Below are 144179 nucleotides of genomic sequence, written 5' to 3'. Positions count from 1 at the left end.
GCCATCCCCAGTGTAGGTGGGCATCACCCAATCTGTTGAAGGCCCAAACGCCCACAGTCCCCACTCCTGCTATACTGCCTTCCCTTCCCTCTCCCAGCCTGCACTTATGGCCCCATGGGGAGTTCTCTATGATTTTAGTTGACAGAGGAGGAGAAAACTCAGGCCTGGTTTACAGTTCTGTGCATGATATGCAAGTACCACCCTAAAGTGAATGGCCACAGCACTCCAGCCCTTTCTGGGGCATCCCTGAGGGACAATGGTGAAGGCAAGTCCTCCCAATGTGCAGAACTTGAGACAGGGCACTTGGTTGTTCACTATGCTTGGAAGGAAAAAATGGCCAGACATGTGATTAGATATCAATTCATGGGCTGTGGCCAATAGTTTGGAGGAATGGTCAGGGAGCAGTGAACTTGAAGATACATCAACAGAAATTATCTAAAGAGTAGAGAAAAAACAAAGACTGAAAAAAAAAAACAACCAACCCAAACAGAGACAGGAACCTGTGAGGCACTACTGAAAGGTTGGAAATACGTGTCATTGGAATCCCAAAAGAAGAGGTGGAAAACTTGGCACAGAAAAAAATTTTGAAAAAGAAATGGCTGAAAACTTCTTGGATTTGGTGAAAGACATAAATTTTGAGATTCAATAAGCTTAGCCAACCCAAAACAAAATAAATTTTTAAAAAATGCCTAAGCAATTCATAATCAAATTGCCAAAAAGAGGAAGGAGAAAGAGAGGGAGAGGGAGAGGGAGAGGGAGGGGGTGGGGGATGGGGAGAGGGAGAAGGAAAAGAAGAAGAAGGAGGAGGAGAAAGGGAGAAAATAAAACTTAAAAGCAGCTAGAGAAAAATATAGGGAATCATCATGGAATTCTCGTTAGAAACCACAAAGATTTTCTCATCAGAAAACATAGACAATTGGATCAGAACCAAGATGGCGGAGTTGAAGGACGTGCTCTCACTCCCTCTTGAGAGAACACCAGAATCACAGCTAGCTGCTGGACAATCATCGACAGGAAGACACTGGAACTCACCAAAAAAGATACCCGACATCCAAAGACAAAGGAGAAGCCACAGTGAGACAGTAGGAGGGGCGCAATCACAGTAAAATCAAATCCCATAACAGCTGGGTGGGTGACTCACAGACTGGAGAACACTTATACCACAGAAGTACACCCACTGGAGTGAAGGTTCTGAGCCCCACGTCAGGCTTCCCAACCTGGGGGTCTGGCAATGGGAGGAGGAATTCCTAGAGAATCAGACTTTGAAGCCTAGTGGGATTTGACTGCAGGACTTTGACAGAACTTGGGGAAACAGAGACTCCACTCTTGGAGGGCAGACACAAAGTAGTGTGCGCATCGGGACCCAGGTGAAGGAGCAGTGAACCCCACTGGAGACTGAACCAGACCTACCTGCTAGTGTTGCAGGGTCTCCTGGAGAGGTGGGGGTGGCTATGGCTCATCATGGGGACAAGGACGCTGGCAGCAGAAGTTCTGGGAAGTACTCCTTGGTGTGAGCCCTCCCAGAGTCCGCCATTAGCCCCACCAAAGAGCCCAGGTAGGCTCCAGTGTTGGGTTGCCTCAGGGCAAACAACCAACAGGGAGGGTACCCAGCCCCACCCATCAGCAGTCAAATGGATTAAAGTTTTACTGAGCTCTGCCCACCAGAGCAACAGTCACCTCTACCCACCACCAGCCCCTCCTATCAGAAAACTTGCACAAGCCTCTTAGATAGCCTCATCCACCAGAGGGCAGACAGCAGAAGCAAGAAGAACTACAATCCTGCAGGCTGTGGAGCAAAAACCACATTCACAGAAAGAAAGACAAGATGAAAAGGCAGAGGGCTATGTACCAGATGAAGGAACAAGAAAAAACCCGAGAAAAACAACTAAAAGAAGTGGACATAGGCAACATTCCAGGAAAAGAATTCAGAATAATGATAGTGAAGATGATCCAGGACCTCGGAAAAAGAATGGAGGCAAAGATCGAGAAGATGCAAGAAATGTTTAACAAAGACTTAGAAGAATTAAAGAACAAACAAACAGAGATGAACAATACAATAACTGAAATGAAAACTACACTAGAAGGAATCAATAGCAGAATAACTGAGGCAGAAGAACGGATAAGTGACCTGGAAGACAGAATGGTGGAATTCACTGCTGCAGAACAGAATAAAGAAAAAAGAATGAAAAGAAATGAAGACAGCCTAAGAGACCTCTGGGACAACATTAAACGCAACAACATTCGCATTATAGGGGTCCCAGAAGGAGAAGAGAGAGAGAAACGACCAGAGAAAATATTTGAAGAGATTATAGTCGAAAACTTCCCTAACATGGGAAAGGAAACAGCCACCCAAATCCAGGAAGTGCAGAGAGTCCCATACAGGATAAACCCAAGGAGAAACACGCTGAGACACATAGTAATCAAATTGGCAAAAATTAAAGACAAAGAAAAATTATTGAAAGCAGCAAGGGAAAAACGACAAATAACATACAAGGGAACTCCCATAAGGTTAACAGCTGATTTCTCAGCAGAAACTCTGCAAGCCAGAAGGGAGTGGCATGATATACCTAAAGGGATGAAAGGGAAGAATCTACAACCAAGATTACTCTACCCAGCAAGGATCTCATTCAGATTCAATGGAGAAATCAAAAGCTTTACAGACAAGCAAAAGCTAAGAGAATTCAGCACCAAAAAACCAGCTCTACAACAAATGCTAAGGAACTTCTCTAAGTTCAAAACACAAGAGAAGAAAAGGACCTACAAAAACAAGCCCAAAACAATTAAGAAAATGGTCATAGGAACAAACATATTGATAATTACCTTAAACGTGAACGGATTAAATGCTCCAACCAAAAGACACAGGCTTGCTGAATGCATACAAAAACAAGACCCATATATATGCTGTCTACAAGAGACCCACTTCAGACCTAGGGACACATACAGACTGAAAGTGAGGGGATGGAAAAAGATATTCCATGTAAATGGAAAGCAAAAGAAAGCTGGAGTAGCAATACCCATATCAGATAAAATAGACTTTAAAATAAAGAATGTTACAAGAGACAAGGAAGGACACTACATAATGATCAAGGGATCAATCCAAGAAGAAGATATAACAATTATAAATATATATGCACCCAACATAGGAGCACCTCAATACATAAGGCAATTGCTAACAGCTCTAAAAGAGGAAATTGACAGTAACACAATAATAGTGGGGGACTTTAACACCTCACTTACACGACTGGACAGATTATCCAAAATGAAAATAAATACGGAAATAGAAGCTTTAAATGACAAAATACACAAGATAGATTTAATTGATATTTATAGGACATTCCATCCAAAAACAGCAGATTACACTTTCTTCTCAAGTGTGCACGGAACATTCTCCAGGATAGATCACATCTTGGGTCACACATCAAGCCTCAGTAAATTTAAGCAAATTGAAATCATATCAAGCATCTTTTCTGACCACAATGCTATGAGATTAGAAATGAATTACAGGGAAAAAAACGTAAAAAACACAAACACATGGAGGCTCAACAATACGTTACTAAATAACCAAGAGATCACTGAAGAAATCAAAGAGGAAATCAAAAAAATACCTAGAGACAAATGACAATGAAAACACGATGATCCAACACCTATGGGATGCAGCAAAAGCAGTTCTAAGAGGGAAGTTTATAGCTATACAAGCCTAAATGAAGAAACAAGAAAAATCTCAAATAAACAACCTAACCTTACACTTAAAGGAACTAGAGAAAGAAGAACAAACAAAACTCAAAGTTAGCAGAAGGAAAGAAATCATAAATATCAGAGCAGCAATAAATGAAATAGAAACAAAGAAAACAATAGCAAAAATCAATAAAACTAAAAGCTGGTTCTTTGAGAAGATAAACAAAATTTATAAACCATTAGCCAGACTCATCAAGAAAAAGAGGGAGAGGACTCAAATCAATAAAATTAGAAATGAAAAAGGAGAAGTTACAACAGACACCGCAGAAATACAAAGCATCCCAAGAGACTACTACAAGCAACTGTATGCCAATAAAATGGACAACCTGGAAGAAATGGACAAATTCTTAGACAGGTATAACCTTCCAAGACTGAACAAGGAAGAAATAGAAAATAGGAACAGACCAATCACAAGCACTGAAATTGAAACTGTGATTAAAAATCTTCCAACAAACAAAAGTCCAGGACCAGATGGCTTCACAGGTGAATTCTATCAAACATTTAGAGAAGAGCTAACACCCATCCTTCTCAAACTCTTCCAAAAAATTGCACAGGAAGGAACCCTCCCAAACTCATTCTATGAGGCCACCATCACCCTGATACCAAAACCAGACAAAGATACTACAAAAAAAGAAAATTACAGACCAATATCACTGAAGAATATAGATGCAAAAATCCTCAACAAAATACTAGCAAACAGAATCCAACAACACATTAAAAGGATCATACACCATGATCAAGTGGGATTTATCCCAGTGATGCAAGGATTCTTCAATATACACAAATCAATCAATGTGATACACCATATTAACAAATTGAAGAAGAAAAACCATATGATTATCTCAATAGATGCAGAAAAAGCTTTTGACAAAATTCAACACCCGTTTATGATAAAAACTCTCCAGAAAGTGGGCATAGAGGGAACCTACCTCAACATAAAAAAGGCCATATACGACAAACCCACAGCAAACGTCATTCTCAATGGTGAAAAACTGAAAGCATTTCCTCTAAGATCAGGAACAAGACAAGGATGTTCACTCTCACCACTATTATTCAACACAGTTTTGGAAGTCCTAGCCATGTCAATCAGAGAAGAAAAAGAAATAAAAGGAATACATATTGTGAAAGAAGAAGTAAAAGTGTCACTGTTTGCAGATGACTTGATACTATACATAGAGAATCCTGAAGATGTCACCAGAAAACTACTAGAGCTAATCAATGAATTTGGTAAAGTTGCAGGATACAAAATTAATGCACAGAAATCTCTTGCATTCCTATACACTAATGATGAAAAATCTGAAAGAGAAATTAAGGAAACACTCCCATTTACCATTGCAAGAAAAAGAATAAAATACCTAGGAATAAACCTACCTAGGGAGACAAAAGACCTGTGTGCAGAAAACTATAAAATACTGATGAAAGAAATAAAAGATGATACCAACAGATGGAGAGATATAGCATGTCTTGGATTGAGGGAATCAATATTGTGAAAATGACTATACTACCCAAAGCAATCTACAGATTCAATGCAATCCCTATCAAATTACCAATGTCATTTTTTATGGAACTAGAACAAATTATGTCAAAATATGTATGGAGAAACAAAAGACCCCGAATAGCCAAAGCAGTCTTGAGGGAAGAAAATGGAGCTGGAGGAATCAGACTCCTTGACTTCAGACTATACTACAAAGCTACAGTAATCAAGACAATATGGTACTGGCACAAAAACAGAAACATAGATCAATGGAACAGGATAGAAAGCCCAGAGAGAAACCCACGCACCTATGGTCAACTAATCTATGACAAAGGAGGCAAGGATATACAATGGAGAAAAGACAGTCTCTTCAATAAGTGGTGCTGGGAAAACTGGACAGCTACATATAAAAGAATGAAATTAGAACACTCCCTAACACCATACACAAAAATAAACTCAAAATGGATTAGAGATCTAAATGTCAGACCAGACACTATCAAACTCTTAGAGGAAAACATAAGAAGAACACTGTTTCACATAAATCACAGCAAGATCTTTTTTTATCCATCTCCTAGAGTAATGGAAATAAAAACAAAAATAAACAAATGGGACCTAATGAAGCTTCAAAGCTTTTGCACAGCAAAGGAAACCATAAACAAGACGAAAAGACAACCCTCAGAATGGGAGAAAATATTTGCCAATGAATCAACAGACAAAGGATTAATCTCCAAAATATATAAACAGCTCATGCAGCTCAATATTAAAGAAACAAACAACCCAATCCAAAAATGGGCAGAAGACCTAAATAGACATTTCTCCAAAGAAGACATACAGATGGCCAAGAAGCACATGAAAAGATGCTCAACATCACTAATTGTTAGAGAAATGCAAATCAAAACTACAATGAGGTATCACCTCACACCAGTTAGAATGGCCATCATCAGAAAATCTACGAACAACAAATGCTGGAGAGGGTGTGGAGAAAAGGGAACCCTCTTGCACTGTTGGTGGGAATGTAATTTGATACAGCCACTATGGAGAACAGTATGGAGGGTCCTTAAAAAACTAAAAATAGAATTACCATATGATCCAGCAATCCCACTACTGGGCATATACCCAGAGAAAACCGTAATTCAGAAAGACACATGCACCCCAATATTCATTGCAGCACTATTTATAATAGCCAGGTCATGGAAGCAACCTAAATGCCCATCGACAGACGAATGGATAAAGAAGATGTGGTACATATATACAATGGAATATTATTCAGCCATAAAAAGGAATGAAATTGGGTCATTTGTTGAGACATGGATGGATCTAGAGACTGTCATACAGAGTGAAGTAAGTCAGAAAGAGAAAAACAAATATCGTATATTAACGCATATATGTGGAACCTATAAAAATGGTACAGATGAACCAGTTTGCAGGGCAGAAAATGAGACACAGATGTAGAGGACAAACGTATGGACACCAATGGGGGAAGCGCTGGGGGGGTTGGGGTGGGGTGTGATGAATTGGGCGATTGGAATTGATATGTATACACTGATGTGTATTAAATTGATGACTAATAAGAATCTGCTCTATAAAAAAATAAATAAAATAAAATTTAAAAATTAAAAGAAGGAAAAGAAAACATAGACAATGGAACAATACATTTAAAGTGATGAAAGAAAAGAATTGTTAACCTAGAATTTTATATCTTGAAGAAAAAAGAAAAACAACCTTCCAGAATGAAGGTGAAATAAAAGACATTCTCAGAGGAAAAAAACTAGTGGAATTTGTCTCCTGCAGACCTATTCTAAAAGAAATATCAAAGGAAGTCCTTCATGCTGAAGGGAAAGAATACCAGAAAGAAATCTGTATCTTTAGAGTGAAGAAAAAGCCACAAAGATGGTAACTATCTGTTAATATAAATATAAAATATATATAAATATGAATTTTTTTTCTCTTGACTTCTTTAAAACACTAAATAAATCGAAAGTTTAGAAATGTGAATGTAATCCTAGAGTAATCACTAAAGGGAAAAAAACTACAAAGAGATATAGTCAAAAAGCCAATAGATAAATGAAAATGTAATACAAAAAATTTTTCTAATAATCCAAAAGAAGGCAGAAAAGGGGAATAGAGAAACAAAAAACAGAGGGAAGAAACAGATAACAAAATAATAAAGTGGCAGACAAATCCAACCATACCAATAACTACATTAAATAGAAATGGTCTGAACATAACAATTAAAAGATACATATTGTCAACTTGAATAAAAACAAGACCCAACTATGTACTATTTATGAGAAACCCATTTTAAATATGAATACATACACAGGTTAAAAGTAAAGGATGGATGAAGATATACCATGAAAAGCACTAATCAAAAGAAAGCTTGGGTACTAATATTTATATCAAACAAAGTAGATTTCAGAACGAGGGATACTACCACGGATAGGAGTGATATTACATAATGATGAAAGGTTAATTGACTAAGACAACAGAGTCATAATTGTGTAGGTACCTAATAACAGAACTTCAAACTGTGTGAAGCAAAAATTGATGGAATTGCAAATTCCACAGAGACACATCCACAATTATAATCGACTTCAACACTCCTCTCAGTAATTGTTAGAATAAGTAGACAGAAACTGATAAAAAAATAGAAGACCTGAAGGACTCTTGTCAACCAGCTGGATCTAATTGTCATTTATAGAACTTTCCCACAACCCTATCAGAACACATACTCTTTCCAAGTACACATGAAACATTCAGCAAGGCAGAACATTTTCTGGGCCCTCAAACAAACCTTAACACATTTAAAAGAATTGGAGTATGCTCTCTGACCACAATGGAACTAAGCTAGAAACCAATAACAGAAAGCTAGCTTGAAATCCGAATATTTGTAACTCCAAATTTAATAAATATTGCCTGAGTGTTTCCTCAAAGGTTTTAGCAAAGCAAATTCCCATGTATAACAGTGTTTGCTTCCTCCCAAGTATGTCACCTGCAGCCTAGCTGTATCTAACCCTGTGTTTAAGGACCCTCCCACCCATCAACTACCAGGCTTCAACCGATTTGATTTCACCCATCACTGTTTCCAACATTTATAAGCACAGCAGCGCTTTATTTTCTGTTAAGAGACTCCAAACATTTTCAATGGTTAATGCATGTGGGTCTAATTCAGGCTTTGCCAACCAAAACCAGACTATAATGATGAGCTTTACATGCCATAATATATGCACACTGATGCACTTAGCAATGCTTCTTGCCTCACCCTCAACCTCTTGGAATGTGCAAAATGTGCCTATTAAAGATCATAATCCTTTTTACTCTGAGTGCCTTTTTCCCTGGAGCCTTGCAAGTGCTCTCCACTAATGGCCTATTTTTAAGGTTCTTCTTGAGACCGGAGATGACACTTGGGCTTTACATCTAATGGCATCAGATTTAAATATTTTTGTCCCTGTTTTAAACATTCCTAATATGTTCAGAAAGAGGCCCTGAAAAATGTGAAAGCAGCTCTTTGCAGGAAACCACCCTTAGCAGGAAGCCCCTTTTCTTGCCACTTTAGCAAAACTATATTGTAACTAACTTTTAACCAGGTGCCCCCATGCTCTACTCATCTCCAGCCCAAGCACACCTTTCAAATCTTTTAATCACACAATACCCTTGCCTAACTTGTCGGTTCTTTCCATAGACCGAAGAAGTAGAAATGAAGAATAAGTAATTAACGGATGACCAGATCTCTTCCCTAGCTTCCCTTTCAGTAATCTCGTGAACAAACTGTGTGACCAAACTGTGTGACTAAGATAGCATCTAGAGCAAGATCACAAGAAGTCAACGAATGAGCCTGCACACAGTGGAGGATGGCAACGACTCTGACCCCCCATCTCGGTGATTAACTGAGATTACTTCCCTTCTTCCCTTTAAAACTTTCATGCCCGAGCAGAATCTTGGGAGGTGGTTTCTGGGGAACGTTGAGTCCACCATCTCCCTAGATTGCTGGCATTCTGATTAAAGGCACCTTTCCTTTCTGTCAACATCTGTGAGTACTGATTTTTTTTTTTTTTTTTTAATGTGTGTGGGGAGAGCTTGATGTGGATGTGTATGTGTGTTTGGTGTTTTTTTTTAGTTTTATTTATTTATTTATTTATGGCTGTGTTGGGTCCTCATTTCTGTGCGAGGGCTTTCTCTAGTTGTGGCAAGTGGGGGCCACTCTTCATCGCTGTGCGCAGGCCTTTCACTATCGCGGCCTCTCTTGTTGCGGAGCACAGGCTCCAGTAGCGCAGGCTCAGTAATTGTGGCTCACGGGCCCAGTTGCTCCGCGGCATGTGGGATCTTCCCAGGCCAGGGCTCGAACCCGTGTCCCCTGCATTGGCAGGCGGATTCTCAACCACTGAGCCACCAGGGAAGCCCCAGTACTGATTTTGTGAGCGGTGAGCAGCAGGACCTGATTCATTCGATAATAAATGGACCACCTTTACCCTTTCTTATGTGCCCCAGGGAAGTCCTGATTTAGAAGATGCCCCTCTAACTCCAGCTTAAGCTGCAACTGCTGATGACATATCTGACTTTGGGCTGATGTTCAATATCCCTGAAGCAGGCCACAAGACTTTGACCCATCTCTCAGTCTTCTCTGGATGAATGTGTTTTTTCACAGATCCAAAAGGAGAAGAATAAAGAGAGTAGACTGAAAATCTCAGAATTATAAAGGGAGGAAGAATCATAGATGTTTTTCCTCTCTAAATATTAATCATTTTATACACTCAATTTTAAGGTTGCATTGATCTTGCTTGACAGTCCTAGCAAAACTTCCTTTCCTTTCTTAATTCGGTTCCTGGACTTCCTTCCAGCTATTAGCTGAAGCCAGAGCTGAAGTCCCATTGAGAATTTTGTGTACTGCTAGAAATCCTATGATTCACTCAGTGGGCAGTTCTGAATTGTTTTTTTGTTTTTTGTTTTAATATATTTATTGGAGTATAATTGCTTTACAATGTTGTGTTAGTTTCTGCTGCATAACAAAGTGAATCAGCTATATGTATACATACATCCCCATATCCCCTCCCTCTTGAGCCTCCCTCCCACCCTCCCTATCCCACCCCTCTAAGTCATCACAAAGCATCGAGCTGATAATACCGTATGCTAATGCACATATATGGAATCTGAATTAATTGTTAATCTGCTGGTGGGTGCTACTTTTTCTATGGATTGTGACTTTCTAACTCTTGAGAGGCCAGGCAAAAACACCTGTGAGAGAAGGAAAAGGATAAATGAACAAAAAATCTGAGAAAATGTGCTTTTTCCCTGGAAGTCCTTTCTGTCTTCATGCCACAGGGAATAGTCGAACTATCAAAAATCCACTTATAATTAGTGTTAGTGAAACCAGGAGCTTTGGGGAATATCCTGAACAAAGGCAAGAGTGGCAAATCTTGATACATTTTGCAAAAGGGAAGACACGGGATTTTTAAAAGTTGAAATACAGCATGTCATTTATTAGTTAATAAACTCATATGGTTCTTTTTAAAAATAATTTATTTATTTATTTATTTAATTTTTGGCTGCAATGGGTCTTCATTGCTGCCTGTGGGCTTTCTCTAGTTGTGGCGAGCAGGGGCCACTCTTTGTTGTGGTGCGCAGGCTTCTCACTGTGGTGGCTTCTCTTGTTGTGGAGCACAGGCTCTAGGTGCACAGGCTTCAGTAGTTGTGGTGCGTGGGCTCAGTAGTTGTGGCTCACAGGCTCTAGGGCACAGGCTCAGTAGTTGTGGCACACGGGCTCAGTTGCTCCGTGGCATGTGGGATCTTCCTGGACCAGGGATCTAACCCGTGTCCCCTGCATTGGCAGGTGGATTCTTAACCACTGCGCCACCAGGGAAGTCCCCATATGGTTCTATTTAAGGTAATTTTAAAAACAAATATTATAAGGGTAAAGTCCTTTAAAAAAGAAAACAGAAATATTTTTTGTAGGAATGCCCTTTTTCTCTGGAAATTGTCAGAGCCACACATGTCACTGGTGTTTAGCATGCTGATTAATCAGTGGGAGAAATTCAAGGGTGAGATATTCAATGTTGGCAGTCAACTGGCCACATTAGTCTCGAGCATTTCCCTCAGGGGATTCAGTTCTTACTGTCACCTGATGTAGTTGCCAAGGAGAAACTTCTACTGTCTCTGTGCTTTGCCAGGGGCAGAGAGGGCCCAATAAGAGTACTGGCAGAGCGGAGGCTGGAGCTGTGCATGGAAGGGGTTTGCTGGAGTGGAGCCAGCTCGTGACCTCACAGAAACCTCCTCTGACTAGACTTGTTTTCCTCCTCTAGCTCCAGCACGTCCAGTGATGCAATTTGGTTTTCCCTTTTTCAGTGAGACCCACCCAACTGGCCACAAGGTACTCATTCTGCATTTACTGGTCAAATGCAGGAAAATCAGCTCTAAAAATACTGTCATCTAAGGTTGTATTAATAGAACATGTAAGAAAGCAAGACACATAGGACACTTGGAAGCTTCTAGGGCTTCTTGGCATTAGGAGCAGAGGAATAAGTCAGGTCATACTTAATAATCAGGTTTTCATTGTGTCATCCTACTATTTACAACATTATTTTTTTGTGCTTGCTGCAGCAGTACGTATATGAAATTATTGGGCTGGCCAAAAAGTTCGTTCGGGTTTTTCTGCACAATCTTATGGAGAAACCCGAACTTTTTGGCCAACCCAATACTTTTCCCAACATATTAATTGGGAGGCAGGCTTGTTTGGTGGGAAACACATAGCTTTGGAGTAAAGCAGAGCTGTATTTTAACTCTGGTGCTTCTATTCAGCAACTCTGGGACCTCAGGAGCTGAGTACTTTACTCCCCTAACCTCCATTCCTCATTGGTAACTATGGGTGATGTTAACCAGCTACGAACAGTGAAAAAGACACCATAGGGACTTCCCTGGCGGTGCAGTGGTTAAGACTCTGTGCTTCCACTGCAGGGGCTGCGGGTTCGTTCCCTGGTCAGGGAAGATCCCACATGCCGCAGGGTGCAGCCAAAAAAAAAAAAAGAGTGACACCATATTCAAGCTCCTAATAAAATAGATGGTCTGAGGAACACACTTTGAGAACCAGAGACCTATAGACTATTACCATCTTTCTGTATTTAGTCTTCTTAAACATGATACAAACTTTCCATGCATACTGATGTGGCTTGCTCTTATTTTTTTTATCTGCACCAGGATTTTAAAATTACTTCCTTGACAAAATCTCCTGTCTTCAGTTATTAATGCTTTTTTTTTCTGTTATGAGTGGAATTTTTAGTCATTATAAAGTTTAACTTGGTACACCAATGCAATTGATTTGTGTGGATTTCTCTTATATTCTGCAACTCTAGCTTTTTCACTTCCTTCATTTAGTTGTTTTATTTGTTGACTTCCCTGGGTATATGAATAATAGTGTAACAGGTATATCAGCCCAAAGCAAGTACAATCAGAAAATAACTTTATTCTTTCTCCCCACTACTTGTTAAACTGCGCTCCTTCCTTCCCTGCCTCTGGACAAAATCTCATGGCAGGTCTCATGATTTCTCTGGTCAGTCTTAGATGGGTGTGTTATTAAAAATCCTTAACAACTGTTCTGGCTGGGCCCAAACCTATCAGACCTTACTCTGGCCCAAGTGCTGGAGCAGGCTCCTGGAGGCCTCCTGCTGGGCTACACGTTACCTCTTTAATTTCTGTTTCTTGGAGCCTATTGAGCCCAGGAGGAGGGTCATGGCAGGGAGGGGTGTGTGTGTGTGTGTGTGTGTGTGTGTGTGTGTGTGTGTGTGTCAGAGGGCTCAGGCTGGGGCATTTACCACCTGGTACAGAAGTAGTGCTTATGTATTATATTTTGATGATTGCACCAGCCCTACTGGCTTGGCTTGGGATCAGCCTTATTCTTAGGTAATAAAAAAAAATTCCTCTGGTGATGTCTAGTGCCAAGTCACTGATTAAAGTTTTATGTTGTATGTTATTAAAAATGTTAAACTTTATTTCATGTTAAAGCCTCTCCTCTACCCCAAACTAAGGAAAGAAAAGAAGATCAGCTTCTCTTTCCTTGCCTGTACCTTCTGCTCCTCCTTCCCAGACACCAGGATGGCTCTGGAAACTCCATGATTCACAGGGTTGAGGACTGGGGATGCAACTGATTAGAACCAGGACAAGTGGAACTTCACAGATGTAATCAGGAACTGGTGTCTTTGATGGTGGCGGTATATAATACTGTCTGTAAAAAGTAGACAGCTACTGCCTACACTTTCAAGACTATATTAAATTGGAGTGTATGTTAACTAGGGCTCTGGTTGTGAGGATTTCTGTGGTAGGCTGGATCAAATGTTGATAGTGCCACCAACTGGACACAGAATGTAATGCAGCTCTTTACTTAGAACAAACTGGGCAATAGTCTATAATTTTTAAAAAGGCCATTAAGAAAAGGTAGTTGAGAATTGGAACCAAGATGGCAGAGTAGAAGGACGTGCTCTCACTACCTCTTGCAAGAACACCAGAATCAAAACTAGCTGCTGGACAATTATTGACAGGAAGACAGTGGAACTCACCAAAAAAGATACCCCACATTCAAAGACAAAGGAGAAGCCACAGTGAGACGGTAGGAGGGGCGCAATCACAGTAAAATCAAATCCCATAACGGCTGGGTGGGTGACTCACAGACTGGAGAACACTTATACCACAGAAGTACACCCACTGGAGTGAAGGTTCTGAGCCCCATGTCAGGCTTCCCAACCTGGGGGTCTGGCAATGGGAGGAGGAATTCCTAGAGAATCAGACTTTGAAGCCTAGTGGGATTTGATTGCAGGACTTCGACAGAACTGGGGGAAAAAGAGACTCCACTCTTGGAGGGCACACACAAAGTAGTGTGTGCATCGGGACCCAGGGGAAGGAGCCGTGAACCCCACAGGAGACTGAACCAGCCTACCTGCTAGTGTTGGAGGGTCTCCTGCAGAGGCAGGGGGTGGCTGTGGCTCACCGTGAGAACAAGGACACTTGCAGCAGTAGTTCTGGGAAGTACTCCTTGGCGTGAGCCCTCCCAGAGTCCGCCATTAGCCCCACCAAAGAGCCCAGGTAGGCTCCAGTGTTGGGTTGCCTCAGGGCAAACAACCAACAGGGAGGGAACCCAGCCTCACCCATCAGCAGTCAAATGGATTAAAGTTTTACTGAGCTCTGCTCACCAGAGCAACAGTCACCTCTACCCACCACCAGTCCCTCCCATCAGGAAACTTATACAAGCCTCTTAGATAGCCTCATCCACCAGAGGGCAGACAGCAGAAGCAAGAAGAACTACAATCCTGCAGGCTGTGGAGCAAAAACCACATTCACAGAAAGACAGACAAGATGAAAAGGCAGAGGGCTATGTACCAGATGAAGGAACAACATAAAACCCCAGAAAAACAGCTAAATGAAGCAGACATAGGCAACCTTCCAGAAAGAATTCAGAATAATGATAGTGAAGATATTCCAGGACCTCGGAAAAAGAATGGACGCCAAGATCGAGAAGATGCAAGAAATGTTTAACAAAGACCTAGAAGAATTAAAGAACAAACAAACAGAGATGAACAATACAATAACTGAAATGAAAACTACACTAGAAGGAATCAATAGCAGAATAACTGAGGCAGAAGAACGGATAAGTGACCTGGAAGACAGAATGGTGGAATTCACTGCTGCAGAACAGAATAAAGAAAAAAGAATGAAAAGAAATGAAGACAGCCTAAGAGACCTCTGGGACAACATTAAACGCAACAACATTTGCATTATAGGGGTCCCAGAAGGAGAAGAGAGAGAGAAACGACCAGAGAAAATATTTGAAGAGATTATAGTCGAAAACTTCCCTAACATGGGAAAGGAAATTGCTACCCAAGTCCAGGAAGCGCAGAGTCCCATACAGGATAAACCCAAGGAGAAACACGCCGAGACACATAGTAATCAAATTGGCAAAAATTAAAGACAAAGAAAATTTATTGAAAGCAGCAAGGGAAAAACGACAAATAACATACACGGGAACTCCCATAAGGTTAACAGCTGATTTCTCATCAGAAACTCTACAAGCCAGAAGGGAGTGGCATGATATACTTAAAGTGATGAAAGGGAAGACCCTACAACCAAGATTACTCTACCCAGCAAGGATCTCATTCAGATTTGATGGAGAAATCAAAAGCTTTACAGACAAGCAAAAGCTAAGAGAATTCAGCACCACCAATCCAGCTCTAAAACAAATGCTAAAGGAAGTTCTCTAAGTGTGAAACACAAGAGAAGAAAAGGACCTACAAAAACAAACCCAAAATAATTAAGAAAATTGTCATAGGAACATACATATTGATAATTACCTTAAAAGTGAATGGATTAAGTGCTCCAACCAAAAGTCACAGGCTTGCTGAATGCATACAAAAACAAGACCCATATATATGCTGTCTACAAGAGACCCACTTCAGACCTAGGGACACATTCAGACTGAAAGTGAGGGGATGGAAAAAGATATTCCATGCAAATGGAAATCAAAAGAAAGCTGGAGTAGCAATACTTATATCAGATAAAATAGACTTTAAAATAATGTTACAAGAGACAAGGAAGGACACTACATAATGATCAAGAGATCGATCCAAGAAGAAGATATAACAATTATAAATATATATGCACCCAACATAGGAGCACCTCAATACATATGGCAATTGCTAACAGCTCTAAAAGAGGAAATTGACAGTAACACAATAATAGTGGGGGACTTTAACACCTCACTTACACCAATGGACAGATCATCCAAAATGAAAATAAATAAGGAAACAGAAGCTTTAAATGACACAATAGACAAGATAGATTTAATTGATATTTATAGGACATTCCATCCAAAAACAGCAGATTACACTTTCTTCTCAAGTGCACATGGAACATTCTCCAGGATAGATCACATCTTGGGTCACACATCAAGCCTCAGTAAATTTAAGCAAATTGAAATCATATCAAGCATCTTTTCTGACCACAATGCTATGAGATTAGAAATGAATTACAGGGAAAAAAACGTAAAAAACACAAACACATGGAGGCTCAACAATACGTTACTAAATAACCAAGAGATCACTGAGGAAATCAAAGAGGAAATCAAAAAATACCTAGAGACAAATGACAATGAAAACACGATGATCCAAAACCTATGGGATGCAGCAAAAGCAGTTCTAAGAGGGAAGTTTATAGCTATACAAGCCTACCTCAGGAAACAAGAAAAATCTCAAACAAACAATCTAACCTTAGACCTAAAGGAAATAGAGAAAGAAGAACAAACAAAACCCACAGTTAGGAGAAGGAAAGAAATCATAAAGATCAGAGCAGAAATAAATGAAATAGAAACAATGAAAACAATAGCAAAGATCAATAAAACTAAAAGCTGGCTCCTTGAGAAGACAAACAAAATTGATAAACCATTAGCTAGACCCATCAAGAAAAAGAGAGAGAGGACTCAAATCAATAAAATTAGAAATGAAAAAGGAGAAGTAGGCTTCTCTGGTGGTGCAGTGGTTGAGAGTCTGCCTGCCAATGCAGGGGACACGGGTTCGAGCCCTGGTCTGGGAAGATCCCACATGCCGCGGAGCAACTAAGCCCATGAGCCACAACTGCTGAGCCTGCGCATCTGGAGCTTGTGCTCTGCAACAAGAGAGGCCGCGACAGTGAGAGGTCTGCGCACCGTGATGAAGAGTGGCCCCCGCTCGCCACAAATAGAGAAAGCCCTCGCACAGAAACGAAGACCCAACACAGCCAAAAATTAATTAATTAATTAATTAATTAATTAAAAAAAAAAAGAAGTTACAACAGACACCGCAGGAATACAAAGCATTCTAAGAGACTACTACAAGCAACTCTATGCCAATAAAATGGACAACCTGGAAGAAATGGACAAATTCTTAGAAAGGTATAACCTTCCAAGACTGAACAAGGAAGAAATAGAAAATATGAACAGACCAATCACAAGTAATGAAATTGAAACTGTGATTAAAAATCTTCCAACAAACAAAATTCCAGGACTGATGGCTTCACAGGTGAATTTTATCAAACATTCAGAGAAGAGCTAACACCTATCCTTCTCAAACTCTTCCAAAAAATTATGGAGGAAAGAACACTCCCAAACTCATTGTATGAGGCCACCATCACCCTGATACCAAAACCAGACAAAGATACTACAAAAAAAGAAAATTACAGACCAATATCACTGAAGAATATAGATGCAAAAATCCTCAACAAAATACTAGCAAACAGAATCCAACAACACATTAAAAGGATCATACGCCGCGATCAAGTGGGATTTATCCCAGGGACGCAAGGATTCTTCAATATACGCAAATCAATCAATGTGATACACCATATTAACAAATTGAAGAATAAAAACCATATGATTATCTCAATAGATGCAGAAAAAGCTTTTGACAAAATTCAACAGCCATTTATGATAAAAACTCTCCAGAAAATGTGCATAGAGGGAAACTACCTCAACATAATAAAGGCCATATATGACAAACCCACAGCAAACATCATTCTCAATGGTGAAAAACTGAAAGCATTTCCTCTAAGATCAGGAACAAGACAAGGATGTCCATTCTCACCACTATTATTCAACATAGTTTTGGAAGTCCTAGCCATGGCAATCAGAGAAGAAAAAGAAATAAAAGGAATACAAAGTGGAAAAGAAGAAGTAAAACTGTCACTGTTTGCAGATGACATACTATACATAGAGGATCCTAAAGATGCCACCAGAAAACTACTAGAGCTAATCAATGAATTTGGTAAAGTTGCAGGATACAAAATTAATGCACAGAAATCTCTTGCATTCCTATACACTAATGATGAAAAATCTGAAAGAGAAATTATGGAAACACTCCCATTTACCATTGCAACAAAAAGAATAAAATACCTAGGAATAAACCTACCTAGGGAGACAAAAGACCTGTATGCAGAAAACTATAAGACACTGATGAAAGAAATTAAAGATGATACCAACAGATGGAGAGATATACCATGTTCTTGGATTGGGAGAATCAATATTGTGAAAATGACTATACTACCCAAAGCAATCTACAGATTCAATGCAATCCCTATCAAATTACCAATGTCATTTTTTATGGAACTAGAACAAATCATGTCAAAATATGTATGGAGAAACAAAAGACCCCAAATAGCCAAAGCAGTCTTGAGGGAAGAAAACGGAGCTGGAGGAATCAGACGCCCTGACTTCAGACTATACTACAAAGCTACAGTAATCAAGACAATATGGTACCGGCACAAAAACAGAAACATAGATCAATGGAACAGGATAGAAAGCCCAGAGAGAAACCCACGCACCTATGGTCAACTAATCTATGACAAAGGAGGCAAGGATATACAATGGAGAAAAGACAGTCTCTTCAATAAGTGGTGCTGGGAAAACTGGACAGCTACATGTAAAAGAATGAAATTAGAACACTCCCTAACACCATACACAAAAATAAACTCAAAATGGATTAGAGACCTAAATGTAAGACCGGACACTATAAAACTCTTAGAGGAAAACATAGGAAGAACACTCTTTGACATAAATGACAGCAAGATCTTTTTTGATCCACCTCCTAGAGTCATGGAAATAAAAACAAAAATAAACAAATGGGACCTAATGAAGCTTCAAAGCTTTTGCACAGCAAAGGAAACCATAAACAAGACGAAAAGACAACCCTCAGAATGGGAGAAAATATTTGCCAACGAACCAACGGACTAAGGATTAATCTCCAAAATATATAAACAGCTCATGCAGCTCAATATTAAAGAAACAAACAACCCAATCCAAAAATGGGCAGAAGACCTAAATAGACATTTCTCCAAAGAAGACATACAGATGGCCAAGAAGCACATGAAAAGTTGCTCAACATCACTAATTATTAGAGAAATGCAAATCAAAACTACAATGAGGTATCACCTCACACCAGTTAGAATGGGCATCATCAGAAAATCTACAAACAACAAATGCTGGAGAGGGTGTGGAGAGAAGGGAACCCTCTTGCACTGTTGGTGGGAATGTAAATTGATACAGCCACTATGGAGAACAGTATGGAGGTTCCTTAAAAAACTAAAAATAGAATTACCATATGATCCAGCAATCCCACTACTGGGCATATACCCAGAGAAAACCATAATTCAGAAAGACATATGCACCCCAATGTTCATTGCAGCACTAGTTACAATAGCCAGGTCATGGAAGCAACCTAAATGCCCATCGACAGACGAATGGATAAAGAAGATGTGGTACATATATACAATGGAATATTATTCAGCCATAAAAAGGAATGAAATTGAGTCATTTGTTGAGACGTCGATGGATCTAGAGGGTCATACAGAGTGAAGTAAGTCAGAAAGAGAAAAATAAATATCGTATATTAACGCATTTATGTGGAACTTAGAAAAATGGTACAGATGAACTGGTTTGCAGGGCAGAAATAGAGACACAGATGTAGAGAACAAACATAGGGACACCAAGGGGGGAAAGCGGCGGGGGGGTGGTGGCGGTGTGATGAATTGGGAGATTGGGATTGACATGTATACACTGATGTGTATAAAATGGATGACTAATAAGAACCTGCTGTATAAAAAAATAAATAAAATAAAATTCAAAAACTCAAAAAAAGAAAAGTTGAGATAGCATGTATACATCTTTTTAAAATAGTTTGGTAAAAATATAAAGAGAGAAAGGAGTAGCCTAAAACGTGTGTATGTGTATTTAAAATGATTTTTCAATTATCAAACCACATCACCAAGAAATGCAAAGCATATAGTAAAAAAAGAAAACAGAATCCCTCTACTCAAAATATTGCTACTTAAAAATTGATTAAATTTTTCTTCTAACATTTCTCCTATAACAACAATAATAATTACTAGGTGCCATTTAGCAAGCTCATATGCTAAACTCTTTTCTAAATTCTTTAAAAATGTTCTTTCAATGGATGAATGGATAACTAAAATGTGGTATATACTAATACAGTGGAATATTATTCAGCCTCAATAAGGAAAGAAATTCTGACATATGCTACAACTAGATGAACCCTGAAAACATTATGCTAAGTGAAACAAACTAGACACAATAATACAAATATTGAATGATTCCTCTTACATGAGGTACCTAGAATAGACAAATTCATAGAGACAGAAAGTAGAATAGCGAGGTGGCTGGGGCCAGGAGAAGGGGAGAATGGGGAGTTATTGTTTAATGAGGAGAGTTTCTGTTTGGAGTGATTTAAAAATTTTGGAAATGGATGGTAGTGATGACTGCACAATATTGTGAATGTACTTAAAGCCACTAAGTTGTACATTTAAAAATGGCTAAAGTATCAATAGTAAATTTTATATTATGTATATTTTACCACAAAAACCTATTCTCATTCAAATCTTCAATTCTATAAGATGTGTTATACAACTAATAGATGGATTTGAACCCAGGCAATCTGACTACAGAACCTAGGTTCTTTGCCCATATTTTTAAAAAGAAAGAGAGAACAGTATAAAGAACCTCCACACCGATCACCCTGTTTCAACAATTATCTGCTTCTGGCCAACCTTGTTTCATCTGTTCCCCTACCTATCCCCTGCCCTGCCTCTAGGATATTTTGGTGTAAATTTCAGACATCACGTCATTTAACCTGTAAATATTTCAATATATAGCTCTAAAAGAATAATTTTTTTTAAATTGTAACACTTTAAAAAATCTAACGATATCTTAATATCATCAAGTATTCTGTTACTGTTCACCTTTCCCCAATTGCCTTACAAATTTTTAAGTTTGTTTGAATTAGGACCCAAATAAAACTTACACACTGCAATTGATGTTTCTAAGCCTTCCAACAAGAAGTTCCCCCTCCATCTTTTGTTGTTCTTGTTCTTAGAGGTTGTTTTGTTGTTGTTTTGTATTTTTTAAATGATGTGTGTCATTCGTTCTGTGGAGTTCTGCACAGTTCAGATTTTGCCCACTGCCTCCTTCAGAATGTTCCTTTGTTCCCTGTATTTCCTGTAAAGCGGTTGGATCTGGAGTCTTCGCCAGTTTCAGGATCTGCTATTTGGGCAAGAAGAAGTCACAGGTGGTGCTCTGTACTCCCGTTAGGAAGCACAGAATACCAAGTGTCTGTTGCATTTTTTGTGATGCTAACCATCATTGACAATTATCACCCAGGTCCATTAATTCACTGTGGATTGGGAAATGATGACATTCCCTCTTCATGTATTAGCTGGACTGTTTTAACAAAGAAAAATTTTCCTTCATCAGTTTTTTGGTTATCAAGGTACAGTGTATACAGGAAGGGCAGGATGAATACAGGATGAATAAGGTAATTTCCCTTTATGTACCACTTTTCAAAATGCTGTGTCAGTTTCTTAGCAGTGAATATTGTTTGTTGTCTTAATATCATTTTGATTGTCTTAATATCATCTTGAACTCATGATTTAAACATATTTGATGTTTCAATCTGTTCTAGTTACTGTGGTAGGCAGAATAATGCTCCCCAAATATGCTCATGTCCTAATGCCAGGAATCTGTGAATATGTTACATTACATGGCAAAGAGGAATTAAGGTAGCAAATGGAATCAAGTTTGCTAACCAGTTGACTTTAAAATAGGGAGATATCCTGGATTACCTGGGTGGGTCCAAGTACTCACCAGGGGCCTTACAAGTGGAAGAGGGAGGCAAAAAGAGGAGGTGATGGGATGTGAGGACTACCACTGCTGGCTCTGAGACAGAGGAAGGGGGTCGTGAGCCAAGGAAGGCAGGCAGTCTCCAGAAGCTGGGAAGGCAAGGAAACTGATTTTTCCCTAAAGCTTCCAGAAAGGAATGCAGTCCTGCTGATGCCTTGGTTTTAGGTCAGTGAGACCTGTGTGGGCTTTTAACCTACAGAACTGCAACTCTGTTGTTTTTAAGCTGATAAACTGTGGTAATTTGTTACAGCAACATCAGAGGGTTAACACAGAGGGTTGCTATCCTTATTGATGCCCATATTGATCCATCCTTGGCCAGTGTTATCCTTTGCAAATTGGCTTCCAACTCCTTGAATTTTCTTGCTTTCTAGTATGACAAGATGCCACAGGCCCACCTACTGGTAAACTCATAGAATTTGGCTTCTATCTCAACTTCTCTTGTTCGCTTTACTGTAACCAATGATTTTAAACAGGAAAATCCAGTACTCATCATTTTTGTCTTCTCTGCACGCTTTACTCCTTTCTTTTCCAAAAGGCTTCCATCCTTCCCTATGATATCACCAAAGAATCCTGTTCCATTGCCCTCTTTGTCTTCCTTCCTAACGCCCTAAGCCTGTCCTCGGGCCTCATTTCTTCTTTCTCCACACACTCTTCCTCAGTATCCCATCCATGCAATAATCCCCCGTTCCAAGGGCTCCTAAAGATTTATTTCTCTCCCTTATCTCTCCTGGTACCAATACAGGACATCATTTCCAACTGCTCGTTGAGAGCTGCCACCTGTACAAACAACCTACACCTCAAATTCATGGCAAAATTTTTATTCCCATTGTCCCCCAATGCTTTCGTTACTGGCTTTTTTTCTGTGAATAGTCCACTCAGATTCAAACTCTGGCGGCTATTTTAAACTCTTCCTTGTCCTCTGACCCTCCTAAAATAAGAAATATAGCTGCCACCAAATAATTATAATATTTTTACTTTTGTTTTGCTATAATAAATGAGATTTTTTAAAGTTTGTTTTGCCCTCGATTGTCCATCCACGGACACAGACCCCCGTGAGAAGCCAAATAATCATCAGAGGTTGCTTGTGAGCACAGAACTAGAGCACGGGGGTGACATGGTTTGAAGAGTTAATGTCTCCAGCTAAGATGGTGTGGTGTGTGGGCCTTCTCATGGGATTACAACACCTGAAGTCTTCGCTAAGGCTCCCTCTCCCCTGAGAAAGCTTAGGTGGTCCCTACCAACCTTTCTTTCTATGCCTCTCTGCCTGGCAACATTCTTTTGATTTCCCTAGAAATATTAATATCTTCAAACTGGTGGCAGACTATCTTACAGGCACATAAAGTCACAAAATTAAATGAGATGGGTATCTCTATCTATCTAGAGTTAGATCTACCTAGGAGAGTAGCTATGTCTCTGCTTAACACTTGGTATGACCTTTAAGAAATATTACTTGAAAACAACTATTTGCGTATATGCTGTGATGCTAGATGTGGGCCTGAGTGGCCTGTGCATCACTATGGAGCTTAGCGCCCTCTTGTGTTCACTACGAAGTCAAGCACAGAGGGCTCTCCATGATTTACCAAAAGTATTTTTAACTGCATCTTTATGGGAAGTGTCTGAATTTGGCTTCCAGTTTTTAAAAGGATTTGGCACCCTGAGAATCATATGTACACAGAGCCAACTTTAGGAAAAACCGAGAATGTAAAATTCTTTAGATACCTTATTCTCTTTCTTATTTTCTCTTTCTTTTCATCCCTTTTATTTTTCTTTCATTAGATCCTTATTCACTCCAACACTTTCCTTTCCCCCATTTTATTCCCTCCAGAGCTCCTAGATCATATTTGATCCTGTAACTTACTATTAAATAATCTAAATTTAAATTTGTGTAATTTTTATGCTTCCAAGAAATATTTTGATACATTAGTCATCAAAATATGTTGTTTAGATGGAAAGACGAAACTAAAGAGAGCTCAATTGCATCAGAGAAATGCAAATCAAAACCACAATGAGGTATCATCTCACACAGGTCAGAACGGCTATCAACAAAAAGTCTACAAAAAATAAATGCTGGAGAGGGTGTGGAGAAAAGGGAACCGTCTTGCACTGTTGGTGGGAATGTAAATTGGTGCAGTCAATATGGAAAACAGTATGGAGGTTCCTCAAAAAACTAAAAATAGAGTTGCCATATGATCTAGCAATCCCACTCCTGGGCATATATTCAGACAAAACTATAATTTGAAAGATTGCAGCACTATTTACAATAGCCAAGACATGGAAACAACCTAAATGTCCATCGACAGGTGAATGAATAAAGAAGACGTGGTATACACATATACAATGGAATATTACTCAGTCATAAGAAAACAATGAAATAATGCTATTTGCAGCAACGTGGATGGATCTAGAGATTATCATACTAACTGAAGTAAGATAGACAGAGAATGACAAATATTATATGATATCACTTATTTGTGGAATCTTAAAAAGGATACAGATGAACTTATGTACAAAACAGAAACAGACTCGGGGACTTCCCTGGTGGCGCAGTGGTTAAGAATACTCCTGCCAAGGCAGGTGACTCGGGTTTGATCCCTGGTCCGGGAAGATCCCACATGCTGCGGAGCAACTAAGCCCATGTGCCACAACTACTGATCCTGCACTCTAGAGCCCATAAGCCACAACTACTGAAGCCCGTGTGCCTAGAGCCCGTGCTCCGCAACAAGAGAAGCCACCGCAATGAGAAGCCCACGCACCACAATGAAGAGTAGTCCCTGCTCACTGCAACTAGAGAAAGCCCGCGCACAGCAAAAAAGACCCAACACAGCCAAAAAAAATCCACCAAAAACAGACTTACAGACATAGAAAACAATCTTACGGTTACCAAGGGGAAAGGGGAGGAGGATAAATTAGGAGTTTGGGATTAAAAGATACACACTACTAAATATAAAATAAATTCTACTGTATAGCACAGGGAACTATATTCAACATCTTGTGATAACCTCTAATGGAAAATAATCTGAAAAAGAATATGTATCTATATATAATCATTTTGCTGTACATCTGAAACACAACATTGTAAATAAACTATACTTCAATTAAAAAAAAAATTTTTTTAAGGTGTCACAGCTCTAGACTCCATTGGGAAAAACGTTTACCCTCAGAAATGAGTTGGGTTTTTAGTAAAAGACATGAAACTGATTGTGAAGAGAGAGGCAGATTCAAACTCTTCCAGAATCTCAAAATGGCAATGACCCCTACAAATCAAAGAATAGGGCATTTATACCCTAGCTCAATGTTAAGACCCAAACAATTATCCAGGATACACCAAACAGGATTAAATACACATAATCATGAAATTCTTCTGAGTCTCCCTTCAGATAACATAAATAAACATTTATTTTGAACCCTGTGTAAGGCACTTTACAGACATGCCAATCACAGGGCTGTCAGGCCCATCAACTACTTCCGAGGCAAAGTACCTTCCTGACAGCCCCGAGCTAACTGAAGTGGGCCATCCCTATGTTGTTTTTGTAGTAAGAGAAGCCCTCTGATTAGGACAGAAGTGGGCACCTGGAAACCTCTGAAGTGGCTTGGTTTAAAAAGCTCTATCTATCAGGGATAATAGAGCCAATTGGATTTTCTCCCTCAGGTAGTTGAATGGGGAAGAGTCAGCTAGTTGATAACAGGTGGTAGATAAGACATAAAAGAGAAGCAAAGTCCAAAAGAGGAGTCATATGAATAGCAGCATATTAATTAAAGAGCCATCAACTCCTGCTGAAAGGGCAAATGTTAATCTGGTCCCTAAAGCTGGTTTAGATTGCGAATGGAGCTACTCTTGGAAGGGAAAGTGATACCAGCTTCCCTCTTTGCAATGAAGTTTATTCCAATAAACCCCCATTATCTGAGATGGTGTGAGATCTCTCGTTCATACAAAGAAAATTAACAGCAGTGTGGGGAATAAAAGTTAAAGGAGATAGTCTCTGCTATCATAGAATTTGAATTGTAGCTGGGAAGATCATGCATATTAATGCATGGAATATTTATTAGTTTCCTACTGCTGAGTAGTATATTAAGTACTAGAGATACAAAGATAAGTAGAACATAGACCCTGTCCTCCAGGGGCTCAGAGACTCCAGTGGGAAGTGGATGGTGTGAAAGTGATGTCCAGAATGCAGAGGGAATAGGGGAGGAACTGAAGATGCTTCTAAAGTCCACTTACTGCTTCCTACCATTAGAAAAGAACATTGCTCAATGTTTCTGTCCATGTGGAGGAAGCTCAGTTAAGATAAATCATGGCCTCTTCCATTCCCCTACTCCTTCCTCTGGGGACGTTTAATCTTAGGAAGAATTAAAATTGGCAGGTGTGGACCAAATCTTCTCTTCTTCCTTTTGGGATCTAGGATATTCTAACTCTGGTCCAACATTGCCTACAAGTGGTACTTAGGTCTGCCTAACTTTGGGGTTCAGTAAGTAGGCCTACTTGGCTCTTCGTCTAAGCTTCCCAACTTCATTTTCTCAGCAAATACAGTGGTATTTAATTTCCCATCTGCCTTGTTCTTGTATTTTTCCTTTTGTTCAGTTCCTGTGTGGGGAAGAGAAATTATTATGTGAACCCCCTGGAGGCAACAACCCACATGGAGGTCATGTGGGTTGTTGCCTCCCCAAGACCCCAATATGCACTCCTCCAACCACTGTTGTCTAGACCATTGGTGGAACTAGACCAAAGCCAAAACTGGTCAGGAATACGTGACTGAAAGTCTGAAATGAAAAAAATGAGCTTGGGCCAATTGTATTTTGTACTGAAAGCTAAAAAAAAAAAAGAAAAAAGAAAAAGAATTTTCCAGTTGGCAGCAGGACAGAAGGACATGTGGAATATGGCTGAATCCCAATAATGGTAGTGCTTTAGCATTAAGAACCCCAAACTCCTGCCATCTTTTAGCTCTAGTCTCAGTGAATCCCAGCCTCATTCTTGGATTTTCATGAAATTCTATGAGTATGTTTGGAGGCAATTCTCCATGGGTCTCTCATGTTTCTACTTACTTTGTGAACAGAGGCACTGTTTTAAAGGACAGACCCTTTGCCTGTGCTTTTCAAGGATATTTGTATAATGAACAGCCTTGGAAGATAGAGATAGTGTGCCCTTCTGAAGCAAAGGGCAGGTTTGTTTACTGACTGGTAAAATAAAGACATTATCTCCCAAAGGTGCAAAGGTTAGGCAGTCTTTGGCCCATAATAAAAGATTTGGGTTCCCTATGTCCTGGGTCCTGCATGTAATGTAAACCACTACATGTGCAGGTTTTATCTGAGCCTCTTGGTGATGCCCTGTGGGAACTGGGGTTTGGGCAACTGACACAACAATGCTGATACTCCAGCTTCTGCTACTGCAGCAATTAATAAACTATCCTCTGCCTCTAATCTGGAAGTCTAATGTCTTTTTCCAGCATCCATGAAATGGCAGCAGGCTGACTTGTTAGCTTGCAAGTAGGGGAAAATCTCTGACTGTTCACTAGTGATAATATACCTTATAAAAACAAAACGAGCCTTCAAAACTTCCCTTTATCTGAGATATCTTGATAAAGTCTCTTTTCCTTGCTAGGAGCCCTGACTAGAACATGTTTAAAACAAATCATTCTGGCAAACTGAATGGGAGAAAGTATTTGCAAATTATATATCTGATAAGGGGTTAATATCCAAAATATATAAAGAAGTCATACAACTCAATAGCTAAAAAACAAACAATCCAGTTAAAAATTGGGCAGAGGATCTGAAAAGATATTTTTCCAAAGAAGACATACAAAACAGGTGCATGAAAAGATGCTCAAAGTCACTAATCATTTGGGAAATGCAAATCAAAACCAGAATGAAATATTACCTCACACCTGTTAGAATGGCTATTATTAAAAAGATAAGAAATAAGTGTTGGTGAGGATGTGGAGAAAGGAGAACTCTTGTGTACTGTTGATGGGATTGTAAATGGGTGCAGCTACCATGGAAAACAGTATGAAAGTCCCTCAAAAAATTAAAAATAGAACTACTGTATGATCCAGCAATTCCACTTCTGAGTATATATATATATATCCAAAGGAAATGAAATCACTATCTTCAAGAGATAAATGTACCTCATGTTCATTACAGCATTATTTATAATAGCCAAGCTATGGAAACAACCTAAATGTCCACTGATAGATGAATGGATAACGAAAATGTGGTATATTTATCTAACGGAATATTATTCAGCCATAAAAAAGAATGAAATCTTGCCATTTGCAACAACATGGATGGATCTTGAGGGTATTATGCCAAGTGAAATATGCCAGACAGAAGTAGACAAATACCATATGATCTCACTTACATGTGGAATCTAACACCCCCTACACACACACAAAACAAAAAACCACTGCCAAACTCATAGATACTAAGAACTGATTGGTGGTTGCCAGAGTGGGGTATGGGGAGGTGTGGGGGGCGGGCAAAAGGGTGAAGGGAGTCAAAAGGTACAAACTTCCAATTATAAAATAAGTCAGTGGGGACTTCCCTGGTGGTGCAGTGGTTAAGAATCTGCCTGCCAATGCAGGGGACGTAGGTTCGAGTCCTGGTCCGGGAAGATCCCACATGCCGCGGAGCAACTAAGCCCGTGCACCACACTACAGAGCCTGCGCTCTAGAGCCCGCGAGCCACAACTACTGAGCCCGCACACCACAACTACTGAAGCCCACGTGCCTGAAGCCCATGGTCCGAAATAAGAGAAGCCACCGCAATGAGAAGTCTGCGCACCTCAACAAAGAGTAGCTCCGCTCTCTGCAAAAAGAAAAAGAAAAAAAGAAAGCCCGTGTGCAGCAACGAAGACCCAGCGCAGCCCAAAAAAATAAATAAAAATTAAAAAAAGAAAAATAAGTCAGGGGGATGTAATGTATAACATAGTAACTATAATTAATAATACTGTGTTGCATATTTGAAAGTTGCTAAGATAGTAGGTCTTAAAAGTTCTCAGCACAAAAAAAATTTTTTTGTAACTATCTATGATGATGAATATTAAGTAGATATTGCAGTGATCATTTTACAATATACACAAGTATTGAATCATTATGTTATACACCTGAAATTAATATCATGTTTTGTATTGATTGTACTATACCTCCATAAAGAAAAATCATTCTGGGAAAAAAGGCAATTGTAACTACAGGAATGACATAAAAGTTAATTAGGGTTAAGAACTAAGAGCACAAGCAGACATACCCAGAACTGAGCCCAGGGTCTTCCTAATAGTATTTGCGTGAGCCACAATTTCACTTCCTCACCCACACCTTTTGCTCCTCAGATTTGCATAATCCAGGTAAGGCCAATAGTTCCCTTAGACCCCAACAGCAAGTCACTAATGTTTGTACCAAGAACCTGTATACAGTTGACCCTTGAACATTATGGGTTTGAACTATGTGGGTCCGCTTATATGTGGATTTTTTTCAGTAGTCAATACTACGGTACTCCTCGATCCATGGTAGGTTGAATTCAGGATTGCAAAACTGCAGTTATGGAGGAACCGTGGCCAAGAGAGCCAACTGTAGGTTATATGCAGATTTTCAACTGCTTGGAGGGTCAGCACCCCTAACCTCTACTTTGTTCAAGGGTTTCCTGTATTTTTCTTTTTAGAGACCACAAGGTACATAAGAGCCTCCAATCTTCTTCGTGTATTCTCAGTCACTAACTAGTTCTTAGGCATTATATTCTTAAATTTTATTATTGGCCTCTAAAAATGTTCTGTGCGTCATTGCATTTTAACTGTTCAGTCAAGGTGATGGGCTATTCACAACCATCCACAATCTAATCAGGGGCCCACAGGTGCTTACAATGACTAGGTGGGGTTGAGGTTAGAAATTGTTTGTGGCATCAGACACTGAGAATTACAGGTCAGGAGGTAGAACTGTATTAGAAAGATTAAGGGCTTTGGAGTCAGAGAGACCTGTCTGAATCTTAGCTCTACCACTCACTGATGAGGAATTTAACGTCTCTCAGCTTCTTTCCTAATAAGCAAAGTGCAGTCAATAATTACCACTCTACCCTCCAGCCCTCCAACCCCTGCGCTCTCTTGCACAGGATTGTTGTGTTAATTAAATGAGACCAGGCATAGAAAACACATGATACTCATGCCAGTGAAGCACAAAGTTTCAGAGCTATAAAAAGCTACCATTATTGTTTTTTTAATTAATTAATTTGTTTTTATTTTTGGCTGTGTTGGGTCATCACTGCTGTGAGTGGGCTTTCTCTAGCTGTGGTGAGCGGGGGTTACTCTTCGTTGTGGTGTGCAGGCTTCTCATTGTTGTAGCTTCTCTTGTTGCAGAGCACGGGCTCTAGGTGTGTGGGCTTCAGTAGTTGTGGCACGTGGGCTCAGTAGTTGTGGCTTGCGGGCTCTAGAGCACAGGCCCAGTAGTTGTGGCACACGGGCTTAGTTGCTCCGTGGCATGTGGGATCTTCCTGGACCAGGGCTCGAACCCGTGTCCCTTGCATTGGCAGGCAGATTCTTAACCACTGCACCACCAGGGAAGCCCCCATTGTTGTTTTTTAGTAAGGATCTTTGACCCTGCTTACCAAAATTGTCACAAATCACTCATTTACAATTCAGAGGAAAGAGAGCAACCTACAAGAGTGCTTGCTATCAAGGCTTATATTTGCAGAATAAATTGAAAAACAGAATGCAATATATCTGGGAATGTCAAAATGAGCCTTCTTTAACGACCAATTTGGAGCTGGCACAGCACTTAGTCCAGAATTATCAACAAAGAGAAAGGAGTTAGAGAGCCACAAAATAAAATCACAGGATTTAGAAAGCAGGCAATCCTGATTTTCAGGAAAACTAAGAAAGCCCAAGTATTATACACTCTGGCCTGGGATGCAGAATGAGGCTAGTTTGGGGGTTGGGACGTAAACAGTACCGAGATGCTGTTAGATTGTGGGGAAAGAGAGAATGTCATCCCTGTTATAAAAGCAGAGCTCAGATACCAGGCAAGTTCTTTACCTGAAGGTCCAGGGTAGAGAGGGCGAGGGGAGCAGTTGAGGAGGCCTGGTATCCACCTCTCTCTCGTGTGTGGAGCTAAAATGAAGTCGCTTGCAGCTGCTGTTTGAAGATAATGTGGAAGCAACCAAGACTTCATAACGTAAAATCTTGGAGAAGAGAGAACTGCAGGGAAAGGTAAGGTAACAGCCTGCAGCTGCATTTTCCCTCAGAGCAATTAACCATTCTGGGTGTGGGGCAAAAATCTAAGAAGCCAAGAGAAGGGCTTGGGCAGAGGGCCTCTACTAAAAGGCAGAGAAACTTCTCAGGGAGGAAGAAATGAAAAACAGAGGCTTGAAAGGTGAAGGTCTCAGTAAGAAGGAAGGGGTAAAGTATGTGCCCAACACCCAGCCCTTAAGACATTTGCCAAATTTTCAAATTGAACAAGGCAGGAAGCTAGGAAGCCAAGCAGAAGGGCTCTGAAGAACAGAATCAAGTTTGTGTCAGTCTTGTACTACTGAGGAGACAAGGGTAGAAATCAAGACTCACCTTGGGATGAGCCCAGTCAACTCCCCAGATTCTGCTGCAGCCCTGGAAGGCTATACTTTTGGATATGTTAGGTTTGAGGTGCCTATGTTAGTTTCCCAATGCTGTTGCGAATTACCACAAACTTTATTATCTTGCAGGTCTGGGGGTCAGAAGTCTGAAATGGGTCTCAGTGGGCTAAAATCAAGGTGCTGGAAGGGATAGTTCCTTCTGAGATTCAAAAGGGGAATCTATTCCTTGTCTCTTCTAGCTTCTAGAGGCTGCCAGCATTCTTGGTTGTGCCCACATCACTCCAGTCTCTGCTTCCATTGCTACATTGCCTTCTTCTCTGACTCATCAAGCCCACCTGAATAATCCAGGATAAACTCTCCATATCAGCATCCGTAACTTCATCACAGTTGTAAAGTCACTTTTATGATAGGTTCCAGGGATTAAGGCATGGACCTATCTGGAGGAGGCCCTTATTCAGCCAACCACAATGTCTGGGTCGGGTGTTGGGGGGACCCAAATAAAGATGTCTAAAAGGCAGTTGAGTATAAGGCTTTTGAGCTCAAGGGTATTTGGACTACAGATATAGCTATGAAGTCACTGGCATGTGTGTGCTAAAGTTATGGGTGTGGATATTGCCAAGGGGACAAAATGTAAAGAAAGGCATAACTTTGGGGAACACTAATATAAGTGAAACTGAGGGAGGTCATCAGATCCCTTAAATCATAACTTGCTTTATAAATAATATCTTGTAACCTGTCTTCAATCAAGCTTGCCTCAATTGTTCTTGCAGATTGCATACCCTTCAAGCTTCATGTAGCTTAGACAATATATCACAAGACTCCTTAGATCACCTCCTACAGATAACACCTCTGATATATGAGTCACTATAGTAACAGTTGCTCAAATTGTTTTTCAGGAACACGGAGCTTGTCTTGCCCAGATCAAACCAGTCGAGACCATGGACTGGGTGACTGTCCAGTGGATAACCTTTTGACATCAGAAGGCCAAAAACTTCACCCTCAGATCATGTAAATGCCACCATTTTCTGAACATGCATCCCATGAAGAAGCACGTAACTCAGATATGCCTGTACAGAATCCCAATTACTGTACATTTTTCTTACCTTTAATCATCTTTCCCCACACCTCAGACCACCCTGCTTCCTTATCCTGTAAGTAGCCTGTGCCCCTCACCTTCATGAAAGTGGATTTAAGACTTGTTCTCCCGTCTCCTCGCTTGGCTGCCTTGTGTATAAATCGTTTCTCTGCTGCAAACCTTGGCGTCTCAGCATTTGGCTTGCTGCGAGTCGGGCAAATGAACCTGGTTTGATAACATAAGGAGTGGGTGTATCAGCTAGGATTAGAATCAGCTGCATGAAACAGAAACAAACAACAATGGCTTAAATAAGAAAGACGTTTATTAAATTGTTAAAGAAGTCTGGACTAGGATGGCAGCTTCACCAGATCACCTATACACCAGTTCCACCTATCTTTCTGCTCTGCCATTCTCAGGTGCATAGCTCCATCCTCAATGGTGCAAGCCAAGATGACTGCCAGAGGAGTTCTGCAATCCCATCCAGGTTCTAGGCCGGAAGAAAAGGGACAAAAGGGCAGTTCTCCTAGCTGAGTCAGCTCTTCCCAGAAGTCCCACATGACTCACTTTCATTTGACTCACTGACCACACCTAGGGAGGCTGGACAGTGTAGTCTTTTATAGGTCCATTACCACCCTAAAAAAAAAAAAATAAATAACCAAGGTTCTGTTACTAGAAGTGAAGAGGAAAGTGGATATCAAGGAGGCAAAAAACAGTCTCTTCCAGAGTGGACAAAAAGAAACCTACAAATGAAGTTAAGAAGGAATGTTCAGTGAAATACGAGAGGAACCAAAAGTAGGAAGCTTGTGGCTGTGTCCTGAAAGGCAGTTCCCCATCTTCCAGTGAATTAAAAAAGAAGGTGGATTTAGATATGGCACCTGCTGTGAAGAATGCCAAAGAAAAGCATTACCTCTCCACTTTCAAGGTATTCTGCTGGAGAACAGGCTTGGGTAGAGGGGGCAACTGCTCCCCCTGAGAGGATCCATTAGAAAATCACATACTGGGCTTCCCTGGTGGCGCAGTGGTTGATAATCTGCCTGTCAATGCAGAAGGCGTGGGTTCGAGCCCTGGTCTGGGAAGAGCCCACATGCCGCGGGGCAACTAAGCCCGTGCACCACAACTACTGAGCCTGTGCTCTAGAGCCCCGTGAGCCACAACTACTGAAGCCCGCGTGCCACAACTACTGAAGCCCGCGTGCCACAACTACTGAGCCCGCGTGCCTAGAGCCCGTGCTCCGAAACAAGAGGAGCCACTGCAGTGAGAAGCCCGTGCACCGCAACAAAGAGCAGCCCCCCACTCGCCACAACTAGAGAAAGCCCGCGTGCGGCAACAAAGACTCAACACAGCCAAAAATAAAATAAATAATTTTAAAAAAATCACATACCTTTCCTGAATTTTTTGTATTTACTAATATAGGGCTTGGTTGTGACCTGCCTGATTAACTTTAGTGTGGAAAATAGAAGAAAGCTATCAAAATCTTCAGGCATGATAGCTACAAAAAGAATCTGGCATATATTACAGCCTACATTTTGTTTTATTATGCTAAAAAAAGAGTACTCAAGACCTTGATTTATGATACAAAAGGCCCTTCTTCATTACCTATCTTGAGAGATAGTAGGTTGAGAAGGGGTGAAAACGGCAGGCCCTTCCTGTCTTTTCCCACTAAGCATTGATTCTTCTTTTTTTTTGAAAGCAAAATATTTTTATTCCATATTCTGGAGTTAAAAAACAGCTTTTGGTGTTGTTTTTCTCTAACATTCCACTACTTATCCTTAATAGAGTCTCCGTAGTCCCACTCCCATTGAAAAACCAGTTAGCTCATCATCTCTCTGTGGTGATAAGGAAAAGAGGAGTATGGACAGCAAAATCTATTAGTAATTCTTAAATCTTATTTTATGCAGATTTTTTTCTTTTTTTGAAGTATAATTGACCTACAACACTGTGTTAGTTCCAGGTGCACAACATAGTGATTTGATTATTTCTATACATTACTAAATGATCACCATGATAAGTCTAGTTACCATCTGCCACCATACAAAGATATTACATTATACTGACTATATCCCCATGCCGTTCATTTCATCCCTGTGGCTCATTTATTTTGTAACTGGAAGTCTGTACCTCTTAATCTTCCTCACTTATTTCACTCATCCCCCACCACACTTCTGACAACCACCTGTTTGTTCTCTGTATTTATGATCTGTTTCTGTTTTACTATGTTTGTCCATGTGTTTTCTTTCTTAGATTTCACATATAAGTCAAATCATATGGTATGCGTCTTTCTCTGACATTTCACCTAGCATAATACCCTCTAGACCTATTCATATTGTCACAAATAGCAAGATTTCACTCTTTTTTTATGGCTGAGTAATATTCCATTGTGTAGCTATAGCACATCTTCTCTATCCATTCATCTATTTATGGACACTTAGGTTGCTTCCATATGTTGGCTATTGTAAATAATGCTTCAGTGAATATAGGGGGGCATATATTTTTTCAAATTAGCGTTTCTGTTGTCTTCAGAAAAATACCCAGAAGTGTGGAATTGTTGGGTCATATGGTAGTTCCATTTTATAATTTTCTGAGGAAACTCCATACTGTTTTCCATAGTGGCTGCACCAACTTACACTCCCACTAACAACACACACGTTGCCTTTTCTCCACATCCTTCCCCAACACTTGCTATTTCTTGTCTTTTTGATAATATCCATTCTGACAGGTGTGAGGTGTTAGCTCATTGTGGTTTTGATTTGCATTTACATGATGATTAGTGATGTTGAGCATCTTTTTATGCACCTGTTGGCCATCTGTAAGTCTTCTTTGGAAACATGCCTATTCAAGTCCTTTGCCCATTTTTCAATCAAGTTGGGTTTTTGTTTTTGTTTTTATGTTGAGTTGTATAAGTTATTTGTATATTTTTGATATTAACATCTTATCAGATATATCCTTTGCAAATACCTTCTCCCATTCAGTAGGTAACCTTTTCGTTAACAGTCTCCTTTGCTGTGCAAAAGCTTTTTAGTTTGATGTTGTCCCACTTGCTTACTTTTGTTTTTGTTGCCTTTGCCTTAGGAGACATTTCCAAAAGAATATTGTTAAGACTGATGTCAAAGAGCATATTGCTTACATTTTCTTCTAGGAGTTTTATGGTTTCAGGTCTTACATTTAAGTCTTTAATCCATTTTGTGTTTATTTTTGTGTATAGTATGAGAAAGTAATCCAATTTGGTTCTTTTACATGTAGTTGTCCAGTTTTCCCAATGCCACTTATTGAAGAGGCTGTCTTTTCCCCATTGCATATTCTTGCCTCCTTTGTTATAGATTAATTGCCCATGTAAGTGTGGGTTCATTTCTGGACTCTCTATTCTGTTCCATTGATCAATGGGTCTGTTTTGTGCCAGTACCATACTGTTTCAATGACTGTAGCTTTGTAATATTGAAATCAAGGAGTGTGATACCTCCAGCTTTGTTCTTTCTCAAGGTTGTTTTGAGAAAGACAAAACAAGTTGGGGTCTTTTAGGTTTTCATACAAATTTTAGAATTTGGTCTAGTTCTGTGAAAAATGCCACTGGTATTTTGATAGGGATTGTATTGACTCTCTAGATTGCCTTGGGTAGTATGGTCATGTTAACAGTATTAATTCTTCCAATCCATGAGCACAGTATATATTTGTGTTGCCTTCAGTTTCTTTCATCAATGTCTTACAGTTTTCCAAGTACAGGTCTTTTACCTCCTTGGTCAGATTTATTCCTAGGTATTTTATTCTTTTTGATGCAATTGTAAGTAGGACTGTTTTCTTATTCTTTCCTTCTACCAGTTCATTGTTAGTGTATAGCAATGCAACAGATTTCTGTATATTAATTTTGTATCCTGCAACTTAATTCATTTATTAGTTCTAACAGTTTTTTGGTGACATCCTTAGGATTTTCTAGATATAGTATCATCATCTGCAAATAGTGAGTTTTACTTCTTTCCTTACAATTTGGATGCCTTATATTTCTTTTACTTATCTGATTGCTGTGGCTGGGACTTCCAATACTGTTAAATAGAAATGGTGAAAGCGGGCATCCTTGTCTTGTTCCTGAATTTAGAGGAAAGGCTTTTAGCTTTTCACTATTGAGTGTGATGTTAGGTGTGGGTTTGTCATAAATGGCCTTTATTTTGTTGAGATATGTTCCCTCTATACCCACTTAGATGAGTTTTTATCATGAATGGATGTTTAATTTTGACATCTATTGAGAGGATCATGTGATTTTTATTCTCCATTTTGTTAATGTGGTATATCCCATTGATTTATTTGCATATATTGAACGAACCTTGCATCCCTGTAATAAATCCCACTTGATCATCATATATGATCCTTTTAGTGTATTGTTGAATTCAGTTTGCTAATATTTTGCTGAGGAGTTTTGCATCTATGTTCATCCGTGATATTGACCTGTAATTTTTTTTTTTTTTTTTTACAGCTTTGTCTGGTTTTGGTATCAGGGTGATGCTGGTCTCATTGAATGAGTTTGGAAGCATTTCTTCCTCTTCAATTTTCCAGAATAGTTTGAGAAGGATGAATTAACTCTTCTTTAAGTGTTTGGTAGAAGTCACCTGTAAAGCCATCTTGTCCTGGACTTCCGCTCATTAGGAGTTTTTTTGTTTGTTTTTCTTTTTTTAATTACTGATTCAATTTCATTACTGGTAATTGGTCTGTTCATATTTTCTACTTCCTCCTGACTTGGTCTTGGGAGTTTGTATGTTTCTAGGAATTTATCCATTTCTTCTCAGTTGTCCATTTTATTGGTGTATAGTTGTTCATAGTAATCTCTTATGATCCTTTATATTTCTGTGGTGTCAGTTGAAAGAGGCTTCTCGTTCATTCTTGATTTTACTTGGGCCCTCTCTCTTTTTTATTGAATGAGTCTGGCTAAAGGTTTATCAATTTTGTTTATCTTTTCAAAGAACCAACTCTTAGTTTCTTTCTTTCTTCCTCTCTTTCTGTCTGTCTCTATTTCATTATATCTGCTCTGATCTTTATTCCTTCCTTCTACTAACTTTGGGTTTTGTTTGTTCTCCTTTTTCTGGTTCCTTTAGGTGTAAATTTAGGTTATTTATTTGTAAGCATTGGTTCTTTAAATATCTTTTTTCCCCTTAATATTATTACGTGCATACCAAAAAATTAAGTCTCCTAAGCTAGTCTGATTCAGGAGGCTCGTAAGTTAAAAATCTTTCCCATAGATCTCTTCCCAGTCTCTAACCTGTGTACACAGCATACAGTGTTTGTTTGGTTAGCATAGTGATATTTTCTTATATCACACATGCCCCATCCAAGAATTATATGAGGTGCTGGTTTCCAGAACCAACATTCTTTAGCCCTATAACTACTGAATATTGCTCAAGTTAGCAACCATTGTGAGGTAAGAAGCTTACAGGTGGACCCTGCTATCACCTGGATTAAGCCTACAGATAAATCTTTCTGGGACAGGGAATAGTGGTGGGCTGGAGCCAGCCTCCTAAACATTTCCTAGTCTAAACTGCCTCTAATGCATGTACTTCCATATTCATTTGTCTCCTTTCTTGAGATTACCCTCAAAGGTTCAGGACAAGTTGGCTAGGGCTGGCATAATCCTAGTAAATACAATATTAAAAACTATGTCTTTGTTAGGTTACTGGAAAAGTTAGACATATTTAGACGATGAGTCTATGGAAATTAGGTGCCCATTTAACCTTTTGACCAAATGTCTCAGACCCCCTCAAAAAAGCTCTCAAAGTAAATGGCATTGGTGAAGGTTGTACTTCATTGATTCTTGGTCCTGGTCACTAATAGAGAATGAGACATCACATAATGAGTGAGTTATTAGAATTATGGACCTGAGCCATGGAAATAAATCTCTAATTCCAGACACTTCTCTCCCACTAAATCACTTCAGTTAAAAAAGTCATCCCAGTAAGTGTCCTCTCCCTTCCACGCAATCTGCCCAACTGCTAATTTGACAAATTGCCCTGTCCAACCAGTTCAAAATTAGCTAACATTTAAGGATTTACTGAGTGCAAGGCAACACGCCAAGCACATTCACTTGTGTATGCCTCACAGTAATCCTAAGGACTAATATAATTAAGGTCAGTTTGCAGACGAGGAAACTTAAGGCACAGAAGAGCTAATGTGTCTAAGATCCTGTTAAGCAGCATCAGCAGAGAAATCAGACCCTTAGGCTGTCTTCTTCCAACACTAACCAGTAAAAAGAACAAGAAATTCTTGTCTTACAGACAATAACGTATGCCCCAACTCATGCCATAGGCAGGTGACTCAGAAATCTATAGATTTCCCCTATCATCCCAAACTGGAAAGATTTGTCATGTCTTGGTCCAGACGTATTACCCCTGCCTGATTCAGGTAGGTGTCCTGAATTTCATTAACTTATAAACTGAATAAGAAAAGCCATAATTTCCAGAACTTAGGCAGTGAATTTGTTCTGTTGGAGTGTAGCTCTCAATGCAAAGTTCCTGCACTGAAATGAAAGCAAGCATTTATCTCTTTCATTTTCTATGGGAGAGGGAGGCAGAGGACAAGGGGGTTGGGAATGGGTGTTAGATTGACCGTGCTGGGGCGTCCGTAACATATGGAGCTACGTTTTGATGTAATTGAACATTCTGAATCATATCTGAATTAAGAACAACATTGTTGAAGGTAGGGACAAAGGTTTTATGATGTCAAAGGTTTTGACAAAATCCTTCCTTGTATTCAGGAAGTAGAGAATTCCTATCTGAAATGGGAGGCAAGGCCATCTGCTGTGAGAGCAGGGGAGACCAGTGAGATAAGCTTGAGGAGCATGATGACCTTCTAAATTAACCACGAGGAAAACAGGGAGAGAAAGAATATATAAAAGGACAATTGCACAGGGTTTCTGCCGATTCAGTTGAATCAAAGATAAGTTTACAGGGGTGCAATCAATAGAAGTGTGTGATTTTCTCAAACGGTACCCAGATCAGGTGTGGAAATGGAGAATGCAGATCTGGAAGATACCAAGACCACAAAGCCTCTGCTGTGGACAGTGTGAAGAACATGCAGACTCCACTTGTGAGGGCTGCATTACTGCAGAGGCCTGGAGAAAGCCCTGTCTCTAGCAACAAAAGGAGGTGTGGGAGTTCCATAAAGAGGTTAATGGGGACTTCCCTGGTGGCGCAGTGGCTAAGAATCTGCCTGCCAATGCAGGGGACACAGGTTCGAGCCCTGGTCTGGGAAGATCCCACATGCCACGGAGCAACTAGGCCCGTGAGCCACAACTACTGAGCCTACGCTCTAGAGCCCGCGAGCCACAACTACTGAGCCCGTGTGCCACAACTACTGAAGCCTGTGTGCCTAGAGCCCGTGCTCTACAACAAGAGAAGCCACCGCAATGAAAAGCCCGCCTGCCGCAATGAAGAGTAGCCACCGTGAGCCACAACTAGAGAAAGCCTGCAAGCAGCAAATGAAGACCCAACACAGCCAAAAATAAATAATTAAAAAAAAAAAAAGACTGATAGAGATGACTCACTTAACATGAAGTTTCATAACCATGAAAAGGCAGTATCAGTACGTGTGATACTACCAAGGTAATGTACCTGTGTCTGTGTGACCTCTGGCAGTAACAACCTGAGCCTATTTACTTAGCTATAAAATAGGGACAATTCTTGTTCCATATACCTTATGAGTTAGTGAGGATGAAATGAAATGTGAATATACTTTATAACTATAAAGCAATTTAGTGATGGGACTAGAATTTGGGTAAAATGTCATGCTGATTTGCATTACTAACAGACAGTTACAGCTATATGTGTATAAAGGTTTTATGATGCCTATGTATTTTATTCCATGAGTATGTGAAATTAATTTAAATGAGGGAGGTAAAAAAAATAAGAGCAGTCTAGGGTGTCAAATGTCCTAGAGTCATCAGAGCCATTTGAGAACAGAAAAGAAAGCCAGACACTACAATTAGGTAACTGCTAACCTAATTTTCCACTATGTGACTTTCAAGGAATTTGATGAGGATATAAAATAAACAAATTATTCCAGTGCTTACCAGTTAAGAGCTTTCAGAGGCCACTCAGTGAACAATCAACAGCAATCTTATGAGGTATAGGTTATTCCTATTCTCCAGATGGCAGAAAAAAAAGTAACTGCAAAGCTCTAAACCAGGGGCCGAGAACTTCTTTCTGTGAGCGCCAGTCACGATTTTAGGCTTTGTGGGCCATACAGTCTCTGTTGCAACTACTCAATTCTGATGTTGTAGCACAAAAGCAGCCCTAGTTAAGACATAAATGAATAAATGTGGCCATGTTCCAATAAAGTTTTATTTACGAAAACTTTGGGACAATGGGCTGCTTACTAACCCCTACTCTAAACACATATTTTCCAATCCCAAACCCAGCATTCTTTGTTACACCACAAATAAAATTAACTAGTCCAATGGTCGTTTTTCAAAGGACACTGTTCCAGCTATAGACACATATTTAATGGCACCAATGTGAACACAGGCACATTTCTAATGAATAAAGAAAGAGCAAAAACGAAGCAGCCCATTAAAATGTCTGGTAAAACTGGGTTAGACTAAGACCAAACTGTGGTCAAAGTATCTTGGTGGTGGTTTCAGCTATGTCACTCACCTAGTTTTTTCCAGTGTGGACAATGGTTTTTTTTTCCTTCTTTAATCTTTCTTAGTATACATTTTAACATCTTTATTGGAGTATAATTGCTTTACATTGTTGTATTAGTTTCTGCTGTATAACAAAGTGAATCAGCTATACGTATACATATATCCCCATATCCCCTCCCTCTTGCGTCTCCCTCCCACCCTCCCTATCCCACCCCTCTAGGTGGTCACAAAGCACCGAGCTGGTCTCCCTGTGCTATGCGGCTGCTTCCCATTAGCTATCTATTTTACAGTGTAGACAATCTTTATTGGCAGGTGTTGAGTGCAAGAAAAATGGTAACAAATCCAGAGGGATGGAAAAGGAGGCAGTGCATGCTCCCCTCCCCTGAGGACTTTATAACCAGGTCACTGGAGCAAGAGCACCTGACTATGGCCACTTTGGGTCCAGAACCCCTCAAGTGAGCTCCCAGGCAGGAGGGCTCCTCACATGTGGGAAGGGAGCAACACTCTGGAAAAGGGTATGGGCTATGTCCCACCCCAGGCTACTTGCCTCCTGCCCACAGCATACCTCAGCCCCTCAAGAGGAAGGCGTCACAGCTCACTGTAGGGGTGTTTCAGGACTGAGTTACTAATAGGTGTTACTAACCCTTTCCCTCTCCAAACCCAGGTATCTGCCATATGCCTCAGTTCCCCTGCTCTGTGATTTGCTAGGTTGGACTACCAGGTCCTGTTAGTGGTCCAGCTCAACTGAGTAGTTCCCATAGTTCCCTGAGCCTAAATAAGGTTAATTTCACCTCTCATCTGTATAATAGTGCAGTTGGATTCTAAGAGTCTCTAAGATCTCTTCCAGTTCCAATACTGAGACCTCTAATGTGACTAAAATAGCCAACTTTAGTTCATATAGGCATCAGCCTTGCCTGTATGAACTGTACCTTAATAGCCACTCTTATTCTGTGCTCAGCAATCTTACTTGGTATCTCAAGGTACTCTAATATGAAGAGCCAAAAGACCTCATCACTAGAAATGAAGCTAAGCTGTAGCTAACTTGGTTTTGGTTTACTCTTGTGTGACCTTGACTGATATGAAACAGCTTTAGCCTAGTCAACTGGGGAGGGCGAGCCACTGGTAAGGTCTCTTCATAGACAGCATGTGAATTTCATCACACCCTTTTCAATTTACAACAATCTTTAGGGGTTAAAGCGAAAACGTACAATATAATGTCTATAAAGAAACTGAAGAGGACTTCCCTGGTGGCGCAGTGGTTGGGAGTCCGCCTGCCAATGCAGGGGACACGGGTTCGGGCCCTGGTCAGGGAGGATCCCACATGCCGCGGAGCAGCTGGGCCCGTGCGCCACAACTACTGAGCTTGTGCTCTAGAGCCTGCGAGTCACAGCTACTGAGCCCGTGTGCCACAACTACTGAGGCCCGCGCGCCTGGAGCCCATGCTCCGCAACAAGAGAGGCCGCCGCAGTGAGAGGCCCGCGCACCGCAACGAGGAGTGGCCCCCGCTCGCCGCAGCCAGAGAGAGCCCGTGCGCAGCAGCGAAGACCCAACGCAGCCAAAAATAAATAAATTAATTAAAAAATTTAAAAAAAGAAACTGAAGAAAAGTTTGAGGAAAAGGATGACAAAAAGGTGTATCACTGGGCTTCCCTGGTGGTGCAGTGGTTGAGAATCTGCCTGCCAATGCAGGGGACACGGGTTCGAGTCCTGGTCTGAGAAGATCCCACATGCCGCGGAGCAACTAGGCCCGTGAGCCACAACTACTGAGCCTGCGCGTCTGGAGCCTGTGCCCTGCAACAAGGGAGGCCGCGATAGTGAGAGGCCCGTGCACCGCGATGAAGAGTGGCCCCGCTTGCTGCAACTAGAGAAAGCCCTCGCACAGAAACGAAGACCCAACACAGCCAAAAATAAATAAATTAATTAATTAAAATATATATATATATATATATATATATAAAAGGTGTATATATTAAAAAAAAGGTGTATCGCTACATACCATGAGAATAACACCTAACTAAAATAAATTGCCAACTTATGAATGGCATATGTAGAATGTATGGTAAAATTATAAAGGTGAGCATATCAGATTTAGAGACAGGAATTGGAATCAGTGTTCAAGGACACTTAGTGTACTTGTAAGAATCCTAGATTAGGAAAACAAAGAGTTCAGAGGAAGCACTTTTTTTATAGACCACGCATGGTTCTAGTTCTAGACCTGTGCTGTTAACACTCTCGTCATCTGTGGCTATGCAAACCTAAACTGATTAAAGTTGAATAAAATTAAAAATTCAGTTCTGTAGCCACACTACCCAAATTCCGTAACTACACCTGGTTGGTGGCTAACTGGACAGCACATATTCAGTCTGTCACCACAGAAAGCTGTATTGGATAGTGCTATTCTAGACAAAATCCAGAATATAGGGGGCACCTGGAAGAAACACTTCTTAAATACACCTGGCTCTCACTTTTGATACTACTCACCAAGCCACCTATGAAGAGACACTAGGAATGAAGACATGTGGGTTATACGGTGCTAGCTTTTTGGGTTTCTTTATTTCTCAGAGAGCACACACCCCTTACAGCTAGGAATGTCCCTTCTTTTGAATTAACTATAGGAACTTATAAATCACTAGAGGCACTTATTGAGTACAACTGGCCTAGAAAGCAGCAGGGACTCAGCAATCCTCTGTCAGCATAGGCCTTAGTTGACTTGGGAAACACAGAAATAAATCAGTTCCCTGGTCTCCATGTCTTCCCATATTGGTCCAGAACTCTCTCAGAAGCTAATTGCTACACCGTCTCTGGATATCACCTGAATTACAGTAGGCTTTCTTTTGCTTCCCCAAACTGTTTCTGCACATGTTTCCAGACTGACTGCTTTCTCACATTTCTCCAATGACTGAAAATAAGAGTCACAAGTTACAAAGTGCTTTGTCAGGCCTTACAGGCCTACGTACTCATCCCCATCACCTTTGATAAGGCTTCTTCCTGGTTTCCTCACTGTCACACAAAGAGATGGCTCTCACCACCGGCACAGACTTACTTCCCCCACCGAGAATTTCTCTCAGCATTCTTCATGGCTTAGTTCAAGCTCACCATTCCATAAAATTTCTAGGGACTGCTCTAAACATGTACAGCACAAACTGTGTATGAAATAATTTTGTACATATACTACAACCATGTACTGTACATACCACAAAACTATGGCCAGAAACACATTCTTCTTTCTACATTTGGCATAAATGCTGCAGTGCTCATTCTGGCCAAAGAAACTGGGTGGATTACTGAAGTGTTCTAGTGCAGGCTCTCCTAGAAGACCAAGTAAACACAATCTAGTACTATGACTAGTAACAATGCTGCGTATTTTGAGGTATTATATTTTTCAACCATTTTGGTATGTCAGTAAATCAAGCACATTAGAAAAATCATGATCTGTGACTTTGTTTTTAATTCTCAAGCCTTATGATCAGATAATTTACAAATCTGTGCTAATGATATAGCTCCTCTACCTTAACCCTTCTGAGTTGGCAAAAGCACGATTACCAATCACACATCTATAGTAGTTCTAGTTGTGTTTCTGAATACCTGTTTAAAAGACAATCCTGAATTTTAACTTAGTCTGACTTTGTAAAGAATTCACAAGCAAATTTCCCAACCTATCAGGTCAAAGTGAATTTTAAAAGCATCTGATCTTAAAGATCATTTATAAAATGTGAGAAGTACTAAATATTCTTTATCTGATGCTATACATAAACCACACTAAAATGCCCTTCATTAAGTAAAATGCAATATTTTAGATGGAGAATTTTAATTAAATTGGCATAGTTAAGACCAAAAAGATAAAGTGGACATTGTCAGCGTATCTTCAGCCCTTGCCTTAACAGGTGAATGAACACAACTTGAAACACAGGTGAATCTTGCCGGTCTATGAGACAGTGAAGGGAGCTTCTCAATATTTAAATATATTAATATAACCAGTTATAGAAATCTAAATATAAAACCAATCTCCTATAGGGTTTGAGAAGGCATTCACCATATCCCTGAAAAGTTTAACATTCCTTATTCAAGTTTAATCATCTCTTTAGAAGGGGAAAACAGTGATAGTACTTGCTGAACCAGAATTACTATCAAAATTCAAAAAGCTGACCATATTCATTTAGCCACAAGCCAATCTTATTTAAATCAGGACAGAAATATTACATCAGCTATTCATGATCTGAATTCTAGTGTATGAGATCAATTTAAATATGGTACACATAAAAAGTCATGAGACATTTGTTTCATAATAAATAAGGCAGTGGCCAACTATTACTCATTAGTAGCTTTTTTGAGATAAGCTATCAAGTCTGCCCTTTCTCCCTTCTTCTTAATGCCAGCGAAGATCATTTTCGTTCCAGGGATGTACTTCTTGGGATTCTCCAAATACTCCATCAGCGTCTCCTCTCCCCAGGTGATGCCTAAACAAGGAGGGATGTATTGTTAAGTATGTCACACTCCTGAAAAAGTGTTTACCAAAGGTTACACTCATGCAATTTGTGCTTGTGTTAGTTAACAATGGTCCCCCTCTTACCTTTGTTCTTGTTGGCATCTGTGTAAGAGAATCCGACAGCCTGACCTGTCTTTCGCCCAAACAGACCATGGAGATTTGGCCCAGTCTTGTGCTTGCCTCCCTTTTCCACAGTATGGCACTGGGCACACTTCTGAACAAAAATCTTCTTGCCCTTCTCAACATCACACATTTTTAAATCTAAAAATGAAAGACTCAATTAATTTTTTCTCCAAGTAAAAAAAGTGTAAACCAATGATCAACTCCAGCCACTAACTCACTGCAAACTTATGACATTATATACCAGGTTGAATTTTGTTTTACTTAGTTCACTTGCAAAAGATTCTTTAATACAAAAAACACTATCTGGAAGAACTTCCTTAAAAACACGTCTGTGTGTGTGTGTCAACTAAAAATTGGCACTTGACATCTGCCTCTACAAGCATTAAGGCACAAGCCACTGCAGCTTTTGACCTTCAACACATCCTGAGGAGTTCAGGGTAGAGATCAGGAATGAGGCACTCTGTGGTCTGGGAAAAACTGGCAAAACAGGCCTTTAGATAAATAACCCCTGGTTGGGGAACCAAGATCCCACAAGCGCATGCTGGGGCCGAGAAAAAAAAAAAAAAAAAGAAATGCTGTCTCCCAGGCTCTTGTCCTCATTTTGCCCCAAATAGAACTTACAACTCTTACGTTGTGCATTTTTTTCCAGTTGACATAAGTGATGAAAGCAAATTAGGAACCTACTTCAAAACCATTTCAAAAGATGACATCAAGGTCACAAAAAGTCACAAATCTGAATAAGCTGAACTGTGAATATATTAAACCCAAACCACCAAAATTCCAACTTTTAAGGCGGTCTAATTATTCATGCTACAATTTAAAGCCACCTCTCTCTGAAGATAAGGCAAAATACATCTTTACAAAAAGGGAAATAATGGTTGATTCAGCCTGCTCAGGTCCCTCTAAATTGCCTTGCTGTGGGTGGAAGGCCAGCAGCAGGCTTCTGAGGTGTCCCCGGGAATGCCCATTCTCCAAGAATGGGCTCTGGGATCCCCGGGGGAGACCACGAGGTCATCCATCCAAGCCAGTTTCAAGGAGACTGTGATGAAACCTACCTCTCCGAGGTGCCTGAGCAGGTTAAGGGGGGAAGCGACAGGTGGCCAGGAAAAGTAATGATTTATTGGAAGAGCAGCAGCAGCTTTTGCTCTCTTGGAAAGAGGACGTGAAGCGCTGCGCACCGTCCCCCGACTCCCGCCCTCACTCCGGAGGAAATCTTGTCTATCATTGCCATAGCCCCGCAGTCCCGACAACGGAGGGCCCGCGTCTCGGAAAGAACCGCGAACAAGCCGCCTCCGAGCTTTCAGGACCTTGACCGAGACCACGCCACGACCTAGTTAGGGTCCCGACCCACCTCACGCCGCAGCCCGCCGGGCTGGGCGCAGTCCGGGGCCCCCCACTCCCTGTCCCCAACCCGGCCCCCGCCCACGGGCCTCAGTCCACCCGCGCGCCCCCCACGCAGGCGCGCGCCCTCATGGCTCAGTTTCTCGCCCGCCGTGGCCTCCGCGCTCCGCGCCCACCGTTCTTTCTCCGTGTACGACTAAGCCGTTCCCGCTCGCAAGCCGAACGTCCCACTCTCTAATCCCAAGGACACGCCGGTCCGCGCCTATGTATGGGTGAAAATGCAACCAAACTCGCTCCGCCCTCTGCCCTCCTGACGTGCGGCCCGGCGAACTGATACGTAGTGACGTCGCCGCCCCCCATTGGCTCGGGTCTGCGGGGCTGAGTCAGGACCCTGCGCGCGCGCTGCCGGCTAGCACTGTGAGGGGAACAGCGTGAATGCCCCTCCTCTCCCGGCCTTTCCTTCCCGGCAGTTACGACAGGCCACTAGAGGTACGACACCGAGGTTGTGCCGGGAGGGGCTGACATCAACCTCGGGCCTCAGGGTGCATGCGCGTGCCGACTGGGAGGGTGGAGCGGAGTCGAGGGGTGGATCGAGGGCATAAGCCTGTAAGGTAACGGGTCTCCTGCTGGTTGACGTAATGCTGTTTGAGCCGCACGTTTTGCCTGCTTAGAGGGAGACGGTCAACTCTGACAAACCTAGAGGTCTCCTGGCTATCATCCCTTCACCTGGCGACCTTTACCCAGACTCGGTCGTATTTCCGCGGCTGGCGCCAGCTGCACCCCGGAGAAATAATCCGGAACCAGGAGTTAAAGAGTTGGACACGAGCTCCTGACCTTGTTCTTGTTTTGCTTCCACCCTGTGACTTTAAGTCATCTTCTTCCAAATCTCCTCTTGATGGAGCCCAGAAGACTGGGGCAGGTGCGGCAGTTGAGGCAGAGACTGGATTATAGCTCTGGTTCTTCAGCTGCCGGCGTCTTTTCTGCCAACACCTGCTTCTCGCGTTTGTGTGCAGAAAGCGAGGAGTGTGTGCGAACAGCTTCCAGGAAGAAACATTTTTACGTGGTTAGAGAATTCTTGGAAATCTAGAGAGAATTTGCATCCCAGCTAACCTAGGCGAAGGTCATGTTCAAGTAAGCTAATGTGGTTGGCCTTTAGATAAATAACCCCTGGTTGGGTAACTAATATTAGAAATTCTAATTCTAATATTAGAAATGCAGTTTTGATCACTACAACTTCCAGTAATCATACTTTTCTCCAGAACTAGCTCCCCTTCCTGACATGCTCCGTTTTGTCAGTGGGAAATTTCTCGACTCCCTTCTCCCTCAAATTAAGTTCCCCCCGAGTTCGAATGCATTTTTCCTCCTTTCCCATATTCTGTCTAACGCTGCCGTATTCATTCAGTCAAGTGTTTATTGAATGCATATTATGTGCCAGGCACTGTCTAGAAACGTGGAGTAAATCAGCGGGGACTTCTTCTCTGGTGGAGCTAACATTCTACCATCTTCCTCTCGCCTCCAGAGTAAGCAATAGATACCAGGAGGTTAACCTAGATTGCCTCAGATCCCCCTTAAACCACAGTTCCTATAATTTTTGCTCCAGACCGTTTATTTTCCCATATGACTAGATTATTTTTATTGTTTTCTAACTGTGTCCCGATTTCCCATTTCCTTCTCTCTAATCTCACACACTGCTGCCACAGAAGTGTGCTATAAAACAGAGCAGAAATCACAACTTGAATATTCAAGACATTTTGTGCCTTTTGGAGGGGACCAAGATAGTGTTTAAGTGTACTACTGAAGTAGGCTCATTTGGCTAGGTACCCAAATTTTTGAAAGACCAAGCTTAGCAACACTTTGCAAATTCAGCCTATAATTCTGAAGCCAAGTCCTGATATTGCCGCCCATATCCCTTCAAGGAATACTTGGTCCTTAAATAGGTAATTGTCTTATTAAAATCTTCTGTGTTTGTGGTATCAGAAGTTACTAGTCTTTGTTCAGTGGACTGATGGGGAGTAACAGCATAGTGCTGGTACTGCAGGTCATGTAGAAGTAGCAATAAATCAACTGGCCTAGTGAATTGATTGACATTTCAAGTTTATTCCTATGAGGGGGAGAATAGCAAACCAGAAGTTCCTAATACTTTTAACTAAGGGAATTGTGGATTAAGAGTCTTGTTATTGAAAGTAATGGGAAAATGAGGAGAAAGAGAACAAGAGCAAAAATGAACACTTGGCACATTCCTGTAGTAAAGCAGATACCATAAAATTTGTGCTTAGTAGCCGTGTATTCAGGTTCTAAAGAGATTCATAATGCTTACAGTGTATTCAAGATACCTGAGAGAATTAGTTGAGGAGAACAGTAATATTCTGCAAGTTGCTGTGTTTCATATTCATATATCTGTTCTCTCTACCTCCATCTTTTCCTAGAGTAGTGGCTGGTAAGAGGTATAACCATTATAAAACAAATGCCTTAGATTTCTCCTTCCAGCAACACAATGGGTGACATATTTTTAAAAACCTTCGTGATGAAAAAAATCGAGTGAAATACCACCCCCTCAAATCAAAATATAATGAGGTTGCAAGAAAGTGAGGGAAATCTGGTTGGGGGCAGGGGTGAGGCAGGGAATAAGAACTGAAAACTGTGATAAGCATAAGCTGATTTCTAGAGCCACCTTATGGACGTTTGCTGAAGTGAAAGAGCCTTAGGCTTTAAGAGCAGCTCTGTGGAATAGAAGTAAAGCTTATACAAGGGAGGAGTGGGGGAGAGGGGAGGGGAAGGTTGGCTGAGACCCCTGCGTAACGCTGGAACACTTGAATCTAAAGGATAAAATACAGTCTGCTTACTGGCAAAGGGAAGAAGCAAGTTAGTCTTGTCTGGCTTGGCCTTAGGTACTGGGTGGGAAGAAAAAGTATCCCCTGATAATTCATAACCACAGGTCTGCCCTCATGCAGGTTTAGGGTTTGATTTTATTTTACCTGCATGGTCTGAGGAACCTCTAGCAGAAAAATGAGCAAAGTAGTTGTGTATGGGCAGTGTATTCTGGTGTCTGGCAAAAAACAAACTCAAATTTCCACAGGAATGTCTCAACCCTGGCCCCTTGAATTCCCACACTCTTAAGAAATGCCAAGCATGAGATGATGATGAGAAACAACAAAGAGAAAAATTACAGTCCATAGGTGTTGGAATTATTAGATATTGTTGGGGAAGTAAAAAGCTTACCAACAAAGAGAGACCTCTTCACATCACTGTGGAAAGAAAGCAAACACATTTATTGTTGAATAAGCACATTATAAAATAGCTGTATATAGATAATCCACAAGAAACTACCAAATCAGAATAAGACCTCACACAATTTTTACAGGTAAGCTAGTTATAATCCTTTTCTCTCACGCTATTTTTAGCTAGCATATAACATGAGGCTTTGGGATCAGTAGTACCCTATTTTCCATTTGGCAGCACGATTATCACTTATTATTTGGATTAATGGTAACCTGTTTTCCATAGGAGGATTTGACATCACAGTTTGTGGCCAGATCCTTCTTAGTTAAGTTTTTATTTTTTCACATTCCTTCACCCTAAGTTCACTTGGAATTTGTGGTAGCCATTTGTTTAATTAGTTGTCCTCATCCAAAAGAAAAATAAAACTTTTATTTTACTGAGAAACAAATGGTTACATCTACATTAAGCTCCCAAGGTGAAGCTGTATCTTCCTAGGTGTTTACATTTCAAAACAGTTGAAGCCCAGGCCTTCAGAGAGACTTATTTACATTCCAAAAGGTTAGAGTGAGAATTTAGGCTCTTTAGATTTTCCTAGGAAACACTCTTAGAAGGAGGGAGAGAGCGGAAATGGTTTCTTTTTCCTGTATAAACAGAAAAAAAAATTATTTATCTTTACAATGTATAGTATGAAATGACATTGACATTTAGATAAACAAAAGAAACAAAAACATGTGCAACAAACAAGGGACTATCAAAAATAATGTGGCAGATTTTAAAAAGAGCCAAAGATAATTTCAATAAATGAAAGTTATAATCATTGAAATAAACTTAATATAGTATGATAAGCTTTATAGAAAATTCAAGGACAAGCAAATCTAAGCCATAGCTACAACTAAAGGAAATGATAAACACAAATACATAATGTAATTCTGAGAGAGCAAGCCAGGGAATGGAATGAGGAGGAGTATATAGGTAGATAGAGGGTTTAGATAATATTTGAGTGATTGGATTATAGATTAATTGGTTTTTAAAAAATATAAAATAAATAAATATGGCCAGCCATCCCACATTAAAAACTCAAAAGAATGGGCCACAAAGCACATTTTAAAAACAGGTTAAAAAGAGACACAAATGAAAGAAATAATGAACTGGAAGGTAGATATAAAGAAATTACTACAGGTAATATAGAAAACAAATGGTAGACTATAGAAAAGAGAAATTAGAGAAGTTAAGACATAGGAAAGATAGAACAAGGAGGTCTATTTAGAGTTCCAGAACAATAAAGTGGAGAAAACTGGGGAGAGACCTATGTTTGACAATATAGTGTCTGAGAATTTTCCAAAACTGATTAAGACATGAGTCTCAGATTCAGGAAGCGCATGAATGCAAGCAGGATAAACAAAATCAACATTAAGACACATGTTGGTGAAACATCAGAACCCTCAAGACAAAGAGAAGTGTTTAAAATAATCAGGTATAGAGACTTCCCTGGTGGTCCAGTGGTTAAGACTCTGTGCTTCCCCTGCAGGGGGCACAGGTTTGATCCCTGGTCAGGGAATTAAGATCCCACATGCGGTGCGGCCAAAAAATTAAAAAAAAAAAAAAAAAAAAAATCAGATGTAAAATACTATCTACTTAAAAAATCACAAATAGACGTATAACAGGTTTCTCAATAGCAACAATGAAAACCAGAAGTCAGTAGAGTAGCTGAACAGTAAAGTAAAACAGTAGAGTAAAAAATAGAAGTCCTGGGCTTCCCTGGTGGCGCAGTGGTTGAGAATCTGCCTGCCAATGCGGGGGACACGGGTTCGAGCCCTGGTCTGGGAAGATCCCACATGCCACGGAGCAACTAGGCCCGTGAGCCACAACTACTGAGCCGGCGCATCTGGAGCTTGTGCTCGGCAACAAGAGAGTCCGCGACGGTGAGAGGCCCGCGCACCGTGATGAAGAGTGGCCCCCACTCGCCACAACTAGAGAAAGCCCTCACACAGAAATGAAGACCCAACACAGCCAAAAATAAAAATAAATAAATAATTAATTAATTAAAAAAAAATAGAAGTCCTTAACATCTCAACTGATTGAAAAAATAGGTGTAAAGCCAGAATTATGTATCTAGCTAAACTTTTATTCAAGAATGAAGGCAAAAATATTTACGGAAAAGCAAAGTGAGAGTTTATCACCAACAGATTCTTACTAGAAAAACCTCTAAAGAATGTACTTCAAAAAAGGTAGAAAATTATCCCAAAGGAAGCCTGAAATTCAAGAAGGAAGGGTGAAAAAAGTAAATACGTGGATAAATCTAATGAAAACATTAACTGTATAAAAAATAAAAATGTCTAATTTGGAAAGTAAAAGCCAAAGTAGTTAAAATATTCACTATAACATTTAAGATGGGAGAGTATTATCAGAGTTTAGTTTTAAGTTCAGTATATTGTTCTTGAAGTAGTCATGTTAAAACTTTAAGCATAACCACTAAATGGATAGGAATAGAGTGTATAACTTCTGAAACACTTAAAGGTAAAATGGAATTTAAAAATTTACCCAATCCTGAAGATGTTAGGGAAGGAGAAAAATAAACAGAATGTCAAAAGTTCTGCTTCCAGGAACAACAAAGTAGTTAATGCAGACGAACTCTTTGCTGAAGACAATTTGAAAAGCTGGGTGTTTTAGTTATCTACTGCATAACAAGTCACCCTAAAACTCAGCAGCTTAAAACACAAACATATTTATCATCTTACAATTTCTGTGGGTCAGGAATCTGGAAGCAGCTCAGCTGTGTTCTGATTCTGGCTCAGGGTCTCAGGAGTTTGTAGTCACAAACTGTTGGATAGAGAGCTCAAATAGGACTGGAGAATCCAATTCCAAGCTCATTTGTATGGTTGTCAGGCCTCAGTTCCTTGTCGGCTCTTGGCTGAAGGCCTCTGGATGGGACTGCTTACACTGTAGAAGCTTGCTTCCCCCAGACTGAGAGATAGAGACCCCAAGACAGAGGCCAGTCTTTTATAACCTTTTATAATCTTATGATATACCATCACTTCTACCATTGGTCACAGAGACTAACTCTGGTACAATATAGGAGGGACCTTCCCAAGTGTGTAAATACTATGATGCAGAGATCACTGGGCACAGTGGGTGATATAACCACATGCTTATTTATCTAGAAATCTACCTATATCTCTATAATACCAATTCAGCTCTTGCAGAGGTTGTGGAACCTGGTACCTGGTAAACAACTCTTGCATTAGGTCAGCATTTCAAAGGGCTACACCCTGGGTGTGAGGGTGAACTGGAAGGAAAACAGTTCTTACGAGGTCTGTAGCCTGACTTCTTTTCTGGTTGGCCAAGGGAAACCTAAAATTTTGAATTTGGAATAAGGGATTCTGTTGCCTTCAGCCACCTGGCAGAACCAAATGAAAATTCTCTCTGGAAGAAGATAAAATCAGACTAGATCTCAACTTATTTCTACAATAAAGTTTTAAAATAAAGTGCTCAGCAAAGAAAGAAAGATAACTAGATACACAATATGAGTGAGAGCCAGCAGAAGCAAGGAAGAGATCATAGGGACTCCAGATTTTGGAATTATCAGACAGACTATAAAACATTTGTTTATTATGTTCTAGAGATAAAAGCCAGGCCTGAAAATTTTAGAAGGGAACTGGGAAGTATATTTTCAAAAAATATGACATAACAAGTGTGAAAAAGAATCAAATAGAAATTTTGGAACTGATAAAAAACAAAAGAGAATACAAGATTAAAAATATAATACAAAAAAAGAAAAAAGAAAAAATTTTAAGAGGATACAGTGATAATGTATAATGTACTTTTCGTGGGGTCCCAGAAGGAGAGAAGAGAGAATGGGGTAGAAGCAATATTTGAAAGATGTAAGTCCAGAGATTCAAGAAACCCTGGGATTCCCAAATCCGTAAAACACCAAAGACAAAGATAATAACTTAAAGCAAAATGAGAAAAACACATTCGAAGACCTTTTAGACAGTTAAGTTTTCTACAGCAACAATAGAAGCCAGAAGACAGCTTCAACGTTTGAAAGAAAATAACTTCAACGTGGATAGCTTCAACGTACTGAAAGAAAATAACTGTCAAATTAAATTCTTTATCTGGCAAACATATCTCTTAAGAATGAAAGAAAAATAAAGACATTTCAAACAAAAACTGAGCTTGCAACCAGCATATCCACACTGAAGGAAATTCTGAAAGGTGTTCTTTAGACAAAAGGAGAATGATTCCAGATTGAGAGATCAGAGACGAAGTTAGAGATTAACTCATTTTTTTTAATACATGATCGTATTGGCATTTTATTTATTTATTTTTATAAATTTATTTATTTTTATAAATTTATTTATTTATTTATTGACTGTGTTGGGTCTTCATTGCTGCACGTGGGCTTTCTTTAGTGCAGTGAGCGGGGGCTACTCTTCGTTGTGGTGCACAGCTTTCTCATTGCAGTGGCTTCTCTTGTTTCGGAGCACAGGCCCTAAGTGCGCGGGCTTCAGTAGTTGTGGCATGCGGGCTCTAGAGCGCAGGCTCAGTAGTTGTGGTGCACGGGCTTAGTTGCTCCGCAACATGTGGGATCTTCCCAGACCAGGGCTCGAACCCATGTCCCCTGCATTGGCAGGTGGATTCTTAACCACTGCGCCACCAGGGAAGTCCCGAGATTAACTCATTATTGACCAGGGGATTTTTGCAGAAACTAATGCCCATGACCAGCGATTTTTATTTTGGCCAGCCAAAAATTAATTCTGTTATTTCACTATCACTTTGCAGGTTATTTACATTCAATAGTTACACCTGACACACCTGTAAAGTCTTCTAATTTTCGTGAAATGTTGTCTTCAATCCACTCTTCTGTGGAAGCAAAGGAGCATTCTCTAGCACCGTGAGTTTCATTTTCACTTTCCACATCAGAATCAGTCACTAAGGTTTTTTGTCTTTTTCTTGGCCTAATATTCACATCGTTGGAATCAGAACTATATTCCGAAGAACTATCATCTTCTGAGACATTAGTATATATGTTGCTCAGACAATCAGAGAAAGTATCTGCATAAAATTCACTGAAAACTTCTCCACTCAAAATTTTGTGATGTGTCATTTTTGAAAAATTTATTTTATAATATACACAAGGTTGGAACAAAAACCTAATGGGGCAAAATGTGAATGATAACGACAGTCACAAGTTGTATAATGAACCCTTGATAAATGTTAAGCTCTAACAACTTCGCATGGTGATGTTAATTGTGTCACTCTCTAAAAATGTATTAATATGTCTCCAGTCAATAATGTGTTTAAGAGCAATAAAATAGGTAAATATGTGGTTGAATCCAAATGAACACTGGTCAAATAGTAATGTCCTTTGTAGTTGAAATATATACATGACAGCAATAGCATATAAGTCAATAGAAAAGTAAATAGAATTGAAATATTCTAAGATCCTTGCATTATCCAGGAAGAGGGTATATTTTCTTTCTTTCTTTCATTTTTTTTTGGGCCATGCGGCTTGTGGGATCTCAGTTCCCTGACCAGGGATCAAACCTGGGCCCCTGGCAGTGAGAGCGATGAGTCCTAACCACTGGACTGCCAGGGAATTCCCTATTTTCTAGGGAAACTAATAAGGTAATATATCATATTAAAATAGTATATTTTCAAAGTAATGGGAAAAATAAAATGGTGCTTAATTTTTTTTAAAAAGACAAGAAAAAGAGAAAAATAACTTAAACAGGCAGGAAAAAACCCCCACCATATTGTAAGATGGTAAAGTAGAACCCAATTAGATAAGTTGTTATATTAAATGAACTTAATTCTGTAGTTTTTTGTTGTTGTTGTTTTGTTTTGTTTTGCTTGTTTTTTAAAATCTTGGCCAGGCCACACGGCTTGCAGGATCTCAGTTCCCTGACCAGGGATTGAACCCGGGCCATGGCACTGAAAGCGCCAAATCCTAACCACTAGACCACCAGGGAACTCCCTAAATTCTGTAGTTTTATTTTTCTTTTGAGCATTTATTTATTTATTCATGGCTGCATTGGGTCTTTGTTGATGCTCACGGGCTTTCTCTAGTTGTGTCGGGTGGGGGCTACTCTTTGTTGCGGTGCGCGGGCTTCTCATTGTGGTGGCTTCTCTTGTTGTGGAGCACAGGCTCTAGGTGCACGGACTTCAGTAGTTGTGGCACGTGGGCTCAGTAGTTGTGGCTCATGGGCTCCAGAGCGCAGGCTTGGTAGTTGTGGCGCACAGGTTTAGTTGCTTCGCTGCATGTGGGATCTTCCCAGACCAGGGATCGAACCCGTGTCCCCTGCATCGGCAATGTGGATTCTTAACCACTGTGCCACCAGGGAAGTCTAATTCTATAGTTTTAAGACAAACGATTTCCAAAAAATTTTTTTTTCCAAAAATAAATATTTGTTCTTTACAAAAGTGTATCTAAAGCATAAGAATGTTTGAAAGTAAAAGAATGGACTAATATAACAGATAAATGTCTGGTAACAAAGATGAAGAAAAAAGGCACTAAAAATTCATGTGAAAAATGACAAATCATGTAAACACTGAAAAAAAATAAGCATTATTTTATTGAAGATTTAGATCAAATGAAAATTCCTTGAAAAGTAGAATTTATCAAAACTGACATAGGAATAAAGAGCAAACAAATAATACTATTTAAAAAAATAAAAGAGGGGACTTCGCTGGTGGTGCAGTGGATAAGACTCCACGCTCCCAATGCAGGGGGCCTGGGTTCGATCCCTGGTCAGAGAACTAGATTCCACATGCATGCCGCAACTAAGAGTTCTCATACCACAACTAAGGAGCCCACATGCTGCAACTGAGGAGCCAGCGAGCCACAGCTAAGGAGCCCGCCTGCTGCAACTAAGACCTGGTGCAACCAAATAAATAAATATTTTAAAAAAAGAACAGAAAAGAAAAAATTCTTTAAAATTAAAGAAATTGAATCCATAATTTAAAGTCTTCCCACAAGGAAAACTCTAGGCCCAGATGGCCCCAGTGGTAAATTGTACCAAACATTTAAGGAAGAAATAATCCCAGTAACTAATAAATTCTTTTGGAGGACAGAAAAAGAGTATACTTACATATATATATGGAACTGCAGCTTCAGTTAGCATTATAGCCTTATTAAATTTAAAATAATATATTCTCATTCTCCTAAATCCATCTGTCTTGTGAATATGCCACATAGGTGATTTAAATGGGATGTGACAGGAATAATTACCCCTGCATTTTTCAAGTCTTGGATGGTGGCACTGATACTAGTGTGCCTTCCTCACCCCCTTCCGCAAGATTTGACATTAACTTTATTTTGGGGAGAGTGGGTGCTCAATATGTTACTGAGTCCAAGTTCATACTGCTCACTGCATGATAGGCCAATAAATCATGAGACTAGTTGCTGGGGCAAGAAATAGCGACTTTATTCGGAAAGCCAGCAGACAGAGAAGATGGTGGACTAGTATCCCAAAGAACCATCTTCCCTGAGTTAGAATTCAGGCTTCTTTTATACTAAAAGGGAAGGGGGTAAAGTCCTGGTTCTGGTCAGACTCCGGAGGGGATGTGTTAATTTCTTCCTGCCTGCAGCCATTCACAGATAGGCCTGGTCAGGATGTTTCCTGTGAGCAAAACAATTTGTTGTTACACTAAAAAATTTTAGCTTAACGCTCATTACATGGGAGGCAGGATTCTCAGATGTATGCCATCATGTATAATTTAAGCTTATAGGCAACATCCCTTTTGTGATTAACTTGTAGCAATGGCAATAGAATTCAAAGCTTAAAGTAAAAGAAACAGATCCAATATGGAGTCAGATTTGTTCTTCCTTATTACAATGATACTTCCACTGACCTTTTCTTTCTTTATGGGTTAGGGAGCCAAAGAAGGGATTCTGCCAGTTGCTGAGTTTATCTGTTCCAAAGACACACTCAAGAACTGGGGAAATAATTACAATTTGGTTCTTATCAGCTCCATCAAGAAGTAAACTTGGCCTCCCTCCTCTGACTTGTGGCTCACAGTGGTCTTCTGGGTCTAAAGGGATTAGTAAGAGCCATTGCTTAATAGTCTTGAAATGAATAGGTATTTCCTTTTTTGCAGTGCACAGTTATCCCTTGGATTTCTTTGTGAAAGTTTAGGTAGAAGATTTAGAATAGATACTTGTTATTTGCTGGGTCTTTCCTCACCTCATTAATCAGTTTCACCCTCATTAATCATGCTCAGGAATTGTGAACTAATTCTGACCTGAGTTTTGGCAAGGGATTATGACTCTGTTTTGGTGACTCAAGTTGGATCCTTTTTACTTTTAATGTTTTTTTGTTACACACAGCACATAGACCTTACTGTGCTGCTTGTCTGTTTCAATCCTGAGTAACCCAAGAGCAATTGACCAGTGCCCAACATCCTTCTGTATCAAACTGCTCTGATTACCCTCCCATCCTGCTGCCTATTACAGTAGCCATTCCTATTTTGCCTCTGAAAGTTAGTGGTAAGCTTGGCTTTTGCTAACCAGGGATTCTATTATCCCCTTTAAAATCAGGGAACCCATTTCAATTCAGTATTCTCCCTTCAGTTAACAGATACTTCATTGTGTTTCAGAGAAGTTTGTAATCCCTTCACAAATTTATTTTTTAACCTTATAATTTATTAAGCTGTAATTCACATTCCATACAATTTAAATTATATAATTCAGTGATTTTTAATATAGTCAGAGATATGAGTAATCACCACAACAGTCAATTTCAGAACATTTTTATCACATCAAGGAGAAAACCTCATATATTTAATTATTACTCCTCTGCCCCTCTATCCCCCCATTCATATCACCCCAATCCCCCAGCCCTAAGCAACCATTAATCTATTTTCTGTCTCTATAGCTTACTAAATCCTGGATTTTTATATCAATGGAATCATGTAGTATGTGGTCTTTTGTGGCTTCTTTCACTTCGTATAATGTTTTCAAGGTTCCTTCATGTGGTAGCATATATTAGAACTTCATTCCTTTTCATGGCCAAATAATATTCCATTGTATTGATATACCACAATTTGTTTATCCATTCATCCATTAAATGATATCTGGGTTGTTTCCAATTGGGACTATTACAAATAAAGCTACCATGAATATTCATGTACAGGTTTTTGTGTGAACATAGTCTTCATTTCTTTGGGATAAATGTCCATTAGTACAATTTATGGATCATATGGAAGTTGCATGTTTAGTTTTTAGGAAATTGGCAAACTATTTTCCAGCACTTGCTAGCAATGTTTGAATGATTCAGTTTCTCCATATCCTCACCAGCCCTTGGTGTTTTCACTATTTATTTTAGCCATTCTCATAGATGTGTCATGATATCTCATTGTGGTTTTAATTTGCATTTCTCTAATGGTTAATGAATGATGTTGAATGTCTTCTCTTGTGATTATTTGCCATTGTATCCTCTTTGGTGAAATGATTCTTTATGTCTTTTGCCCATTTTCTAACGGGATTGTTTGTTATTTTACTGTTGAATGTTTAGAGTTCTTTATAAATTACAGATATTAGTCCTTTGTTATATATATGGCTTGCAAAATATTTTCTCCCAGTCTGTAGCATATCTTTTCATCCTTTCACCAGCCGAAGTTTTAAATTTTGATGAAGTTCAATTTGTCAGTTTTTTCTTTTATCGATCATGTTTTTTGTGTCAAGTCTAAGAACTCAAGCCTGAATGAAGCACAGACATATTTTCTCAGTAAGGTACATCACAGACTTCCTGCACTTAGGAACAGTGCACATGCACTATCTTGGGCCATTTTACACAGCAAAATCACCAACAAAGGGCACAAAAGGTAAAAAATGTGGCAAGAAGTAGACTGCAAAAAGGACACATGTTTACAATATGAGAGCTGAGACAAGAAGGGAGAGCATTGCCTTGTTCAACCTTAGCTGGGAACTCTTTCTCCTGGAGAGTTGATGTCTGTCAGTTTTCTGGTAGCCTGTCGGGGAAGGGAGCTGCACCTCTCAGCCCTCAGGAGTCACTGTGCTGGTTGTCCTCTTTTTGCCTCTCTAGATCCATTTCCCCCTTCTTTGCCTTAGGACATTGTTATCTAAGGGCTGCATCACCTGGGTCCCCTTGCTCTCTGACTTCTGGTTGTATTTGGCTAGTGGGAGGCACTGTAACAGTGGGCCCTTCCCTTTTCCTGAAGGGATGGGAGTGGTCTTACAATTGCTAGTTCTGGGAACCTCATTGGAGTCTCCCTTAACCCTGCCCACATCTTGTAAAGGGTCCTTTTGCTAAACTCCCCTCAGTGAAATCCTTTGAGGGTCTGTTTCCTGCTGGGACCCTGACTGATACAAATAATTACTCCCCTGTTTTCAGAACAGTATCCAGTCCTCAGCTATGCCTGGTGTTCTCCACACCAGGAATACTCTTTTTTACCTTTCTTTGGAAAATAATCCCTCCAGACTTCTATCAGGGTGGGCACTTGTCTAGCACTGGGGAGTGGGGTAGGGTGGGGCAGGGAGAGATTCTAAGAATCAATTGTGTCTTAGCTTTCACCCAATCTTCCTTAATTTAGCAACCCTCTATCCCTGCCCTACCCCCTGCCTTTACTCCCAGACACGGTCACTCCTGATACTGAGCTCCAGAGCCTTTTGAGGATTCTGCTGTATAAACCGGGCTGTTTTGCCCACTGCCAGTATAGGGTTCTAGTGTCTTTAGCCAGCAAGGATCTATCTTTCATCATCTCCTTTCTAAAATGTTCCTAGTGTCCCAGCTCTGCTCCCCCAACTGACCTGGCTAGTTTATGCTTTGGATAAAACAAAAACAAAATACAGTAAAAACAAACAACAAAAACCAAACAAACGAAAAACAAAGCCAAAAAACTTTCCTGTAGTTTTAATGTGCTCTTTGGAGTGAGTGAAATTAGACGCATGGAGTCAATCTATCTTAATCTGGAAGCCTCCATAAAGATTTTTCAAAATTGAGTTTATGATGAGCAAGACTTGGAGTGTAGATATTCTCTGCCACCAAATGAGGCCAGATCCATTAGCTTTAACAACCAGCAGAGTTAGGAGGAGAGCTGACAACCTCTTATGAGAGTTGAGGAGGATGTCTAGGACAGATGTCTGAAGAGAAGGTTGCATCTCTTCTGCATAGAGGTGGATGGAGTGAATACCCGTAGTCAGAATGCAGTGCTGCAACCCTGTGCCCCAGTGCAATTCAGGGAAAAATGTTCAGTTAAAATTCCAAATTCCTATACTGCAGAGTTGCATCTTCCAAAGTTTTTTCTTTGGGAGTCTAGTCTGATGATATGCTCTGTGATAAAAGCATCAGATTAGTTTGAGAAACATGTGCACTCTATCCCCCTCACTTTAGACATTTGCAAATATGTTTACATGTTAAAGGCTATGGAGAATCCTGTGATTAAGTCATGTGATTGGCTTTCTTGCCCCCAGTTTTCCCCAATGTTATTTTATCATGTAACTTTTTACTTCCCACAATACCTAATATAACTAATATAACTAGTGCTGTAGAATAAAATTTGGAAAAAATTCCATAATTTTAGCCCAGAATAGTTGTAAAGAGGGTATAACCAAACGACATGTTGGTCATGAAACAAAACCAAAAATTTAGAAAAAATCTCAACAAAACACTCATAGAAATTCCTCATGAACTTTCCATGGTAAACTGTGTCTAAAATGTACCTCTTGGCATAGTAAATGAGTTGACTCACATTTAGGGGTTAACTAAACTCTTGGTGGACACTTTCTAAAAATCATGATATTTAGGGACTTCCCTGGCAGTCCAGTGGTTAAGCCTCCACGCTTCCACTGCAGGGGGCGCAGGTTCCATCCCTGGTCAGGGAACTAAGATCCCGCATGCTGCGCAGTGTGGCCAAAAATTAAAAAAAAAAAATCATGATATTTGGCTTTAGAATAATTGATATCAAACCATCTGCTATGGTCTGAATGTTTGTATCCCCCCAATTTATATATTGAAATCCTAACCCCCAAGATTATTAGGAGGTAGGGGTCTTTGGGAGGTGATTAGTTCACAGAGGCCGAGCCCTCGTGAATGGGATTAGTGGCATTATAAAAGAGGCCCAGAGAGATCCCTTGCCCCTTCTACCATGTGAGGTTGTGGTGAGAATACACCTGTCAATGAGGAAGTAGACCCTCACCAGACACCAAATCTGCCAGTGCTATGACCTGGACTTACCCACCTCCAGAACTGTGAGAATAATGTTTGTTGTTTATAAGCCACCTGGTTTATGGTATTTCATCATAGCAGCCCAAACAGACTAAGACACCATCCTTTCTTGCCACAGAGTTCATCAGTTACTAATTAAAGCCATTGCTACGTCTTCACAATGAAATCATTTTTTCTTCATAAAAGAAATGGTTATGTTTCTCTATCAGAAGGTTAAAGGAAAAGAAACATCCAACTTAGAATGCGTGCATGCAGAGCATTTTGGGTTTCGTCTTTTCTACTAACTTATTTTGTCCACATGTTTTTACATAAAGGAATAGGGCCCACACATTTACTTTATTAAGGTAATGTAGTTTGTAGAGCAGTCTGTCCCTCAATTAACTAGGTTTTGTCTTTGTACCTAATGTTATTTTGTACAAACATTTACATATAGGGACAGTGTTCATATATTTATTTTATTAAGGCACTATAGTTTGTATAGACATTTGTCAATTATTGGGAATTTGAGTTTTTTTCAAATATTTTTTGTAAAACTTTGTCATACACATTGTTTATCATGATTTTGGAAAAATTCCTTGGTGTATAATTTGAAATGAGATTAAAGACTATAAATTTTTCTGGTTCTAATATTTTATTGCCAAATGGTTAAACTTTTGAAGAAGTCAGAACATCACCTTTTCTGGGTTCTTCTGACCAGATCTTAAGTTCCTGAAAACATAAACCTCATTAACAAGCTCATTATGGCTTCTCCAGAAAACAGAATCCAGCAATGAGGAAGAAATTGTTATATTTTTTTTCTTTCCTTGCAAGAAGCTGGGTTTTGAAGGGAAGGATGAATATCTCAATTATAGAAATAATAGGAATTATGGCCATAGAATTGGTGTTTCTTCCCTGAATGCTGTTTATCCCTGAGGTCTTTATAGTCTTCTAGAATTGATTTATGGAAACATTTTTGTGCACCAGTTTTTGACAAAGTGTTCTTAAGCTCCAGCAGGTCGGTCTGAGGCTTGGCCACTCCAGCTCTAGGAATCCAACACAGAATAGGTCTTGTTTCTTCACCATTTTCCATATTCAAGGTCAACCGTTCTGGCTTACTTAAAAAATGTTCTAAATCGGAAGCTCCTGAGTCTGGTTTATTTTGTAAAATGCTAGGCTTACTAAGGCTAACGGGGTTTTGGCACATATTATACTGATTTAAATGTTCATAGGGAATGTAATGGTCTGGGTTGCAGTAAGGTATAGGTTGGGGTTTTAATGACAGCTGTCTCCAGTACAAATCTTCTGTCTTTTCAGTATCTGTGATTTTTGGAAATGGTTTTATGTCATAAGTATTAGCCAGATCTTTTGTTGGATAACAAGATGGGAGTGCATAGGTAGATAGCAAGCTTTGTTCTTCCTTAATCTTGTCTTCAATTTCCTGGTTTTTATGAGTCACACCCGCAGGTATGTTATCACTCAGAGCCATCATTTCTGTAGAACTGGATACAAAGGTATGAAAAGCACACAAAACTCTAGGAGTACAATCTGGACAGGAAGGTGGTCTTTGCTGGACAATAGCCTCCAGAGGACGTCGGTTCTGAATCAGTCGGGCAATTCGTCCTTCCAAGGGTCTGGTGGGCTTTAAGGCAGGATGGAATTTTTCTTGCTGTGGTGGCGGGATAAAAGAGAAAATCAATTAATTAATAGATCTGGCATAGTCAGGATACTGCCACAAATGGCAGGTCAAAAGTCATACCCATTTTCACTGTCTGAGTAAACATATGATGGGTACGAGCATACATTGCAATGTTCTTTGATGTTTATTTAAAGACATTGAAATTTGGATCCTAATAAACACATGTTTTTATAAGGAAAGGGCACATTTTTACTTGGCTATAGAGAAATTCCTCCACGTAGGAACTCTTTGCTTTCAAACTTTCCAAGATATAAAAGAACTACTGGAATAAACCAGATGATGTTTTATGATGATTATGCCCATCACCAACAGATGATGTTAAAAGTTACGTGCAGTTATTTAAATCTCAGCCAAAACCTTCTTTATTAGGCCAAGGCAAGGGTTCTTAAACCTCGGTTGAATCAGAATCAGCTTTGGAGCTGGCAGAAAATGGGATTCCCAAGCTTGGTCCTCTGAGATTGTGATTCAGAGGGTCTGCAGTAGGGCTCAGGAATCTGCTTTCTTAACAAGCATCTTGGGTGATGCTAAGGCCAGTGATGTGTTATGCTTGGAGAAACACTGGTCTGAGGGGGGTTTGTCCTATCTGGGCTTCTTTTTGAGATGTTTTATAAATATTTTGAACTCAATCATGTCTGGTAACTGCAAAAGGAGTGAGTGTATTTAAAGAGCTATTAATAGATATATGTCTGTGGGCGGGGGGAGGAGGAAGAGGGAAGAGTTGACTTGGAAGGGGCATGAGGGAACTTTCTGGGATGATGGTAACGTTCAATATATTGATAGGGGTTCGGGTTACAAAAGTGTATGCATTTGTCAAAACTCATTGAATGTTAAGATTTGTACAATTGTATTGAATGTATATTTCACCTTAAAAGACTAACTGAACTCTGATTAATGATTTGCATACTGAATGTTTAGGGTTCAAGTATACGAGTGTCTGCCATTTACACTGAAAGGCAGAAAAAATAAAGTGTTTTTATGGGTCTTTGGCGTGATAGAGAGATGGGTAAGTATGTGATAAAATAAGTATAGTAAAATGCTAATGGTAGAATCTAGATGATGGGTATATAGGTCTTAACTGTAAAATTATTTAGACTTTTCTGTATGTTTGAACATTTTTATAATATGTTTAAGAAAAAAAAAGAATGGATGTATGACAGTGATGGAATTGATAGCAAAGATAATAAAAATAAGAATGGTGAGAAAATAATAACTCTAGGTTGGACTTAGAAAATAAAATGGATTTAGGAACATCCTTTTGGAACCTAATCTGTTCATAGTTGGAGGAGTTTCCATACGGTTATCAACAAATTTTTTATATCTTTTAGCTAATCAGGTTTGAGTAGATACTTTGAAAAAAAGAAAAGAATTCTAGCTCTTTGGAATGCATTGTTAAATCTGTCACAAACAAAAAAGTATATACTATATCATATCCTACTTTGATAGTATCCCTGTATGCAAGAAGCAGTCTTTAGTACCTTTATTGTATTCTACTACAACAAAATATTTCATACACATATTTATTACCATGAAAACATGCCTTCCCAGGGTCCATTATTTATGTTTTAATTAGAAACCAGCAAGATTCACTGAAACTTTCTTTTAAACGTGCAACTATTTTAGGCATATTTTATCTTGTTATTGATAAAAATTTAGGTGTTGATTTACTTGCATGGTAATTTTGCATATAACATACTTGACAAGCATCCTTTGTATAACTGTACATGTATTTCCTTGTAAAAATGACAAAGCTGCTTCCTGAGGGGTGGACTCTACAGGATCAAATTTGTGGAAATCTGGACAGTTGCTGAACACACCTGACAATGTTAGAGCATACGTATAGTCTTTTCTAGCCTTAGAGACTGCTTGTTGCAAGTGAAAAATAAAGAAAATTAAAAACCCTTTAGTGAATGATAAAGCACAGTCTGTGGAACTACCCTTGGTGTTAACGATTTATATCGCCTTGGGAAATACTGAAGCTAACGTAAAATAAATGTGTTCAGTCTAAGAAGAGTTCATATTGAAATACCTTATAGTTGTTTTTTAGGTATCTTTACACAATCTACATCTTTGAAAATATTAATCTTGTTTAAAAAACTGAGTTTTAGAGGATAATATTTAGGTCCCAAATAAAACAACATAAATACTATTAGGTCATTTTTTTCATTTACATAATTAAGCCAAGAGATTATAACTTCTATCACTAAAGGGCTTGATCATTTCTTTCAGGCCATTTCACATAATCTAGTAAGAAATCTCTTGATATTTGCAGAGAATTTATTGGCTTTTGATTGTAATTCAGCCAACTCAATTATTGTGGATATCAGGAAGAAGCCTTTATCTCTTCAAAAGCAGTGATAATGTGCAAGATATAAAATATGCAAAGATTCACAGAATTTATTAAGAATCACATTACATTACTAGGTAAAGTTTCATAAACCAATTCCTTTGTAAATTTTAGCAACAGTAGCATAGTAGAAAATCTGTAAAAAAACAAAACAAACAAAAAACAAAACCAGCACTGTGATGAAGAAAAGAAACCTTGCTTGTTCTTCAAAATAGTGAAGTTTGAATCAATTCAGAATTAACTTCTGAATTGAGTTAAATTTTCCCTTTGCTGGCTTGGTCACCAATACTCAGGAAGCAAATAAGAAGTGGGCAAAGCAAGAAGGACCTCAATACCTGGATACTTTCCCCCTAAATAACTGAGAGTTGACTGCAATTACTTACAGGCTCTGGGTCAAATCCTATCTGTCCAGTTAACTCTGCTACCTCCTTTTCATGGTAATCATCCAGTTCAAGGGGATTCATGGGCCCCAGACCTTAATGGAAACATCACACATTATTTTGTTAGAGTAAGTGAAGAATGGTACTTAAATTTAGACCTTTTATAGAAAAACTTACCTGTTCCCCTTTATAATTAGAACCGATAAAATGAAAACCAACTTAACCTCCCAATTACCCGCTACGAGGAACTTACCACCCACCTTCTTTCTATTAGTACTTAGATTAAGAAACAGGGGGAAATAGTAGAAGATAAAAGCTGTAACAGCTCTAGTCAAAATTCCAATTTTGTTCTTTTTACTCATATTAAAGTGAACTCATACCTGTAAAATCATGATTGTATGAAGTGATCCAGTGGGACCTCTCAAGATTTCTTTGTATGTTGGCTTCTTTTAGAGAGTTAATAGGGTCCCACAAATTTAAAGAAGTGTTAGGAGCGAAGGTTTTAGGTGGTTTTGGGTAGAATACTGGCTTGTTTTTCTCAACACATTTAGGAAGCTAGAATATGAATATAAAAGATCATTGCTGTTGATGTCATCTAGTAAAATGAGGGCTAATTCACTGTCTCAGCAGGAAAGAGGGCAAAGGAAATTTCAGGCTGAAGTCAGATACTACTTTTTCCTTCATTAATTACTAATATTCTGCAACTGTAACCGTATTTAGAGTTAAACACAATATTTTATCAAAGGAGGTCTTTTCTAAAAGTCTTTTGCTTTAGCAGGGAGTCTGAAAATATACTTTGGAGAAATGTCGCTGGAAATCCTCTACCTCCAGTGAAATTTTATTAGAGATATAAAGGTCTCTGAGGTACTCCTTTGGCTCAGCTTAGCCAAAATTGTGTGCCTCCCACTTCTCCTTCCCTGCCTGAAATGACACCATATGATATCTTTTATGGATTTCTGACGAAGGTTAAGTCACTCAAATTCAAATAAAAAATTTCATTCTGTAGACATAACTGCTTTACAAATAGTTTGTTTTGTATTTTCAAAAGGAGGTATGAGCATAAAAGTGAATGAATGAGTTTCATTGTAGTCTTTCTTTTTAGTTTCTTAGAAATTCCCTTTTTCTCAGATTGATGATTCTCAGTAAATATTTACTGACCACCTACATGTGTAAGGTAGTGGCAGAAACAAGGATGGATCAGAAACAAATCTTGCCATCTAGGAGTGTATTGGCTAGAAGAGGCGATGAGGTGTGAACGCAAATGACTATAAGATGAAAAGTAACTCTTTGCTATAAGAGAGGTTAAGACAAAATAATCTGGAAGATCAGAGGAGGGAGAGATTGATTCCAACTGAACAGGGAAGTGGAGCTGGGAGCACAGAGGGTGCAAGGAGAGAAGAGGCCATGTTAGGTTATACCACAGAAAGTAGGCCTTGAATGGCATGCAGAAATGGGGAGGCCAAAGGAACAGTAAGAGCAGAGGTATGGATGGTGGTAGAAAGTATGGAATGAATATTTCTTGAACCTTCTGAACTTGTTGTCCTCACAGTCAGGCCTACCCTTAACATTTGCAGGTCCTGGGGCTTTAGTACAATGAGAGCCCATATTCCATTAGTCTAAATAGTTCAATTTATAAATCAAGCAGATAAACTGTTAAGTAAATATGTTTCATTCTCCTACCTTGACAAAATACCTTCATAACAACCTGGAAGACCAGGTTCAAATTTAGTCTTCTTAGACTATCCTGAGTTCTGCACTGGGACATGGTGGTTCAGAAAGAGCCAACCACGGGCTTCCCTGGTGGTGCAGTGGTTAAGAATCCGCCTGCCAATGCAGGGGACACGGGTTTGAGCCCTGGTCCAGGAAGATCCCACATGCCATGGAACAACTAAGCCCGTGTGCCACAACTACTGAAGCCCGCGTGCCTAGAGCCCATGCTCCGCAACAAGAGAAGCCACTGCAATGAGAAGCCTGCGCACTGCAACAAAGAGTAGCCCCCGCTTGCTGCAACTAGAGAAAGCCCGCGTGCAAGCAACGAAGACCCAACGCAGCCAAAAAAAAGAAAAAGGAAGAGCCAACCACTGGCCCCTGGCCTCAGCACCCCTTACTGCTTTCTTCCTACCCCCAGTTCCATCCCAAACTATGAGGTGCCTTGTACATGAGGGTACCCTACCCCTCAAGTTCAAGCTCCATATACCTATTACCTCTGCTTCCAGCAAACAGCCGTCTCTTGGCCACCCGTTTGGCCTGGAGGTATATACTAGCTTGGCAGCATTGTCAACGAGAATGGACCTGAGGAAGAGATCCCGTGAAGGCCCTGAAACTGGGTTCAAAGCCATTTGTCAGGGAATCTGCAGTCCAACATCAGTCCGGGGCAGGAGACTGGGGAGCATGGGCTCCATATGGACATATCCTCTTGTCCCCATAAACTTCCTGCCCAATAGGGAGGGCACAGAGGAAGCCCAGAGCTGTGACTTATACAGCATGGGGCCTTCTTAAGTTCCTGGGCCTAAGGAGGCTGCTGCTTATAGCAACCCTGTGAGGTTGGAGGGAACCCCATTTTACATACATAGAGTAGTCATGATAAAAGGCACTTGGTAAAAAACTGTCTCAAAAAGTATTAAATAACCACCTCTATAAACCCTTCATAAATATGTGGCCTGCTTACTCAGGGGTAAAGAAAGCCCTCTTTATTTTCCTTATCTTTATCATGATTTGCAAAGCCAGCTTACTTAGAAATAAAAAGGACTTTTTTCAAATATTGTTCTGAGGGGCTGGATTAATTTTGTGTCTTAATCTGGTCTAACTAACAGTGGTGATCTACTGATACGCAGTCGAAGGCACAGAGGAAGAAAATAGGGAATGTGAAATTTTATCGTAGCCTAAGGTGTCTTGGGAAGAGCCAGGAAATATTTGAGAGTGGAGAGCTGGTCAATTTTCAGTATGTTAAGGTAATGTTATACTGAGAGGACAGTGAGAAGAGGGGCTGCTGGTGATCATCCACTCAATAGGTATTCATTGGTTAAATATACTATTCACAGGGTAAGGTTAGTATCTGATATGCAAGGTAAGTACAAAGCAGGAAGGAATTCCGATTCTTGAGATGTTAGTATCTCAGCAGACATTCTAGTCTACAAAGGAGTGATGTTAGTTGTTTTGAATTTTGAATACATTCTCAGAGGAGTAGTGCTATATAAATGGTTGTTACATTCCTAGCATAGCCCATAAAATCTGTGTAACTCATAAATTATTTAATAAACATTTACTGAACACCTAATACATGCAAAACTATGTGCAAGCTTTTGAGGGCCCTGGGCTAGGCACCAAAACTTCATAAATTGCCATAAAATAACATAAATTAATACAGCTATAACGTGTTAAATAAAACAAAAAATTAAATGTAGTGTTTTGTTTTAGTCTTGAGTGATGGGGCTTAATAAGGTTTAATGGGGAGCAAGAAAAGGTTTATTGTGGAGACCACTTTGCCCTTTGGAGAGACGTTAGCATTGGGGACACTTATTGAGTCTTTATTGGATCATATTTCACTTAATTGTATTGTATCAGCACCATTTTCACATTAAGAAGTCATGATTAGGAACTTTGTCATTTGCATATGAAATGAGTAGAGGAGGGAGAGCAAGTAAGAGACTGGCAGAGATATGTTTCTTTGGTATCTAGTTAGGACTTTGGAAGAGAGAGAGTTAAAGGCATTAGAGGATGTACAGTGGGAGGAAGGCTGCCTGGGACAGAATGGAGGAAAAGCAAAGGCGGTAAGACAGTGGATAGGGAGCATGCATGGCAGGGAAGAGTGTGCTCATTTGTTTCCTCTTCCGGATACGCTGGTTGTTGTTGGGGACGAGCAGGTGGGAGGGTGGCGATGGAGAGGTGTACTGTGGGCAACCAGTTATTTGATAAGATGACATGTTCCTAAAGGAGGTGCCTGTGTGCTTGCCCAATTCATTATTGGTATTTGAGGATGAGTGTGGATTATGGGCGCTATTGTGGAGAGACGGAATCGTCCTAGGAGTGAGGAATGTATCTCTATGAGGAGGAAAGACACTTTAGATTGGAAGATGGCAGCTGGTTTAAGAAGGAAAACCACACTCCTTTGTAAGGGTGACACAAGTGAATGCTCTTTCCAAGGGAAGCCAAAGATCTTTCCAAATACTTAGAGTTAAGGAAAATTGGTAGTAGACTCAATTAGACTTAGAAAATGGTTAAAATATTTCAAATAGTCCAAGATTAGGGAGATTTATGGCACTTGCCCTCTGAGATTATATCTCATCTTACTCAAAAAATGATTACAAGGTAGATTTCATCCTAAAGAATATTTTCATATTGCAAAACTAAGACCAGATGCTTAATTTCTTGAGAAATAGAGAGGACGGGAGTCTTTGGCCACTTGAGCAAGTAATGACCAAAAACAGCACAGAAGAGTCAAATATTATCACCTCTTTGTTTGCCAATTATAAAAGGAAAAGGAATGTTCTGATTGGCTTCGTAATGGCTGGAAATGGCCAATGGGAAGAGATGGCCAGGGGAAGAGAGTGGTAGCAGGAGAGGCGCAGGTTAGACTGGTGAGCGCAGTGATCAGTGATGACTGGTGGGGAAAACTGGGCCAGGCCAATGAGAAGCACAGGCTTCACATACATGTAATGTAAAAGGATGAGGGCAAAATGACATTTAAAATACTCTGTCAAAATGAAGCCCCAGCCCTTAATTTTTAAAAGGTTAAACCCTTTTATTTAGAATATTCTCTTTTCCAAGACTACCCATTTCTTAATGTCATAGGTCAACAAAGTGTTACAATCATTGGAATAAAAATACTTAGAGCTGCTATCATTTAGTATGTGCCTACTATGTGCTAATATGGTACTGAGTGCTTTTACATGCATTTCATTTTCAAGACAGCCCTATCAGTAGATTTTATTATTATTCCTGTTTTATCTGTGAGGAAACTGAGGTATGGAAGGGTTAAGTATATTATCCAGGGTTATACAGCTGATAAGTTTTAGAGCCATGATGAGTTAATAGGTACTCCCTTCCAGCTCAGTATCAATTTTATTTTTATTTCTTTTTCCAGGGAAGTACAAAACTTGATTAGGATTAAGGATGAGCCAGAGGAATGACTGAAAGTTTGAAAATTAAGATCAGTTAGAATAGATTAAAAAAGTGGGAGGGCTTCCCTGGTGGCGCAGTGGTTGAGAATCTGCCTGCTAATGCAGGGGACACGGGTTCGAGCCCTGGTCTGGGAAGATCCCACATGCCGCGGAGCAACTAGGCCCGTGAGCCACAACTACTGAGCCTGCGCGTCTGGAGCCTGTGCTCCGCAACAGGAGAGGCCACGATAGTGAGAGGCCCGCGCACCGCGATGAAGAGTGGCCCCCGCTTGCCACAACTAGAGAAAGCCCTCGCACAGAAACGAAGACCCAACACAGCCAAAAATAAATAAATAAATAAATAAATAAATTTAAAAAAAAAGTGGGATTAATCATTAGAAGAAGGGTCAAATAAATCAGTCAAATATTTACATACAAAGTATTGTGGGGAATATGCATATTATATTCTGTTTTCAAAGAGCTTGTAATTTAGGTCAGGAGATATAAAATACACGTGAAAAGTTACTGGTTATAAGTGTTGTAGAGGCAGAAGAGAGAAATCACTTCTGTTGGAGCAACAATGCTTTATAAATGATAGCACTCTCTGTTTTCCAGGGTGCTTTCCTATCTTTCCTATGATCCTCTTATCCTGTGAAGTTTGTAGGACAGATCTTACTGAAATGATACAGATACATCTTATTAAAGCTCAGAGAAGAGAAACAATATGTCTAATACCACTTAGAGAACAAATGGCAGATACAGCAGGAACTAGAACACAGGCCTCCTAATTTGGTTCACTTTCTGCTGTGCAACAGAAACAATGAGGGTTGAGCTGAGTCTTGAAGAAAGAGCAAGTCTGAGATAGGCAGATGGGCCGGAGAAGACAGCATTCTAGGAACAGGAAGTGGCCATGAACCTGGTCAGGGACCAGCGAGCAGAGCCAGGCTGTAGGAAGGAAGAGAGGAAGGAAGGCCAGAACCGAAGGTTTTTCGTAGCCCAGTAAAAGCACTGGGATTCACACTTAGGTAAAGGGGAGCTAATCAGAATTGCCAAGGGGGGTGACATGAGGACAGCAGCATTCTAATAATCAGGTAGAAATGAGGGGAATTGGAAGAATAACTTCTCTTATTTCTGGGTTGCTTGGATATAGATTTTGCTTGAAAGAATGAAAGAGATCCAGTCGAATAGATGATTTTTAAAGGATTTTTCTTGACATATAACTTTATAAAAAACAAACAGGAAATTGCTTACTTCATAGATGACTGAGTGACATTGAAATTACCACCATACTGTGACTTGCCACAGTGGTCTTTCCAAGAAAAATTCAAGTGTTTCCAGCCTTCCATCATTATTTCTTGCCTACCTCATAGATTGTTAGATGCAAGGAAATAATATATGGAAAACACTTGGCACTGCCTCTCACAAACTAACTGGCCAGTGAATGTCAGCTACTATTATTTTCAAATGTATAGATATTTTCCTTCATGATTTAAAAATGTTCTCCTTTTACTATGTAGATTCATGGTACAGAGGTTAAGAACAGAGACTAGAGTCTCATGAGCCTGAGTTCTGTGATTGTGAGATAGTCACAAACTCCCTAAGCCTCATCTATAAAATGGGAATGATGATATTAACCTTTTGAGGGTATTGTAAGCACTGAATGATACACTATATATAAAGGAGTTAGTGTGTAGCAATTTCTTACTAAATGGTGGCTATTGTTTTATTTTTGATTCTGCACAAATGTAATAGTTGGGACAGTAAACTGCAGATCTTTCTGTAAACTTCCCATTTACTCTGTTCATATTTGGAGTTAGATATATTATGAATCATAAGAATAGAGTTGGGGGAAACAGTGAGTGATCTACAGTCCTCCCCTACCTTCTTTTGGAGGGAACTTTTTGTACCTATGGAAATGTAACATAAAGCCAAAAGTATATGAAATCAGCTAAGAAAACAAAAAAATGTGATTCATGGTCAAAAATCTCAAATTTTCCATCCGGATAGAAAATAAAAGCAATCTATCTTTTGGATTTTTATAAACATATAAAGTAAAAACATTTTACTTTACATTTTAAACACACATTTTAAAAGATACTTACGTCATAATATACACCCTGACCTGGCCAAGCCAAGGCTTTCTTCTTTGAATCCATGGGAAAATCAAGCAGTTCGTATCTGTAAGGATTACCTGAAATTTTCTGGAAAAGCAGTCTTCTAATTAATGGGATTTATGAGTGCAATAAATAAAAACAAGACAATAGGAGGTAGAGAGGAATTTGGGTACACACTTTAGCTATAAAGTTATAGCTTTGTTTGAATTCTTGCCCTTAATGAGCAGCGTGTGGGCCACACAGAGTGAGAATGAGTCTCTAACCCCAGTGCCTTCAGCAGACCTAGGGGGCACCAGTACTGCACCTTTCTTGTTAATGAAAGGAATTCTTAGGTAAGTTATAAATGTTCCTAGATCCTCTTTCTGGTCTCTGAAGGCTCAGCAAATATATTTCTATACTACTACCTGTTTGGGGTTTTCTCTGTTTAAATATCAAGATACAGAGTTAGTACTTGCTTACCAAAAAGGTATTGAAAAAGAACATTTAAAGAATACAGCTTTTTAGGTATTGGTGGTAGTTGGATAAACTTTACCAAACACAGCCTGGCTTCCTCTGGTGCTATGATAAGTTCCACATTAAAGTATGCTCTGAACACCCATCCCCATATGTAATAAGAACAAAGGTTGGCATTTATTGAACATTTACTATGAGCCAGTATTGTAGTAAGTGCTTTATATATATCATCACATGCATTTTTTGTAACATTACTATGAGGAAGGTACATTATTTCCACTTAACAAATGAGGAAACTGAGGCACAAAGAAAATAAGCAATTTTCCCAAGGTCACACAACTAATAAGTGGAATAATTCAAACTCAGGCAATCTGATTCTACAGCCTGCACTGTTAACCTGTATGCTACTTATTTCTAATAAAGAGTTAAAAGAAGTGGAAGAGTAGAAAACTCAATGTTGTACTAGTTCCTGGAAAGCTCCTTTATAAGGCTTATTAGAATATACTCATCTTTTTAAAATCCCCTGAAGGTGACTAACTGGTCAAGGACAGGTAGTTGCCTGAAACAGAAGATTAAGGTGGTAACTTACTTCTTCAGTCCCTGGTCTACAACTGCACTGAAAAGTGTTTTTATAAACTCAACACACATTTCTGTGATTTCTTCCTAACTGTATGCACTTCATGTAATTTCAGAAATTATCTAATTTAGGGCTTGAAAAATATTAGTTTACTTTGATGATTTACCTAATAAGATCATAAAAATTTCAACTGCTTAGATATCCTATCTTGTATACATCCTATACATATATACATACATGTATATATATGTATGTATCATTTAGTGTCATACCTATATATGTATGTATCTATATATACATATATTTGATACAGCTTTCACTACCTTTTATCAATGGAAAGGTTCAGCATGCTGCACACATACAGAATCATTATATGGTAACAGAGTATATAATAAAAATAGTAGCTGCTAACACTTAATCTCTGTTATCTGTGAAGTAGGTACAAATATTCCCATTTTACAGATTGGGAAGTAGAGGCGGAGAAGTTAAGGAACTTTCCCATGGTCCATGGTGAGTAAGTGGCAGAGCCAGAATGCTACCCATGCAGTTGGACTCCCTAGTCCATGCTCTTAAACACTCCACCATAGTATCTCTCAAAAGTTATTGCCTCCTAATAGGATGCTTATGTTGATATTGATGATGGCATTACTGTGTTTCTATATTTGGGTTCAAATATTCATGTACAGAGGAGCTGCATTATATAGCACAGTTCTTGTGTCTAACCTGCCTCACAGCCTAAATTCATTCAACAAATATTTATCTCTGTCTACCATGTACCTCTTCTGTCACCTTCAGTTATCTTCCCTCTAGTGTCTTGTCTTTCTCCATTGGTTTCTTCTCTGTTTTGAGGTGTCTAGTGTGCGATGGAATTGATGGCTAGTGTATGAGCTTACCATCCTCTCTAATGAAACATACCTGGGAAGACCCCAAGGTTCGCATCCACGAAAAGACACTCCAAGGTGTTAAGAGGAATTGATCAAATTGTTCTCATTACTTCCTGAGTCTTATTTCAATGATGATCTTTTCAGTTTTATCACAACAGCTACACCCATGTCTAGACTCTGATGCTCTGAACCAAACATTGACCTTTGTGCTGATCACTTGAGCTAGGATGGAATTTTTAAAAGCTAAACCATAGAGAGAATGGTAAGGAAATAAGAATTGAAAATACAAGTAGAATAAAAACAACTAATTCTACAACATTTGGTTTCTGGTTCTATCATGGGAAGCTCTGTCTAAAGAAGAAAAGGGCATCTGCAGAGAATCTGATTTCATTGGTCTGTGACGGGGTCCTTTCTTTAATTTTATTATTGAATAAACTCCAAATATAAAAAGAATTAATGCTGTTCTGATTTCAAATCACATTTTACCTCTTGTCTTCAAAACTGCTGCACCATAAGGCCTTGCTGGCACAGTGGGAGGAAGTGGCTGTTGGCTTTGGGCTTTAACGCCAGTGTAGAGACTCTCAGGTGATGGAGACATCGGGAACGTGGCTCCGCTAGAGCTATGTGTGTGGTAGAGGTGTTCAGGCGGGTACGGGCAGCAGATTTCTCTGAGATTTAGTTGAGCCAACAAAACAAAACAGAATACAAAGAAGTACAATTGAAACAACTTAATCATCAAATATTTATTGGGACCCTTTCTTTGTGGCAGGTATTGTTCTAATCCCTGAGATATGACAGTGAGTCAAAGTCCCTATACTCATGGAATTAGCATTCTGGTGGAATATATACCATAAAACATATGAAATTTTCTTAATTTTTCTAGATAAATAAAAAATAAGTTTTATTTTTAAAATAAATCATACTGAATTCTTTATCATTGCATAACTTTTGCAACTGATATAAAAATATGAAGTGGAAGATATATGAATTTTGTAGTTTTTGGAACATTACAGGAAGAATTTCTAGTTGCTTTCCATTCCTGCCCCTTGTTTTTAGAGGATCCCGGTACTTTATTTTATGGAATCCTGTTAGGCATTCAATTTCAGTGTGCAAAATGATCCCTTACCATCTTGGACTAAACTTTCAACCAGGCCATCTGTTTCTTTAAGCACTCAGTCAACAAAATATGCCACCTGTTTATGTACACAGTGTACACAGTAAGTACTGTTTAGAAGTCAAAAAGCCAAAAATAGCTCATATACTGAAAGGAAAAAAACCCCAACGATTTAAAAAGGCCATGGGGATACAATTGTCCTATCATTTGAAGAACTAGCAGAGTTCTTAAAAAGAACTAGGAGAGGTTTAAAAAAAAACTGTGTGAGAGCTGTCTAAGTTAGAAGAGAATCAAGATTAGGAAGTCCATGGAATAGAGAAATGTTATATATAATTAGAAAATAAAGTAAAAAATCCAAGACCAGTGTTAGTGGGTGAATTATGTCCCTCCACCAAAAAAATGTATATGTTGAAGTTGTAACATACAGTACCTCAAAATGTGACCTTATGTGGAAAGAGGGTGATTGCAGATGTAATTAGTTAGTATGAGGTCATACTGGAATAAGGTGAACCCCTAATCCAATATGACTGGTATCCTTATAAGAAAGAGAAATTTGGACACAGACATGCACACAGGGAGAATGCCATGTGAAGATGAAGGTAGATCAGGGTGATGCATCTGTGAGCCAAGGAACACCCAAGATTACCAGCAAACTGCTAGAGGTCAGGGGAGAGGCATGAAACAGGGTGTCTCACAGCTCTCAGAACGAACCAACTTGGCTGAAACCTTCATCTTGAATTTCTAGCCTCCAGAACTGTGAGACAGTAAATTTCTGTGTGTTTTTTTTCCCCCAGCAAATACAACCAGAGAGAATTCAGACTTCCAACAGAGCACATGCAAGCAGTGAACAGGAAACACACACCAGGAGTACAGGTGCTCCAGGCTCTTAAAGGAGAAGAGCTAGAGAAAGGGTTTCAAAGATGAACTGCATTCCTAGTGCTCACAATAAGAGCCCACAGAAGCTATGGGAAAGCTGTGTAATGTCTGTATTTACCAGGCCAAAATAAATGTACAGGTTATGCCGTAAATGTTCATGTTAGGGTCTTGTTACAGAAATTTTTCTTTCACTATTACCCATCTAAGTATTGGCAGAGTTTATATAATAGCTTCTACAAGTCACTATGGATGGTGTGACTATGAAATAATGAGAATAATTTCTATAAGAAACATATTTTTAAATGTCTCATTGCTTTTCCATCATATGATATTTTTCAATCCCAGTCATTTTTGGTTGGTTTGGCCATGTGTTCTCATGACGCTGATGCAAATCGGTACTGAATTTAGCAGCCTTAGCATCTTGGTGGGCTCTCTGAAATACCTCGCAGTTCAAGATTCTTAGCAAGTTCCTGGTCTCTTACAGACGCCACAAGAAGTTAAGATTGATTTGTAAGAGAAAAAGCCTGGACTCCAGGCAAAAGTCATTTCTGAGGCCAGTCAGCTCTTTTTGTTTTTGTGTAAAGTGATTCGGTTTTCTTGCTCTTGTCACTTGAACACATTTTTGAATTGGGTATAGCATTATTTTACCACTAGTCACTAAACACTTTTCCAGTTTATTTACTTTGCTTAAAAAGTGCCACATCAAGTACTAGACAGCTTGGTACAAGGTATTGAATATAAGGTTGTCAATTCTGTGATGACAGGAGAACACAGAATCAGGGCATTCCTGAATTCCAACTGACTGATGTCCCCGGGAGTCATGAAAACACTGGTGTAGTGACTGCTCTTTCATTGAAGCAATACTGGCTGTACTTCATTTTATATGCTACACAATGATTTTCATTTGTTCTAAATAAATATTTCCAGTGTCCAATTCAATGGATTCTATGGTGAACTAACCCCCCTTTGTGAGAGGAAATTATTTCCTCTTAACAATCTGTTTGAAAATAAGTGAGCATTTTTATAGTTTGAACAAACTGTTTGTGTGAATAAAGCAGGAACGAACATGTCTGTGCTCATGGAGAGTGTCCAGTCTACTTGAGTCAGGAAAGGACGGAGTTTCCTGTGGTCTAGTAAAACCCATCTTCTAAGGGAGGTCTTGCACGTGCAAAGCCTTGGAGGCTTGCCTCATTCACCTTCAGGTAGAGCAGTCAGGAAGCAGGGAAGAAAGAAACCCTAGGGACGGTGAGGAATGAATGAGAAAGGCTGGGCTTCCAATGTTGTCCAATAGCCAGGAGACACTGAGTCATAAAACACACTAGAAAGAATGGCTAATGGAGTAAATCGAATGCGAAGATTGTCTTAGTGCTAATTAACTTTTTCTGGGCAGAAAATTCATTTTGATTCTCTTGGGTTCTTCCCAGTATGTGCCAGGTTGAGCTAAGGTGTAAGAATCAGTAGTTATGTGAAATCAGTGGGATTAAATTTTGAACTTCTGATACCTTTTCCCATGGGCTTGATGCGGTTTAAGGAAATGTGGTATGAGTACTTCACCAAATGGTCATGTCTGCCCACTGTCCCTAGAAAATATCTCAGTAGGTAATCTGGGAAGGTCCTCAGACATTGTAACTGCTGCATGGGCAGGAATTATACTCAGAGGACATTGCCTTTAAATGTTAACTACAACAGTAACTATGATGCTAATAAAGTACTTATGTGCCAGGCCCTGTGCTAACTGCTTTATCTACAGAGAATAACCTGCTGATATGCATTTAGCCCCAGGCCAGAGTCCAGGGCAAGGTGACCCCATGTTTTACTAATTTGATGTTGGTAAGAACTTCCTGAACAAAAGCCATTACACTTGTTTCCATTATATCTTGTTTTTGTTACAGAGACACCAAAAAGTAGAGATTAACTTGTTAATTTAGAAAATAAGTTCTAAAGGCCAAGAGCATGTTAAATCACAAAAAAAGAACCATGAGGATTCGATAAGCTATTTCTTTCTGGGGATTGGTCCCCTTGATAGGAAGTAAATCTGCAAAATGTATATCGGTAGTTCTTGGGATCTTCTGGTTTTGTCTGTGTCCTGGATTTTCACTTTGTGTAGAAGGGGTAAAGGTGGGAGTTAGGAAGGTAGGGAGAGGCCCCAATTAATTCTTATCACTTGGGAGTGAGGCCAAAATATTTTTCCCCTCAGATTCTAGAAATGTATATTTCCTAGCAAATAGCATTAAGTTATAGCTGGTAATGATTTAGGAAAATGTTTTTTACTTTTAAGACCTGAAAGCTATGGACTCCGCGTGTCTTGTGTCTATTACATTATGAAATTTAATTTAATATCCTGTATATATTGCAAAGGTTATTTTTGTTTGTTAAAAAAATTGCAAATTATACCTTCAACTAAATTTTCAAGTTGTAACCCATTCAAGTTTTGAGTACAATGACCAGAATGTATATTTATTCCTTTAAATTAAGACTGTGTAGAAAATAATTATATTATATTCCTGTTGTATTAAATGATTTATACATATTACTTTTCATTTTGAGTCCCTAAATAGAGAAGAAATAATAAGGAAAAGGCAAAATATCAAACACTCACTTAACTACATACACATTTAAAAGGAATTCAGTTTCTCTTTGAATCATTCAGTTAGAGGCATGGGCTGTCTCTGAACTCAATCTTCCCTGTTGAGCAGGTCTACCAAGATTTTTATCAAAATCTTACGCAGCTCTTCCAAGGGGATGTTTGAGGACTTGAGGTCAAAGGAAGAGACTTTGGAACTTATCAGGCTACAAGCAGAAATGTGATCCGAGAAAAAAAAAAGAAACAACAAAAAGGGCTTTACTTTTCATGTCTCTACAAAGAGAATTTGAAAAGTCCAAAACAAAGGTCTTCACATAGTTGCTTTTTAAAAAAGAACCCCAAACAACCTAGACTTTAATTTTAATAGCCTTTTGAGCAGATCTTTGCTTTAATTGAAACACAGTTTTTAAATGCCAGCTTAGTATTTCTGGTTAAGATTGACAGGGACTCCAGTAGTATCAGGCACACCTAGTACTCAGATTGTGGATTCTCATACCATTCTCCAGTGGAAGGAGCTGCGCTCCTTGGAGAAATGGCTGGTTCTAGGGCTGGGGCAGGACATATATAAGATGAGCCTGGAGCATCTTGTAGTGCCAGAAAGTAAGGAAGTGCTAAAAGGAAAAAAGAAAGAAAGAAAGAAAAAAACCCCACAGTGATAAGTGATGAAGTACTCAAAAACAAACAAACAAAAAACCAAAAATAATCCCTTATACCCAAAACCCCACAATGATAGGGGTGTGGATATAGGAGCCAACTGAAAGAGCTCTCAGTGGCCAATTTGAGTGACAAAATTAACAAAGTAGTACAGGACTACTACTAAAGTGTCAAAGTACAAAATAAAATCCATGAGTCCATACTGATATAAATAAGTGATTAAATAAATAAATGAGGGAGAACACACACATTTCCCTTACAAAAGAATACCAAATAATTTATGTTGGTACTCTGCCCTCAAGAAGGTGGAGTATAATCCCAGACTTTTAAGTGTGGGCTGCACACAGTGACTTTCTTCTAAAGAGTACAGAATGGATAAAGGAGAAAAAAAGGTTAACTGCACACTGGGGGAAACTGGTAAACACTACCTCGGCTAGGTAATCAAGGTTAGTGTCAACAGTGATGTTATGTTGATAGCATGTATACTTTTGATAGGATGTGATGAAAATGGTAGTTGACCTCTGTGGTCTTCATCCCCCAAACACACTACTCCAGTCTAATCATGAGAAAAACACCAGACAAATCCTAATTGGGGGACATTCTACAAAATATCTGACAGATAATCCTCAGACTATTGAGGTCATTAAAAAAAAAAAAAAAAAAAAAGGAAAGGAAAGTCTGATAAACTGTCACAGCCAAAAGGAGCCTAAGGAGACATGACTACTAAATGTAATGTGGTGTCCTGGATGGGATCCCAGAACAGAAAAAGGATATTAGGGAAAACCTGAGGAAATCTGAATAATACTAATGCATGAGTACTGGCTCATTAATGTGACAAAGGTACCATACTAATGTAAGATGTTAATAATAGGGGTAACTGGATATGAGGTAAATAGGAACTCTGTACTATTTTCCCAGTAATTGTGTAAATCGAAAATAGTACTAAATTTAAAAGTTTATTAAAAAAAAGATTAGCAGGGAATATAATTGGGGGAAATCAGTAATACTGTTACTTTGGACTTGTACCAGCCTCTTCTCCTGCTTGTTTAAAAAAAAAAAAAACTTCTGTGAAAAGGCTCACTTGTCCTCACACTGTCTGAGATATACAGATGGCCAATATTTTTTTCTTGATTATAACAGGGAAGGAAAATATAGTTGTCTACTTACCCTACTGTTGAATTAGATGGTGTGGGCATCCTAGAATAAAAACAGGAAACAAACCCTAATTTATATTAAGGACTTTTTAAAGCTTACATTCCTGTTAGAAACTTGCTTAAGAATAAAGATGTATCCCATTTGCAAACTACAGTGTCTTTAAGATAATGATTTTGCATTTCTAACTTCTTCTAATGATAATAGAGCTCTGGTTCTTACTGACGTTCACTCTCATAGGCAGAGCACCATTAAGTGTTCTGAGGTAGCCTGACACCATGCCTGGGGTACAATTACACGACCTAAAGTGATCTGAGTGTGGCCTGGTTGGAGAAAATATATAAGTACGGTGTGTGCTTTGTCCCTTTGCCCAGGATTGCTCATCTCTCATGATAGTAAATGTTGCCCAGTTGCAGAGAGGCTAGAACAAAAATTAACAAGTTCCGAGAGGCATGCCTTTTCTGAATCACTTCATTCGAAGGTTGTGTACTTACTAATTACTCTGAGCCCTACATGCCAAGAAATAACAATGCAGCCCAGGGACAAAGTCCACACTAGAGAAGGATTGTCATCTGCTTTCAATGGATTTCAGCAATTAGTTTCAGCCTATGCAAATATTTCTGAAATATTTCAGTTATGAAAAATGAACTGACTGTTATCAGTTAATAGTAAAGGCAGTAAAATTGAATATACTGTTTGCTTTTTTATTTATTTATTTATTTATTTATTTATTTATTTATTTATTTTTGGCTGTGTTAGGTCTTCGTTTCTGTGCGAGGGCTTTCTCCAGTTGCGGCGAGCGGGGGCCGCTCTTCATCGCGGTGCGCGGGCCTCTCACTGTCGCGGCCTCTCCCGTTGCGGAGCGCAGGCTCAGTAGTTGTGGCTCACGGGCTTAGTTGCTCTGCGGCATGTGGGATCTTCCCAGACCAGGGCTCGAACCCGTGTCCCCTGCATTGGCAGGCAGATTCTTAACCACTGCGCCACTAGGGAAGCCCTGTTTGCTTTTTTATATGTTTCTCTGTTTAGAAAGTGGTACATAAGCCATGTAATTTTATTAATCCATAATATATTATAAACAGACAATTCATGTGAACCTTAAAAGGTTTATATCTTTCTTTATTTGGACTCTAAGTTTGTTGGAACTAAAAAAAAAAAAAGCATGTTTTCCAGTTATATTTCTGGTTGAGTAGGGGAATGGGAAGCAATGACTATAAGAATCTATGAGATCTAGAGTTACCAGATTGGCTATTATATATGAAACATTAAATCAGCATCTAAATTTTTTCTCATGTGACAAATTTAGCTGATATTGACAAGTACATGCCTAAAATTGACTTGATTCAACATGGATAAAATTATACATATATACACATATATATATGTATAACTGAATCACTTTGCTGTACACTTGAAACTAATACAACATTGTAAATGAACTATAATTTTTAAAAATGGAAAAATAAGAATAAAAATTAAAAAAGAAAAGCTTTCTTAAAAATTCAAAGTTTGGGGGCTTCCCTGGTGGCGCAGTGGTTGAGAATCTGCATGCTAATGCAGGGGGCACGAGTTCGAGCCCTGGTCTGGGAAGATCCCACATGCCATGGAGCGGCTGGGCCTGTGAGCCACAACTGCTGAGCCTGCGCGTCTGGAGCCTGTGCCCCGCAACGGGAGGGGCCGCGATAGTGAGAGGCCCGCGCACCGCGATGAAGAGCGGTCTCCGCACCGCGATGAAGGGTGGCCCCCGCTTGCCACAACTAGAGAAAGCCATCGCACGAACCGAAGACCCGACACAACCAAAAATAAATAAATAAATAAATAAAGTAACTATAAAACAATCGAATTTATGCTCTGCAATTCAGTTTAAAAAAAAAAAAAAAGCAATCCTTAAAAAAAAAAAAAAAAATTCAAAGTTTGAAAGGATAAAATGAAAATAAAAAATGCTCAGAGACAGCAATTCCTTGACCTGAACCTATCCATGATTTTACTGCCACTCTAATGCTTTTCAGTTTACTAATCCCAAAGGGATATACAAGGCCCAGCAACCACAAATTTCATGTCTTTTTGGCTCCCTCTTGTGGCTGAACTCTATATTAACTTCTTACCTACAAACAGATTCCTAACAATTCTAACAAAGGTAAAAACTAATGTTTTCATTTTTACTTCAGTGCTGTTGGTGTTTTTTTATCTGAAAATTTAAAAGTATGCCTTTGTAATATATACAACAAACTATTTCAAAGAGCAAAAAACAATATAGTAGAAAATAATTCCTCGAAACAAAGGGTAAATTAAGTATTCCTTATCCAAAAAAGAGACTTAGGGAGTAATTTTATTAAGAGTTATTTGTAGATTGTCATAACAAACCTCTCTCATAAAATTCTGATTAAAAATTTTGTTGAGGGCACTGGGGCTTTTTCTATGAACGTTTTAAGAAACGTAACAGATTCTTATTAGATTGAATAACTAGGTCAAAGGCAGGGAAATGGGCCAAGATGATCTGTATGAATCTTTTCAAACATTACTATTCCATATTTCCTACTTTTTTCTTTGCTTAAATGCAACAAACTGTTAGTGGATTTTAGTCTATTTGTTTTATTTTTGTTGTTTTGGTCTTGGTTTCTATATTCAATTATCTCTATTGAAAAAAAAGGAACACTTGTTTTTCTATAAGTTCCCACTTAGGAGCTTTTTTATTTTGCATGTAACTCATTTCCACTTGAAAATGTTATTTGATCTCATATAAGGAAAAGAAACCTCAAACTTACAAAGAATCATTTCCATAGACGTCACTTTTTTTGTTCTGTGACAAATAATAAAATTGTTCAAGAGGAAGCTTTCTGAAAAGAAAGAAAAGATTAAATTGAACATCTTTTTAATAACACAGTGTAATGGTGAGATAGTAAAAGATAAAAATAGACTAATACAACCATGTATATATGGTAATTCAGTATATGAACAGGAGGCATTTTAAATCAGTGGAAAGAGTTTACTTTTCAATAAACAATGCAGGGGCTTCCCTGGTGGCGCAGTGGTTGAGAATCTGCCTGCCAACGCAGGGGACACGGGTTTGAGCCCTGGTCTGGGAAGATCCCACATGCCGCGGAGCAACTGGGCCCGTGAGCCACAACTACTGAGCCTGCGCGTCTGGAGCCTGTGCTCCGCAACAAGAGAGGCCGCGACAGTGAGAGGCCCGCGCACCGCGATGAAGAGTGGCTCCCGCTTGCCACAACTAGAGAAAGCCCTCGCACAGAAAGGAAGACCCAACACAGCCAAAAATAAATAAATTAATTAATTAATCAAAATAAGAAATCTCTTTATAAAAAAATAAATAGATAATGCAGGAAAAATTCACTAGCCATTTGGAAAAAAAGATTTTTATTTCATATTACTCACAGAGATAATTTCAGATGGATTAAAAATCTAAAGAATTAGGGAAAAGCATACAAATATTAAAAGAAAATATACAAGAATATGTTTTTTTCTTGGTGGTAGGGAAAACATTTTAAACAAGATTTAAAAAAAGTCAAAAATCAAAAGGAAGTTTGATAACATCAAGTGAAAAACTTCTCAAGACAAGACAGCATAAAAAAGCTCAAATAAAACAAAGATTGGAAGAAATGTTTACAATAAAGATACATAAGGGATTAATATTCAGAACATAAAGAACCAATAAGAATCTATAACTAAAAGACAAAGAATAAAAATGGGCAAAGAATAAGAACAGAAAAGGAAATATAAACGGTCATACATAAGAAAACATAAACGTAAGAAAAAAAGTACTTAACCTAATCATAGAAATGCATTCTGATAACCATGATAACATTTTTATTCATTAGATAGGCAAAAATTATACAGTTTGATAATATAATACAATTGGCCAATAGTATGGTGAAATGGATACTTTTAGATACTACCATGAGAATATAAAGTATTTGGGCTATATCTACTAAAATTAAAAATATTCATATATTGTGACCCATAACTTCGACTTAGGATTTTCCCTAGAGAAACATTCATTTGTGTATTGAACTCAAGGAGGCCTGTACAAAGATATTTATTACATTCAGTTAATACAAAAGAAAAAAAGAAAAAGAAAATACAAGAATGGCTAAATAATCTGATGCATCTATAATGTGGAACACTGTGAGAAATTAAAAAGAATGAGATAGATTGTATTTACAATCTTTAGATTGCAGTTTTAGGTTCACAACAAAGTTGAGAGGAAGGTAGAGAGATTCCCAAACACCCTTTACCCTGCACATGCTTAGCCTCCCCCATTATCAACATCTCCCACCAGAGTGGTACCTTTGCTAGGACTGATGAACCTCCACTGACACATCATTATCACCTGAAGTCCATAGTTTACATTAGCCTTCACTCTTGGTGCTTGTGATGTTTTAATATATATTGTAGTGCTGAACTGTTCCTCGCTGCTCAATATCTTTTGAACACCCACACTGCATCTCGTCTACCCAATGTAGATTCCAAAAAACTTGCTTTCTCAGCCTTTGAGATTGGCCCTAAAGTATGAGGGTTATTCATACCCCACGAGAACGCTCAGCAACAGAACCCCACATTGAGGATGTTTGTAATTAGGTGGATAATATGATCAAGTCTGTGGGCATCAGCCAGGCTTTCTCCAGTCACCCTGGTGCTTGCTCAGTGGCTTCATAAACTAAATTATCATGGGGGCAGGGGCAGAAGTTCTTATTTATGGACTCAGCAACATGACCTCATCAAAACTGACCTGGCCACATGTGAGTTTACCAGCAGAAGTTACCAACCCTAAGTAATTCATAGAGAAAAATCTCTCTGGGTGTACTGGTCAGCCAGCTGGTGGGAGGCTGATTACATTGAACCCCTTCCATCTTGAAAGATGATTTATCCTCACAGGACACTTCTAATTATGGATTTCCCTTTCCTCCTCACTTCACTTCTGCCAGTTACATCATCAGTGGACTGTAACTGAATGCCTTATTCACTGCATGCCATCTTAAACAATATTACTCTTGACTAAGGAACTCAATTTATCACCAAAAAAAATAAGGCAGTGGTTGAATTTAAGGGTTCACTGGCCTTGTCATATTTACAGAATGGTAGCATAGCCTACTGACAATTCAGCTATGGCTGAATGTTATCCTGGAGTGTGGCACATGCTGTGAAGCGGTGACCAATAAATAGTTTCCCCCATAGCCAGAATGCATGGTCTAAAAAGCAATGGGGGTAACTGGGAGTGATGCCTCTCACTCTTATTATTACACTCGAGGAAATCTTTACTTCCTCCCCAGCCACCTTGAGCTTTGCTGGTTTAGAGGTCAAGGGAGAAATGCTTCCATCAGACGACACAACAATGGTCCCATTGAACTGGAAGCTGAACTGATGAGGTCGTAATCTGGGGCTCCTTATGATTCTGGAGAAAACAGCCAAGAAAGAATTATTCCAAGTAGGCTGGGATGATTGATCCTAAATATCAAGGGTAAGAGGATTGCTGCTATACCATGCTGGGGGAAAGGAGTATTTCTAGAACCTAAAGCATCTTTTGGACACCTCCTAGCATAACTTCCAGTGGCATAAAATTAATAGAATACTGTAGTATTCTATTACTGCACACAGGCAGAACCACTAAGAGCTTAGATCTCTCAGGAACAAATTTGGGGCTGCCCCACAAGGTAATGAATGCCTACCAGCTAAGGGCAAGGGAACTTGAAATGGGTAGTGGAGGAAGGAAATTATAACACCAATAATAGCCTCATGACCAGCTGTAGACTGCAGTCACTTCCCATATTTCCTTCCTTTCTATGTCCTGTATACATATATATATATATGTATATACATATATATATATATAAAACTTTTCTTTATTTCCTCTCCCTTTTCCTTATTATTTCATATAGGATGTGTTGGCGATGGTTTACTTTATTTAATGCCTAAATGTGGACTGACTATCAGGACAATATTATGACTGAAATAGAGAGGAGTGACCATCACCAAGTGATCCTGGACTTGGAGCTGGATGCAGGAACTGATGAGACTTTGGATCTCCCCTTTTGGGGAGGTGAGTGCATTTTCATTTGTATGAAAAATGTTGCATTTTCTTACACTGGAGCAGCAATTCTCAAACTTCGCTGCACGTTAGAATTACCTGAGGGATTTTATTAAAATGCATATTCTGTTTCAGTAAACCTGGGGTGGGGTCCTAGATTTTGCATTCACCATTTCCTAGGTGATGCTAATGCTGCTGGTCCATGGACCACTTGTTCAATAGAAAAGCACGTTACTGTTGTTGCTGCTGTTGTTTAAAGTGACAGTCAGCTGGCACTGATGGCTATCTAACATCCTTACCATATCCTCTGTACATTTTGCTAGTTTCCCACATTTTGAACACCCCACTTCCCTAGGTAGCATCCAGAAAATCCACTTCCCAGCCTCCCTAGCAACCAGGGTGCAAATGTATACCCTAAGTTCTGCTGTCATCCACATCTGCACTAGACTTTGAATGTGAGTAGCCTCAGAACACAGGCTTCAAGTGGGACATCCATATTGCTCATAAGGTAGAATCAGAGGTGTCCACTTTTAGCAGAGGCACTTCCCTGGATGAGGCCAGTCCTGGGAATGAGTCTGGCTATTATTTCTGGAAGCTTAGCAATTAGCCTATTTCTCTAGCTCTCCTACAGTTTTGTGAGTTAACCTATTATCCTCTAATAACCTCTTCTTAAATGAGCCAGAATGGATTCTGTTATTTGCAACTAAAAATCCTAATGCAGACAAATGAATAAGTTGTACAATTAAAATTTAATTAAAAAAAGGAACTTCCCTGGTGGTGCAGTGGTTAAGAATCTGCCTGCCAATGCAGGGGACACAGTTTCGAGCCCTGGTCTGGGAAGATCGCACATGCCGCGGAGCAACTAAGCCCGTGAGCCACAATTACTGAGCCTGTGCTCTAGAGCTCACGAGCCACAACTACTGAGCCCGCGTGCCACAACTACTGAAGCCCGCACGCCTAGAGCTCGTGCTCTGCAACAAGAGAAGTCACCAAAATGAGAAGCCCGCGCCCTGCAACAAAGAGTAGCCCCTGCTCGCCGCTAGAGAAAGCCCACAAGCAGCAACGAACACCCACGCAGCCATAAATAAATAAATAAATAAATAAATAAATTTAAAAAATTCATTAAAAAAAAAAGAGGAGTGAGAGAAAGGGGCAGAAAAAAATATTTAAAAAAAAAAGAACAAAAGTAGTTTTATTAGAAACATGAACTTTAAAAAAGCAAATGTAATTTGGTCTAAATGAGATAATGTCTATAAGACACTTAGCACAATGTGTGGTATATAAAAGTTCTTGATTAATGCTGCTGTTTAAAAAAGATATTTTCTTATTTTTATGGAAATGGCACATCCTTATTATAAACATTTCAGTAAGTACAAAAAAAGCACAAGTAACCTCATGTAGAACATGATTCTAGATATTTCTCTAAAAAATAGATGTAAAGAAGTAAAGAACAGAGAGATGGACAGCTCTAGTCAGAACTAAAGTTTCAAGAATTGGATCAAAGTTCATGCAATTTCTAAAAGAAAATTACATTTTTTTTTTTTGTTTTCTGGCCGTGCCATGTGGATTACGGGATTATTAGTTCCCCGACAGGGATTGAACCTGGGCCCTCAGCAGTGACAGCATGGAGTCCTAACCACTGGACCACCAGGGAATACCCTAAAAATTTTTAATTTTATTAGCATCTAACAGATGAAAAGGTAAACCTGAAGGAATTCCTGAACTATAGATAAATATCTCTTTATTACATAGATATAATTTTATACAGATATTTTAGAAATTTAAGAAAAAGTTTTTGAAACATTTAGGATATTGGAATCATCATTTTTTAGATAATATTGACTCTCAGGCATGAAAGATAAGATGATAAACCCAGTTTCACTTGCTTCTGTTTCCTTTCCCTGATCTCCCCATTTTGGTTGTTTATATAATCTGTACTTTGCCAGGGTTTATAACATTATTATACAACACTTGTTCTACAATAATAATTTTCCCTCTACGGGGGAAAATCCCCAGTCCTCCCAGTCAGGGAAGTGCCCATACCCAGGGCTTCTGCTCATTCCCTGAAGTCATCACTGCATTCCGGAAGAGCACACGTTCTGCAGAACTTCATCTCTCTTAAAATCCTGCTGTTTTAAAATAGGGGCTTCTACTCTTGAGGCTTTTTGTCTTTTCTAATAGGATTATCTACTCAATCTTTTAATCTCTTCAAATTGGAGAATTAGCATATTTTGTAGACTTACCTTGCCTCAATATGCATTTGGAATGTAGGGGTGGGGTTAGGTATAATGCCTCTCAACCAACAGTGTGGCTTCCCCCTGTACTCCCAACACTTACAGGGAGAGTTTGAAAATATGTGTGGGTGGTTTCATTTTGGTTGTCACAATGAATGCAAGATGCTACCGGGTATTTATAGGTAAAGGGCCAAAGATGCTAAATATCTTGCAATGTGTGGGACAAAGAACTGCCCTGCCCAAAATGCCATCTTGAGAAACACTTAGGAACTGGAATAAACTACACAGAATTATCTTTCCTTGGCACATTAAAATTAATGGCATAATTTTATGGCATCCTTTTATTGTTCGGGGGCTGCTGGTAAATTTTGTATTTGTTTCATTTTTTAGGCAATAGGAGTGGGATATTCTGTGATCCTATTCCCCACGGGTAGTGGGGTGAGTTGTATCACAACACCCACTAAAAATCTCCTCCGGGGAAGGTGACAGGGTGTGGTTATGAGGACAAGCTTTTACATGGGCCAGATGAGGCTTGACCCATCAGAGAACTGAAAAATACTCTGTTAGTTTGTTTAAAAGGCTCTTCTTGGGGAAAAAGAAAAATATTGTGATAGAAGTTATTCCCTGTTAGGAAATAAGATAAAACCTATTGTGTGGTTGTTTGCCAAGTGAGTTACATTGTATCAGACGATATTTATACTTTGTCTTAGATATATTTTTAAGAGATAAATATGCCAAAATGATAACATTTAACATAAAAGGGTGTGAAGAGAATCCGAATACATTAACCTGCATTTCTGAATCAGGGATGGCTGACATTTTAATTGGAACAAATATTTTCTCTCCCAGTATCCTAGGGCTGCATTCAATAAGATACTAAACACAAACCTCTGCTTTCAAGCTGGGTTTCCCTTAAGAAGCTAGTCTTTTGCTTTCTTTTTACACACTGGAATTCTGTGAGTATACTTCTAATTCTTTTAGAATATTGTGCATTTTTTTAATATACAAATTTTGGGGACCAGGGCTGTCCTTATACCCTTAGGGGGTATAAGGAGCTATACCCCTAATCTCTAGACCAATGCTTGCTATACTCAAATTACTGAATAAATGAATAGCTAGAATAAGCGAATGAATGCATAGATGAAAAGAATGTGGGATATGGAGTTAAATAAATCTGGACTCAAATCCCTATTCTGAAACTTCATAGTTGTCTGACGCAAGGAGAGGTAATGAATCTCTTGGGTCTCTATTTATTGTAAAACCAGGATAACAATATCTGCTTTACAAAGATACCATAAATCTATATTATATTAGAAAGTAAGTTCCATGAGAGTGGGGGCTTAAACAAATCTGTTGGATGAATTAATGAACTTGAAGTCCTATCTATAATGTGTCAATATTTGCATCTTTCCAATTGGACTTTTCATTTGTCTACTTTTTATTGGTTTATTGAGGCTTTCATAAGGCTGCCACATGTCCCTATTGTTACTGTTTTTCTCTCTAGCTGCGGCTTGTCTTTCCTGATTTATTTCTTTTAATCTAGTTAGCTAGATTGTTAGTACACTGGGTAACCAGGATTGGATAAAGCAGGAATAACCAGGCTCTGTGTGGAGAAGTTTCGATGGATTTTGCTTTGAGTAAATTTCATACTTCTTAGTAGTAAATGTGACATCTAATTTACTGCTCAAATTTTTTTTGTGCTTTCTCTTCAGTTTTAACCTGTACTTTGAATAAAGTTGCTGAAAGGGTAACTTTAAGACTTATAAATGATGACTGAAATATTTTAATACTTGAAAACAATGCCCAGTAGATTCTAATTGATAAACAAATTAGAAATCAAAAGTTAAGAACATCTGGGTGACTTCCCTGGTGGTCCAGTGGTTAAGAATCTGCCTTACAATGCAGGGGACATGGGTTCCATCCCTGGTCGGGGAACTAAGATCCCACATGCTGCGGGGCAACTACTGAGCCCGCGAGCCACAACTAAGACCCGATACAGCCAAATACATAAATTAATTAATAAAAAATATTTAAAAAAAAGAAAGTCAAGAACATCTGTAAAATTAGGCCAGCTATTTGCTCAAGCCAAAAAAAAAAATTAATTTAATCTCTCTCAGGAGCCTTCCTATTTAGTTTTAGATAAAATGTGATTAGCAAGGGAATTAAATTAATCAAAATTTCTGATCACATACTTAAACATCTCTAAGGAAAGCAAAGACATTTATAACAGATACTTTTTATTGACTTCACAATTAGAAATTTTATAATTAGTGTTCCCATCTGTGTCTTTTCATAAATAGTAAAAATTTGGAAGTAGATTTAAGTTAACAAAGGACTCACAATAGAAATATAGATAATCGAATAATAATGACCTCTGTGTGAGGGACTGAAAGTTTATTTACCTTGGCCAGGTTTCTCCACCAAATCCATAACGCTGGTGTCCTTTGCCCATGACACAAGGAGGTTCACATTTTGGCCTGTGTTCCTCAGGGAGTGAAACGGGTATTATGCCACCATATTCCCTTTCAGTGCCCCACGGAAGCCTACATCGTTGGAGTGACTCCCTTAATTCCTGATACCTGGGAAAAAAGAGAGACTTTTGAAATAGCTTCAGCGTGGAATGCTATGGTCTGAATGTTTGTGTCCCCCCAAATTTATATGTTTAAATCCTAATGCCCAGTGTGATGGTATAAGAAGGTGGGACCTTCAGGAAGTGCCTAGGTCATGAGGAGACCTCATGAATGGGACTAACGCTCTTGTAAGAGAGACTCCTGAGGGCTTGCTAGGCCCTTCTACCGTGTGAGGATACAGTGAGAAGGAGCTGGTCAGAAATACATATTCTCAGGCTCCATCCCAGACCTAGGAATCAGAATTTGGGGGGAGGGGGTGGAGCCCTGTAATCTGTTTTAAACAAGCCCTCCAGATGATTCTTTTGCATGCTAAAGTTTTAGATGCACTGCTCTGTTCAACAGTTACCTTCCATAGAAAACAGGTCTCCAATAGTCCCACCCTTTACAACTGTACCATTCAGTAGGTTGGAGACATAGAAGTTTCCTAAATTTGGCTGGTAGGGCTACTTTGATGTTGAAAACTGGTAGTTCAGATGACTTTCTCTGTTCTTTCTTAACAAGGGAGTAAACGGCAAGGATACTTACTCACTGTTGTAACCATGTTTTACAGGAAGTACTCAGTGGATGTCTGTTAAATGAATGCATGCCTGAGTGAATGAGCAAGGCCAAAGAGACTGATTTGTTTCCTGGACTGCAATTTATGACACAGAATGAAAGCTTCAGGCTAGGGAGAAGGCCTCACAAAACTCTTAAGACTATCTGGCTAAAGATCTGCATCCTAATTAGGAAGGATTTAATGTCTTCCAGTTTCCACTAATGGCAGTCTGAAATATTTGGACTAACCTTCCCACTGAAAATAACTAAAAATGCTAAAAAAGCAGCTTTGGGGTTGGTGAACATGTGGAGATGGGGGGGGCAGTGGAGCCCTCAGACCTCATGTAAGTTCTGAACCCCTTCCCACATACCTTGCCCTATGCATCTCTTCCATCTGGCTGTTCTTAAGTTATATCCTTTTATAATAAACCGGCAATCTATCACCAAAAGATGAACAGTACAGTGTTCTAGAGAACAAAGAACATTGATTCATCACAGTTTCCACAGCACAGCAAAAAGAGGACAAGTCATTGTAGACAAGGACTCTGGCACACTCACCACGGAATCCCCAGGATATAGTATAGTACCTTGCAAATATATGGTGCTCAACAAATATTCATTGACTAGGTGGTTTTCCTAGAGAGCAGACAATGACATGATAATCTTAGAAAGGGAACCAATTGTACTTTGGGTTAAATTTTCTTGGAGAAGTTGAATTCTCTTTTTATTAGACTGTTTTGATTTGCTGGAAGAAGACAAAACAAAACAAAATGCTGAAAAGAAAAAAAAGAAAAGCATCTTCTTAAAAATAACTCATTGTTAATAAGACAGAAAGGGATACCAGGGCTCCATAAGAGGAAAAACAGAAATCCAGAGAGGTAAACAAGCACAGAAGCCACTTTTGCCCTTAGGGCAGTGCCGATTCTGGCGAATTTTTGTTTTAAGGGTTTTGCAGGGTGAGGAGCACAGAAATCAGCCAGGTGAGGAACTGAAAGGACACCATCTCCGCAATAAGCTGGGACCTTAAAAGGCTTCCCTCTCATGTTAAAAGAGAGTCAGGAATAAACCAGCTCTCTCGTCTTCTGCCCAAGTTTGCACCTGTCCATGACTTGAACTTAGATTTAAGTGGTCTGGGATACCTCCTGTACATATATATGCAAGACCAACAGGATTCCCTTCTGGAGGAAGGATTCTTGTGGGAATCATTGTCTAGGATGAGTTCTAAAGGATGAGTAGGACTTATCTAGGTGCAAGAAAGGGAATACCCTAGGCAGGGGGGAATAACATGTAAAAAGGCCTAGAGGTTAGAAAGGTTATGGAACTGAAAATTCCTGACAGTGTTGGCTCCAGAATCCTTCTTGGGGAAGGACTTGCTTGTTTTATAAAATATTTTGTTAGGTCGCTTGGTAAAGAGACAGAGACTCTGCAAGTACGGGTGTTGCTAACGACTCAAGCAACCCAAGATTTGTTAAGCTGCTCTGCAGTGGAAGGGATTTGGTTTTTTGCTCTCGAGAGAGGAGGATGAGAGGAAAGGGAAGTAAAGGGAGAGGAAGAAAAGAAGCCAGCAGGATGGTAAGGGATTGCATTGGGTGAAAAGCCAGTGAGAGAACTCTGGTGACAGCTGGGCTAAAGAAATTTTAAAAATACAGAAGCTATGGCTAATAAGGGGCTTTTAGTTATGTATTGTATGGTGTGATATGATTTTTCCTTTTGACCCCTAACTGATTAGTGAAATTTACCAGGCTCACAAGTGCTCTGTGTGGATGGGGTCTTTGGAGGAACCTAAAAAATTACTGAGTTTCACACCTGGGTCAAAACGTTGTTGAACAGAATCAGTACAGGTGGAACCAGTAACCCAAAGTCAGTAATGACCAACCCCCCACCCTCATCCCGGGAATTTGGATAAATTTTGAGGAAGGCTTTGGATTTCCAGAAGGCATGGAATAAAGATTTGAGTGGAACTTATCTGGATCTTAAGGGCTGAGAAGACAGAGTTGAATTTTGGGTTATATCAGTAGAGCTGTGTGAGAGGGGAAGCAAGAGAGGAAGACAAGGACAATATCCTGCACAGCCTTATAGGCCCTTTGGACTATACCATCTTAGCAATGGGGAGCCAGTTAGAAACATGGGAAGGGAGCTCAGAGAGAGAGGTGTGGACTGTAGAGCTGCTTTCTTCTTTGTACCAGGATAGCGCTTGGCTTAATGTAATCCCCCTGTACATATTTGCTGAATGAAATGAAGGAATAACACTTGGGACTGTCTTATATGTGGAATGCATTAGCTCATAAAGTCACTAGACAGGGGTTGCACTAGATAGGCATTGGCAAATTATGGCCCACAGGCCAAATCCAACCTACTGCCATTTTTGTAAGTAAAATTTTATTGGAATGCAGCCATGACCATTCATTTATATACTGGCTACTGTCTATGGCTGTTTTCACCCTACAACAGCAGAGCTGAGTAGTTTGACCGAGACTATAGCGCCTGAAATATTTACTATCTGGTCCTTTACAGAAGAAGTCTGTCAACCGCTGCATTAGCTAGTGAAGGAGAATCTGGTGACCACTGGTTTGGGGTGCTGTAGAAGGGATGCAGGATTCAGTTCTCAGACCTCTGAGGTATGATCTATGACTGTGATCAACAGCCACGGTTTGGGGGGCATGACAAGCAAAAAATATTTAAACACGTTTGATTAATGACAACCTAAGCTTTAATATCTAAGTTTTTAAAAGTTACATTTAAATTAGATGAGTTAATTTCTCAGCATCTGACCCTCATATATTACACTAGCCAAGGAAGATGAGCCAGTAGCATATGTTAATCAGTCATTTGGGTTGGCATTCATCTAAAGCCAGTAAGTTGCAGGAAACCATTTAAAATAAAAGGCAAAGCAAAAATAAGTCGTATTTCTCTTTCATTTTAGGGTCTTACATTCCCTGCCCCGCCCTAGCTTTAATATTAACAGAATTTATAGAAGGAACTAATTAAATTAAATATTGAAGTTTTAGGATTAAATAACTTCATAGCTTAAATGATACATGTCTCCAAAGCAAATAACAATAAATTATTAGTGCTGCAATCTTTAGCCACATAAAATTAATGTTTACTTGTTTTTGAGAAACATACATTCCCTATGGATGAACCAATATCTTGCTTTGGAGTGACTGTACAGAATTTTGACTCAGAGGGGCTGAATTTGGCCAGTAATTACTGGAAGGCATGATTAAAGGAAAGCCTAGAACAAACATTTTTAGACAGGAATCTAACAGTCAAAAAAAAAAAATTCAGGAATCAGAAAGCAATGGGATGAAGCCAGAAACAAAAATGGGAACTTATATTTAATCTTAAGCAATTCTCAAGACACTTCCTTAATTGATGTTTATTTTCCTAATGGACTAGGGAACTTGCTAGAGGTAAGGAGATGTCAACTGAATGGAAAAAGGAGATAGGCGTCTGTGATTTTGAGTATCTGTACCTGCCATTCTTAAATTTTCAATGGAAGAAATATAAAAGAATACCACCTGCTTATTAATATTTTTAAAGGAGAGCAAGTAATTATACATAATAGTGACTAATATAATTGTTCCAAAATATACCAGTGAAGAAAGTAACTGAAGTACAAAGATTAATTTGCCCTCGGTCACTGGGTAAGCCAGAACTGCAATCCTGGTTTTCTTCTTGTTTACAGTGCTTTCTGCTAGCCCAGCGGTTCTCATAATAAGCTGAAAAACTTCTAAAAATGCAGATTCCCTAGACCCAACTCAGACCCAGTGAATCATAATATCTACAGATAGAGCCTGGGAATCTGTATTTTCAGAACACTCCTCATGTGATTTTGATGTGCCCAGTTGTCAGACCAATGCTGGGTAACAATGGAGTTAGACTGTGTTGCCTATTCTGGAAAGAAAAAAAAAATAGGTGGATGTGAGGAAATAATTTTGCATCTCTGTAAAATTGCCAAGTTAGTTCAAAATACATTATAATATTTTAAAAAAATCATCCTTTTAAGTACATCCATGTTTAGAAAATAAAGCTGCTGAGAGCTAACACATTCTAGGACTCACGTTCATCCTTACCATTATGAAGATAATCCCTAAAAGCTAGGAGATTTTGTTTTTCATTGTTTTGTTTTGTTTTTGAGATACCTTGAGGTTTGAGCTGGGAGCTACAGACCCTGAACCTGGTCTGTAAGAAGTAAGCCTCAGCATTGATAGGGCAGAGTTGCCAATATTACCCTGATGACATTTTCCAGAGCAGTTCAGAGGAATACCACTGTGAGAAAAGAGAACTTCTATTTCTGTAAGCTGCCCAGCTGCTTTTTAAAAGGAAGTTAAATGGAGGGGTTCTGAGAATACATGATCATCCTGGCTTTCCCATTTGGGGACTATGAAAGGAAAAAGTTCACATGGAATAAAATGGAAAGCAAATTTTATTTATTAGGAGGTAGGAACATGGTTGTACCTAGATATTGCTTCAAATAATACCTTATTATAGTTTATAGGTAATTGAATATATGCTGTGTTTAATTTTGTAGTTAGTTAATGAAAAGCAATATTTTCTCAAAGATGTTTCTCTTAGATTTCATGCCAGTTAAAGGGTTTTGGAGCCAATTACTAACCAACCATAGGACCACTTAGGTAGAGGGGATCAAAATTTCAGTGAAACGCCTATACGAGTGCTTTTGAGGGCATAGTGAGTTCAATCAGACATGGCAGCGCTAAATTTCTACTCAGATCCCTTTTGGCCAAATATAAAACCTCACATTGCTGCTTTTGATCCAGGGACAACTGCCCATCCCCAGATCACACACGATCTGCTAAGGGTTTCCTCTGACTCCAGGGAAGCCCTGTCTAATCTGATGGTCCTCGGAGCTGAGTAGGCATTTAGGGCTCACAGCCACTTTTGGGAATCAGGTAACAGCAGGTGCAGCAGGGACTGAGTCAGTAGAAGTGAGCTGAGCCCTCTTTCCCACAAATATGAAAATATTTCTTTTCATTAAGTGAAAATAGCAGTTTGCAGAAAATATGTTGAATATGATCTTTAAATTTAAAAACTGGAGAGGACACATATTGAGATATTAACAACGGTTATTGTTTCTGGATAAAGGAAGTACAGAGGTTTTCTTCCTTGTGCTTTAATTTCATAATTTTTCCTTTGGTTGGAAAAATGGAAAATTTGTTTTCTTTGTGGACTTCCATGATTTCTATATTATTTACATGGAAATGTGTTAGTTTTTGATTAGGGGGAAAAGCTATCTTTTTATTTTTTCATATAAAGAGTATGTTTACAAATTGGAGTAGATCCATGGAAGTCTGATCAAGACAGTGAAAGCCTCGATGCAAGAAGAAAGAGTAAAGTCTGTTGAGAACCAGTGTTCGTCTGGCAAAGAGAACTTAGAGACAGCCAAAAGAATCTTTAAACCTTTGAGGGCTGCTATCCTGAAGATAACAGATTATTCTTATTTTGCATGGCTTTAGAGGGAAGAACCAGGGTCAGCAGATGGAAGGAGGAAATATTCTTAGTAGAAAGAAAATGATCTAACAATCAGGTGCATTAATGTGGTAGTGATGTCCCATTTTGGAAGTGTTTAAACTGAAGCCAGGTGACTTGTCTGATTTGTTAAGAAACGAATTCTTTTTTAAAAAACAATTGATGTATAACATTATATTAATTTCAGGTGTACAACATAATGATCCAATATTTGTATATATTGCAAAATGATCACCACAATAAGTCCATCCATCACTATACATAGAGTTTTTTCTAATGATGAGAACTTTTAAGATCTTTTCTCTTAGCAACTCTCAAATATACAATGCAGTATTATTAACTATAGTCACCATGCTGTATGTTACCTCCCCATAACTTATTTATTTCATAACTGGGTGTTCGTAACTTTTGACCACTTTCTTAAGTGAGAAAGACTTCTTAGATGAGAGATTTGAACAAGTGAAATTATAAAACAGACAAACAAGCAAAAGCAAGAAAACAATTACACAGGCTATTTTTCACCAAGGATTTTGAGATTTTTTTTTTTCTTAAAATGATTCAAATAAATCCAAGACAAAAAAGCTGGCACTAAGATCTTGGAAAATTACTTGTTTGTACCTGTTCCTCCATATGTAAAATGGGGGTAAGAATAGTACTTATAGGGCTGTTGTGAGGATTAAAAGAATTACTACATACAAAGCATTTGGTACAGTGCCAACACACAGCAATCACTCAGTATATGTTAGATGCAATTTTAAACATAATCTGCAATTAATGTGTTACAGGAAATTTGGTAAAGCAGAAGTTTAGATAGCAACTCTGAATAACAGATTCTAGGAGTATTTCTGAGCAAATGATATTAGCAGATGATAAGAACCCACTCTACTACTCTTTATAAAATAAAAAAAGTTTGATTAAAACATTAACTTACAAATGAAGGAACTGATCATTCTAGAGTTCTAGAACGTGGTAGATGAATTTGATGTTTGCCTTTTAAAAATACACACTAACTTTTTACTTCTTGCCAAGTTCCTAACAGATGTGGGCACTTCAAGGTTTTTAGTTAATTGTCAGGTTATGCCTTCCCTATGATGTGATAAACAGAAGAGGCCCATAACCTTAAATGCTTTTTCTCACATAACAAAAATACACTAATATATTAAAACCCTTCTTAGTTGTTTGCTTTCTCTGGTTTTTGTTTTACCTGTCCTCTGAGGCAGCTGGGCGAGCAGCTGTTTGTAGTGGGGTGTGCAATTCGTTAGAGTAAAAGGTGTCTGACGGTATGTCAGCTCCTTCAAGCTCCCTGCAGCAGTAGGGCCTGCCATGAAACACTTCCATGCTTCTTGGCTAAAAAGGCACAATCTGGAAAAAGAAAAGGAGGGCACACTTGGTTAGGGAGTCAACTGACTTGGTTGCTATCACACTGACCCTCCCTCAGGGCAGGCAGGAAATGAGCTTTGTACTGCTAAATTGTTCAACCCAACGCTGCATAGAAATCATGGGCTTCCTTCCTCAGGGAGGGCCCTATCTATGGACCGTGGGGTGTCATGGCAGTAATAAATAGCAACTTAAGTTCTATGGAAATGAGTTTCAACTGAAACAAATCCACAAAGTGGAAGATGTTCTAAAGTAGAGTCTCAACACTAGGTGGATGACATGTGGGCCCATATAAGGCCTCTACCTCGCAGACATCGACTGACATTCCAGTCTTGCCTCAAGTTTAAGCGTAACTATTCAAGAAAATTCAGCTGATCCCCGCCCCCCGCCCCCCGCCCGCCCAGGTCTTTTTAAAAAGCAGGGAAACTCATCATCCAACGGAATCAACAGCTGTGCTTCTAAAACCTTCAGGGATTCTGAACGAGAAGTTCTTTGCAGAGAGGTGGAGAATCAGTGGTGCAGTATGAGCGGGACCCCAAAGTGAGAATCCCACCCCTTCCTGGGACTTGGACGGGGAAAGCCAAAGATGCACCTTGGCTAGGACCGCTGAGGCCTAGCCTCCAGGGCCAATCATCAGCGCCCCGCCCAGCGGTGCCTCGGGGGTTCGGATGCACCTGGGACATCAGCCTGGGAACCGCAGGCGACAACGCCTCCTCTTCCCCTCCCCAGAGTTGGCGGGCCTCAGCGGGGCGTGGAATTACGCCGTCGTCCGCACCTGCGGCCCGGGGGAGCTTGCGTGCAGGTGCGGGTGAAGGAGAGAGGGGGACCGCAGGCAGGCCAGGGGTGGGGTTGAGGGTGCCTGTGACGGCGACCGTGACCGTGGCATTAGGTAATGCATTCTTGCGGGGCGGCGGGCTTCGAGGAGGCGGGCAGGGGCGGCGGTTAGCTCTTAGAGTTTTCGGAAGAAGCCAGCCCACGAGCTCTGGGACCCGTAGGAATTGGAAGCCGGACGGAAGGTGGGGAAAGAGGACTAGACTCCCAGTTCAGGGCGAAACGGGCTCTTCGGCTGCCCCAGGCCCTGGGCCCCGCCCCTTGCATCGCCCCTGGCCCTGCCCCGCCCCCCGGCGCCCTCTGCAGGCCGCGTCAAGCGCTCCTTCGAGGGCTCATTGTCCCAGCGCTGCTCCCGGCCAGGGCGTTCTCTCCTGTGCACTGGGTGGTGGACGAGTGCAGGGCCAGCGAGACTCTGGTGAGGTAGGAGCCTCTGACTCATCCGTGTTCCTTACCCACACCCCCGCCCCGGTGGGGAACAGTGCGGCCTACTCGAGGGTGGCTGCCGCAGGACTGAGCACGTGCAGCCCCTGGATTGCGCCAGGCAGAGCCATGGCTCTTCCTCCCCTGGTTGGGTGCGGACAGGGCAAATGGGCAGTTGGCCTGCGGTTGCCCTACCCAATCCCCAAAGACCTCGCCCATTACCTCAGTTACCCCCACCTCCCTGCCAGATCCTCTCCAAAGAAACGAGTGCGCACCACCTTCCTGCACCTACAGGACCCTGAGATTCTCTGAAGGCCGAGAACAGGGCCCTTGAGGAGGACCCGGGTGTGGGAAGGTTACCTTTTGGTGAGAGGCTGGCACTGATCCTGAGGGAACGCAGGAGAAGCTGGGGGCAGGAGTGAGCCCCTCTGAGAAGAGAGGTGTAACAGAGCCGTTCTCTGCCTGTTTTAAATCAGCCCGCCAGTGAGTATCGATTTTGTGCTGTGCCTTCTAGGTGAGTGTTAGCTGACGTGAGAGAAAGAGTGGTATGTTAGAGGACGCAAAGTGGTAATTTTGTATTTCTGGTCTGTTTCTTAGTCCCTGCACCTCTCCCCGACTCCTGTACTTATCAGCCACTAAGCCTGGAAGAGTAGATTTTTCTGGAGGTAGACTTGTGAATTAGGCGAAGTTTGACTTTCTCTTTTACCCCTTTAACATATTTTTTTTGGTTTTCAAAAATTTCTCCTAGAAGTTCACCCTAACCTTTTTGCTGCTTTGTGTTTTCAGGGTCTCCCATGAAATTATCTTGCCAGCCCAGCCCGTTTTATATACCTAGCCTCCCAGTACTTTCCATACTCCACGTTTTCCCATGCTTGACCTTCATCCAGTTTCCTCATGGCTTGATTCTTCCTGGAAGGTAATAACTCAGTGTAATAGATTCAGTCGGGGATATCTGATGAAGCTGCGTCACTAGCCACGTGTTAGTATGAATGTGGATGGTTGTGATACGAGGGAAGTTGAAGCAACTTCAGGTTGACTGACCAGGATATGTGGTGATAGCCTCCAGGTTGTAGTGCGTTTGAAATTTTATTTTCAGTCAAGTGAGTATAAAGGGTAGGAAAATGTAATTACTTTTACCTTTGTTATTTTCAAATAAAATTTACAGGCAAGAAAATATTTGTTGCCAGATCTTTGTGAAACAATTGTTTCCTTTGGAAATGCCTCTACATCTGGAAGATGCTTAGGGATGTCAGGATTGGTTCTATTTGACCAACACTCCTTAATGTAGGCTTTTATGATTCAATTCACACTGCCTCAGCCATCAGGTGATGTGTAGGTGACCCCCCAGCAACACATAGTAGCCTCCTATCCAGGTGTGCTCAAAATGATTGACTTCTTATATATGTCGTGGCCACCATTGGGGTCAGTAGGCTCAAATCCCCTTTCTATTGATACTTCTCCTGCCATGTTGACCTCTCTTTCACTACCTCATTTACCTTAATGTATTTCTTGTTTGCTTTTTTGCATCACTAGTAATCCTTACAGCACGGAAGATGAAATTTGGAAATGAAAAAAAATGTATGCATAGAATATTGTGTTTGAGTTGACAGAAATCCCAAACTACTAAAGCCAGACCTTTAACCTTTAAGAAAGGAATATGCAGGAAATATATAATAACGTAAAGCATGAATTATAGTCTATAACCTTTTTAAAAGTTAACCAAGTGGAATTTGATAATGAATAAAATAAGGTTTTGAGGGACTTAGTACCTATTGGCAGATATGAATTTTTTTTTTTAAGGTGGACCATTTTTAAAGTCTTTATTGAATTTGTTACAATATTGCTTCTGTTTTGTGTCTTGGTTTTTTGGCCACGAGGTATGTGGGATCTTAGCTCCCTGACCAGGGATCAAACCTGCACCCCCTGCATTGGAAGGCACAGTCTTAACCACAGGACCACCAGGGAAGTCCCAGATATGAATATTTTTATTTTGATCTTTTTTCCAGTTTTATTGATATAATTGACATATAGTACTGTATAAGTTTAAAGTGTACAGCATAATGACTTGATATATATATATATTTTGAAAATGAATAAAGGAAAACCTCATTCAAAATGGAGTTGGGAAACCGTAAGGGGGAGCTTTCACACACATACCTCTCATCACAGCTTAGTTTACACATCCCAGCCAGAAGAAGCTTAATTTACAGCAGGAAGAAGGAAGATTTTCTTCTTGCCTAGAAATAACCCAACCGATGAGAAACTGCTACAACCCTGAAATCTCTCTCCTCCAGTGAGCTTTTAAACAAACAACCCCTCCCAACTTCCTATTTTCCTCTATAAAAGAGCACTCCTTCCTTTGTTCTGCAAACTGTGGTTTGCCATAGTTTCCATGGCCCAAACTGCAATCACATGCTGTTCCCAAATAAACTTGATTTTGCTGGCTAAACCGTTACCTTTTTATTTTAAAGGTTAACATTACTTGGTGTCAGAAGGGGGATCTGAAGGAGATGAACCCCTGAAGAATTAATGATCCCTGGAATCATGCACGGTACCTCCTTGATCCTCTTGTGCTCCCCACTTCCTTTTGGTTCGGTAAGTCTCCTCTCAGATTCAAACTCCCTCCTTTTGATTGAGCTCTCCAACTTTATTTGAGATCTGTTTTTGTTTTTGTGAAGGCATTGCCCTTTTGGTGAGTACTCATTTGTTTTCTGGACCTCTGGTTTTGAAGTATGGGATCCCAATTCTCTAAATTCTCTCAAGAGTCCTCCTTCTGGGACCACGGCTGATTGTATGTTCAAAAACTATGGTCCTTTCTTTTGCATATTTTTAACTAAGTGGACCAACTTAACCAAAAATAGTTTATAACTCCAGGGGTCACTTTTGGAAACTTTCGACCTCTTCAAACTTGTTTTTCTCAGAACTAAATAGACCATGGCTCTAAAATTAAACAAACCGAATAGGATGTGTATTTTAATTGGTACCTGGAGGCTTCCAAATGCATTCAGTACTCTGAAATTGCCTCTTTACAAAATATCATTTCTGAATTAACTAAGGCAAACAAACAATTGCAAAAAAAATGAAAGTCTTCTGAGGCCTCTTTTACTCCTCTTCGTCTTCAGCACCATATTCTTCTTTTCCTTCTGCACCATCCCCCCTCCTGTATACCTTTGTTTCCTCATTCTAATTCTCTCACTGAACTTCCCTATTTCTCTGAACCTCTGCTTCTCTCCCCCTCTCCTGAACCTATTAAAACCTGCCCCTTTAAAATCAGACCCTCTGAGGATCCAAATGCTAAACCCTTAATTTCTTATGTTCCCTGGACTAAAGCTGAACTATGTGCCATAGTCAAAGATTTTTCTCAGAGTAAGTGAGGATCCCCACAGGATTGCTGAGGAATGTAATATAGTCATTCAAACTTACTTTTGGTTTCTGGTTTCTCTGACTTACATCAGCTAGTTCAGGTGCTTGTTGGCGAAGGCCAGGCCCAACACTGGATGAAACTACTAATTGGGATGGTCCTGAGACCTGCAGACAAACCCTTGCTGTTGCTTTTTTATCATATGATCAGGCTCAGGGAATCACCAGGTGACTCCATTTGGCAATTCCTAGGGCTTTCCCAAAGCGAGTCGATTGGAATAAAGTTCAGGCTTGTACCCAGAAACCCAGTGAGCCTGTGTATGACTATCATACCTGGCTCTAAATTGTCTTTAAAGAAAATTCTGGTCTTCCTCTGAATGTTGAACCCACTTGGGTAACCTTTAACTCTGTGTTCAGTAACGGGCTGAACCAGGATCTTTCTCTTCTAGTTGAAAGGACCAGGATGGAATGAGAAACTATGTCCATTCCAGATTTAGTTAATTTAGCAAACTAGCTTGCCCACACCCTAGATGATTCAACTAAAAGGAAGACCACTAAAATCCTCAGTTTTCAACTCCAGCAAATGGAGGCTTGTAAACAAAAACAAAACCTTCCCAGTCTTTGCCATTATTGCAAAAAGCCAGGACACTGGAAGAAAGACTTATAAGCTTAAGCACTCCAGGTACCTTCAACCCTCTAACCAGCCTTTCCCATGCTCTCTTAACTCCCAGTGATGGGACTGCGAGGAATTACAGGTTTTTCCTCTCAATTTTCCCCCTTAATTGACTTGGAGAAACTACTCTCCAGATTAGGAATGAACCTCTCTCTGTCCTTATTGAACTGGAGCTACACCCTTGGTGCTCAACCCACTGTTATTAAACAGCCCCTCCCCTGGAATACTAAAATGGTTCAAATAGTGGGGATCTCAAATAAATCTCAACAGATTTCTGTTACTAAACCCATCCCCTTTTGTTTAAGCCCTCTAAGAGATAATCACCCTTTTCTCTTTAGTTCCTCTGCCCCTATTCATTTATTGGGCCAAGATTTCTTAGAAAAATATCATCCTGGAATTTCTTTTTCCTAAAAGAAGGAAATAATTCTAGAATTTGATAACAGCCAAAATAGCTGACTGGGTGAATCAGCTGACCCTTTAACATCTTTTATTTGCTCTGTCTCTGGCAGCACTAGAGCTAATTCTAAGGACACTAATCATTTGTCCCTAATGGATCAGCTACCACCCTCCTTATGGGCAAAATCTTCAACTGATATTTTCAGAATCCCCAGTGCCTCTCCCATTAGGGTACAAATAGATTCCTCAAAGCCTCTCCCCAGAATCAGTCAATACTCTGTAAATAAAGAGACCCTCCAGGGCATTAAGTTGATAATAGAAGACTAAAAGACCCAGGGCCTCGTTATTTTCTGTACTAGGCCCTGCAACATCCCTATTTTACCTGCAAAGACATCCAGTGGTGGAGGGTGGAGAATGGTCCAAAACTTCTGAGTCATAAACAGTGTTGTCTTCCCTTATCACCCTATTGTTCCTAATCCCCATATTTTATTAGCCTCCATACCCATCGAAAGCAAATTTTTTTTTTTTACCATGATTGATTTATGTAACATCTTCTTTAGCATCCCTGTGGATAAAGCTAGTCAATATCTATTTGCCTTTATTTGGGAAGAACAACAATACACCTGGACAGTAATGCACTAGGGTTCTACTGAGAGTTGTTCTTACTTCTCACAAACCTTAAAAACAGATTTAGATAATACAAAATTTCCGAGAGGCTATTTTATTGCAATATGTAGACTTGCTTCTCTGCTCTCCTTCTCAGGTCTCCTCACAGGAAGACAGCATCCACCTGTTAAAGCTTTTAGCCTCAAAGGGGCATAACCTTTCTAAGGATAAACTGCAGTTTGTTCCAACCCAAGTTATTTCAGGCACCTGATCTCAGAACAAGGGCTGCACCTGGATCCAGATAGGCTTCATGGCATCTGGAACTTACCAAAACCCCAAATTGGATGTCAACTACAAAGTTTTCTTGGGTTGGCTGGCTACTATGGGAACTGGTTTCTGAGCTTTTCTCTCATGACCCAGCCTTTTTATGCCTTACTAAGGAACACCAAACCTGACCCGATTACTTGGGAAAATCAGGATGACCTAGCTTTTAATACCTTAAGGGAAAGCTTGATAATCCTTCTTTCCTTGGACACCCTAATCATCAACTTCACTATTTCCTCTTCATATATGAGGAGGGAAACACTCTTGGAGTACTTACCCCCAAACATGAGTATCACCATTGCCCCATAGGGTACTACAGTCAGCAGGTAGACTCTGTGGCATGTGGATACCCCTGGCCTCAGAGCCATTCCAGCCCCATCCTTTTAGTTAAGGCTACTGAAGAATAGTCATGGGATCCCCTCTAACGATCTTGATCTTTGTACTCCATACAGTAGAAACCCTCCTGAATTCTCATCACACTTAACACCTTTCAGCCAGTTATCTCACCTCCTACAAAAATCCATTTGCTAACTGTACCCCACATAGCTTTCTTGCTGTAATAGCTTTAACTCTGCCACCCTTCTTCCCTCCTCTGCAGACGATACACCTCATGACTGTTTGACTTTGATAGATAACATTTTGATCCCTCGTGATGATTTACAGGAAACTCCCCTAAGGCTGAGTTTTCATGGTTTACTGATGGTTCTTATTTAAAGGATGAAAATGGTAAATTTTGTGCTGGATATGCAATCGCAACTCCTTTTGAAGTTATTGAGGCAGCACCTTTGCCTTTGGCTACCTTGGCCCAATAGGCTGAATTATATGCTCTTACTCGGGTTTGCACTTTAGCTAAGGGCAAAACTGCAAACGTTTATACTGATAGTATGCCTTTGGGCTTGCCCATGACTTTGGAATGCTATGGAAACAGCAAGGTTTCCTTACTTCTAATGAGAATAAAATTTAAAATGGCTCTTGTGTCCAAAATTTATTAGATGCCATACTCCTACCAGCTGCTTTGGCTATTATTAAGGTCCCTGGGCATTCCAAACTCAACTCCCTGGAGGCAAAAGGAAAGCATGCCACGGATATTTCTGCCAAGAATGCTGCTCTCAAAAGACCAACAATCAAACCTCTGACATGGTCCAAAGTGGTGTTTCCCCCAAATAATAATCTGGAAAAATTGACTAGAGGTGCCCAACAATTGGCTTCAGAAAAGGAAAAAACAATACTGGAAATCTAATAACTTCGTTCTATAAAAAGAGAGAACTCTGGTTTGGGCCAAATAATCTGGTCTTACCAGAGACTCTAAAATTCCCATTACTGATAACTTTACATGCATTAAACCATTGGTCTTTGGATAAAATAATAATGTTTATGAATCAATACTGGTGAGGAAATATTAATAAGGCTGCACAAAGTGTCTACTTTTCTTGTCCCATCTGTCCAAAATACATTCCTGGGAAACTGTCTGCACTGCCCCCAAACACTTTATTTATTTATTTTTTAAAGATGAAAGTTACTTTAATTTATTTTTACTTATTTATTTATTTTTGGCTGTGTTGGATCTTCGTTTCTGTGTGAGGGCTTTCTCTAGTTGCGGCAAGCGGGGGCCACTCTTCATCGCGGTGCGCGGGCCTCTCACTGTCGTGGCCTCTCTTGCTGCGGAGCAGAAGCTCCAGAGGCGCAGGCTCAGCACTTGTGGCTCACGGGCCCAGTTGCTCTGCGGCATGTGGGATCTTCCCAGACCAGGGCTTGAACCCGTGTCCCCTGCATTGGCAGGCAGATTCCCAACCACTGCTCCACCAGGGAAGCCCCCCCAAACACTTTAAATTGCCCAATAGACTATTCGAGTTTTGGCAGATGGATTTTATACAACTTCCCCTGTCTCATGGGTATAAATATATGTTTTATTTTAAACATTAAAATATGTTTTAGTCATGGTTTGTTTGTTTTCCTACTGGGTCAAAGCCTTTCCATGTAAATAAGCTACTGCCTCTTAGTGGCTAAAATGCTATTAGAGAAGTTTACCTCTACCTGGGGAACCCCTCCTGAACTCCATAGCAACTGGGGAACCTATTTTACTAGTTAAATATTACAGCAAGTCTGTGCTCTTTAGCCAGTCCTATAGCATTTTCCCAGTGCATATCATCCTCAGTCTTCAGGACCAGTCGAAGGAACAAATGGCACCATCAATACTCAATTGGCAAAATTTGTGGGAACGCTCCAACTACCTCAGGCAAAAGTATTGCTGTTGGTCCTTCTAAATCTCAGATCCACCCCGACTGGAACTCATAAACTCTCACCATGGGTGAAATAATTGCTGGGTGCCTCATGCATCTAGCTCCCGCTTCCTTTGATCCACAGCTAATAAAAGGAGGTATACTTCAGTATTACAAAGTATATACTGCAGTATTTCGTCCATTGAAAATAACCATGCTTTAGTAGAGCAATCTTTCCACGGTGTGCTCCCAGGAGATGAAGACCTCAAAACACCATACTTTGTGGCCTGGAGATTTTGTTTATTGGAAAAGACATATCCATTAAGACTCTCTTCAATATACTCCAATGAAGATGTTAAAAAAAAAATTAAAAAAAAAAAAAAAGACTCTTTTCAGCCACAATGGAAAGGGTCTTATCAAGTGTTACTGATCAATTCTTGTGCTGCCAGACTTCAAGGAGTTGACTCCTGGATCCATGTGTCTCATCCAAAGAAAGCTGACCCCCTGCCCCCCTGCTCACCACCACCCAAAAGAAAGCCCTAAACCCTGACTGGACCTGCACACCAACTGATGAACTCAAACTGAAGGTTTCCAAGAATCAAAGCAGACAAGAGCTGAAGGAAACAGCTTTCACAAGATGACTGGACCAGGCCTGTATATCCTTTTCTCACCATTGCTTCTTACCTTATTTTCTCCCTCTCTTCTTAGAGAAAGATAATGCTCTTATTCCAATGCATTTCCCAATCTATCGCAAAAAGGAGAAACCTTTCTGACTGTTGGATCTGTCACCAGAAACTCTGATCTGTTCATGAGGTTGAACATCCCTTGGTCTTATCTGTAACCAATTTCTCTTTAATCGCAAGTGTTATTGCTGACTATACCCATAAGCCTATGTTTGTTACCTATCAGGCTATTATGACCAAGTGTTCCCATACTTTATTTCAATCTTTCCCCAGTCATACTAAACACCTCTACCTTGGTCAATTGTACAGTCTTCACTCCCCCACATTCTTTTCTAAATATGATCTGTCCCCATGCACCCAAGGGAAATACAAACGGGCTGACTCCTCTTTGCAAGGCTTTTAGAAAAGACCCTTTTAGGATGGGATGGACCTTCACAGAATGTTATCCCAATTCCTTGTATCCCTGGCTTGAAAAGGTCAATCAGGAAATTCCAGCTAATGGATTTATCAATAACCAGACCTTAGCTGGAGTCCTCTGTGCTATAGCTGTAGGTACTAGAGGCTTCAAATTCCTCTAGTGTCCTTGATTTTGTCTCCCCTATTGACTTTGGGTTTCCCTAAGAACTCCTTCTTAAATAGAATCTACACCTTGCAGCTCTTTCAGATGTTATCTGCTATTATTATACTAGAACTTGTTGATGTGGTGGTAAGGTGTGGAGGAGGGGAAGTGTTCTATAATATTATGATAAAATCTCAGTCTTATAGTGGGCTTGTGTTCCTGGACTGTGGCCTTTACAAGTCCCCTCCCCCCCACCCCCCCACTCCAGGTGGGATAAGGCTCTGGTAAATTCTTTCCTCCTAAGGAGTAGTAAGCATTTGTTACGGAGAACACCCTGGGCATATTTTTAAATGACTACTTTTCCCCTACCCTGGTCAGAGCCAGGAGGGAATCTTTCTTGACTCTTTATCATGAAAACCTGGTGGGGTTCCTAGAGACAAAATTCACAAAAGATAAAACCCTCTAAGACTGCAGCCTCAAGAAGTTTTTCACTCTCTTGCTAATCCACACTCAGCTTCCAGAAACTCATCACAATTATTGTTTAAGTATTACCACCAGTTTATGGCACCAATAGCTTCTGCTCCAGGTAAGCAGAACTCAGCTATAGTTTTTTGTATTTGTCTGTGTCTTCAGGTTTTAGGATGATGGTTTTCCCTGTGACCTCAATTCTCTGATGGGTCCAAGAAAAGTCATTCGTTTTTAGTTCAGACTTTTTTTTGTAAGGACAGGAGTAGGAACTTCTAAGGTCTTTACATGTCAGAGTTGAAACTAGAAGTCTAGTTTATTTAAAACATCTTGACCACAGTTTATTTTATACCCATTGGCTCTAATTTATGAGTCATTTCCGCATCTGCTTTATTAAATTACCAGCATATTACCTTAAGTTTTTTGAGGCTTGGTTTTAGACTTTGTTAGGGTGAGCCTTTTCCAGTTTTGTCCCCACTCCTAGAGCGTGGCCTTTTAAAAAAGGGTCTCAACTGAATGGCCAGAATGTTTACCAGAATCTGTCCACTCTAGCTGGGCCTGAACGCCAGTGTCTCGCCAGCACAGTTCAATGTCCAGAATCTCTCTTCAGCTCTCATGCTCCTAGCAGCTGTCCTCTTCTAGGCCTCCTAGAGTCTTGCTATGTGGCTGAGACCACCCCCCCCCCCACAACCCCCGCCTGCTAGTGTTCTGAGTCCAAGATCTGTGGGTTTCCTTTGAGCTTCCAGTATTTGATACTCTTACTTTTTTCCTCTGTTTCCCCAGCCCTAGGGGTGTAACTGCTCACTGTCATTGGTTTTTTTTTTTGTTTTTTTTTTCTAGTCTCCTTTAGCTCATTCAGGCCTCTAACATCTGTGTAATCAATTTCCTACATTAAATTCCCTCTGCTGAAATGCCTAGTTTGGTTTCTACTTTCCTAACTATACATATCATACCATGCATAGTTAGAAAAGAAAAAAAATGTTGAAAAGTAAGAAACAGAATGAGATCTAAAGCACCATATCATTTACTTAAATTAAACACAGGCAGAAAGACTGTTATAATCAAGATAGTGACATTGGTCATTCCCAACATCAATTCCCTTCACAAGAAGCCCAACTAGTACAACTATCCATAGATAAGACACTGTTGTGAAGATACCCAGAACCTGGGGGTGAGGCTGAAGCACCCCTGTGTCCACAGAGACTGAGAAGAATCATATTAGAAGGGTAAGAGGAGCAACTACACTCTGACCACGTTGCCCCTCCCTGTCTGGCACAGTGCCACACTGAGAGGACCCCACAACAGAGCCCAGCCTACAGCGCAAAGCTCCTTGACATTGGTCTTGGAAACAATTTTGGATAACACCAAAAGCACAAGCAACAAAAGCAAAAATAAGTGGAACTACATCAAACTAAAAAGCTTCTGCACAGCAAAAGAAATGATCAACAAAATGAAAAGGCAACCTATGGAATGGGAGAAAATATAATATTTGCAAACAATATATCTGATAAGGGGTAAATATCCAGTGTATATATAAAGAACTCATACAACTCAATAGCAAAGAACCCCAAATAATCTGATTTAAAAACTTGCAAGGCACCTGAATAGACATTTTTTCCAAAAAAGATGTTCAAGGTGCATGAAACGGTGCTCAACATCACAAATTGTCAAGAAAATGCAAATTAAAACCAAAATGAGATATCACCTTATACCAGTTAGAATGGTTATTATGAAAAATACAAGAGATAACAAGTGTTGGTGAGGATGTGGGGAAAAGGCAACCCTTGTGCACTGCTGGTAGGAATGTAAATTGGTGCAGCCACTATGGAAAACAGTATGGAGGGTCTTCAAAAATTAAAAACAGCTACCATATGATACAGCGTTTTCACTTCTGAGTATATATGTATCCAGAGCAACTGGAGTCACTATCTTGAAGAGACCTCTGTACCCCATGTTCATTGGAGCAGTATTTACAATTGCCAAGAGATGGAAACAACCTAAGTGTCCATTGATTGATGAATGGTTAAAGAAAATGTGGTACATATATATAAAATGGAATTAGTGAAAGGAATTTAAGCATCAACTCTTGTGTGTGTATTTTAGTTACACACATATCACTTTATCAATATATATCATAAATATGTACACAACTCCTACACATATTGTTGTTAAAATATGCACATTAAAATGAGACATTTTACAAACTTATGGTTACCAAAGGGGAAAGAGGAGGAGGGATAAGTTAGGAGATTGGGATTGACATATACACACTACTCTATATAAAAGAGATAACTAATAAGGACCTACTGTATAACACAGGGAACTCAACTCGATATTCTGTAATAACCCATATGGGAAAAGAATCTAAAAGAGAATGGATATATGCATATGTATAACTGATTGACCTTGCTGTGCACCTAAAACTAACACAACATTGTAAATCAACTATACTCCAATAAAAAATTTAAAAAGAGACATTTTATATGTTTATATATGCTACTAACCAAGTTTCTTCATTTTTTTCCATTCATTTATTCCATAAATATTAATTGAACAACTACTGTGTGTCCAACACAGGGCATGGAAAGTTGAAAATGTCTGCTCCCTGATTTCAGAAAAATTCTCCTGTTTAGTAAACCATTGCCTTCCGAAGTGGGGTGAACCATCACCAAGATGACACAAGATGATTCAATAGAGCATGGAAAAAATTTTAGAACTTCTGTACATTTTTAGCCCAACATTTATAATGTCTGTTTTTGTTATATTTTATACTGGACTCTATTAATTCAGTGATACAATAAAGGAAGAGTATGAGGACATAGGCGCTCATATATTTTTCAAGGGAGTATAAATTGGTACAATATAAAAAGAAGGCAGTTTACCAACATCTATCAAAATTATGACTAGAGCATTATGGACTAGGAATCCCTCTTCTAGGAATTTTTCCTACATGCATGCACACATAGGGCTTGAAAATATGCACAACTGGGCTCTAATGCACACACAGATTATTCAGTGTAACACTGTATGTAATAGGAAAAGATTTGACATAACTTAAATGTTCACCAAATAAATTGTTATTTCTATGCAATGGGATACCAGGCAGCCATTAAAAAGAATGATGATACTTTTTATATATTGTCTTGTAACAACCTCTGAGTTATATTTTAAGGTAAAAAAAAAGTACTGGGGCTTCCCTGGTGGCGCAGTGGTTGAGAGTCTGCCTGCCGGTGCAGGGGACACGGGTTCGAGCCCTGGTCTGGGGGGATCCCGCATGCCGCGGAGCAACTAGGCCCGTGAGCCACAACTACTGAGCCTGCGTGTCTGGAGCCTGTGCTCCGCAACAAGAGAGGCCGCGATAATGAGAGGCTCGCGCGCCGCGATGAAGAGTGGCCCCCACTTGCCGCAACTAGAGAAAGCCCTCGCACAGAAACGAAGACCCAACACAGCCATAAAAAAAAAAAAAAAAAAAAAGTACTGAACAGTTGTGGAGTATGCTACCATTTGTGTAGCAAATGAAAGAAATATGTTTCCTTATAAGTTATGTGTGTGTGTGTATATATATATATATATATATATATATATATATATATATATATAAACATTTCTTATATATGCATACTATTTCTAGAAATATGCACAAGAACCTGGCCACGTTGGTTGACTTTGAGAAGGGGAACTGATAACTGGATCTCAGTGGAGGGAGGGAGGTGTTTCACCATATTCCTTTTTTGCACCTTTTGAATTTTGAACCATAGTACCTATTTGTTGCAGATTGGGTTTTCTGGAAGCAGATGCTGAGATGGAGTTTGGGGTACAAGCTGTTTATTAAAGATCAACACCTGTGGAAAGAAGGAAAGGAAGCAGGATTGGGCAGAGGGACAAGTCCATCTGTTATATAAGCCTGACAAAACCTTGGCTAACCTCTGGGGAGCTCTGGAGCACTGATGGCCTCTCAGAGCAGTCCTAGGTTGGGTGGAAAGGGTCTTTTTACCCCTGCCTCAGTCAGGCATTGGATGCCTCTGATCTGGGAAGGGCGTTTTGGTGGGGTCAGGTAACTCTCTGCAGCTGAGGCAGTCCCTGACAGAGCTGACATCTTGGGTAGCAAATCTTATTTTGAAGGGAGATCGAGGTAGTGTGTCTCAGCAATGTCATTACTTTTGCTACCCGTACACTTTGTGAGAATTTGGATGGATGTAAAATCCCAACAATGTATGAAGGAGGAAAAGTCATTTTCAGATGAATAAGTCTTCAAACAATGTACCTTCCAGGCACCTCTTTCTACCTGTTTAAGTCAATGATTTTACCCCCGGTCTTTGAATTCTAATGCAGTTTAAACTGATGCAAGTAGTATAATCATGTTTTTTGATTTTTCTTAGAAATTTGAACCCATACAGAAAAAAATCCTTAACGTATTAAAAGTAATTGCTTCTGGGAAATAGAAATTGGGGGTAATGTGGTTGGGACTTGAGACAGTGGTTTTTCATCCAACTGGAACACTTTTGAGAGTGAAAGAGGGGGCACTATTAATAATTATACTGGGATAATAGGCATAAATCAGAACTGTCCCTGGAAAACTGGGATGCAGTCACCCTAACTATAAGCCTTGCAGAATTCTTTTGACTTTTTAAACTTGCGCATGTATTTCTTTGCTAAACATAAAATTAATCTTAAAAGAACATTGATAAGGTTTTGGAAGTCAATTAGTACAGCTTCACACTTGCAGAAATGACATCTGTGATAACTCATTTTTGATATTCCTATCTGTTGTATAACTATCCAGTCTCTGCTCAAACGCCTTTCCGTTGCACGTGTGGGTCAGATCTATTCCTGGGCAACTATAATTGTTAGGAGCTTATTTCAAAACTGCTAGTTTATAACTTTTGCCAATAGGTCATAATACAGAAGGCTTTCTGACTAGCTCTGGTTTTAGATGTGCATCACTTTCATTAGTCCAAAAGAAGTGACACCTCCTCAGCTTTTCTGCACCACTGTGCTGTATTTATTAGTATTAGAGTGAACAGTGCACACAGACCTGAAAAGTGGGGAGAGCAGGTTTGCTTAGGCTAAGAAACAAGACTTCAGAAATGATTTAGTGTCTTGGGTAAGGTCAGGAATAACTCTACAAGGTAAAAGCCTTATCAGGTTTGATTGGCAAGTGAAAGGCTCATGCATCAGAGAAATCGCTGACTTCGTTGTTGTGTAACCTCTGGCTCCATGCCTGCTCTATTCTTCTATCAGGCTGCCACCATTGCCCTCCTGCTGTCCTCTATGATGTAGGACATGGCCAAGATTGACACAGAGAGAAGGTTGAAGGGACAGTTGTTAAAATGTCACCCACACAGACTGAAATCCAAATGGCTTAATTCACCGTGTTACGTTTTAATCAATGAGAGTGAAAAAGTAAAGAGGTTGTGGTTTCTAATCAAAGGAAGTAATGCTTTAGTTACTGAAATGCAAATGGCTTAATTGGGAGGAACAAAAATTAAGAGAAATAATTAACAAAAATTAATCAGGTCAAAAAGTTATATTAAGAGGAAACTTAAAGCATCTCTGTCACAGTTAGATCTGCAGTTGGTTTGTGGTAAAAGAAAGTATATATAGAAATTCAAGAGTCAAATGTAAATATTTTAGCATTTGATCAATTTGTGACTTCAGTTAATATTTCAATTTTGTGATAAATACGACCTTTGCATTCCATTGTAGATATTTTAATGTAGAAAGAACCTTGCTGATTCTTAATGGGTACTGTCTGTTTTGTTTGTTTAAGTATTCTGCCTTTCCTTAAGGATGTGCTGATTCCCTAATGCTAATAATCCTTAACTCATAGGTAGGCTCAGGCTGCAAAAATGTTTACTTTTGCCTACTATAAGCTGTTGAATTGAGATGATTGTGCATTGGTTTAAAATTTTAAAGTTGTTAACTGAGCCTTTAGTGTGCAGTATATTGTACAGTATAAAACAGGATCTTAAAGACTTTTTGTTGTTGTGGTAGTGGTGTGGTTATTATTGTTTTGGTCTAAGAATTTAAAATTAGTTACGTACAAATGTGGAGCATTTTCTTCCCTCTAGTGGTTAAAAATAACTTTGCAATATCGGTTACAATTCAGTGCTTTAAATTACAAGGGAAAAGCAATGTGATATTTTAAAAGCAGTTTGAAAATTATGTAGGTGCATTGCCGTAGCTAATTAGTATTGCTGCATATTTTAAGAAAGTGAAACAATAGTTTTATGTTTTATTAACCACAATATACCAATGCCTGGAAATCTGCCAAGAGGTAAAATAAATTTTGAGACAGTTTTTCTTCATGATTAAAATAATATTTCTCTATCTCTAGAAAGAGAGTATTAATTCCACATTAATCTCATTATAATATTATGCCACTCCTCATTCTAATAGTGATTTTCCTGTTGACTCCTGTAATACATTAGTTCCTATATTTAGGAAGAGAATAATGGGTGATAATACTTCCCATTTCCTAAGCTACAAATATGATAATATGTATTACCTTTGTGTTACATTGTGAGAGGAAAACTTCATGATATATGAAAAACAAAAATGGGCTATTAGGAAGAATGTGATAGAGCCCCGAAGTTCAAAGAGAAGTGCTATAACACAGTAGGTGAATGGCTGTTGTCCATCCTCCATTTCTCAGGGAAATTAAACTAATCAAATGCTTCATTTTCATTACTGTTCTGAAATAAATGTGTTCTCATATCTGACTGGTAACAGAACCTTTGCTGTCCCAGGTATTTCTAAAGAAGCACTAGCTTCTGCCCCAGGTGAATACAAAATAGTATGAACTAGTGAGATGATAAAATACTTCAGGAGAAAAAAAAATTAGCAACAATTACTTCCTTTCAAAATAAGCTTCAAGGGAATTTAGGAAAAATTTAATGTTCTGGTGAAAAAATCTAATATTCCTAAATAAGTCTGTCAGAATCAGAGCATCTCTAAAAAGCATCAACCTTATTGTTGTCAGAGGCATTTCCTGGCAAGCAAAATAATGTTAGAGCTTTGGGTATGGTTACTTAAATATTAGTAATATGAGTATAATTAGAGAATAGTGCCCGACTATGTAAAAAGTAAGTGAAATGGACTTAATACCACTGAATGGTACACTTAAAAATGGTTAAAATGGTAAATTTTATGTTACGTATATTTTACCATAGCAAAATAGAATACATTAAAAAAGGCAAATGAAATCTCCCTGATTTTTTAATGTTAATACTTCTAACAGTGAATAAAATGTGCAACGTCTAATAAACATTTTAGGAACTCAAGGCCACTTAATAAGTAGTAAGATAAAATAAACATTGGGTATAATGTTCACCAGGTAATATTTTCCTAATTCAGTCTGACTCCAAACAGCAAAGTGATTATATTTTCCACAGGGCTTTCAGTAACAAACATCAATCTGTGAGAAGCAGGGAAAGGCTGCAACACCCGAGTACTCCCACAATTCATGTCGTCGGGCTAGGACAGGCTTACTTTAGATTTATTTTAATTCCCTTATTGCTTTGTCCCACTTCATTAATGGGATTGGTAAGAAACTGCAGACGACCCAGGGAGTGAGAGACCTAACCCGGCAGGAGCGTACTTACTGATGCCTTTCTCCCACGCCACTTGCCAGTGACTGTGTAATTCAGTGGCTCTCTTGACCTGTACGGTTCTCCCACTGAAGCAGAAACTGATATTTGAGATTCATCAACAACAATAGCACTTTGTTTGCTGTAAGGAAAAAAAATCATTAGTTGCTTCTTTAGAGTCTAAGTTAAAAATGGTACAGTGTTTCTTCTGTGATGTTTTTACCCTTTATGGTCATTCATTCTGATAAGGTAGGCACCTCCCTACCTGCTCTTAAGGTAGATATCTTAAGGAGTGGCTAGGTTAAAGCTGTCTAGGAATCTAAGGTCTTTTTTTCTCTCTCTCTTCCTTTCTTCCTCCCTCCCTCCTTCCCTTCTTCCCTTCCTTCCTTCCTTCCTTCTTTCTAAAATCTGTATATAATGTTTAAAACAGTGAGACTTTCTTCCTGGGCTCCAGTGCACTCATATTTTCTATTTAAAGCTTCATTCAACAAATGTTTCCTGAATGCTTACAGTATTTGAGGGCTGGATGGGAGGTGGTTGACGTGGTGGTGGATAGAATAGTGGATGGAGGAGGAAGAGTGTAAACTTTGACGTGAAACAGACCTCGGTGGAGCCCATTTGTTAGCTCCCGTTTTTTAGAATGTTCTCTGTGAGCTCAGTTCTCATGTGTAAAAATGAGCATAACAGGAGTGGTTAAAACAGCATTAAATGTTAAAACAGAGTTATCGTAACAATCAACAGTCATTATTATTTAGCTGGGGATGGGATACAAAGAAGATTAGGACAGTCTAGTGCAGGGGCTCCTAATTAGGGATGATTTTGCCCCCCCCAGGGAACATTTGGCAATGTCTGGAGATATTTTTAGTTGTCCCATTTGCAGGGTGGCATCTAGTGGGTACAGACTACAGGTGCTGATAACCATCCTATGATGCATGGGGCAGCCCCACAACAAAGAATTGTCCAGCCCAAAATGTCAGTAGCGTTGACCTTGGTCTAGTGAAGGAAAAAAAATTAAAATATGCTATATATTTTATACAACAAGGAAGTGAGCTTGAGGAGAGGCTGGGCAGACCCTTCTGGTTGCCTATCTGATACCCATGCTCTATTTTTCTATCATCATCGTGGTTGAGGCAATGTGCCCAAAGGAGAAACTACATTTCCCAGCTTCCCTTGCAGATTGGGGCAGCCAGTGACATGAAAGAGGAAGTTGTTGGATGGGGCCCTTTGGAAAAAGAGCACACCTGTGCTTTGCCCCTTTGTTTTTGCTGCGAGATGGCCTGGTGGGAACCTTGTGCTTAGGATGATGGAGCAGATTTTTGGTAAGTATAAAAGGGGCCTTTGAGCCGAAGGAATTAGCATGAACAAAGGCACAGAAATGTGAAAGTGCATGTTTCTAGGGAATAACATGTTGTTTGGTATGCTTATTAAATAAAATGATAAGTTGCATAGGAAGAGTGTCACATAATGTTTGCAGGAAGATCTTTAGGGAAAAAAATGAAAAAGAAAAAACACACATGAAGTAAGTAGAGGCCAACGCTTTCCTCTTTCTTGACTATTTCATTTTGTTGGACCTTTCATTTTTCTCACTGAGAAACTGGTCCCAGAGCCAGTACATTTTTTTTTCCTTTTTGTATTTCTCAAGGTCATTGTCACAGTATGATGTATGAAATGTGGACTTGAGAGCACATGGAAGTTCCCTTCCCTGAAAATCATTGACGTATAGCGTGTGTCATCCCCAACTTTCCCCTGAAGCTCCACACTTTGCTCACCTTTACAGACTGGCCGAGGTTTAGGTTAGGCCCAATCCAAATGGAATTTCCTTGAGGAAGTGAAGTGTTGGAAGAGAGGAGGAGGGGTGGAGAATGAAGTATTTGGGAGGAGGTGCCTGGGAAAGCACACTAAGGAAAAGAGCACAATTACCACCTCGCTTCTATTTTCTGCTACTATAAAAAGCCAGTATTTGGAGGAAGGTCAGGCTAAACCACTTGAGTGATTCTGATTGTTTTGGCACGTTATGTTCTCAGCACTTAAATGGCCAGTCAGATAACAATATTCATTGATAAATTGAATTAGATGTTAATTTAAAATAATTCTAGAAATAAAATCTTCTGTGGCAGTAATTCTTAAACTTTATGGGTTACAAACTCTACTGAGAAGTTACCCTAGAGCTCTGAACTCTTCCCCCAGGAAAATGCACATATATGTGTAATGACGCAGAGACAATGTCATTTTTAGCAGCTGTAAGCATTCTTTACAAGTAGAGATCCATCTTTGTTGCAAAGAATATCAAAAGTGAAGTTTTAATCAAACACCAAAATCTGACAGATGTAAAATTCCAAAGCCAGATCACTGTGTGCAGACTTTTTAAAGGAAATGGTTGGAAAGTGATTCCACTAAGTCCTCAATTTTCTCACCCACGTGGAGACCATGAAAGGATAAGATTTGGGTTTATGAAGAGATTTCTTTGGAGAGCATTGTTACCCTACTGCGAATGCCCCCCACCCATGCCCACGTGCTGGGGATTACTGAGTCCATTACTCTTCAGGGAGGGGCTTCTATACGATGAGGAAACGTGTTCCACGTGGTTGAGAGAAACAAAAAATTGGTGCTCAACTCCAGGTCAAAACGCTAAAGAGTCTGGGGGCAATAAGATAGAAGAGGCATGTTGGGATCACACCCAATGTGGAGGGCGATCTGTGGATAACCAGGTATGAGCTACAGGGAAGAGAGATTTGCAGAAGCTGTTTCGAGTCCTACTCGAGAGGACCCCTAGAAGACCGTGTCCCAGGGCGAGGGCTGAGGCCAGCCATGATGGGTGGTACCATCCTCTGGGTCCTGAGAGTGAATCCATACACCCTGGCAAGAACTGTTCTATAACTCCTTACCTCTCATCTCAAATTCTCTTCCACCCCAGAAGAGTCCAACAGAGCCAGAGAGTGAGGAAGCAGTTGAGGTTGGAAAAGAGAGCGGAAGTCGATCTCATTCCTGTCCCCCAACTCAGACCTCACATGGGAAGTGTTGAAGATGAATGAAAGAATGTAGATTGAAACGATGATTACAATGGAATTGAGACTGTGCGTTTTGACTTAGGCCAAAGAACAGCTAAGAGCATCAGGGAATTTCTTGGCATCTGGCCAAGTTTCCATCCAGGGCCAGGGGAAGATTTCTGCACATCTCCTTCCCCACTCTTTACATTTTAAAGGGGGTAGTGAGACACACACACAAAATTGCATTTTGACTACATTTCATGAATTGTGCAGTTATATTTTTTACCCACTGTGGGATGTAAGTAGACCTCTCAGGCCTGTGTGACAGCCTGGCCCTTGTGTTTCATGTAGAAAACGAAAGCTGCTCTGATTAATAAATCGGTGGCGGGGTGGGGGGGCACTGGATTTTGGGAGAGTAGGCAGAGGAGCCAGCAGGGCTGAGATGGGGGGGAGCAGGACAGACTATGTAATTTGTGGGGCCCGATGGAAAATAAAAAATGCAGCACTCATTCAAAATTATTAAGAATTTTAGGGCAGTGACAATAAGGCATTTAACCAAATGTGGGGCCCTGTGCACCTGCATGGGTCACATGCCCATAAAGCCACCCCGGTGAGCATCAGAGGTTAGAAGAGGAGGAGACCCTGCTAGGGGTCCAGGTAAAGAGAGACGGGAGAAGAGGCTTGTCTAGTCAAGACTTTTTCAGTGTAATGATGTGCAATGTGATCGCCTCCTTGAGATCCCACAAATCTGCAGAGAGATCGCAAACTTCCTTATGCGAATGGATTTCTTGTAGAAGCTGGTGAAGGGGGTGGCAAGTGGCTAAAACAGAATAAGCTACCTGGTTAAGGGGACAGCTGACACCTGGTTATTCACCTAACGTTTTCCATAAATTTCAAAGGTTTAGGTAAAGAACCCATGTTCTACGACAAGAAATTTCCTTGTGTCATGTAGTATCAAGGGATCGAATGGCCTTTTTGTTTATTTATTAGTGCAGCAGGATGTTGCATACTTTTCACTTTGCTCAGGATGGGCAACTGGGGACCAAATCTGGAAGTACAGAGGCTCTAAATACTTGACATTGTAATGGAAACCATGGATGGCAGGGGCCAGACACCCCTTCTGGGTTTACGAAGAGATGGCAGAGCCACATCAGCCCCTGCCGTGGCCCATCCTCCTCCCAGCGATGTATGAGAGGTTGACTGGGAGGGGGCTGCTGCAGCTGCCCCTCACCCCGAAACCAAGCAAGAGAGGTTCCTAGAAAATCACTCGTACAGAGCGGGATCATGAAGCAGGTACTGGCGGTTCATTTCCGATGGGTAGTTTGTATAGGCAGTAGGCTTGCTGATCTGCCTCTGCCCCTCCTAGGCAGGGCAAAGGGGGTTGGAGACAAATGGGGGCAGTGGTGGGGCAGCCGAGGAGCAGCTTCAGTCCTGCCTTGGCATGACAAGGCCATCTGCCTTTTCTGTAGATGAAGTGGATGCTGAGAAGGTAGCTGTCTTGAACCTTTCTTTCTGGCAATAAGAAGCCATGGAGAGTACAGGTGGGATGAGGGTGGTTGGAAGAGATCAAGGAGCATCCAGGTCTCTTAGGTCACTGACCTAGGCAGTGTGAGGTTCCCTCAGTGCTTCCCGAAGAACTCCCTTATAGAAGAAGCGACATTGTATAGAGAGGATGAGGCAGCGACTCTTGATTCCCCATCCCCATCCTGCCCATCCCCCTCCCTTGCCCACCCAACACCCTGGAGAAGATAGGAGAGGAGATTTTTTTCCAGAGGTCTACCGTTTTCCCTCCCACCACCCTACCTCGGGGGTGAGAAAGGGGCGGAAGAGAAAAAGAGCAGCCTTGCTCCTTTCCCACTTCACATCCTTCCAGCCCCCAGCCCTGCCAGCAATGGGGGAGGAGAAACTTTGCTTTGGATATGAGGCTGCCATCTTCAGCTGGACTTGACTGAGTTCTTTAATATCAAGAAGTGACGAGGAAGTTTCAGTGTCTGTCCAGGGTATCATTAAGGCGGTCTCTACCCAGCAGGAAAAGGAGATTCAACACAGCCCAGCTGGGGGCAGGATGGGAGAGAATTAATAGCATTTCTGGCTTGCACCCTAAGGAATTGAGGTTGCTCAATAAACTGATTAATATCTGACTAAGGACTGCTCATTCTATGACAGAAGTTGAATCACTGTGCATTCGCGTGGTGGTGTACTGTGTTTATAAATTGTTAGTTTTAAGAGTGTGATTAGATTTCCTCTGCAAATCAAAAACTTGAAATATTAAGTGAGGAGAAAAGAGACACACCAGAAGGCAAATTTCCAGATATAGATAGAAGAGACACTTAGAGAGGTATCTAATAACTGCCTTTTTCTTTTATCTTTCTTTAAAAAAATTTTTCAATCTATCATGGATTCACTAACAGTTGATGCAATGGCAGAAATAGGTGTATAAAAATATTTGTAAATAATTTATTATTCATGTTCATTTATTTGTCAAACGTTATTCTGTTAAATTATTTAATATTCATCATAAAATTTGCCAGGCTACTCCTCTAATATTTTACTTAAGTGTGACTGTGTTCATACGATAGTGATGTGGCAATCAGTCTCTCTCTCTCCTCTTCTCCCCATTACTAGAGGCTTCTTAAGTATATTCAATGCTCTTTTTATTTAGACAAAATTATTTCATCTTTCATTTCATCTTTACATTATAATATTCTTTACATTTTTTTAAAACTTTCAATATATTAGCTGTACTGAGAGGGAAAAATTGCTGTGAATGATAATCTATTAAGAGAGGGCAATGACTTCATTCCTTGTTGTCTTCACCTCAGAGTTGTTACAGCTTTATGTCATCTTTAGGAACAGGCTCCAGATTTCTTATTTTTCTTGTTTCAATTCTGCATCATCTATTTTCTTCAATCCCAGTCTCCTAAAATGTAAGCAGTACAAAATATTCTCATCCATCACAACAAGAGCATGTAAAAGAAAGCATATGCAAATGCAGGTCATGATCCTAATTGCCTAATTATACCTGAATTGAATTGTGTTGCACTTGAAATGAGTGAGATGTTGACGGGATCCTGAATTTGTCATGGGCACTTAGAATGACAATGTTACCGTTGACTCATCTCTCTCCCTCATCGCCACCCCACTCCCAACATCTGATGAGTTGCCAACCTCTACCTGTACAGTATCTCAGGACCTCAGCAGAAACATCAGTGGTTCTCCTTTTCCTGATAAACAACATTCAGAATATTTTATGTGGCTCCGAATATCTGCACCCTCTGCTCTTACCCCACCCTTCTTGTCTTCTTTCCTCTTCTCACCAAACTGAGCCCCAGCTCTTCTTGCCTCACCTTGCTTTAGTGCCTTTGCTCATACTCCTGTCTGCCTGAAAATACCCTCTCTCTTCCCTCTAGTCTCTGAATGTTCAAAATAGAGTCACCACTCAAAGTCCAACTCATGAAACATCCCTGGATTCCCACATGAAGAAATATTCTTTTTTTTTGAATCTCTGTAAGACCTTATTAGTGCCTCTCAGATCATTTCATTTATCCTATCAAATATTGAGGGCTTACTACCTGCCAGACAGTTCTAGGCGTTGGGAATATGACAATGGACAAAAATTATGGGATTTATAGAACTGAAGTTCTAGTAAAAAGGATGGACCCTAAATATATAATATGTCAGATGAGGATAAGTACCATGGTAAAAATAAATCAGGAGTGCTCTGAGAAGCTCTCACTGATAAGATGTCACAACCTGCCTCCTTATTTCCTTCAGGTCTTGAACTAAAGGGTCAGGTTCAATTTTATATAAAATTTTTTTTAACATATGCTCTGTACTAGAACATAATAGGTAGGTAGCTTATTAAATTTTTGAACCTCTTGTGGTAGCTTGTGCTCTGATTTGTACTAGTAGATAATTCAATAAATACATACCAATATAAAGAATGATTATAATAACAGGAATTACTTATAAAATGAGATCCTGGAAAAAGAAATTTTGATTTAAAGTTGAGGAAAAAGATCTTCTGAATTTGAGACCTGGGTTATTGAGATGGTGTCCTTTGTACCTGCAGGCAACTCCCTCATGCGGGACCTTTTATGCTAGAGAGGTCAAATGTTGGAAAATACGTCATAGGCATGAACTCCCAATTCTGTCATCGCCTGTTGCTACTTAGTGAGTGGCTGTAGAGTAATGAGAGGGATGCCCATATGTGGCTTAGGGGAAGCTATCTCATTATTTCATACCTGTAGTCATGTTTATAACTGACCTTCTATAGCTCTCAATTTACAGGTGTTTATTTCCCTGTGCCTTTTCCTTTTTCCTTCCAAGAAACTTAACTTCCTTAGAAACTTCTTTTGAAAACATGTAAGCCTTCTTAAACTTTCTGGATTAGCTCTACATAACTGCCTATGCATTTTAATTGGTATTCAAGTATTTACCTTAGGTTCTTTTGATCAGGATTCTGGATTTCTTGGGGCTGGCAGGTCACGGAGTAAAGTAACCCATTGGCAGATGGTGAATGCATGGATTGTTGGAGCAAATCACTCAGTGTCTTGGTGACACTTTTGGCTATTGCTGTTCTCCCAAACCTTTGGGGCAGGTTAGGAACACGTCTCGAGATGCTGTCCTCTGTATTGCTTCCAAATCTCAGAGGCGGGTTGGCCATTGCCCCAGTGCTTCTTTCTTCTTCCACGGTCCTCCCAAATCTCAGTGGCAAGTTGGCTACTGAGGGTGGCATTTTGTTGACTGCAGGTGTACTCATCTTAATGACGTTTTTTGGACCCCAATCTTTTAATTCTTCAAAATTGAGACTTCTTTCTTTTTCCCAGCGTAGATCTCCTCTAGGCTATAATTAGAAATAACCATTAAAATAACATTATTATTATAAGCAATAGATTTAAACCCCAAATTAAGTTAAATCCAGACTTTAATCTGTAGAATTGTTAAAGCTATGAACAAAGTTTGTGCTTTCATGTGCAGAATTTTTAAAATAAATAATTTGTATTAAGCTTCTTAAAGCAATCTAGTTTCACCGTCCCTGGACTATTGTAAGACAACTATAAAATATTAATAAAATATATACAGTGCATGCAGCAATGTGTTTGAGCAGCAAGAACATAATGAAGTATTGAAATGAGGCAAAAGTTTATTTTACTGCAGTTATTCTCCTTCAGTTTTGATTCATGTTGTTTATGAAATATTTCATAGATTTTTATATTTTGCTTTTAGAGACACCTCCCACTGCCTCTCCATGTCTCTTGTTTCCCTCCTCTTTAAAAGCCAAAGTGGTGGGCTCATGAAAGCAGAGATGCTAGCCACATTTTGGGGTACAGGTGGAGGAGACTTCTTTTTTACCTGCTCATATTCAGAGTTCCACTCTAAAAGCATTTCTCAAGAAACTGATTGTATTTTTGCCAGTATGTAAATTATATTAGTAAAACACTGATTGGTTTGTGGGTTACTACACCACTACTATACCAACTTTAAAGCAACCACTTAAAATACAGCAAATATTTAATTGGATTTAGTTTTACCATGAAAGTTTGTCCATATGAAGATTTTTAAATAACTGTTTTCTGATTGTAAAAAGTAATACCTACTCATTTCAACAAATTTGGGAAATTATATAAAGGCATAGAGAAGAAAATAAAAATAACGTGGAATTCTATCATCTAGGGATAAATATTTTGCTTTGATATAGAAAGACAATTCAAACATCCAGCTGAAATGTATCCAGTACTTATTTCTGCAACTACTTATTACAACTGTGCACTTCTGAGTCAATCGAAAATTAATGTGCCTTATGCTTGCAAAGTATCAAACTCTGCACTAAAATGGTCATGAGAGGCCAGGCTGTGTGCTGTTGTGCTACCAAATACAAGTTAGAGCCATACACTGCCATGGGAAGGCTGAAGTGTGACAAAAAACAAAGCACAAACTTCTTCCTTACTCTTTACAAAAGCACTGGACTCAGGACAAATGTTCAGTAGTTAATGCTAGTCATGTTAGATAGAGTTAAAAAACTTACCTCAGAATATTTGTCATAATTCTTTTTGCTGTGAAGATTGGGGATCCTTGATTCATCTGAACAGAAGATGTTTGATGTTAATAAGCTTGAAGTGGCTAAAGTCAGTAAAATGAATTGTTTTGATGAAATAATTTCCATTTTGTCCAAAATCTAGAATTAAGTTTATATGTGCAGCCCGATGTCTACATGAAGCGAAATTGTGGTCTTTTTATCCTGTCCAAAAACAAAGGAAAGTTCACTTTCACAGAGAACTCAATCCCACGTGTTTTAAGCACCAACATTAATTAGTGTTTAACTGAAATATGTATGTAAGGAATGTGGGTAATTCATTCTAGGAAGACAGCAATGTTTCTGCTTGCAAATTCATTAACTTTGAAAATAATTTTCTTCATTATGAAGGAGCATTTAATTAGATAAGTTTGGGGCCATCATCATTAAGATTCCAAACAGAATGCTTCATTTCTCTGAGCTCAAACAAGAAGTATTTTCTTTTTGGTGTTTACGTCAATTCTTGGGAGAAGGAAGAAAAAGTATTCAATACATGCTAGCTCTGTTAAAAAAAAGTGGTTTTCTTCACACAAAAGAGTTAGGCGTAGTATTTTCAAAATGTCAGACAAAATTACAAGTGTGAAAAGAATTCCAAATCACATAAGACCCAAATAAAATGCCATTAATTAACTTTTTGTAAAATGCTGTTTGGTTATTAAAAAGCTTCAGGAGTAAATGTCAACCGTAACGTGAAGGGTGTGCATAAGACCCAGTGATTGGCATTTTGACAAACTGGCTGTCTCAGGAGAAGCTGGAGGCAGCTCAAGGCTTTTTGTATTTGCCCTGTGGGCCTTATTTGGCAAAACTGTATAAATCACCGGGATTTTATTTCTATGACGATGACACATCCTACCTTCCACCTCAAACCCCTTAAGAACCCTGGCAGAGGATTGGTAAATCACGCACGTGCTAATTTTGTTGCTCCCCTGGCCCATATTATTTAGGTAATGTTGTGGTCCGTGCACGGGTTGGAAGAAGAATTTCCAGACACGAAGTATTTTAGAAAAGAGTGAGTTTATTGAGAACGAAGAGCAGAGTTAGTGACGGGCACTGCAGATACAGCCAGTCGGCTCTCCCTGGTCTGGCAGGAAGTCAGCCCGCTGTGTTGGCAGCGACCCTCACTAATTCTGCTCTCTGTTCTCAATAAACTCACTCTTTTCTAAAATACTCCGTGTCTGGAAATTCTTCTTCCAACCCGTGCATGGACCACAACATTTTGGTGGCCCGTACGGGGATATCTCTTGGGGAGATCTCCCCAACCGCCTCTCCTCATGCCTTGGGACCCTCTGAACAGGCAAGTTGCCATGGAAGCAACAGAGGACTCTGGCCAGGGCTACACTCTGGTGTGTTCCGAAGTCTCCATGGCTCACTTCGCCCCAGTAACTGCCTCCCAGAACAGGTGAGGGTCCCTCTGTCTTCCCTCTGACTGAGGGCTGGGCCGATTGATATTGTACGGGCACGGGTCAGGCATTTAAAAGCCATCAGGGCACTGGCCGCTTGAAGACTCCCGTGAAAGGATAAGGGGGTCACGGAATAGACCAGGCTGTTAGAGCGTCTGCCCCCAGCAAGACAACTTCCATGTACCGTGAGGCACATATTGGTTCAAGCAAAAAACACTGAGCCCCCTCCCCTTGGCCGCTGCCTTCCCGGCAGGACTACGAGGCGGACTCCTCAGCCTGTCTTCTCTGTTACTTTCACCTTTTTCTCGTCCGGATTGACTTACAGGAGCCTAGGTGTTGTCTCTGAGCCATCCCAAGAGTGCCTTTTCACGTTTCAGGGGATTGCCAAATGGTGAGTCACCCGGTGGGTCCCAGGAATCTCTCCTTTCTTTCTTTCCCTGCCCAAGTCGCATGGTGCCTCAGTCGCACGGTTCATACCTCAGTTGCATGGTTTGTGCCTTAGCCGCACGCTCAGGGGTCACCTCTCACGGTCAGACGTGATTGTTGGGACGGTCGGCCCATTTTGTGCCTTAGTCACACAGAGAGATCACTGGGACAAAGGGGATGCCTTTCTGTCACCCAGTGACTCTCAGTACCCCCATTGTACGGCATACAGGCTAAGAATGGGTTCTGGTACGTCTCGGGAGCCTCCCTCAGACTCACCCCTTTGCTGTATCCTTAGGAACTGGAAAAATTTGACCCTGAAAATCTCAAAAAGACGAGGCTCATTTTCTTTTGTAACATGGCTTGGCCCCAGTATAAACTGGGGGACCAAGAACAATGGCCTCTTAATGGCACACTAAATTATAACACCATCCTCCAACTTGATCTCTTTTGCCGGAAACAAGGAAAGGACTCAGAGGTTCCTTATGTCCAGACCTTTATGGCCCTTAGTCAGAATCCGGATCTCAGGGACTCATGCCGCATGTGTCTTTCTGTTGCTGCGTCATCCCCCTGACCCCCTCTGTCTCCCTCTCCATCACATCTCCTAGACGACCCTCTACTCGACCTTTCCTGTCCCCCACCCCATCAATCCCCTTTGCTTCAGCCCCTGCCCCCGCCTCAACCCACAGCTCCCCAACAGCCACCCCCTTATCGGGGCGAAAGCCCCCTCTCCCCACACAAGATCAAGAACTGCCCAATGCCAGGAAACAGATTCTAATATGCTTCCCCTAAGGGAAGTAGCAAATGGAGACATGGGCATTATTAGAGTCCATGTTCCCTTTCCCGTGTCTGACGTTTTCCCAAATTCAAAACAAGTTAGGTTCCTTCAGTCAGGATCCCACCACTTTTATTAAGGAATTTCAGTCCCTCACTATAGCCTTTGACCTGACCTGGCAAGCCATTCATGTAGTCCTGACCACTTGTTGTACTCACGAAGAGAAAAACAGGATATGGGCATTAGCCCAAGCTTGGGCAGATGAGGCACAGCTCTGTTTCCAAAACCTGGATGGATGGGGATGCATTTTGGGCTAGCTAAATGACTCTCTTTGTAACTACACCCTCAATTTTAATCAGACTAGCCTGGAGTGGAATCCCTGGTCAGAGGAAAATAAATATGATGTACATGAGGGTAATTTCACTTTGTATTGGGGAAATTCAAGGAAAAATGAGACTAAGAAATATATTAATGAAGACCATATACCCATAAATCGCTCGGCCCTGGGAACTAAATATGTGGGGATCGGTGTGACCACCCGACACTTACTTAGTTTAACCTCCCGACAAGACTTTCCTCCAAAATATAACATAATTCAACTAATATTTAGAAATTTGTTATGCCAATCCCCCCATCACACTCATAATCAGTCAGAGCCTGGCTTCTCCCCTTTATGTATAGATGATTATTTCCTCGGTGTTTGGTCTTCCCAATGTAATCCTAGGCCATGGGACCCCAGTCTATTTCCAGAGGAAAACTCCTGAAACGTCAGGGCCTGGCTCTGGGGACCCACAACAGGGGTATCCTTGAGGGGCACCAGATTTTCATTTCTGTGCAGTAACAGGGTCTGTTTGGATCTTCCCATACTTTGGAGGGGCTCCTGCGCAATTACTGTGGTGGTCCCGGAGGCGACCATTATGACTACATTAGCTTCCTTAGGAGGCATTCCCAACCTTGGGTCCTTCCTCGAGGAGGCCTTCAGACCTGTCTGGGAGAGACAAAAACGAACCACTGACTGGGGGGACATGCTTATGATAACCCAATTCTTGATCGGCCCGAAATAATATGTAGCATCTTTAGAGGGCTCTCCTGGTTTGCAGGCATACCCCTCTTAGAGAGGAGCGTTCTCCATCTCACCATCATGGTCCAGGAACCTTGGAAGGCTATGGTAGCAGCCACTGAAGAACAGCAGTCAGCCCTAGGCTCTCTGGCCGAGGTGGTTTTACAAAACAGGAGGGCCCTGAATGTTATAACAGCTGAGACGGGGTTGTCCGTGCCCTACTAAATGAGACATGCTGCTTCTATTTTAATACTTCCGGCCAGGTTGAAGAAGAGCTTCAGATTCTAAAGAAAAAGATCAAATTAACAGAAGATTTGAAAGAGAGAGCAGAACAGAGCCCCAGGTGGCTTTCCAGCCTCCTCTCCTCTATGGGGATCCAGATATGGACATGGCTATTTCCCTTGCTGGGACCATTAATCCTGTTAGCCTTTGTTTTGTTGTTTGGCCCCTGCATATTAACACATTATCTAAGTTCATCTCCCAAGAGATTCAAAAGATTCAATTCCAGATGGTGCTACAACAAGGATACCAGCCAGCTGGCACATGGACTACGTTGGAACAGGCCGCCTTATCATTCCGCGGGCTCTCATCTCCCTCCGTAAATACACCCTGACAGAGAGCAGGCATCGGGAACCCAGGGCCCCTACGACGACGCCCCGTCCAGCAGGAAGAAGCTAGGAACGGTCATCGCCCTTTCCCTGATAACCTGGGTTCCTCTGGCTGGAGATGGGGATAGGTAGATAGTCAGCCATGAGCGGGGTGTTAAGGGGCCAAAGATTTGGCCCATAAATAAAAAGAGGGGAGAATGTGGAGCCCTGCATCAAGGACACCCTACATCAAGGACACAGGACAAAAACTCTGGAATTAACGAAGCCCCCATAACAACTGTTGCCATGGGCTCTCCTGATCTAAACTGGACAGCCCCCCGACTCCATATTAGGTAAAATATTCACCATGTAGCAACCTTATAGCATCCTGACCAATCACCTAATGCCATCCTGCCAGCAGGAATTTTCCTTGTCTTGAGGCTATAAAAGTTGGCTACTAGCCCACAAAGGGGGTCGACTTTCCCTGGCTACCAGGAAGTCGGCCCACTGTTCTTGCAGTGACCCTTCTCTTTAATAAACTCTGTCTTCCTTACATTCTGCCTTGTGTCTGGAAGTTCTTTTCCAACCTGCGCTTGGACCACAACAGGTAATCTAGCATTGCCACAGGCTCACGGACATCATGGCATAAGAAAAGAATTTACAGAAATAAATGCTTATTTACTGAAGTGCCAAAGCAGGTCTCTTTTGGAGCAGCTGACTGGTATTCTATTTATTTATTTATTTGCTTATTTATTTATTTATTTGGCTGTCTTGCGTCTTTGTTGCTACACCCGGTCTTTCTCTAGTTGTGGCGAGTGGGGGCTACTCTTGGTTGCGGTGCGTGGGCTTCTCATTGCGGTGGCTTCTCTTGTCGTGGAGCACAGGCTCTAGGCGCGCAGGCTCAGTAGTTGTGGCTCACAGGCTTTGTTGCTCCGCAGCATGTAGGATCTTCCCGGACCAGGGCTCGAACCCATGTCCCCTGCATTGGCAGGCGGATTCTTAACCACTGCGCCACCAGGGAAGTCCCTGACTGGTATTCTTAAAGACCTCCTTTATCACTAGACTGCCTAGGTTCTGGAGAAATCATTACTTGTTCCCACCTCTCCATTCAACCCTCTCAGGAGAAAAAGACCTTGCACTGATCAATTTCTAACACTCCAGCTACTTCTAGATATAGGCACTTAGAGGTGAATTCACAAAAGAGCAAGTCATAAAATTGCACCTTTCATGTCAAGAATTGTACCACCTCCAGCTTCTCTCACCAACCTACCATAATTTGAGGTATGAGATGGGCAGAAGTGAAGACCTTTCTCTCTATTAAAGATCTACAGAAAAAATCAGAAAATTGAAAAACAATTGTGGGCAAACTCTTGGGTACCCCAAGGTCACACTTGCCTGTGGCCTCTCTTAAGGCAGTTGACATCATTGGGCTCATTTATTTTGGACTCTGGTAGCCAAGAATCCCCACAGTAGGAGGCAATTAATTCAATTCATAGTCTAATGTTAATTTTGTAATGTTGTTATTGGATTATTTGGGTTTAATTTCCCTGAGGATTTAATACATTTCTCTTCCAAATTGTTCCTTTGCAAACTGCTGATGGAACTTCCTGTTTATTGTGGTCAGTAGATCCAAACTTTTGAGAAATGGGTGAAGCAAAGAGCAAGTTATGTTGGCTGAGTTCAGACTCTGGAAAAAGTGGAATGGATCAGCCTGGGTCTCTTTCAAAACATGCTTGTATGTAGTTGTTTCAAACTTTAGCAATTCACCAGTTTTCAGTGCTGCTACTTGGGGTTTTGGCACATCAATTAATTATTCTCACTGCAGTCAGTATCCAGAGTAGCTGATGTGACTAATTACTCCCTTGCCTCGACTGGGTTTAAACTTCCAAGTTTAGAGTGTAATTAGAGTTCTAATCTTATTAATATAGGGCTTGGCTTTTTTCAACTACATCTTCCGTTAGCTTTGAAAATGTTAACAGGTATAAGAGAACATTACCTAACATACACAATATGAAATCACTGTAAATCTTTTGATGAAATGTGCTGCCATATACATAGCACATTTAGAAATTCTTGATGAGACATATGAGCATACAAAAATAAAATCTATCTCCCTGACGTGTGGCATTTACACACATGCTTCGTTTACTAAGACTTTAGAGAACTTAAGGCTACTCCCTTCTAAGCTTTTCTCTCCATCCTGGACACTTCTGAGCCTTGGAAACCCCAGATACTTAGCTTCCTACCAGACAGTGCCGTTGGGATGTCCCACAAGCATCTCAAGTCCAGTATGTCCAAAATGGAATTTATCCGTTCAATACCTGTCTCTCCTCCTGTTTTCCATTTCAATGAATAGTTACTGTATTGGTCAGGGTCCAATCAGAAGACAGAAAACACGCAGTAATTTGAATAGGAAATGGTTAATATAGGGAATTACTAGTTATAACAGGAGATTAGCTATAAAGGGGTAAAGAATACTTGAGGGCCAAGGGAGAGTATCCAAGGGAAGGACAAACTGACTGGAATGCAGCCTGTATTGGAGAAGGTGTGGATAGTAGAGAAGTCTGCTGGGTCACCCCAGGTCAGAGCCTTGTCCATAATCACAGGTGTGAGACATGCTTCTGCGGTGCAGATGGGCCAGTGCTGGGGAGGCAACTTCTGGGATATTCCTGAGACTTGCTGAGAATCTGCCACTGAAACTCGATGGGGGTGAGTGCTAATGGATGTCCCCTATGTGGATTGCTGGCAGCCACGTGTAGGAGCGCAAAGAAGCAAACCTGAACCAGGAAGAGAAGTCCCTTCCTCCGGCAGTATCCCTCTAGTGCCTTCTACTGACAAAGCTTAAAATTGTGCCAGCTGCAAAGGGGAAACGCTTACTGGGTCCATCTCCATGATCAGTGAAGGAATAAAGGGTGGATTTGGTGCGGAGAGGCAGTAGATAACTGGCACAGTTACAATCATCCACCCATTTATCCAAGCTAAAATCCTTTGTGAGATCCTTGACTATTTCCTCTCCTTGTCTTCCGCATCATGGTCTACAGTTAATTGTGTTGTTTCTAGTTTTGAGCTATTGCACTCAATAATAATGGCCTATATTTTTTGACCACTTGTCATGTGCCAGGAACTGTTCTGTTAAAGTGCTGTTAAGCACTTTGTGAATTAGCTTGTTTATCTTTCATAATAATCCCATGAGCAGGTACCATTATTGTTCCTATTCTACGGAAAGGGAAACTAAGACACAGAAAGAGTAAGTAACTTTCCCTATAGGTGGCAGATCCAGGATTTGAATGCAAGTAGTCTGAACACTTACTCCCTATGCTGGTCTGCCCAATCAAGCCTGTTATCTCTTAACTTCTAGATAGCTCTTACAGCTGTGCATTTGTCTCCATCCCCATTGCTTTTACTCAGTTCATCATCTTCTCTTGCCTAGACCTTTGTCTTTGTCCTCTCCAGTTCTTCCTCCACCACACAATCAGAAAAATTTTTATAATACAATATATTTATGATTTCTTCCTTAATATCTTCCAATGGTTTCCCACTTCCCTCAGAATCCCTAAGCCCACTCTTTAGGACCTGTTCTCTGCTTATTTCTCCAGCATTCTCTCTCACCACTCCCTACCAACTCTGTTTTATGATTAACTTCTTTCTGTTCTTCCAAATGGATGAGGTTTCTCTTGCCTCCAGGCCTCTGCCCATGAATTTCCTGTGCATGGGGTATGTATCCACTGCCCTCTGTCCTTCTTACACCGATTCATTGTTTGGGTCTCAGCTGAGGCATCCTACGTTGGGAGAAGACTCTTCTGACTTCGTGTTCCGTGAATGGCTCCTTTCACTGACTTGCTCTGTTTCTTGTCTCCTCTTCTGCTGCTCTGTAAATTGTGTGAGGGCGGGACCTTGCTTGTGCAGATCATAGGAGTATTTCTATTGTCTATCTCACAGATGCTCAGAAAATTTTATTTCTAAATAAATGAATACATTTTTCATTAGTATTGGGAATAGGAGTTAAAACTGAAGTTGCTTGTTAATTATTTTTCCAGTCTTGGCCACCGACCAGAGTTTTCTCTTTACTGAGACATATATTTTTAGACCTTAAGTTTGTGGCTTATTCTGAAATCATAACATCTTAACATTCTCTTGCTGAGGATTCTCATCGAGGGCTTTCCCAGACTGGGACCTCTACATGGACAGTCAGGGATAGGTAGGTTGAATGTGAATTTAGGTTTATTCTGTTGTAGTGGAGCATACAGCTTGATAAGTTCAATATGTCCTGATGGATCCTGCTGTGTTGATGGGCCAAAACACCAGGAAGGGTGTGAAAGGGGACTGCACAGCCCCAAGGAGGGCTTCCTGCTGATGCTTCAGGGTCTCTCACTAGGCAGACTTCTTAGGCCCATGGGCTGAGCACAGAAAAGGGTTCTCTGTTTGCTTATTATTTGTCCACACCCACTAGCTGCACCCTAACCTCTGGCAGGCAGTTAGAGTTGGGGACAAATCATTTCCATCAGTCAGGAAGTGAGCTGACTTGTTTTGGGTTTAGGACTTTGTAAGGCCCTGGTTTATCTGAACTCCTAGTAAAACATTTCAAATAAGAGACTGTTTTTGTGCCATGGGCTGTATGTTTTTATTTAAATCTTTATATAGAAGGGCCAGCTCACTCCACACATTGACCCAGGCCCCCTGAGGCCATGGCAAGATCTACCAAAGAGGTGATGAATTTTAATATCCAGAGGAGCCTCATTATAGAGCCCTTCTTCTTACCCTCAACCCAGCCATTTACTTTCCAGGCACTTGCCTTTTTACACTGTTTATTTCTTCCTTTCTCTCTAAGCATAATCCAATTGTTATGCTATGCAGAAGAACTGATGGCCATTATAGTCTTATTTTGCATTTCATGTTTGCAAAGTATTTTGCAACCATTTGTTAACTAATATCTGGCCCTCTTTAGAGGTGGGTGGTGGTATTACTGTATAATTTATTTCAGTATTATGTGTGCAAAGAGAAAGAAATACCTGCCGTGGTTCCAAACAAAAATATCCCTATGCAAATTGTGTAAAATTATTATTTTTAAAATGTGTGGTGGTGCCTTTGTTTCAAGATTTATGAGTGGCTTGTTATAATGAGCTTGTCATATTTTGGTAGCAGGGTTGTATTTACTTCCCTGTTTATGATGACAGATTACAATGCCAGGGCCTTGGAAGGTGCCGATGTGAATGTGAGACAAAGATTACTCCTTTATGTAGTAAAAGCAGTTGAAATTCAATTCTGGTTGAAATAACTTAAAGAGTCAAATTGTAGAATACAAGAATAAACATTAAGTATTTATAAAAATTAATTCACATGATTTATTCTAGAAGGTTGATTAAATGGCAAGGTCGCTATATCTAAAGGACGTATTTTAGAACAATACATTGAACAAACTTGCAGTATCAGTATTAGATCTTTCAAACAATATGGTGTGGTACTGTTTAAAAAAAATGTAGGGCTTCCCTGGTGGTGCAGTGGTTGAGAATCCGCCTGCCAATGCAGGGACACGGGTTCGAGCCCTGGTCTGGGAAGATCCCACATGCCGCGGAGCAACTGGGTCCGTGAGCCACAACTACTGAGCCTGCGCGTCTGGAGCCTGTGCTCCGCAACAAGAGAGGCCGCGACAGTGAGAGGCCCGCGCACCTCGATGAAGAGTGCCCCCCGCTCGCCGCAACTAGAGAAAGCCCTCGCACAGAAACGAAGACCCAACAGCCAAAAATAAATAATAAATAAAAATTAAAAAAAAAAAAAGTAAAGCAATTGTGCAAGGCTGATTAGGAAGCAGACTCTCCTCAGTAAGGCCTTCCAACTCGAGCTTTTATGGTTTTTAATGTTTCATTTTTATTGACATTTTTTCCCTTGCAGGAAAAATGTGTGATTTTTACTAGCCTGGCAGGGGGTCGTGGTACCTCTTGCCAAAGTGTCAAGAAAACTACGAATTCTCTACATGAGGGACAAAGGCCAGATGTTTAGTTAAAACAACACATAGCGTTTATACAAATATAGGTAATGGAAACCAAGACCTTTACTGGGATTTCTTTTTTTCTCTGTTTTTGGCCAATCTTGTCTTTTGATATTTTTAAAATAAGCAAGCAGCCATCTTGTTTTTCTAACCTGAGCAGAAGAATTTAGTTTCTTACAAAGTGTGTGCTTTTTCAGTATCTTGGGTTTTTTTTGTTTTATCTTTGTTTTGAAGGATTCTGCTCCAAAATGTGGAACGTGTTCTTCAAATAATAATTTGCTTTAATAAAAAGAAAGTGTGAGACTTTGAATAGTTTAGGAATGACCTAGCCTAATCCTTAGGCTGACTTTTTCCACTATCCTGGCCACACCTTCAATGGGGAGGAAATCTGTTGCTTAAACCTACACCAATGTGGGTTTTGGAGGGTATTTAAAAAGACAACTGTTTCTCATCTCAAGCAGAGGAATAAGGACAGATGGGTGACCAATAAAAATTAGCATCATCATTCAAATGGACCCTCCTAGATGCTCTTTCATCTCTGATGGAAAAAAATGAGAAGGGGGTGAATTGAATTATGCATATGAATGGGTTGTTGTTCATTTATTTTTTTCTTCCTGATTGGGGGTCACGTGGTTTCTGTGCTCCCGTGGGCTCTTGGTGAGAGCTCCCACAAGGTCTGCAGGAGCCACGCGATTGCCTTGGTTCTGAGCAGAAGCTGGCCTGGCTCTGACCACACTTGCACTAACACACGGGCATTTGGACTTTATTCTTTTCTGTTACCAGTCCTTTGGCTTTGGCCATACTTCCTGCCTCTTTGCTCTAGGTCTGAGCTCATGTGAGTACCTCATACCAGTGGGCCCCTGGATTATACTGGCTGGACTTCATCACTGAGAAGGGGGTTACATTTCTCTTCAACACTGGTTTTATTGGACCCCCAAAGGGATGTGTCCATGACATAGCCAGGAATTACAGCATGGCAGTTTTGCTGGCTAAACTCAGTCAGGTCCATGACATATAAAATGCAACCAATTCTGAGCAAGCAAATGGAAAAACCCTTGGCCAAATAGTTGTATTTGGAGGGGCACTTAAAAACATACTTTTAAACCTACAGTGACTTTGGGTATAAATTTAATTAAAGGAGAAGATTTTCTGGTAATCTTCTCATTGTAAAAGGTGAGATCTAGACAGAAAATTCTGTACTTATGGAGGTTAAATGAACTAAATGTTAACCGAATCCTATTAAATATCAACTGGATTTAATTCTATACTGGGTTTTGTACCAGGTGAATTTAAGAAATCAGATATTTCCTTTTTGAGTACCTATAGTAAAGAAAATAGACAAAGCTAGTAAAGGTTTCAGAATATATTTAGATGCACAAGCAGGCATACCATCTCTAGGGACAATAGCCGACTATAAACACAGGCTTGAATGACCCAGAGCAGTTTAAGAACAGTGGGCTTTGGCTGATGGGCCCTGGTGGAGCCTCTTCTGATTTAATGATAGCAGTAGCCAATGATCCATGGTCTAGAAGCATCAATGTGGATCTTCCAGTAAATACCCCCTCTGTCTGTGCCCCATTCCCCAACCTCTACGTCAAGAGCAGTAGAATAGCCCTTCCTATGTTTTCATATACTTTAGGCTGAAGTTTATTTAAATTTATCTCTTTAAAACTTTCCTTAATGAATATCTTGACCTGATCTCATTTGGATTAAAATATCAAGGGGGGAAGGAGTCCTATAATCCTAGGCAGTCCCTGATACACAGGCTAAGCAGGGCTTGGTGAGAGGTGGAATAGAACAATACTCACTGTGGGCTCACTTTGGACCTCCCTGCCTCTTGAGTGGTTTCCTGTTTGTGTAAATGTTTTGTAGTTGAGGCTTTCATTATTGAGGACAGCTGCAAAACTAGGCTCTCCTTTACCTGAGAGACTACTCAAATCCTTTGTTGCATATTACTAAAATTTCTAATGTGTTTAAACAAAATGGGGAATTTATTATAAGGGTACTGGGATGTCTTATGAATGAGACTGGGGCCTATAGAACATCTGGAGCCTAGGACTCAAATCATCATCAGGACTTTCTCCTGCATCCTCATTTCTTCTCTCTGTGCATCAGCTTCATTATTCCCTCCTACCGCTCCATCTTGATCTTTCTGCTTCTCTATCTGTTTGCCAATAACTTCTGAGTTTACACATCCTCAGTTTCAGCCACCCTATGAGAAACTGCCTTGTCTGAGTTCCAGATTCAACATGCCAGGGAAAGATTATGATTGGCCCGGTCTAGATAAGGTACCCCATCCTGAACCAGTCATGTGTGGCCAGGGTGGGTCACACTGCACTAACATAGAAAATCCAATTGCAAACCTGTGGAAGAGCTGGGGGTGGGTGGTGCTACTGGGAAGACAGTACAGTAGGTGTTCAAAAGAGCAGGAAAGACAGAGTATAAGGGAGAATCTGGACTCTTCTCTCCTTAAATCCAATTCACTTTGCAGAGGAAAGCTACTTCCCAAGCTGACGAAAAACTAGTTCTGACATGCAGTCAAAGGGCATCTTAACCATCGTGCGATGGTGTGGCTATTTCTGTTTCTCTGTAAAGGTGCTGAGGAGGTCTTTATCCTAGCCCAGTGATACCAGCAGACAGTGCTTTCATCGGTGCCATCTGGATCTTTGTTTTTGCAAGCAGGTGTTCTTGTGTGATATTTCTGTGGCTCGTGTGGGGCTTTGATGATAAAAACAAAACAAAACAAAATAAATTCTAGATCTTCCTTCCCCAGGGGCAGCCGAGGGCACAATTCCCAGCTATTTCTCCATATATCCATGAAAAGCGGTGCCAACTTCGAGAGCCTGTAAGATTCCCTTTCTCCCCTGGCAGGTGAGAGCCCTGGCTCAAGTGTTCCTCTTTGGCATTTGGAGGCACTCCTGATTCCAGCATTATGCTCAGCACCAGATATGAAGTACTGTCCTGAGAATTTCAGGACCAGGTGGTTTGGTCCCTAAATGGTCCTCTTTCCTAAATGTTTCACGCCCTTTATGCTGCTGTGTGATACTGGCTTGCTTCATTTCTTTGCACTGAGTTTACTAAGGTCAGGTGAGTTCTGTGACCCAGAGTAGAATGGTTCATTGCCCTCTGAGCAAGAAAGTTTATTTTTCTATTAAGTTAGGCAGATTTACCATTCTTTGCCTGATCCTTGGGTAGTCTTCCTTGGAAATACTCCAAAATTTCCTCTCCTTATGTAATGAACTACGTAGAGATCAGCAAGGAGTGTTTATTTTGGAGACAGTAAAAGTAAGACTCTTGTGTATAATTCCAAATATAGGCATATATTCTTTTGGTAATTAGCTTCATTGTTCTCTGTCATTTTTTTTTTGACAGTATTTACACTAAATTAGAAGTAGTAATAATGGGATATCCTAGTTCAATCCTACAACCATATCTGTCTACAATAAAATATTTGCTTTTAGTGACAGAAAGTATTTCAGAAGTGTTCATTAAAACAATTTGATAACTGTGTATCCATTATTAATAACCCAAGATGGGGATTACATTTTATGTGACTCGTAACCAATAAGGAAGCTGCCATTTCCATAATTATAAAGAATTCATATCACATCCATTTTACTATTCTGTATCATTTGACCCATTTATGGTTCATTCTGAAAGAGTAAGATTTAAAAATTTATAAAGTTTTTCAAATGAAAAATCTGCCAGGTAATTTCTCCCTTCCATTGCTGGCAGTAGATGCTCTCCATCTAAGAGTCTGAGTGTTTGGTTCCACAGCCCTCTCCTCAAACTACATAACAGTAAAGAGAGTTCAGGATCCTCTGCATTATGCTGACCCCTCTCCCTCGGGAGAGAGCCTGGGCAGAGGGCATACACCCTCCTCCAGGAAGCATTCTGAGGTGTAAATTGTGAAAAGGGAGTTGGGGAGGGTGATGTTGGTTGGCTACGTCTGGAACACAATTAAGCTGTGGGGTGAAGGGTAGCCTCTTGGTGTCCACGTGCTCTCTGTTCAGTGGTCCAGTCAAAGGTTCTGACCAGCCTATTTGGAGAAAAAGTTGAGCAAATGCTCTGCAGGACTGGCTGAGTCATCAGCCCAGAAAGTTCCCCCAAAGGGTTGGGTACTAGTTGCTGCTACCACTGCTGCTATTATTCTTACTATCTTCTAGAGTTCACTGTGGGCTGGAGGATGAGAAGGTGGGGTGCAGCCTGGGAGGGAGGAGAGCATAACTGGAAGGTTGGTAGAAGATGGACTTTTATCTTCTAGGTTTTCTTTCTGGCACAGAAGAAGGAATCAGGACTAGTGAATGATTCTTGGCCTGTTATTCTTCTCCTTCACCCCCACTCCAAATCTCAAATGCAGTTCAACTTGGAGCATCTTGTAATTAGGGTCAAGGAGATCCCGAGATTATTGTTACACCTGGGAACCTGGGGCAGCATTGTTCCTAATACACTGCAAATTAGTACCGAGAGACTCCTTTCCCACATGATCTGATTGCATCACCCTCTCTCTCTCTTTGGACAGGCATGTTGAACAGCAGTTGCTGAAGTGATTTTGATGAAATGTGACCTTTGAAGACTGTGGCCACTGACCAAAGAATCTGAACTACAGTATCCAACATTTTACAGGCTACAAAACATAAGCTGGCCAGCATTTATTGCTTGTACTAACAGCTTGAGTCAAGTGTCCTAAACCTACAGAGAAGACCTCTTACTGCTGCTAATTTTACTACCAGCAAAGAAAAGGGAAATAGGAAACCGTATGGGATGGCTGAATGAGAGCATTTGTGAGAGCAGTATGAACTCGGATTATCTGAAGAGAGGGCAACTTTTTTCTAAAACTAAAAAGGACTCAATTTGCATAGAAATAAAGTGGGAAAAATGTAATGTAGAAAAAGTTATAAGCAGAGATTCTGCTCTGGCCTCTCAGGATGGCATTGATATACATATTAAGGCAGTCGCCAGGGAAATGTTAAAAACCCTCTAGGGAAATTTCCAATGTGATGGATAGAACTTTAATATTAATATAGGATTCATCATGATAATGTAAGTCATAGATCTAAGTCTCCCTTCATCAAATGAATAGTCCCTTTCCAGCCTATTATACAGGCAGCACATGCTTTAAATAGTGTCATATGGGAGACTTGAAGTCTTTCTTTATCTGCAGTCTCTGAAGTTTTGTTCACAGGAATAGTGACCCACTGGGTCATTCATCTTTAATTACATCATCTAGACCATTTTGCATTTTCCCCTTTTTATTAATATTTAGTGTTCCTTAAAATATACTTCCATCATACTTTTTTTCACAAATAGAAAAAGCATAATTCAACACATACTATTTCATACATGCAGTGAGTATGAAGGGAAGATCTGATTCTTAATCTATTCGTTGATCATTATATAAGGAAAAAAGTGATTTCTGGGTTGCTATTTGATTTAGTTATCTAGTACATAATTATCAACCATATGCATGTGTACTGTTCATCTTACTCCGGGTTTCCTAGTCTTCTAACACTGACACCCCACAAAATGGTGGCTGAGTCTCTCTAGAATCCTATAAGACAATGACAATCTTTTTGGCATGAGAATGATTGCAGTGTTGATACCAATATAATAAATGCCAGTAATAATAAATGTTAAGATTCATCTGCTGCTTTTTTCAGCAGAAATTCAAATATTCATTAGTGGAGCATATAATCACCTTTTCTTACCTTAGCCCAAAACACGCATGAAAATAAATTCATAAGTACAGACTACGAATACAGACATAAATTGTGTACACAGACAAGTAGACCCTCAAGTTCTATAAGGAAGAGGGGGCTTTCCTTAAGCCTGGAATCACTGCACTATGTCTTTAAATTCGTGATGTGCATTGGTTTCATTCTATTCCAGTTCTCCGCTCATGGAGTAACCAATGTCAACATTTGGGGTATCATTTCCTGTATGTAGTTGGTATCCATTTTGGGGTATAAAGGTTCTGAGAAGTCCTATTGTAAAGAAAATTATTTAATGGGTAGACTCTAGCATTCCTAACTTTCTTTTGACCATGAAATCCCTAT

General features: G+C 40.0%; 3 protein-coding genes and 1 long non-coding RNA gene across 5 annotated transcripts; 1 reads left to right on the top strand and 3 right to left on the bottom strand.

The window, feature by feature from the left end:
• Positions 1-44927: 44927 nt before the first annotated feature.
• LOC132371948 (cytochrome c) lies at positions 44928-47387 on the bottom strand. Of its 2 annotated transcripts, none has more exons than XM_059933756.1 (3): positions 47263-47387; positions 45707-45883; positions 44928-45593 (listed from the first exon to the last, which is right to left on the bottom strand). In XM_059933756.1, the coding sequence occupies exons 2-3, from the start codon at positions 45873-45875 to the stop codon at positions 45445-45447; spliced, it is 318 nt and encodes a 105-aa protein (XP_059789739.1). In that variant the 5' UTR covers positions 45876-45883; positions 47263-47387; the 3' UTR covers positions 44928-45444. The 2 variants fall into 2 exon arrangements, with proteins under 2 accessions (XP_059789739.1, XP_059789740.1); XM_059933757.1 differs by lacking the exon at positions 47263-47387 and adding an exon at positions 46801-46925.
• A 119-nt stretch (positions 47388-47506) lies between these two features.
• LOC132371490 (uncharacterized) lies at positions 47507-142987 on the top strand. The gene is made up of 4 exons (XR_009504864.1): positions 47507-47575; positions 55088-55199; positions 104427-104550; positions 142646-142987. It is a non-coding gene; the product is annotated as an uncharacterized LOC132371490 (long non-coding RNA).
• Positions 63335-100665, bottom strand: SPMIP4 (sperm microtubule inner protein 4). Its single transcript, XM_059932751.1, has 9 exons — positions 100532-100665; positions 93076-93252; positions 85162-85233; positions 82415-82444; positions 76506-76687; positions 74094-74182; positions 67273-67447; positions 66896-66987; positions 63335-64138 (listed from the first exon to the last, which is right to left on the bottom strand). Exons 1-9 carry the CDS (start codon positions 100663-100665, stop codon positions 63335-63337), a joined length of 1755 nt encoding a protein of 584 aa, XP_059788734.1.
• NPVF (neuropeptide VF precursor) lies at positions 124685-127982 on the bottom strand. The gene is made up of 3 exons (XM_059932750.1): positions 127845-127982; positions 126256-126662; positions 124685-124736 (listed from the first exon to the last, which is right to left on the bottom strand). Exons 1-3 carry the CDS (start codon positions 127980-127982, stop codon positions 124685-124687), a joined length of 597 nt encoding a protein of 198 aa, XP_059788733.1.
• Positions 142988-144179: the final 1192 nt, after the last annotated feature.

This window comes from Balaenoptera ricei, chromosome 9, assembly GCF_028023285.1.
Source record: "Balaenoptera ricei isolate mBalRic1 chromosome 9, mBalRic1.hap2, whole genome shotgun sequence".
NCBI classification, from domain to species: Eukaryota; Metazoa; Chordata; class Mammalia; order Artiodactyla; family Balaenopteridae; genus Balaenoptera; species Balaenoptera ricei.
This window is presented reverse-complemented; position numbering and strand designations above follow the sequence as displayed.

Coding starts and splice junctions, on each gene's coding strand:
- LOC132371948 (XM_059933756.1), bottom strand. CDS start 45,875: ATGTGTGATGTTGAGAAGGGCAAGAAGATTTTTGTTCAGAAGTGTGCC. Junction 45,594..45,706: donor AGATGCCAACAAGAACAAAG/GTAAGAGGGGGA, acceptor CTCCTTGTTTAG/GCATCACCTGGGGAGAGGAG.
- SPMIP4 (XM_059932751.1), bottom strand. CDS start 100,665: ATGGAAGTGTTTCATGGCAGGCCCTACTGCTGCAGGGAGCTTGAAGGA. Junction 85,234..93,075: donor GGTGGAGAAACCTGGCCAAG/GTAAATAAACTT, acceptor CTTTCTTTTCAG/AAAGCTTCCTCTTGAACAAT. Junction 82,445..85,161: donor GTCTATGGAAATGATTCTTT/GTAAGTTTGAGG, acceptor TTTTTATTCTAG/GATGCCCACACCATCTAATT.
- NPVF (XM_059932750.1), bottom strand. CDS start 127,982: ATGGAAATTATTTCATCAAAACAATTCATTTTACTGACTTTAGCCACT. Junction 126,663..127,844: donor ATTATGACAAATATTCTGAG/GTAAGTTTTTTA, acceptor TTCTAATTATAG/CCTAGAGGAGATCTACGCTG. Junction 124,737..126,255: donor CCTGATCAAAAGAACCTAAG/GTAAATACTTGA, acceptor CTTACATTTTAG/GAGACTGGGATTGAAGAAAA.